Source organism: Equus caballus, chromosome 5, assembly GCF_041296265.1.
Source record: "Equus caballus isolate H_3958 breed thoroughbred chromosome 5, TB-T2T, whole genome shotgun sequence".
In the NCBI taxonomy this organism is placed as follows: domain Eukaryota; kingdom Metazoa; phylum Chordata; class Mammalia; order Perissodactyla; family Equidae; genus Equus; species Equus caballus.
This window is the reverse complement of record NC_091688.1, coordinates 26,810,667-26,954,845: the sequence shown is the minus strand read 5'-3', so window position 1 is coordinate 26,954,845 and position 144,179 is coordinate 26,810,667. Positions and strand designations below refer to the sequence as shown.

General features: G+C 41.5%; 1 long non-coding RNA gene across 3 annotated transcripts; it reads left to right on the top strand.

Annotated features, from left to right (window-relative positions):
* Window positions 1-46,296: 46,296 nt before the first annotated feature.
* On the top strand, window positions 46,297-97,673 carry LOC111773388 (uncharacterized). 3 transcript variants are annotated; one of them, XR_002807759.2, is made up of 4 exons: window positions 46,297-46,468; window positions 48,542-48,753; window positions 49,156-49,199; window positions 49,897-50,150. It is a non-coding gene; the product is annotated as an uncharacterized lncRNA (long non-coding RNA). The 3 variants fall into 3 exon arrangements; XR_011439410.1 differs by lacking the exons at window positions 49,156-49,199; window positions 49,897-50,150 and adding an exon at window positions 89,768-89,904; XR_011439411.1 differs by lacking the exons at window positions 49,156-49,199; window positions 49,897-50,150 and adding an exon at window positions 97,556-97,673 and having other exon boundaries at window positions 46,316-46,468.
* Window positions 97,674-144,179: the final 46,506 nt, after the last annotated feature.

Genomic DNA, 144,179 nt, shown 5'->3' with positions numbered 1-144,179 from the left:
AAGTGTGTGTGTGTGTGTGTGTGTGTTTTGAGGATGGACATACTTGTCTATGGAGCATGGACAGAAAGCTGGAATTTCATTCTAACGTACTCACTGATTCTCTGCCCAGCAACCCAAAAGCTATGGAATAGACAGAAGTAGGTCAGGACAGGAATTGTCCTATCTCAGCATATTACAAGGTGGGTGTGACAAGTGAGTGAGTTGTCAGTTCAGAGACAGAAGCAGGCAAAACCAGAGATGGGTAGGGTGACCGTATAATTTATCACCCACACTGTGACACTTATGAGAATGAAAGGGGGTGCTATTAATAATTACACTGGGACAATGTGTGAAAATTGGGACTGTCCCAGGCAATCTGAGATGAATAGTGTGCCTGGGGATGGGCTAAGTGTCAAAATTCCAGGAGAGGAACAGCCACATAATTGAACCTGGCCTTTCCATTGGAATGGAGTGAGGAGCATGGCCAGTGCTACATACTGGAATAACATAATGAGAAATGCAAAAACTGAATGGGGCAGATGAGAGAACCAGTCTTCCATGGTTAAAAGCAGACTTGAAAATAAACAGGAGCTAACAAGCATTGTGCTTGGAGGGTGTGAGCCATGTGGACTTGGAGTAATCTAGGGAAGGATGTTTGCTCCTTTTGAAGGCCAGCACATGCTTCCCTTTCCCTATGGAAATCCTTTGATCTATCTAACAGGCAAAGTTCCTCACTTGACATCTGTCAGGAATGGATGATCTGTGTTAGATAGAAGCATTCTAACACTGCCGTGTGTAAGGTTGAAGGGCTAGGAGTACAGAGGATTTCTGGTACAGGGCTGTCAGTAATGGATGGGGGCATTCCATCTGGGGGACACCCCCCTATATTCTCTTCTGATTTGTATGCTACACACAAGACTGATATTGGGGGCAATAAAGTGCAAAATACAAGCCCAAGAATGTCTGTAAGTGAGGTCTTTTTCTTCAAGATGATGCATTAGGCGAGAGAAGGGTATTGTTGGGAATCCTAGGAACATCGAGCTTTTAGAGGAAAGCACCTGACACCCAGCAGACCTCAGATTCATTCATTCATTCAATCACTCACTTACTTTTTCATTAATTGAGTGCCTACTGGTAACCAGGCACCACACTTAGAACAAAGCATACAGAACTAAATGAAACATGGTCCCTACTTTGGAGGAACACTCATTCTAGTAGGAAAATTCTAAGAAATTACCTTATAAAAGTAAAGAGCTGAACCAGAAAGGGATAATGCATTAAGGAGAGTCAGGGAAGTGACCATTTGGGCTCACACTTAGAAGGTGTGTTGGGGTTTGACAAGTATATAAGGTAAAGAAAGAATTTTCAGGCAGAGGAAGTGGGATGAAGAAAGGAACTGAGACACAACAAGGACATGGAGTGTTTGGGAAAGGGACAAACTCTTTGCTGGTCTGAAGGGCCTAGTGCAGGGAGGGACAGAGTGAGTGGCAGAAAAATAAACCTGGCCTGTATTGGGTTGCTGGTCCAGATGTTGAAGTACTGTGATGGCAAAAGAGGGGAAACTCTAACGATCTCAGAGGAGAAAAGAAAGGTATGGGGAATTAACAATCCAACTGAAAAAGGGGAAATAAATAGGAGAAACAGAGACAATGGGGAAAGAGGAGCAAAACTCTCAAAAGAACCCTTACAAGGTCTAATAGACACACACAGTCTGACTTCCCTTAACTACCTTTCTGGGCCTGGGAGCTATGGCTGAGACTCATGGTTACAGGGCCACCGGGACTCAGCACAGATGTTAGGATAATGACACCACAAAGCCTTCCCATAAAGGGACAAACCCAGCCCTCAGCTTGCTTCCAAGAAGCATCTGTGGGTAGACAAACCAGAATGGTATTTGGTTTTTTAAAACCTTACTCTTCACAGCAAAGAAGGGGACCCAGTGCATGGGGAGGGCAAACTGGGCTCTGTGGTTAGCGGCCCTGTTGGGAGCCCAGGGCCCACCCCTTGGCAAGCTCTGTGGCCATGCCTTGAGAGGGCAGTCAAGGAAAATGCTGATGTTTTACTGCAATGCCAAGCTACCTGCTGACATAGATTAGCCTGCATTAAAGCTGCTTTTATGTCAGAAAAACGTAAGCCACCAGATCCTGGACCAGCATTTAATAAGGGGCGCTCATACCCACTGTGGTTCTGCTCACTAATTGTCCCACCAGTCTGGCTCCCATGAGATCCAGATAAAGATGGGAACTTAGCTCCAAAGCCTAGCTCAGCCCTGTCATTATGGCCATGAAATACACAAACCCAGATCATCAAACAAACATGCAGACACAAGGGTGTATTTCTTATTTATTCATTGTGCAATTCTGCTTCTTTGGGGAAAGTGAGGATTGTTGTCCTCAGCCCAGTAGCATGTGACTGTGCTGAAGGCCACAGGGCACACCAGCCAGCTCTTTCAAGCCCTGTCCATGCCAGCGGGGGCTGAGCAAAGAGGGTGGGAGGTCAGATCCCACAATGCTGCAGCCCTTATTTTTGTCCTTACTTCTCCATGGAGACATATCAGTTAAGAAGGGAGTTCCTTTTGGTCACAGATGTGTGACTCCCACCCAGAATCCTTGTGTCGCTCCTTCATTACAGAGGTGGGGACAAATAGGTCATTCGTTTGTTCAATAACTATTTATTGAACAATGATCATATACCAGGGACCGTGCCAAATTCTCTGGATACAATGGCAAAGAAGATGGCCAAGTTGCATCTAGGGGTTTACATTCTAATGGGGAATATAAGCAATACATGAATGCATAAACAAAATCATTACAGATTGAATTATAATACCCAACACTTCTGTATAGAACTTACTAGCCTTCTTCTAACGCTAGTCTTATCATGTATTTTAGGCTGATCCCTATGAAATTGTCTATATTTGGCCATTTTCGATCCCTGCAAAATGGAAAATTCCTAGGTTCAACCTAGTATGATGTCAGTTAATCTTCACAGCAACTCTAGATGATAGGTACTATGGTGACCAATTAATAATAGAAAGTAGAGGCAAGTAAGATTAAATAAGTTGCCCAAATTCACACAGCAAGTTTGTGACAGAATCTGGATTTAAATCCAGGCAACTTGGCTTGAGGGCCATGCTTCTAACTGTTTTGTACTCAGGGTGAAGAGTCAGAGGGTGACTAGAGGAGGTCTTCAGAAGAGATAGTAAGCAAAGGGCTCTCAGAGGAAGGCATTTGAGCTGAGCCCTGAAGGATCAGAATGATTCAGCCATGAAATGACATTCAGAAATGCCACTATCATTTGCCAAACACTCTCAAACCTACAAGGATACCTCCTAATTCTGTAATGCCAGGAGTATAACCACATCTCCCAAGGTGTGTCCTTCCTAGTGACTACCTCTGGGGTCATGGCTCCTCTTGCCTCCCTCCTTGCTGCTTCCTGGAAGAAATATGGCCTGGGAACTAGCCTGACTTATGAATCTTCACTGGTTTCTCTGAGTTCTCTGTGAAGAGAACTTCAGGTCTGTGTGAGCTGAAGCAGCTCTAAGAGTTCCTTCTCCTCCAAAGCCTTCATGTCTCCAGCCCATGTGAGAAAACTCTGTTAGGAGCATAGACCTTGCAGTCTTCCTTCAGTTGTACATATCTTCTGTATGAAAATTGCCTCCTCAAGTGCTCACAACCCCTGTAGATGTGAACTTGCAACCACAGCCTCAGGGACTGAGCTACTTTCAGTGCCTGGGCTCTCTTCCTGAGTATCCTTGACTCTATTTTTTTCCCCAAGCTCTGTCATTGATGCAAGTGTCTCCATTGAGGTACCCACAGTGACTATGACAGGGTATCTGGGGCAAAGAAGTCTTCATATCCTTCATTTCCACTTCTCCACAGCTGGTCTCCTATCTCTCTTCCTCGCCTCATCAGATCTGCCCAGCTCTGAGATCCTGATCTAGAGAAAGAAGGACTTAAATGATCTCATACCGTCTTATGATAGGTTTAGTATTAAGCTATTTTCCCTGCTATTCTGGCTGAGGATATGGTGTTCAGTACTGACTCTGGCACTTCTTTTGCCTCTTCCATCCACCCCCATAACCCATGGCACACTTGTCTTGAGAACAAGCTCTTGCCTTTATCTAGTGCCCAATTATAATTCTGTGAACCATACTGTAAAACAATAATTCTGTTTTGATCTTCATCCAAGTTTCTCTCCATCCTTGCTTTTAACTTTACTGAGTTTTTATCATGGATGGGAAGCCTTCCCTGGAATGACTGTCCTGTGGCTTTTGATTACAGGTGACCAGATGGGACCACTAGGTATTACTTATCTAGAGCTCCTTTCCCAACTTTCACTTACTTACTGGCATCTGAGGCTTCTTATTCATATCCCCTACTCCCTTACTAATTGCATGAATGGACCAGAATTAAAGAAGCAACACACTGTCTGAGTGTGGCTAGAAATGGACCTCAAATGAAGATGATCTGGGGTTGGTCATGAGATAGACAAGTCCACAAATATGATGTCACAAGCCTAGAAAGACAAGTAGTATGATGACTCTACGCACAGAGCCTGGAATCACACAGATCTAGGTGTGGATCCTGATTCCCTCACTTAGGAGCTCTGCACACTCAAGCGAGTTTAACCTCTCGGTCCTTCAAATTATCTTAAAACAAGCAGAATTTCAATACAAATTTAGTGCTTATCAAGTGGTCATGAGATCTAAAAAATAATGTAGTTAAAGACTTCTGCTTCTGAACAAGGTGGAGTAACATGGACTGGTTTTACCATCCTGTCTGAAGCAACCAAAGAAAAAACAGACAAGATATATGAAACAGTGGTTTCAAGAAATTGGACATCAGGTAGAAGAAGACTGTGATTCCTGAGAGATGGGAAACAAATGAGGTGAGCTCTCCAATTACACCAGCTTACTGTCTTGAGGAGTTTCTAGTCTGTGATGCAGGCAGGGAAATCCAGACAGCTTAACAAACTTTCTAAGTTGAGAAAATAGATGGAGAGTCCAAGGAGTCCAAGGTTAAACTTTGCAAGGCAGAGAACTGAAGAGGAGAGAGCTACAAAGATAAAGAATCCCAGAGATCTGCAGAGGGGCTCTCTTAAGTATTTACAGAGTAATAACCAACATATGTCTGTTTGGAAAATTCCTGAGGCCAGGAAATAACTACCCAAAAGTATTAGAGAGAATGGAGTTGCGAGGTCGCACTGTGCTGTAAATAGTGCCTATTCCCACCACCCAGACTGGAAAAACTTATAATTAATGAGGCATAGGGTGCAGACTCAGGAAGGTCTTGCCTCAGTAGTGGAGGATATTTAGCCCAAGAGTGAGCACAGATCTGGTCTCATCTAACAAATCTTAAAAACAAGACATAAAAAGACCAAACTGTTTTCAAGTAACTCAACTATGATTGACAGCAAAAGTCAGGGATATTTCTAGAAATACAAAAATATCTAGCCCCCAACAAAGTAACTTCACAATGCTTGGAATCCAATAAAAGATGACAAGGGATGCAAAGAAACAGGGAAATCTGACGTATAGTGAGGAAAATAATCAATTGAAAATGATCAAGAACGACATAGATGATAGACTTAGACAAGGGCAATAAGACAGTTGTCATAACTATATTTACATGTTCAAAGAGTTAAGTATAAACACGGAAGATATACAAAACACCCAGAATGAACTTCTACATATAAAAACCACAGTGTCTGATATGAAAAATACACTGGGTGGGATTAATGGCAGATTAGAGATTAGACATTATAGAAGAAAATATTTTTAAATATGAAGATGTAGCAATAGAAACTACATCAAATAAAACAGGCAGAATAAAAAAGGAATTTAAAAAATAGGAGGAGCTGTGGGATCACTGCAAGTACCCTGATATACATGTGATTGGAGTCCCTAAAGAAAGGGGAAAGGGAGTCAAAAAACATATTTGGAGACAAAATGAACTAATTTTTTCCTAAACTTGAAAACTACAAAGTCACAGATCTCACATAGAAAATCAGCAAGAACAAGGTACACTTGAACAATACTATCAACTAACTTGCCTGATTTGCATTTATAGAACAACTCCACCCAATAACAGCTGAATATATATTCTTTTCATGTGTACATGGAACATTATCAAGTTTTTCTCAAGGATGGAAGCCTGCCCTTGAATGCCTGTCTGTGGCTGGGGACCTGCTTTCTGTCGCAGATTGTTGAGACAGACCATGTTCTGAGTCATAAAACAAGTCTCAAAAAAATTAAAAGGATTCAAGTCCTATAATATATGTTCTCTGACCACAAAGGAATTAAACTAGAAATCAATAACAGAAAGATATCTGGAAAATCTTCAAAGATTTAGAAACTAAATAATGCACTTCTAGATAACCCATTGGTCAAAGAAGAAATCAGATGTATTTTGAATTGAATGAAAATGAAAACACAGTATAAGAATTTTTGTGGTGCTCTATGGCAGTATTTAGGGGGAAAATTATAGTGCTAAACATATATATTAGGAAAGAACAGTCTAAAAAACTAGGAAAAGAAGGGCAACTAAATTTAAAGCAAAAAGAAAGAAAATAGTAAAAATCAAAGAGGAAATCACAAAATAGAAAACAGCCTGACTAGAGGTTTTTCAACTTTATTGGTCTCCAAGAACAGCCACATGATCCGAAAACAGAGAGGACACAAATGACCACTACCAGAAATGAAAGGTGATATCACTACAGATCTACAGATCTTAAAAAAGATAATTAGGGAATATTGTGAACAACTTTATTCCTGTAATTTAAGATCTTAGATAAAATTGATAAACTCCTTGAAAAGAACAAACTACTGATGCTCATTCAAGAAGAAATAATAGGGGCCGGCTCCGTGGCTGAGTGGTTAAGTGCACGCGCTCTGCTGTGGCGGCCCAGGGTTCAGCACCGCTCATCAGGCCACGTTGAGGTGGCGTCCCACATCCCGCAACTAGAAGGACCTGCAACTAAGATATACAACTATGTACAGGGGGGATTTGGGGAGATAAAGCAGAAAAAAAAAAAAGAAGAAATAATAAACTGAATAGCTGTCTATCAAATAAAGACATTGAATTTGTAGGAAAACATCTTCCTACAAAGAAAACTCTGATGGCTTCATTGGTAAATTCTCCCAAACATTTAAGGAAGAAATAATACCAATTCCATATAAACCACTCCAGAAAATTGAAGAGGAGGAAATACTTCTCGACTCATTGTTTGAGGCTAACAGTACCTTGATACCAAAATTAGACAAAAACGTGACAGGTAAAAAAAGCTACAGACCAATATCTTTCATGAACATAGATGCAAAACTTCTAAACCAAATTTTACCAGATCTGATTCAGCAATATAAACAAAGGAGAATATACCTTAAATAAGCAGGATTTATCCTAAGGAACCAAAGATGGTTTAACATTTGAAATTCGATCAATGTAACTCTCCATAGCATCAAACAAAGAAAAACTATATGATCATCTCAATAAATGCAAAAAAAAATCATATGACAAAATGGAGCATCCGTTCCTGAAAAAACTCTCAGCAAACTGAACTGAAAGGAACTTTTTCAATCTGACAAAGCCCATCTACAAAACACTTACAGCTAACATCGTACTTAAGAGTGAAAAACTGAATATTTTCCCCCTAAAAAGAAGAACAAGACAAATATGTCTGCTTTCTCCTCTTCTATTCAACATTGCAGATTTGACTTAGTACAACCAGGCCAAAAAAGAAGTAAAAATCATGCAGATTGGAAAAGAGGAAGTAAAACTGTCTACTTGCTGATGACATACTTATTTACACAGGATAGATTTTTTTCAACCTCTACTGGATATTTTTGGTCCAATAATTCTTTGTCATGGGGGATTGTCCTATGTGTTGTAGGATGTTTAGCAGCAACTCTGGCCTCTATCCACTAGATGCCAGTATCACTGCCTAACACCTACCCCAAGGTGAGACAACCAACAATGTCTCTGGACATTACCACTTGACCCCTCAGGGGTAAAATCCACTCTGAGTTGAGAAGCACTGATAGGAAAATCCTGATGGAATCTACAAAAATGCTACCAAAACTAGTAAGTGAGTTTAGCAAGATTGTGAGATATAAGGTCAATATATAAAAATCAATTATTTTATATTCTAGCAATGAATAAAGAGAAACTGAAATTGCTACAGTACCATTTACACTTGCATCAAAAATAAGAAATATGAATCTGACAAAAGATAGGAAACATCTGTACAATAAAGCTATAAAATATTGTTGAGAGAAGTTAAAGACCTAAATAGAGAGATATACTTTATCCTGGGTTGAAAGACTCATGTCAGCGTTCCTAAGTTGGTTTATAGATTTATTGCAATCCCAATCAAAATCCCAGCAGACTTTTTTGTAGCAGTTGATAAGTTAATTCTAAAGTTCACTGGAAATGCAAAGAATCGAGAATAGCCAAAACAACTTTTAAAAAGAACAAAGTTGGAAGGCTAACACTATTTGATTCTAGAGTTAATAAAGCTAAAGTGATCAAGACAGGGTGATATGGATATATAGACAGGCAAACATATCAATGGAAAATAAGCAAGAGTCTATAGGAACACCCATGGATATCTGGACAACTGATTTGACAAAAGTACAGAGGCAACTCAGTGGACACAGGATAGTCTTTTCAACAGATGATGCTGAACAATTGAATATTTATATTGAAAAAGAAAAGAAAGAATCTTTAATCCATACCTGGCATGATATAGAAAAGTTGGCTTAAATGGATTATCAATCTAAATGTAAAACTTAAACTATAAATCTTCTAAAAGAAAACATAGCATGAAATATGTGTGATCTTGGATTAGGCAAAAGTTTCAGAGATCATGTACCAAAAACATAGTCTATAAAAGAACATATTTATCAATTGGACTTCATGGAAATTAAAACTTCTGCTTTTCAAAAGATACTGTTAAGAGAATGAAAAGACAAATCAGATTGAGAGAAAATATTTACAAAGCACATATCTGATAAAGTATATATATATATAGAGAGAACATGTATATGTGTAAAATACGCATAGAACTCAAATCTCAATAATAAGATATCAACAAAATTAAAACTTTATTCTTCAAAGTACACTATCATGAGAGTGAAAAGACAAGCCACAAAATGGGAGAAAAAATTTTGCAAATTATATATTTGATAAAGGGCTTGCATCTAGAATATATAAAGAACACTTAGAACTCAACAATAAAAAAACCCAAAGAACTAAATTAAAAAATAGGAAAAGGATTTGATAGATATTTCTCCAGAGAAGATATGCAAATGGCCAATAAGCACATGAAAAGATGCTTAACATCATTAGCCATCAGAAAAATGCAAATCAAAGCCACAATGATTTGTCACTTAACACCCACTAAGATGGCTATAATAAAAAAAACAGATAATAACGTGTCTTTAAGGATGTGGAGACATCAGAACCCTCACACACACCTGGTTGGAATGTAAAATGATACAGATCTTTGGAAAAGTCTGTCAATTTCTAAAAACAGTTTAAATGTAGAATTACCATATGGCCTAGAAATTCCACCCCCACGTATAGACATAAAGAAGAATAAAGCATAATTGTACAGTCTTTCCTCCTGTGTCTCCTTTACTTTTAAACAGAATACTTCACTTCTGGCACTCCTGCTTACCAAATGTGTGTGGGGTTTTCCCCACACCAAGCAATTTTCCATGATACCAGTTGGCGTCCTACAATTTAACTCAATTCTGACACTACCTGCCTGGAGATAGCCTCGATCTCACAGGTTAAGCACTCGGTCCCATGAAACTGCCCCCCCATTGCAGATGCCAGTTGCAGGTAGTCAGTCCCCAGGTTACCCACAACTTCTTCCTGACTTGGATACATACCGGAGGTTCTCATCCCCTTTGGATTTGATTAGTTTGCTAGGCCAGCTCACAGAACCAGGGAAGGACTACTTACTTAACATTTACTGGTTTATTAAGGGAAATGATGAAGGATACAGATGAGCAACCAGAAGAGGACATACACAGGGCGAGATCTGGGAGGATACTGAGTGCAGGAGCTTCTGTCCCCATGGAGTTGGGGTGTGTCATCCTCCCAGTGTAAATGTGTTCACCAACCTGGAAGCTCTCTGAACCCATATTGGGATCTTATGGAGGATTCCTCACATACGCGTGACCAATTATTAACTCCATTTCCAGCCCTTCTTCCCTCTCTGGAGAAGTGGGGGTGGGCCTGAAAATTCCAAGCTTCTAATCATTCTGGTCATTCTGGTGACCCCCTCCGTCCAGGAGCCCACCCAGAGTTGACTCAATAGGACAAAAGATGCTCCTAGTGCTTGTATCACCTAGGAATTTACAAAGGTTTTAGGAGCTCTGTGTCAGGGATGGGGTCAAGGACCAAATATTAGAACAAGAGATGCTCCTAGGGTTCTTATCACTTAGGAAATTACAAGGGTTTTTGGATCCCTGTGGCAAGAGCCATGGGCAGAGACCAATATATATATTTTCTATTGTCTTACAATAACCCATGCAAAAACTTGTATGCAACTATTCATAGCAGCACTACACATAATAGCCAAAAGAAGAAAACCCAAATGTCCAATAACTGATAAGTGGGTAAATAAAATGTGGTATATCCATACAGTAGAATATTATTTGGCAATAAAAAGAAATAAAGTGCTGATATAGGCTTCAACATGAAGGAACCCTGAAAACATTGTGTTACATGAAATAAAACAGTCACAAAAGACTTCTTATTGTATGATTTAATTTATATGAAGTGTCCAGAATAGGCAAATTGATAGAGACAGAAAGTAGATTAATGGTTGGGGATGGGGAATGAGGAGTGACTGGTAATGGATATGAAGTTTCCCTTAGAGGTGATGAAAATGCTGTAAAATTGATTATGGTGATAATTTCAAAATCTGTGAATATACTAAAAACCACTGACTTGTACAATTTAAATGGGTGAATTATTTGGTATATGAATTATATCTCAACAAAGCTGTCATTTAAAAAAGAGTAAGAGAAGAGAGAGAGGGACGTCCTCCCTCAAAAAGGAAGCAGGACTTTTAGGGTGTTGGAAATGTTCTACATCTTGGTCGTGGTGATAGATGCTGGGATGCATAAGTTTTTCAAATCTCATTGAAATGTATGTAGATTAATTCTCAATAAAGTTGATTTTTAAAAAATCTCAATAAGAAGAAAAAAAGCAACCTAATTAAAAAACGGGCAAAAAATTTGAACAGACACTTACCAAAGAAGATATACAGATGGCAAATAAGCATATGAAAATATATTCAACATCTTTAGTCCTTAGGAAAATGCAAATTAAAGCCACAAAGACATACCACTACCTGTTAGAATAGCTAAAATTAAAATGATTGACTAAGCGCTGGCAAGGATGTATTGGAACTGGAAATCGCCTACGCTGCTGGTGCTAATGCAACATAGTACAAACACTTTGCAAAATACTTGGCAGTTTCTTAAATGTTCAACATACATCTACCGCATGATCAACTATTCCACTCCTAGGTATTTGCCCAACAGAAATGAAAGCACATGTCCATGCAAAGACTGGTACCTAAATATTCATAGCAGTTTTACTTGTAATAGTGCAAAACTGGAGACACTCCAAATGCCCATCAACAGGTGAATGGATAAACCAATTGTGGTCTATAGCACTCAGCAATATAATGGAATGAACTGTTGAGTACATACTGTATGATTCCATTTATTTAAAAACATTAGAAAATGCAAACAAATCTGTAGCAATAGAAAGCAGATCAGCGGTTGCCTAGGGAAGGAGTTAGGAAGGGGCAGGAGGGTAGGCACATGAAAGTTTTGGGGGGTGAGGGGTATGTTCCCAATTTTGATTACAGTGATAATTTTGTTGGTACATACACATGTCAAACCTTATCAAATTGTGTACTTTAAACATTGTGGTTTATTGTATGTCAATTATACCTCCATAAAGCTGTAAAAACAAAGGTAATCCATTTAAAGTTCTTGGCTTGCAGTAAGAGTCTGTTTTCTCTAATTGCCCTTTGGCTCCATGCACCAAAATTACAGGCAGGAGAAACCTCCCACCCTGGCCTGGATAGGCCCCTGGAAGGCAGCTCCTGCTCTCAGGGTTGCTTAGGCCTCTCCCAAAAGATGTTTGTTAGAGGAAAGAGGTCAGCAATGACCTCTCTCCATCCTCGCTCAGAAAGGCTCGCTTCTTTGGTCCATAACGTTTCTTTGCTCACACTAGGCCCTCTTGCTAGTTTTGACTTTAGTAATTACTCCTTTATTATTTATTTTGTTGTGAATTTTCTTATGGTCACCAACACAAGTCAAATCAGCTAACTCAAGTTAATTCTACCAAATATTTTTTCAATACTGGGTATACATAAGACACGTGGCAAAGATGTTTGAGAAAGAGCCTATGTGCAAAAGGACCTCATAGCCTAGAAGGGTTTGAGGGCTAACATGAAAACACTAGTGACTTATTGAGAGGCAGAATGGGATTGGCCTATGGGAGATCTGTGGATAAACTGACATGGGGCTTTACTGAGATGAAAGCATCCTCTGATCCTCCCTCTTTGAGTTTTGTGGGCTCATCCTGACACCCCTGATTCCCCTTTTTCTTCTACTTCCAGGAAGGCTGCAGATGCATCCGATGGAAGAAGGGGAAGTGTTTTCTTGCTGACCGCCTTGCTCGCTTCCTGTGCCTAGAGCGATGGAATGCTTCTGAGCTATCAGATGACTTGTGGAGGTCTGGTATTTTCTATCTTTGCCTCTACTGCTATCCGCCACTTCCAGAGATGTACTAGCTGAGCTTGTAGATCTGATTTATGGAGGGTTTCTAAAGACAACTTTCAGCTGTGTATTTGTATGCAGCTCTCTGTATGGGCTACTCAACAGGCATTCAGATTTAGGGGGAGAAGCATATGCATCTCAGAAGGAAGCAGATGCTGCATAATCAACAGTAATTTAGAAGGAAAAGAGAAGGTGAGAAAAGGACAGACCCCATATCCGACATCAGGAGGTTTTGTGCCACTGCTGTCTCCTTTCTGAGGCTCCTGGGTGATTTTGTGTCTCAAGCCGCTGCACCAGAAGTCACCGGCACCATTCTGAGAGCTCGATGTGCAAGTACGAAAGAAGCAAACGTAAGAAGAGCGAGTTACGGGAGTATAGACGCCGCCAAACTCAGCTGCTGCCATGGAAAGGATCACATCGTTAGCGGGAGAGTGGAATAGGCCTTCAAAGAAGTTACCAAACCTCTCGTTAAGAAGTGAATGCAGTGTGGCAAAGTGTGAACGTCAAGGTCTTCGGGGTCTGAGAACTCTAAAGATCGCTCTGAGTGAGGTTCTGCTCTTCTGCTTCTTGATCCTGGAAATGTTATTTGCTCACTCCCAGTCTCATTTTATCACTTGTAAAATAGGGGTACTACTAATAAAGGCTGTTTTGAGGATTAAATGGAATGATATGTAAAACGATGAACTGGGGAGTACACACATACACAAAAAGATAATTTTTAGGTGGTTTTAAAATGGGAGGCATGAAATGTCATGAAAAAGGAGTCTTTAGTTGCCAAAGATGTTTTCTTGGACCGAAGTCTGACGGTCAAGTCAGGGTGGTAAATGACCAAAGCAATGGGCACACCCACAATGAATGGGGCCATCCTTCCAAATTTAAACCACAGCCCACTGACGGCACATGAGTGAAGGCTGCTCCTCCTTCCTATTTCATCTTAATGAAAATGAAACGTCTGCTGGCTCAGAAAAAAGGGCTTGAACTTAGGCAAAATAAAAAATCACAACTTCCAGGTATACAAAATGACTTGTGTTCACCAGTTCTCTACAAACACTGAGCTCTCTGGGTACCATTGTCTCTTAAGTCCGGAGGGGGTGGGGCCATAAAACAAATGTCGCTGGAACACCATGCTGCTCTTGTTGGGAGACAGAACATTTTCCTTCAGTGTCAAAGAAAATGTCTCTTTACAGGACGCTGATGGTCCTGTTAGTAGGTCATGTACCTTTGCACACCAGCAAACAACAGTTAGTAAATTACTCTCTTCTCACTCAAAGAATCATGACAAGATTCAGTCCCATAAGATCTCAACCTAAGTGGAAAAGGGGAAATCTCTGTGGTGTCTTGTAAACTGATTGACATCTTCTCCAACTTCCTGCAGAGTTTCTAACTCCGGATTTGCTGATGAGTTACACTCATCCCTCTTACCAAGCTGGTTGCTCACTGGCTCCATGCCTGTATAGCACCCCTCCCAGCCTCACCCACCATCACTTATCCTCTTGCTGGTCTATTGAATGTGATGTGGTCATTTTCATTGCTTCTTGTAGTGCTCTTACTGTGTACTGCCTGGACAGTTGGCCACTTTGGACGTATTTTCTTTCCCTTTCATTGAAAATCCAGAGGCATAGAACCATGGAAACGGTTATATGGTAGGGAGGGAGGGTTGCAGGTCTCTCCATGCAATGGTGCTCATATTTATCTTCAGTTTTAGTTTGTGTTAATTAATGGATGAACTTTAAAGTGTCTAGGTTAGTACCTGGCGTATACTAAGCATTACACACATGCTTGCTATCATCATCATTATCATCATAACATAAAAAAATAGAACCATGACATACGTTTCATAACTTACATCAGTGGTTTCATGGACTATCCCATTTCATGTTCTAGTGTTTCCAAACTCACCAATTTTCTCTTTATGGAGTATAGAAATGTTCCATTGGACTACTGGGGTGGTATAGACAGGACCTCTAGCATAGACAGGACCACTTGGGCTATGAGAGGAACATGGACTCTACCATCCTTTCCAGATGCTGTGCTTGTGAAAGCATCCTCAGCAACACTCCTTGCATAGTGCCTGGCACATAGGAAGCACCTGATCTATGTTAACAGACTAACTTCCTGATAATTCCTCTCCATGGAAGTGCTGCCGTTGGAAGCCTGAGCCCCAGGCTCCCTGAAACAGCTCTGCTCTAGGGGCCCATTAGAGCCCTTTCTCACAGCTACAGGGGCCTCTTATCTTTACGCTCACACTCCTGGAGGAAGTGAGTTTAGTTGCCCCCAAATCAGCAAAAGGACTGTGCCTTTCTCCTCTAATTCTTTATTCTGCCTCCAATCTAGGTGGTTATTGTTTCGCTGCCTCAGCTGGCTTTCTCTCTGCCTGATAAGCAGTTTGTGCTAATACTCTTCCCCTTCCAAATCTTTTGTGTTACAGATAATGGTCATGACAATAACAATCTTTTTCTCTTGTACGGCGCTTCGTATTTTTCAGATCACTTCTTCTGCCATGTTCTTTTCCCTCAAAACAATGGGGTGGGTAGGCAGGAATGTGACATCATTCCCATTTTGCAGACCAGGCTAATGACACTCAGAGATGCTCACACTTTTCTAAGGTCACACAGCTAGGAAGTGGCAGAACCAGAACTAGAATTCGAGGTCTTATCTTCAGGCCCTTGGTGTTTTCACAGTTGCATATGATTTCCTGTGGATGAGTGAACAGGTGTGGAAGCACAGAGCAGGGGAAATGAGCAAGCCTCAGGATGATGGATAACAACAGTGTCTATTGTGGCCGCGTTCTGTTCTAAGAAACAACTGAGGAAATGTAGGTGAAAGTCAGCATTGTCAGGCTTAAAATGAATAGAGTTAAGCATCCAGAAGTGAAAATTTAAGTAACCAAGAAGTGTTGCAAACAACCAGGAAGAACTCCGTTAGTTGAATGAACAAAGAAATGAATAGTATCAAAAAGAAGAACATTCTTTAGCTTCTGCCTGAGGACATGCACATATGCTTACAATCAATTCAATCACTTTAGTAGAGGGAATGTAACTTTATAGGGCAGTGATTCTCAAAGAGAGCAATCTTGACCCCAGGGGGACATTGGGCAATGTCTGGAGACATTTTTGGTTGTCACAAATGGGGAGGGAGTGCTGCTGACATCCACTGGGTCAAGACAGGTGATGCTGCTAAACATCCTACGATGCATAGGACAGCTCTCACAACAGAGAATTATCTAGCTCCAAATGTCAGTAGTGCAAAGGTTGAGAACTCTGCCCTAGAGGAATAAACATTTCCATACTTGCTCTATTTTCAAGATAGAGACAATCTTGGCATTAACCTTTTTTATGGCTCTATAAGTCTGACTGTTGAGTAATTGAGTTATTTTTGTAAAAAACATTTTTATCATTTATTTATTTATTTACTTATTTAAGGAAGATTAGCCCTGAGCTAGCTACTGCAAATCCTCCTCTTTTTGCTGAGGAAGGCTGGCCCTGAGCTAACATCTATGTCCATCTTCCTCTACTTTATACGTGGGATGCCTACCACAGCATGGTGTGCCAAGCGGTGTCATGTCCGCACCCGGGATCCAAACTGGCGAACCCTGGGCCGCTAATGGAATGTGCGCACTTAACCACTGGGCCACCGGGCCAGCCCTCGGTGGAGTAATGGAGTTCTTAAAGGAAAGAGAAGGGCTTCAAGAACTGTATTTGATTTCAAAACCAAACCCTCGCTCAGCCCAATATTTTGCTTCCTCTGTGCAAAATGGACCATACCCTCCCGTGTGGATAATAAAGAAGTGATGAAATAAGTGCCAAGTGATGCTTTACAGGGATATGCTCCCAAGAGTTGGCAGAGTAAGATCTGAAATATTGATAATTAATCTATATAGATCTTGAAAGTGGAGAGCTCTGTTGAGAGTTGGAAAGGTCAAGAAAGAACTCATTGAAAAAAAAAACAGTGTGAAAGGATGAGAGCTCCATGGAATGTCAGGCTGGAGGAAGTCTTAGAGATTATGTCATATTGTTCCTTTCCACTTGGGAAACCAGAGTTTTACAGTTTGTCCTGATAATGGCATGGTGGGACCCAAATCCAAGATTCAGAGTCATTGAGGTGAAACAATGTCCAAAAAGATGCTTTGGTGTCATCCCAGTTTGCACAGGGCCAGCTCTGATGGGGGTGTTTCCTTGGCTAAGTGGGGCAATGTTAACTCTGACAAGAGGCAATCTGAGAAATGCTACCTTGTGAGATATGGATCCTTTAGTACAATGTTGAAAAAATGATGCTAACACTCCTACTGAACATCTGCACATCATTTTACCCTTTCTGAAGTTTCTTTACATATGCCCTTTCTCACATTCAGTTCTCTATACATGCAGTCCTTTTTGACTGGGGTGTTTCTTTCCCTTTTCCAACCATCCTTTGGTTAGCAGCCCAGCCCCCTTTCTGTAAATCTTTCCTGACTCACCCTTTTTCCATGTGCGTGCACGTGTGCACACACCCACCCACCCACCCCACATATAGAATCAATCCCTCCAAGCTGTATATTCTCTATGCTTTGTACATACTTCTGCAGTAAAATAGCCTGTATCATGTTGGATTCTGTGAAAACCAATAAAAACACCCCCCCCCCCTTATTCCCCTATTGAATTCAGAATCAATTGAGAAATAAGACACAGTTCTCAAACAGATGGAAATAAAAATATAAACTTTATTGGTAAAATTTACTGGAGAATATGGCTTAGATCTGCAGCCAAGTTTTGGCTCCCTAATACTTTCCTCCAGAGTTAAACTCACCCATCCAGTCTTAGGCAGAATCAGAAATGTGCTGAGGGGTGAGTGAGACGATAGAAAGAAAGAGGTGCCACATTTTTTCTTCCTGTAGATTGGTAATTTTTTTCTTTCTTGGTGACTAAATATTTCAGAGTTGACATCCAAATATACAGTCTGTCTCCTTCTAGATTGTGGGCAACTTGGGGGCAGGAACACCCTGTGGTCTGTCTTTGTTTTCTCAACTCCAAGTTTAGTGCCTGGTACATAGCATGTCTGTGAAATGAATGATGTTAGAAGTATTTCATGTCTCTTTCTTCTGCCTCATTTCATTCCTTTCAAACAAAAAGTTTGATGTTGCTCATTCTTCCATCCCACAGCCAGTCTCCTCCCCACCCCACACTTCATACCAACCAATTTCATGATGCCCCTGTGGGACAGGATTACTCTCTCTTTTGCAGAGGAGGGAAATGAAATCCAGGGCTCTTTAGTAGTCTGTTTATTAGTCAAGTCAGCCAGCAAGCAAGTGGCAAAACCAGGTTTAGTGTGTGGGCCTCCTTAGCCCTCACGGGCCCTGGGGCAGAACCTCGCTAGCTCAGGGCTCACTTCTCTCTGCATCCTCTCCAAAATTCTTAGCCAGTCTTGACTAAGGCATGACATTGAATAGACTTAATTTTTAATCTAGTGAGTTTATAGGTTTAAGACTTAACTGGGTTCAGTGGTCCAGTTACCCTTAGAATCCCACCTGCCAAAATATAATCAGGTCTCTCAGAAAGACCCTGAGCTCTGTGCGGTCCCCCAGCTGGAGCCCATCTTCCCATCAGCCAGGGCCTCTCCTCCAAAGTTTCACCCATCCAAGGCCCACCTTCAGGTCAGGAGGTCTGTCCTGTTTTCAGCCCTGCTCTACAACTGTGTCTCAGGGACATATTCCCAAGTAATAGCAGCCTGCCTGACTTCACCTGTAATCTCAACTAGTGTGTTCTGCCTACCTGGTCAGGACCTCACTGCCCTCTCTTGGCAGACTCATGAGAGCGCCAAGACCTTAGACTGTATTTCTAGCTTTCTCAGGTGTCACCTCAGAGTCAGCCTTGTTACATGGTGTCCCCAAACCAGTATCTGCCTGTCCTTGTGGGAAGAGCTCAGGTGGGATCTCAGTCTACTCTTTTCTCTTTCTTCTATCATCTCCTTACACCAGGGGTAAGGCATCATGTCTTGAAACTAGGACCTATCATTTGTGAGGCAAGTAGATTTCATTAATTATCCCCATTTTTTTAGATAAAGGTGCTGAGATCTAAGGAGACTGCCCAAGGTCACACAAGCCTGATGGTCTGGGAAGGATATGAGGGCTTGGCAAATGTTGATCACTGTATCTCTGCATGCCCAATTCTGTCTCTTCACTCTACAGCCAGACTCTCCCTCCCAGGTCTTCGAGCCCTCTCTTGCCTCTTTAATCAGGAGAACATAAAATGAAAGGAAAGAGAGAAAAAAGAAAAGACAAAAATCTTTCACAATTCAGCATAGCTCTAATCCGACATGACAAGGCCAAGTCCATCTTTTCACGGTGCCAATTACTTAAAGGGCATCGATGCCATGGAACCATTAAAGTAATAGCAAAGACGAATTGTAGGACATTGTGGATCAATGTGCTAAGTGTTGTTCAACTTGTTCAATGAAATAAAGCATTGGATCATTAACCTTACCAATGTCAATGTGTTGTCACTATCAAATTCAGCTAAATGAATGTCCATGGCCCTCATTAGAGAGTGCACTTTGAGGCAACTAATGTATTAATACCTTATTGGCAGATAATAAAAGGAGAGGCTCTCGAGGGCAGGGCAAAGAATCTGGACAGAAGCTAAGAATGTTTGATGGGAAAGGAAATAGTGACAGATACAAATGCAGAGATGTGGACTGGATCAGTAATTGAGAGCGAGGTGGGAGGATGAATAAAGGAATGCACAGAGCTATGTGAACACTTGCCTCTTGGCTAGGCGGGTCTGGAGTACACAGAAATTGATGGTGGACTGGAGATGAAAACTGCGACTTTCCATTTTGGTTTCTTTTGGGGTATCTGTCTAGTTTAGAAGGGGTTAACTCATCATTTTTTTATCTTAATCGAGCTCAGAACTTCAAAGAAGTGAGAGAGGGCCTACGAAGAAAGCAGTGAGTAGATGCAGCGTGCACTAGATGGCCAGCCTAAGGAACATCTGCTTCCTCCTCTTGCCACCCTGCCTCACCTTCCTGGGGTGGTGAGAACCTATGGAGGAACCTTGGCCCTAAGGCTGGCTTCTTGGTGTGGAGGCAAGGACAATGGGCTGGAATTCAAGAGACCTGAGTTCTGCTGCCAGATCTGCCATCATTGGCAAGAATTCCGCTAGGCAGTTCCAATCTCTGGGTCTCAGTTTTCTTATTTGTTAAAGGCTTGGAGGACTATAGACAGATTTTTTTCAGAGTCTTAGGCACGGGTGGGGTGATTTGGGGAACAGTGAGGAAGAATAAGGGCAGGAAGTAGCAGGAATCTGATCCCTTCCCCTCGTCCATCCAGAGCAGTGCGGCTTACGTACATTGTATATTAGGCTTCTGCATAATATTTCATTGGAAAAATAGACCTCATTACCAAACAAGACAAAACAAACAAGCAAACAAATAAATTTGAAACAAAACCCCTGGGCCATGTAATCCCGAACATTTAATAATTTTTGACACCAAAATGTACTAGTGGAAAAGTGATAAATGCAGTCCATCATTTAGTCTTTGTATCCACCAACTGTCATTCAGACTGATTTTTTTTCCCCTAACAAGTGCTCTGATTATCCTGGCACCATGTAGAAATAACTTCATTGTGTCTCTACCATCAGTACATATATTACTGCCTCGTGGACTGATGATAAGCTCATGGAGCTGAGTAAGAGCATTTGAAAGGGAGCCAAGCCCAGCAGTGGAAGGGGAGGAGTTTGCTAGGGGAAGGGGATCATGGTGGATAAGGAGGCAGAGATGCTGATGCAAAGAGAGAGGAGAGGGAGGACATTGGGCAACCAGCGTGGTGGCAATGCACATTTTATAGCCAAACAGGATTTTGATTGTCCAGCAATTTCTGAGAACTATTTGCCCAGATGCTCCAAGTTCTGCATTACTGGCTGAAGCTGGATGATATTTTTGTCTCCATAATGTGTACTAAGTGTCTCATCTATCATAAGCTTCTGCTTGGGTGACCGATGTTTACTCTTACTCATTCTCCAAACTGCCTGTGAATGTTTCCCAGAACCCGGAGAAGCTCTTTTCTAAGGTTTACATTTTGTTTCCTGAGCCCTGGCCCACAAAGGGTCCTCCACGTGGGCCAACATTCTCAAAAGCTGCTCTGGAATCCTTGCCTTGCTTATCTATCCCCATTTGGGGATTTCCAAGACAGTCCCTATAAGAAATCACACAAATGAATAGCATGGAGTTAAAAAATAGAACTCTAGTTATTTTCATGTGTTTTCTTAGAAAGCGAGGTGAGTGTCCCGTGAGTTAGGAATGATTATTTTAAAGAACATCCTTTCACCTCACTGTGTACTCATTGGAGGCAGGAGCCAATACCTTTATTTTATTATTAATATTATTGCTATTTTTGCTATTGTTTATCTCTACCAGTGTTTCCCAAACTTGTCTGATGGGATGAATCCCTTGGGGTATTTGAAAAAAATTTTTTCAGGCCACTTCCCTAGAGTTTAGATCAGTAGATATAAATGGTTGTCCAGGAATCTGTAATTAAAAAAAAAAACTTCAATGATTGTTAGGATCACAGAAGTTGGGGAAACACTGATTTGCAGAATCAAGTGCCCAGCCCAGTGTCTGGCACCAGTGGTCCTCAGCAGATATTTGCAAAGAATAAAGGACCTCCAGGATTCAGAATTAATGACCCCTGCCTAGGAAGAGAGGAACACATGGGAAAAGCCCATGCAGTTGTCTGTGTTTTCTGAGAACCCAGCACCGGGTTAGGGACTGAGTATATTTCATAGACTCTCACCACCTCCCCCTCCCCCCCCATCTACATCTCCTAACTAGCCACGTGGAACCTAGATCTGCTGTAAGCAGATGGTCAATTGACTCAACAGGCAGAAATTTAGACCACTCTCCTTCTCTAAAATAGTTCTCTTCAGAGAAACAAGCTATAGATCCCAAGTAGGCATCCTGACCTCTCCGCTCTAGGTTGTTATTGGCGTCTATGTTCCCCTGCTGCCTCCTGCTCCCTTTCTGCTTTTCTATACAGAGGAGTCACTTTCTTGTCCTACCATGGCCCATAGTGGACTTCACTCTGGTGATCATTTTTGCTTCACGTGGGAGTGAAGACTGTCTGAGGTTGTGCTGTGCTTGCCTTTGAGGAACACCTTTGGTGGTGACCTCCCTTCACTCTCCTGTTTGTCTGCCTCTCCCAGACTATTGATGAATTATCTGGCTTGAACTCTTCTGCAAATACACCCGCTTGCCCTTGTCATGGCTTCCTGAATCTGTGAGATTTCACATAATTTGATAATATCTGATTGAGCGCTGTGCCCTGGGCTAGAAGCTGGAGATATCACAAGGAACGATATGCATCCTCCTTGGCTTAGAATCTAGGGAGAAATAAAAGACCGGAAAACCAACACTGTCTAAACAATGTGAAAAGTGCTAGTTTAAGGTGAGGCACAGAATGCTATGGGAGCTCACGGATGGGGCCTTAACTTAATCCTGGTTTTATCAAGGAAGGTCTCCTGGAGGAGGTGATCCTTGATCTGCATCCTAAGGAGTCAGCCAGCCAAAGAAGGAAGCTGGATGGGCATTCTAGGAGGAGGAAGCAGCATGCATAGAAGCAAATATTTTGGTAATTAGAGTTCTTGTATTATTTGCATATCCTGGTCTGGGACCCTATTGTATTTAGGGAGAAGTGTTCCGGGATCAGGAGAAAGGAAACGGTATTTTAATTATTTTTCTCCTTTTAGTTAGTTGTATGACCTGGAAAAGTCACTTCTTTTGTTAGTGTCTCAGGGTTATCTTCTGTAGGGGGTTTGGAGAAAATGACCTTTAAAGTCTCTTCCAGTTATTGTACTTGGCGTGTTTCTGTAGCACATACTTTGTCACTTAGCATAACGAATTGTTCTGCTCTCCATGTAATATGTGTGTGCATGTATTTGTGGCGGGGCACATAGGCACACATGTGTGTATGGGTTGGTAAGGCCCATCTACGTATAGTTTCCTTTGTTGTGGAATTAAACTATATTGCAGGGAGAAGGCACATTTTTTTTTTTTTATCAGGACATAATATAGTATATAACATACATACACACACGCACGTCCTCTTTTGAGTATACTGCCCAAGAGGGAGTGGAGGGTGGGTGAAGGAGAGCAGAACGCGGAACTGTCACAGCCTGTGGCTTAAAAATGGCTTGAGTTGCAATTAAAAAAGGCAGAGGCCAGAGGTCACTCCCTGGCATTTCACTCGGGGTGGATAATTTTAGAGGGTGATGTGTCTCCACTTGTTGAGATATTCTGAGGGACTTGTAACAGCTTAAGTCTGGCCAGCCTGAAATAAAAATCAAAGAGGCAGACACAGTCAAAGACACGAGAGAGAAGGAGCACACTGGCAGACATTAAATGGAAGAAAAAGTCAGCTTGATTGACGCTGCTCTTGGATCCTTATTTCTTGATTAATAGTAGAAATTGGATAATTTTTAAATTATTAATTATTCCCAGAAAGCATCCATGATATCAGGTAGTCTTAGGCAGTCCTGTCACTGGGAAGGTTAAATACTCTCTGTACTTGATAATTACCTAATCACCATTACTCTTTTACATTAATTCTGCCCCAGAATTCATTATGACTGGTTGGGTTATTAAAGCTTGCGCGGAAAGAAAGAAAGCACCCCGTTGTTTGCATTGATTTAGCAGGGAATAAAATACCTTACTCTACCAAGCTTATCCAGAGCAGCCTGGAATAGATTCCCCTGCCAGTTTGTTAAATTTGCTTCCAGTTTCACCTTTGTGTGTCCACTAGCAAGAAGTGCAAAAGGAAATGTAAATGAGCCCTTACCTAGGGAAATCTGAGGCCAGGAGGGAAATAACCTGCAGAAGAGGGAGGTGAAAGCAATTAAAGACGGGATCACCTATCTCCAGATTGTCAGAGGCGCATCTGGAGAAGCTGCAGTTTCCCCCTCAAACCTTCTTCATGGTCCACTGCTAGCCGGTCCCTCAAGTGAACACACCCATTAGCTTTGCCCTTTTGGCAAAATTGGTAGCTGAAATCAATGTCAGTGCAGCCAAGGGAGGACAGAAACCCCTCACATGGCTTTGACCAAGACAGGAATTCATGAGAGCTGCAAAGGGGGACAAATAAAATGAAGTCACAAAGGTAAGCTTGGCTTTTACAAAAGCTGCCCTTGGCTGAGGTTACAATGAATGCTAGCTCCCAGTGTGGGTGAGGGAGTGGGGAGATAGGGGTCCTTACACATAGCTAGGGGTTATGGAAATTGGTCTAAGCTTTCTGAGGGGCAGTTTGGCAAAATGTATTAATGACCTTACCAAGGTGTATGTCTTTGGAAATGCATGAAGATTTATATCTCAAAATATTAAAATATTAGTAATAAACCTACATGTTAAACCACAGAGAATTGATTAGGTTAAGTGTGGTTTATTTATATGATATGATACTTTGTGTTAAGAAAAATCAACTGTATATTATTTATTGAGGGTGGAAAACGATCCTGATCTATCTTTAAGTTATTTTTAAAAAGGAGGCTGCAAGAAGATAAAATATAACTTTTTATTTAAAGTGTGCATGTAAATAAACACTACAAAAGTGTGGAAAGACATACGCCATGATGGTAACAGTGATCGTGGAAGGTGGATACCGGATGATTCTTATTTCTTTGAGTTTGATTTTTTTTTAAGGTTTCCAAGTTTTCTGCACTCAGTGCACATTACCCTTTTAATTAAAAAATATACAACAAACCGTACACTTGTCTTTTCAGGTTTTAAACTTACAATGTCCAACAAATGCCTAAATAATCTCATAGAATGTCTGTAAGAGTTAAACACAGTTTAAATTACTTAGAAAAAGTCCAGGTACCCTGAACAGCAGCAATAATGGGGCTCTGAAGACTGTGTTAGCATGTGCTCAGTTTAGAAGGGGGTCAAAAGTGGTCCAAGGGGTTGTAGTCAGAGAAAAGATGTCATGGTAAATTGTTAGAGCTCACTTTCCTTCCCCTTGGGGAAACTATCCAGGGGGAGAGGGTACGGCAGAGTCCTTAGGGAACTGGGTTCCAGTCCTCGCCCTGACTCTGAGTGGCCTTGAGTTTCCTCATTTGTAACTGGAAACATCAGGACCACGTGATTTTCCAGATTTCCTCAGATCTAAAACTTTAGGATGCTATGGTTTACATCTGAACTGAGAGCTGCTGCTCTGTGGGTTGAAAGTCAACTTCTCTTTGCATTAATAAGATGTTGTGGCAAAACAGAATTTTTCTAAGAAAGACATAGTTACAGTGCATTTTTTGAACTCAGACGTGCTTCCCTTTTACCCATAGAAGAATCGAGATCTTGAATTGAATTACTTTGATTTCCTGAACCAGCTCCTATACTCTCCTCCCATTTTGGTTTCAACGTAGAGATGATATTTAAATAGAAAACAAACTTGGAATCATTTCAATTCTCTTGAATATTAAATCTAGGTAGTCTCTGAATCAAATCATGATCTCCTTTGTCATTATAGCAGACAGTATAAGTTGCCTCCCCAGTTCTACATCTTGTCTTGGCTCTCTGAGGAGGTGATGTTGGAAGTGCTGTATTCATCTTGGACCACGGATAGGCAAACTTCAGGGCAAATGCCAATAATCTGGAAAAGTGGAAAAAGAAATGAATTTGGAATCTTAAGTCACTGTGCAGCTGTATTAACAAATTCTGGAAATGCCTGCCTACGGAATTCTTAACATATGGAATACAAACACCTATTTTTAGATGAACTTTCTATTACTTGAAGCCCAAAACATCTTAATTGGCCTCTGCCTTTCTGATTACTTCTGCTCTACATAGGGATGATAGTTAGTTATGGACAAAATATTTGAAAATGTTGCGTGACAGAGTGCTAAAAAAATCCAGAAGGAGTCAGAGCATATTCCAGTGCTTCAGTCTTTCAACAGTGTGGTACTAGTGACAACAGGCAAATAAAAAGTCCAGATATGGATCCATGTCTACATACGAGTTTGGTGCAAAGGAGACTTGATAGTATAATGATTAGAAGTACATTTTCTGGAATTATGCTGCCTGGTTTTGAATCCTGGCCCCAGCCAACGATAAGCTGTGCAAACACGCAAAGTTACTTAAATCTTCTAAGCTTTAGTCACCTCATTTATAAAACACGAATAATAATACCTGCAACATGATGTTGTTGTGAGGGTTAAATAAGATAATACAGGTAGGGATCTTAGTACATCATAGAAAATGCTAAATTTTTATGGTGCCTAGTACATCATAAAGGGTGTACTGACACCGCTTACACACTATTTCAAAATTTTCTTCTCTACCTCTTATTCTAGATCCACATCTGCCCTGTAGGTAGGCATTAGCCACGTGTGGCTATGTACATTTAAATTTAAATTGATTAAAATTAACCAAAATTTGAAAATTCAGTTAATCACTCTCACCAGCCAAATTTTAAGAGTCAACAGCCATATGTGGCTAGTGGCTACCACATTGGACAGTGGAAATATAGACCATTGCTATCAGTGTGGAAAGTGCTATTAGACGGCACTGTTCAAGAGCTTTGTGCAAAAAACACTTGCAAGCCTTGCAAGCTTTGACCAGCTTCATGCAGGTGCAATCAGACAGCTCTTGGCTCTGATCCCCATCACTTAACTCTCATTTTCTGCCATGAGACATCATGTGGAATGTAGGTGAGAATGCGTTCTGCATTCATACGTGCCCAACCTGGAGTTGTAAGGGAGTTAATGTTCATGGGGCCACCTTTGGCCAATGAGGAATGGGAGTCAAGGGATGAATGCTACTCCCCTACGTTCCTAGTGTATTTAGTAGTATTCCCAGAATATTTAGTAAAGTTTCTCAGAAGTTTCAGGAGAATTAGGAATTAGTTGCCGGTAGGGATGGCTGACTTGAAAGCACATTCATGTATTGACTTTCCCTCCTGCCAGGTCTCAGTCCCCACTTATGAATTCCTGTTTCCTGGGATCACATTTCCAAATATGCACAAACTTTCATCTCAGGTTCTGTGTTCAGGGAACCAAGGCTGAAACAGAAAATATATAATAAAATGTTAGCTAATATCTTAATTGCTAACTAGTGGAAGAAAGGACAGAATAATTAATAAATACTATTTAAATATCAGCAGCCATTTCAGAAAAAAGATAAATTTACATCAAACACATATAAATTCTATGTGGATTAAAAATTTAAATTCAAAGAAAACCCATCAAAATTACAAAGTAGTAGAAGTACATATCAGGAAACTTTTTATAATCTTGACCTACAGAAAACCTTCTAAACAGAGATTCAGAATAAATAAGAAAAATATATATAAGAGTAATTTAATTAAATTTTTGTAATTTGTAAAGGTCTAAAGACACCGCAAACGAAATAAAAAACATAAACCGGGGCCGGCTCCGTGGCCGAGTGATTAAGTTCACGCGCTCCGCTGCGGCGGCCCAGGGTTCGGATCCTGGGCGTGGACACGGCACCGCTCGTCAGGCCACGTTGAGGTGGCGTCCCACATCCCACAACTAGAAGGACCTGCAACTAAGATATACAACTATGTACCGGGGGCGGGGGGGGGGGTGGGTGGGTGGGGGGTGGGAAATAAATCAGAAAAAAACAAATAAACCTAAGAAAAGAATTTAGCAATATAATAGAAATTGGGCTAATTTCCCCATTATGAAGATACTTTCTAAAAATTTATAAACCAATAAAAAAAAGCCTACATGGGAGCAATCAAACACTCTAACTGGCACTTACGGGTGTTCTATAAATATTTGTTGGCTGAATAAACAACTTTATGGAATATTGGGCAAAATATTAAAAAAACAATTCACTTAAAAGAAATCAAGTGGATTATAAACATATTATGTGAAGTTTCACTAGAGATAAGAGAAATACCTATTAAACAAGATACAATTTTCTTTTTATCCATCAGATTGTCAGAAATATAAAGGATTGATGCTATCCAGTGTTAATGAAAACGCAGAGGGAAGGGCACTGTTAGACTCTGTTGGTGGATGTCAAAATAGAGATAGTTTTATGCAGGCCAATGTCCAGGAAAATTTAAAATGTCATATCCTTTGACCCAGAAATTCTACTTCTAGGAAACCATTCTAAAAAAAATGTAAAAGTGAGTACACAAGAGCATGTGGGCTATGATATAAGCATTTTTATTACAGTCCTGTTTAGCAAGTGGGAAGATTAAAGATGACCTTAAGTCCATCATTTGGGGAATGCTAAATTGTAGCACAGCAAATCTCTGGAATATTAGGTAGCCATTAAGAAAATGAAATAGATCCAAAAGGATGCCCATTGTATTGGTTTGAATTGTGTACCCTAAAAAGATATATGGAAATTCTAATCCCTGGCACCTCAGAAGGTGGTCTTATTTGGAAATAGAGTCTTAACAAAGGCAATCAAGTTAAAGTGAGGTATCAGGATGCGCCCTAATCCCACAAGATAGATGTCCTTATAAAAAGGAGAAGTTTAGACACAGAGGCAGGCACAGAGGGAAGAGGATGTGAAGACACACAGGGAGAAGACAGCCATGTAACTGCAATGATGTGTCTACACAAGCCAAGGAACACCACGGATTGCTGGCAAACACCAGAAGCTAAAAGGAGCAAGGAAGGATTCTCCCCTGGAGCCATCAGAGGGAGGATGACCCTGCGGACGTCTTGATTCTGGACTCCTAGCCTCCAGAACTGTGAGAGAATACCCTTCTGTGTTTAAGCCACCCGGTCTTTAGTACTTTGTTACAGCAACCCTTGGAAACACTTACACCGTGATCTATTATGCAGCAAAATGTGGAGTTGCAGACCAATAAGTATAATGTAAATTTATTTTATTTAAAAAAAGTTTGCTGTATTTATTCTCATGAGCTTATGTGTTCATAAAAAGCTTCTGGAAGCCTGGAAAAATATCCGCAAGGCTGTTTAACAAGACTGCCCCTGAGGTGGGGATTTGTTGGGTTGGGCCATTGGGGGAGTGAGTTGCTTTTTCCTTCACAAATTCTCCATTTCATTTTTTCCCCCAATGAACATGTATTACTTTTGTAAATATATGCCCCCTCCAAAAATTCAAGTCCCCTGCACAAGCAGGGACTTCCTTCTGGAGGTGGAGAAAAACAAAAGCTAGAAGAGGATAAGGAACTTGACACAGGGGTGAAATAGGGGCACTCCGATGCCTGCCCACATGGGTATCTGAACATTTTTAGAGAAAGTGCTAGTTGTTAGTCAATAAAGTGTGCCATTGGCAGAACTCTAAATGCTTGAAGCTGCAAGAGGAAGAAATCAAATCACATGAAGGGAGGGGACACTCTCTTCTTTTCCCCTGGAGGTGGGAGCCCCCTTCCTTAGAAGCTTCTAGCTGGCAGGTTTCATCCTCCTTGCCACTCTGCTGTCACTGCACTGTGAGAATGCAGCTCAAGTGTGAGTCTGAGCACAATTTTAGTGTGTTCCAAGGCTTATTTCTGAATGTCTAGTAATCACCAGCAGGGCTTGGTGCTATGGATGGTGGCCACGAAGTCACACAAAATCCCACTTCATCCCACCTGCTTCTTCCACTCAGCTCTGAGGGGCCTCTGAGGGAATGAGGTGGGGTGGAGCTGGCAGGGGAAGGAGAGGAGCATAAGGCAAGGATAGACACAGGAGTTTCTGCTAACAGATGGAAAGGGAGCACAGTCAGTGGGACCAGAGAAACAAGTCTGGAAAATCAGTGAAGTTTTTTGCGGACCTCTAGGCAACTCTGTTCTGGCCCCCGTCTCCTCTTCCTGCCGTCAGTCTCCTCACCCCTTACTTCACAGCACTTAGTACCTTCTTGTTTTCTTTACTTCTCCTTTCAAACCAGGACAGGGTTTGATCTCACCAAGATAGGCAGATAATCGCCGATAATCGCTCAGTAAGTAACCTCTCCCTTCTGCAGCAGCAAAGACTGGAATTAAACTTTAGATGCTGAAAGGATAAACCCCTCAGGTGTTGAAGGAGGATTTTAAGAGTCATTATAAGTCCTTTATAAGAGTCCCCGAGGAGTCTCTAACACAATATACCTACCCACGCTTGATGATAATAAAGAAAAATACCCAGATGATATATATATATATATACACACACACACTCATAAAATCCTTTCCACAACCTGCTAAGGTAGATTATATTTGATTCCCTGGGGATTTTACACATGTGGAGACTGAGTCAAAAAAGTTAAGTAACTTGTTGAGGTGTGACAGAATTTGGGGTTTGAACCTAACGGTCTGGGTGTGGGGCTCAGTGCCTAGCAACCTCGCTGCCTCTCGGTGCTGTGGGCATGCGCATCTGGAGCGCCGACCTCCTGAAATCGTGAGTGAACCTTGCTGGTGTGTTTTCAGAGCCAAGTTATAAGATGTGACTCAGACAGACATTTGGAATAGAGAGAATCAAGCAATTCCCTAACCAGCTGACAGGAGGACTCGTGGCAATGATCTCTCCTGAGACTGTTAAATATGCTATTGTAATACGGCAGAGACGTGACTTGCTTGAGGGTAAGTGGAATCCCAACAGCAGGTGGAATTGAATTAGGTCTTTGGGGACTAGGAGAAACCTCTCTCTCCCTTGGCCCAGTTCCATGTTGAATGTGACATCCAGGAAACCATCACTTTGCCCTATAGAGAATCCACATACCCACACACCCCATGCCGCCCCTATTCATTCTCAAATTTGCACTTTATGGCCTGGACAGGACAAAGCCTGTGACCTTCATCCCTGTTTCAAGGACCTAGTGCCCTTGATGATTTCAGCCCGTAGTCTCTGGTTATCATAGTGTTCCAGTACATTTAATGCCTCCTAAAAGGTGGTGGATGGAAAACCACATCCACTGTGTAGTTTTGCAGGTTAAATATTTTTACAATATTCAACCCAATGGTGAGGGGATCAAAAAGCACAGTTGAAAAGGAAAGCTGAACAAGGAGATTTGACTCCAAGAGCTGTATGCCATATTAAAACATTCCATTGTCCTCTGTCCTCTCCACACCTTGCTCTCTTCTTGAATAAGAAACTTTGACTCTCCAGGCAGCCTGAATGAGGGTTATGGATGAGATTGATATTTAAGACTCTGGCAAAGCATGACCTTCGGCTTCCCAATAAGCAGCAAGGACAAACTGCAGTGCTCAGGACTTGAGACTTTAATTCCCACCAATTACTTCTCTCTAGTCCATTATGCATGAGAAATGCAACTGGCTCGGCCCTGGTAAGCCGGCGGTGTTTCCGAATTACAGACCCATAGAATCTTGGAGCTGGAAGGGTCCTTAGAGATCATCTAGGAGTCCAAGCTCCTCATTTCACAGATGAGGAACCTTTCTTCAGGTGTGTGTGTCTCACAGGCTTGGCTATTCTGCTCTCGCTGGCTCTTTTTAGGTAGACACAGAGCAGCAAGGCTGTGGGGTTCTCGTGCCTGCTAATGTCACTAATATGTGGGCAACATGGAAGTAGGAGAATGGCAGCAAGCAAGAGCAGAAATTGCAGACTTGGGTTTCAATGATGCTGAACGTGGACAAATGGCTTACTACTGTGTAAGTGAAGGGGAGAATGCTGCCTGTGAGCTATATTCTTGAGAAGGTTCTTTATGAGGGCAGGAAAGGAGAATCTTTTTGTTTGCCCTGCCCACCTCTTTCTTGTTTGGCAGAGGAATCCTGAGGTTCCCCACATTCTTCCCAAACCAAAGATGAGCTTACTTTCTCTCCAGTTCTCTAATTCCCCCCAACTAGCTGGGAGTACGACATTGACAGCTAACAGCTATGGAGCACTTAACATGTACCAGACATTGTTCTAAGGGTTTTGCATATGTTAGCTTATTGAATGCTCACGAAACTCCCATGAGGTATATGTGAATATAAGCTCCATTTTATAGATGAGGAAGCTGAAGCAAGGAGAGATTAAGAAACTCACCCTAGGTCACACTGCAATGTCACCGAAGTCCTGAGGGGGAAGAAACACCTCAACCTAAGAGCTTCCGGGTTGAGGCTAAACTTCTCTAGAAAGTGTGTGCTGGTGGTGAGATGAGGTAAATTTGACTAGGGGTCTCACTGAAGCAGAATATCCCTGTCGTATACATACTTACTCTAGCCGAGCGACATTGCCTTCTAGAAGCATCGTGGACTTTAGAGTCAGAGATGGGTTGCTTGGGATTCTAATTCTTGCTAGCTGTATGGCCTTGGGCAATACACAAAATGATGGTGATGATGATTATGAGAGTGATAAAAATATGTACCTTGTGGATTTGTTGTCAAGGTTAAAGTTATCAGGTAGGGTCTGACACCGGTGGGTATTTAATCTATGGTAACCCTTGCTAGAAGGCTACCTCCTTTCTTCTTGCCTCCTATTTCCAGGTAGATGGGTTTCCATTGGCACAACCCTCCTGGCTTTTCTCTTCTTCACCCACTCAGTGATTGAAGCACAAAAAAAGTTCAGTAACTTGCTCAAGTTCACCCAGCAAGTAAGTGGGGAGCTAGGATTTAAACGCAGACAGTCTGGCTTCAGAGACCACACGCTTTGAGGCTTCACCAGGCTAATTCTTGAGAAGATGAAGTACACATGATATCGAATGACTTCCCTCTCTCTGGCAGCCAGAAGGCTGAAACTACCAGCTCTTTGGAAAGTGCAGCGTGGACAAATGGAGTCAGAGCTGATGACTCAAACCACTTTCTTTGATCTTATTTTATATCCCTATTTCTTGTTAACTCTAGAAGTGGGACGTGTGGGAGACAGTGTCCACTCACCCGCGGTTTGCCCAGGGCTCTTTATTTGTACCCGTTTTTCCCGTGTAACCATCAGTAGTTCCGCCTTTCACTCTAAAAACTACTCAAGTTTGGAGATATATTAGATGGTTGTTCTATGCATAAGGAATGGGAAATGGTTAGGCAAGGGAGAGGCACAGGTCGTAGACAAGGTTACTGGCGCATTCTTTAGGGCAGAGAAAAAAATTTTGGCCAACATTCTTTTTTTGAGGGCTGAGTTAGTTGGCGCCGCAAGAAACTAAGACCATATGACTTCTTGGAATGTGGGCTCCTTGAGTTTTGTCTTGGCTGTATTATCTTTGTTCTGGCTCTTGAATGAGTCTCCCTAATGCATTCCAAGGGCCATCAGAGCCCTAAATGACAGTTTAACAGCAGGCAATCACCCCATGCCTCCTTCAACATGGTCGGGAGCAACTCACAGGCAACCTGTTGCGGGTGACGGGGATAGGAAACCTGAGGCAAACAATGACCTATATTGCCGGGGTCCTGGAGTTAAATTTACTGGCATAATTGCCAGATGTAATTTCCCTGCACCTCTTTCTGCTAAGTGCTCTTTAAGAGCAAAGCACTTAGTAAATTATAAGGAGGTACCAGCACAAAAGTGCTTACAAATAAGAATTATGGAAAATCAGAAGCCAAATGCTCACAACAGCAATTTTTTTCCTTTAATCAGAAACAGAGTCAGAACCATACAGGAGGGGTGAAGCCTTTCAGGCAAGCGATAACATAAGCTGTTCATGTATTTTAAGATCTAATCTATCATTTTAAAAATTATTTTATTACAGGGCAGTTTCATAAAAAACAAAACTAAAGTCTGTGTTCCAGTATTCCACTGGGTGCCCCAAGGGAAGCCAGATAAGGGGTAATAATAGAACTAATTGGAATTAACTTTATGGCATTAACCCACCAGGCTGAGGGAGCAAGAGGCATACTTTGGTGGATGGGGGAATTAAACGACGAATTGGCCCATGCGAATTGTATTGGGTAGCTGTTTCTACTGGTTTTCATTTCAGGAAAGGGAGTTAGTCACACAGAAGATGGCATCTGACCTCAGCCACAAGGATGGCAGAAAGAAACAAAGCCAAGGCTTTCTGGAATCTTGGGCAATCCCACAGGAAGACTTTGAGTTTCTTAGAAACAAGCCTCGCGGAGCCAGTCATCTATCAAAGTGATTGTGCTTTTGCCAGCTCCACATCAGTCACCTCCTGGGGGCAGAACATCAAGCACAATTGGGCACACATTTTTTTCATGTCTCACCATCACAGCTGGAATTTGTAGCATTGGGTTCATGGAGGCTGTGTTTGGGAAAACAGCAGATCACATATATAAACATGCCTACTACAGTGTGTAGACTACAATGGGAACAAAAAAATGTTAGCCTCCATTTTCCTCTCCTCTTCCCTCTGTGTCTCTAGAATAGCAAGATAATGGAAGATGCCTAGAGGCAAGACTTTGTTGGGCTCTCTGGAACTCAACCCATCTCTCTGACTCTATACAAGTTTACAATTAACTCACACAGCTTGGGGAGCTCAGCTCTTCTCACAATGAAATTTCCTCAAACTCCTTTCTCTGTTTCCAGCATCATCCACATGTGTCTCTCAGCTTCCTGCTACTAAGGCCACCAGCAAGCTGTAGGCTGATGTAAGATGGAACTGACCTGAGAGCCTTCTATTTGACCCTTAGATGACAAGAACTCCCTTCCTAAAAAAACATTTTCAGTCCCGGCTAAGTCTTTTGCTGGTAAATCCAACAGGCAGCCCTGAGGAAGAAATGAGTCACAGAGAATAAACTATGCTTTCACTACCTAACAGGATTCTTTGAACGCAAATGGGAACTCCCTAAATGCAAGACTTTAAAGCCAAGAAATCTCTTTTTCTTGCCAGTCAGAGATTCCTTTCCCACATTCCTCCCCAAAGTTTTAGCTGGCACTAAATATTTCCAGCAGCCTAGGTCAGCAGAAGACACTCACAATACGCAGTCTACAGGTTGTGTGGTTGTAGACTATGTACCTGGTAGCCCAGATATGAGCAGGGCCGCTATTTCTAGAGGAAAGTGTGCTGCTGACCCCAGCTACCAGCGAGCTGCCCCTTTCCCTGGTCCCCATTCTCAGGGAGAAATGCGTGAGCTGGCCAGTCCAGCCACATCCATTTGAAACAGAATGCTATTTGCCTACCATCTCTTCACCCTGCAGCATCAAAATTGGTCAGTTTGATAATGCTTTATATCCTTCACCCATTGTCAGGTAAGATACATTGCAAACGTATTTGGCTTAACAAATATATGGTAAATAAGCATTTTCTCTGTCATTTCTATCAATAAAAGATTCTGTGGAAAGTTGAAAGAGGAAAGAAAGCAGCTTTGTAAAAATGATAGATACAGTATAAAACTCCATAGCTTCAACATCTAACTTGCTGAGTTTTAATGGGGTTGTCATCACCGGACTGTTAGCTTAACTTATGAAAATCAAGAAAATGCCTTTTTGTTGCTCCATAAATCCTGATGAACAATAATCCGACAACAGAAAGCAAGCTCTGATTTTGGAATGATTGCTCTCCACGTATCGCCAGTAATGAAGTATGAAGGAAATCGAAGACTTATTGCTTACAGATATTAGCACAGACCCAGATGGCTCAATTTTTTTTTTACCATAATAGATAATTCTTGAATTATGTGCCTAACAAAGACAAATTCTAGAACTAACGGAAGGCATTTATTATATTAACAAGTGTGTTTTCGATTCCTTCAAAACAGAATGTAATTTAATCTTGGCTTCAGAGACAGATTGGAAATGTTAAATGTCTGCTTTTCAGAAGTGATTTCTGTAGGGAGAAAAGTATTCACCATCAGCTCACGCTATGTAACTGGGGGAAAGGATGTTTATCTTAACAGCGCAGAAAGGGAGAAGTTGTGGAATTTTTTTCCATTTTCTTTTTCATTTTTTAAATTTAGAGCAGATTGTATATATCCTAGTCCTTCCCCAGGGCAACTTCTGCCTTGCTGAACACAACACATTCCACTGTGAGAAAGAATAATTATCTGATAACGTTGGGGACCCTTCATGGTGTCCTGTGCATACAAATGAAAACCTGAGACGTGCCCAGTAGTGTTCACAGTCCTATTTGTTACTGCAAGGACTCAGGTGGATGTGGCTAGGGTCAGGACTGGAAGTTTGTGATTTTGGGTCAAGATTTCAATTAACAATCATTCTGCAAAGGATGGTCGAAGCTGTGGAAGGTTTAGAAAGCATGCTCGAAGAGAAATAACATAAGGACCTGAGGCTGTTTGACTTGGAGAAGAGAGACAGTCTCAGATGGGGACATGTGGGGAGAAGAAGGTCACTGTAGGAGTTTGCCCCATATGGAGAGGACACGTGGCTCCAGAAGGCACACTAGGACCAATGTCTACGTTTCACAAGAGAAAATACTCTCACTGTAAGTAATGGCCCAAGTCACCTTTCAGAGAAGAGAGCATCCAAGGTGCTACATTTTATCAGAGGTCCAGGGCTTGTGTCTGGGCATGGAGTGGAGAGGATGGAGTCAATGAAGATGTGAAAGACAGCGTTGAGGGGCGAATCTGGAAGTAAAAGTCAGACAGTCCTAAGGAAGCCTCCATCTGAAAGAACTAGGCAGAAAGATGGATAAATGACACCAGGCAGTGGGATGGAGACAGAAGGCAGCAGGACTAAGCAAATGACTTCAGAAAGAAATCAAGAGATCCCAAGTGATATGATTCCCATCAGTGCTGGACACAATTGCAGGGCCTATTACAGAACATCTGTAACCTCTCCCGAAGGTCGGAAGGGAACAGTTAGTGTGGTGAGCTGGTTTGGATGAAGAAGAACTTTCTAACAGTCAGAACTGCCAAAGGAGAGAATTAATGGTCTTATAAACAAATGATGTCTCCATATCTACTTCTGTTGATGTGGAAGCCAGTTGCCTCTCTCTGTCAGGGGTGCAGCGCAGGGATACCAGGCTCAGGTGGAGACACCTGTCTGGACGATCTCTGAGGTCCTGCCAATTCCGAGTTAGTACAAAATTATCCTCCTTGAGGCTATAATTTATTCATTCAGCATTTCCTTATTAAGCCCCTACTATGTGCTAGCAAAAGTGCTAAGCCTTGGAAACATGAGAATCAACACACAGGCATAAACCCACCGCCCATGGACCTTCTTACCTAGTGGGGCAGACAGAGTGAGAAATAATTACAGGTGGCCTTGTCGTCATGAATTAGTGCAGGTGCTATGAAAGTATCATAGGTACATTGTCCAATAGAGTGAGGGCGGACTGTGTAGAGGAGATGATTTTAAGATTGACCTAAAATATGAACAGGAGTTAGTGAGGGATAGGGAGGAGGAGAGGTTGGGAGAAAAGGAAAGGGAGTAGACTGTCCCATGCCAGGAGAACAGCAAGAATGAAAACACTGAGGAAAGGAAGGGCAAATCCCAGCTGTGGAATTTCTCTTTAACTTTGATGTCTGGACAAAGTAAATTTTGGTACTCAGGAAGAACCCTATGAACTTTTTTGAACAACTTAATCAGCTATATTAAATTAGAGATTGAGGTAAGGGAGAGGACAGAGAAGGAATATATGCCTTTTGGTGTGGATTAGAGTGAGCAGGAAGGGATTAAAGAAATGGCCATTATCTCTTGAAGGCAGAGTTAGATTGAATAAAGCAGTGGAGTTTTGGGGGGTGGCTAGAGGAGAATAGTGTGAGCCACCGGGTCAAGGTAGGGGATGTTCAGAGGAGGCAAGGTACTAAAAGGCAAGAGAGAGGTGAGGAGGCCTCCTCTCTGCCCTCAGTCATTGAGAAGATGCCAAGACAAGCTTTCTTCCCTCCAAGTCCTGTCCAGCGCATTCTTTTCCTCTGGTGTCTTTCAGGCACGGAAATCCTTGTTTGGCCAGCCTGCCCTCCTTATACAGGGAGACCCTATAGCAGAAATATATTGGGGATTTGAGGAGAGAAACCTCTGTGTAGTTTGCTTTCTTCCAATACTATACAGCTTGAAAAGTGTCATACACATTTGAAGAGGGTTTGGTTATCTCTGTTCTATAGAGAGGACCTGAGATCAAAGATGGGAAATGAATTATCCAGGGTCCTGGCTCCATTCTGTGGCCGAGCCACTACATTCCTGATCTGCTCTTACTCCAGCATGAGGTTCCCAGTGCTGGGGTGTTAGAAACAATGAGTTCCTTCCAAGAAAGAACGCCTGAAATGGAAATAAGTAGGGTAAGTAAAGGGACAGACCTGAGGAGGCTCCACTCCAGTGCAACCGTATGCCCTTGGAGAGGGTGACAAGGACTTTGCTGAGGGAAGGAGAAGAAAGGGCCCACCGATAACAGTAGCTCAGAATGGTTGATAAGCATTTGCTTTTCTATTCTGGGTCTTTTTCTTCCCTTTTTTCTTTTCCTTCATTGCATTGCTGTGGAGTTGAAACTGGCTGAATCAGCACTGAATCATTTAGCAGGAAATGATGAAAACTGTCATTTTCCTCTCTCTGCACGGTAACACACAGCAGAGAGAGCCGAAGATGACGGAGGGGCCGTCTGACAATGCCTCCGGCCTCAGATTGGATTGTGGGTGGGAAGAGCCCACAGTCTAATCAGCAGTCATTCCCTGGGGTGGGTCGGGGAGTATGAATGTGAGGTTGTCCCTGCAGCAAGGACACCCAGTCGACAGACCCACAGAAACAGCCCCAGCGAGATGAGGAGGCAAAAAGACAATTTGCAGATCCACTGGGAAATCTTGCACCAGAAAACAGACACTCTGATGATGGAGTGACCGGGGACCCTTTTGGTCCTCACAGTAGCTATGTGAAAGAGTGCCAACTAAGGGACTTCCTTGATAGGGAGGGACTTTCCTTGGTTTCCAATAAGTAACGGGTAACCTTGCTAAAATACCTTTCCATAACCTCATTTGCGGGACAGACGTTTTCACCGTCCACTTATTTTAAAATGCACTCAGGATTTGTCGTAAAACAGCATAGCTCTGTAACATTTAGCATACTACTTTACCCTCGGAGCCTCAGTTTCCTCTTTTGTAAAATAGAGATGTTAGTATCTACAGCCATAGCATTATTGGGCTGAATAATGACATAATGAATGTGATGGCACTTTGGGATGTGCACATCATTATATTATTCAGAATTCAGAGTCTCCAGGGCATTTGGAGCCCTTGTCTAGCACTCATCATAAGCAAGCAAACACACAGCTCTCCCTCCTGCCCCTCCTCATTCCTAGCTTAATGGGTTTAATGCAACTATGCACATAACCGCTGACCTATGCGCTCCAATTTGGGAGGAGGATTAATGGGAATGAGACAGTCCCTAAAATCCTGAATTGCTTCTGCTTTCTTTTAAGCTAAGAGACTCTGTAGCTATGACTGTGTTTCATTCAGTATCCAAAAGAAAAGTGAGCAACATTGTTAACCATCCAGAGGTTTCTAAAGGTTCAGATTTTTGGCAATATTCATAAGAAAATTTAGAAATGATGTTCCAGAAGTAAGGGAGGAGAGCAGTGGAAAGAATGTTTGCTATTTTTTTTTTTTTAATTGGTCAGGCAGATGTACAGTCAAAGTAGGCCCTAAGATGGATGGTGTGATGACATGTGTTAGAGAACATGGCGGGGCTGGTGGAAATACTGAGTATTCAGTAGGCAACTATGCAACTGAAAGATTTTGCTGGAGTGAAGTTACGTTCACTCATGATTATCATTCCACTGAAGTTCTGCCCATCCAATTTTTCTGTCTCATTTATTGTTTAACAAATATTTATCCAATTTCTACTATTTAAAAAATGTTTTTAAAAGATCACATTGGCCACTGTGTAAGGAATAATCTTTGAGGAGCAGGAATAGAAGAAAGGGCCAGCTGAGAGGCTATCTTAGATGAACTCTGATGATGACTTGAGCTAGGACAGGGGCAGTGGAAATAGAATGGAGACATTTATTGGTCACTAACAAATCGACTAGCAACACTTGCCAACAGACGGGATATGGTTTGTGGAAGAAAGAAAGAAGAAAAAAAATGGAACTAGAGATGGTGCCTAGGTTTTTGGCTTGAGCAAATGGCTAGATGGAGGTATCATTTGTTCAGACTGGGGAGACCATGGAGGAACAATTTGGGTGGAAAAAGCAGAATCAAGAACTCTTTCTAGACATGTTATATTGGAGATTCCTGTAGGCCGTTCAAGTGGAGATCCCAGCTATACAAATGTGGAGCTCAGTTGGGAGAGATGTCAAGACTGGAAATACAGATGTGGAAGTCATCGGCATTTAGATATCTAAATCTACGGAACTGGATGGGATCACTTAGGGAATGAGTGTTGATCGAGAAAGGGACCCAGGGCTGTCATTCTAACATTTGGAAGAGGGACAGGGAAAGGGAAACTAGAAATGGCATTGAGAAGAAATGGCCAGTGAGGTGGGAAGAAAACCAAACGAATGTGGTGTCATGGAAAGGGAAGTTGCTCTAAATAATTCCTAAGGTCTCTTTCAGTGCATACACTCCGTGATTCTTGTAGAGTTCTTTTGCATTACATCTTCTGTTCTTGATTGTACAGGCTGATAAGTCCAGGAACTTGGACTTCTGCCTGCCTCTAGAAAGGGGCCCTAGGCTGTACAGAGTAACAAATTATCTGCTTATCACAGCTGACACTGCTACCATTCTACTTTATTATTTCTTTCTATTATTTTCTCGGACTTCTGGGAAGCTGACAGTAGCCTTTTGTATAGATGCTCATGCTCCATCACCACTCCACTACTTCCTCTATTTCCTCCCACTTTTCTGCTCCCCACCCCCACCCTGCCTGCTTGTCTCCACCCAATGAGTCTCTATCCACTTCATCTGGTTTGTCTGCTGATAGCCCTCAAGGTTCAGTTGTTTCTCCACTGTTATTTGCAATTTATCTGATTTTACACCTGACATTATATTTTGCTGTGATATACAGTTGTCTGGCTATTGTTTTTCCAGTGAAAGTATATTATTTTTCATCAATTTTTCCTCATTCTCTTTCAAGTTGGGGATCGTGTCTGGAACATCACAAAGTCTGATGTCTGCAAATTATCCCCATAACCACAGAGATAAGACAGAATTCATTACTATCCACCTTACCCTCACTTGGGGAGAATTCAGGTCGAATTGCTTTGCCCTTGGATGACACTTGCCTTTAATTTTAAACGTGTCCTCTCTCTCTCTCTCTCTTTTTTTTTTTTGCATCTTCTTTGGATTCAGGCATTTCATTCCCACCTCACTGCCTGCTTCTCTGATTGGAAGGCCATTTCTAAGGATGGTGGGCATAGTGCAAATATCTTATTTTTGTGATTCATTCAGCAAGGTCTGTGCAGAATGAAGACAGAATGCCAGCTAAAGTCCCTGTGTGTGAAGAACATCGTGTTCAGCCTTTTACTCCCAAGGCAAATTATTTGCTTAAGTAAGAGTTTCTTCCTTGATTACAGCTCTTATTATTGAGATCGTGTCTGAATTTCCCAGGTGCGTTTTGAATTTCACAGTCTTGCACTGTGCTCTACAGAACTAGTTTCAGAAAATGTATTTGCATGTGCTCCCAGAGACAGAGTCCTCACCTAGACAAGTAGCCCTGGGAATAAAGGGCTAACCAGAAACATGGTACCTGGGCATGCTAATTATTTTTCCTGACTGAGGCCATTGGCTGGTTGTTAACTGTGATAGATACATCAGTATACATCTATGTATACATCTATACATCTATTGTTTTAGGAGATTGCCTCTCTTGATTTGCAAGATCCTAGAGGAGAATGGAGCTGATAGGTGAAAATGGAATAAATTACATTTGATTGATTCATCTTAGAAACATACATTGAGTACCTATGTGTGCCAAGCAAAGTGCTAGGCACGGAGATCCAAAGACGGACAAGAAAAGCACAGTCGGTCTTTAAGGACCTCTGTGTATAGTTGGGGAGAGAGACACGTAGACAGGCAATTATAACACGCTGATAAGCTCTCTGACAGAAGTCTCTACAAAATGCTGTGGGAGCCCCGAAGACGGAGTTACAAATTGCCGAGGGGTACTGGGGACAGTGTGACAAAGGATGAGCCTCGTGAATGACTGGGAGTGTGTCAGATGGGGAAGGTGGGGCACTGTACTCTGGGCAGGGGCAGCTCTCAAGTGTGGAGGAATGACAAGCAGTGTTGTATAAGCAGGCAGAAGCTGTGAGTGGGGGCAGAGGGAGTAAAGAGGCACCCTGGAAAGGCGGATTGGGGGCTGGCAGTATCAGAGCTCCTCCTGTGTGAAGGTCAGATATCAGGTTCAGGGTGCCTCCTGGTAAGACAAGGGCAGGGGGAAACTGTGCACCTTCCACAGGGGCTGCAGCAAAATTTAGCATCCCCGAATAACTCAGCCACTCCTTACATAAGCTCCTGATCTTCTCTTCTTTGAAAATTTTACAGCTGGCTCTGAGCTTGGATTTCTCTCCTGACTACCTTTCCCAGTTGGCTGCCACAGATGTGGGGACTTACCAATGGGTTTTATTATTGACTTTGCTTTATAGCATCCCTGTTTCTGCTTAGGTGAGCCCAGCCTTGCTTGCTTGCTTGCTTGCTTGCTTCCTTTCTTTCTTTCATTCTCTCTTCCCTCCTTCTTTCCTTCCCTCCTCCCTCACTTTCTTTCTTCTGATCTACTCATGTCCTCTCTTGTATCCTTTACAGTCAAGGCCATGTTTTCACTTGCCCAGCTAAGCAGGGACCAGCTATGACAGGTGCTGGCTGCTATTCTGGAAACAGAAAATCAGATAGGACTGGCAAAGACCTCTCTTGATAGGACCTATTGATATCTACTCATCAAAGGAAACAGGATGTGGTTTATTTAACTTCATCAGGGGCCGTGTTATTCTAGGATGAAGATAGGTGAGAGGAGGTGAGGGGATAATAGCAAGTACATCTGAAGGGCAAGGTCTGTGACGTTACCACTGACAAACAGCGGAGGAGAGGTGGAGATTCTAGAGCAAGAGAGCTTTTGAAACATACTAGATAGGAATGATATTGGGAGATTAAGTGGAACCACTGCAAGTAGCATGAAAAAGCATACAATAGGAAAATAATAGGTTTGATGATGCTTAATTTTTTCTTAGTCACCACTTCCCCTCCTTCCATCCCCTCGGTCATATCAAAAGTATCAAGAGCAGGTATACAGAATGTACGAAGAGAGTGGGCAGAAGGATGATCTTACTTTCTCTATTTCCGGACCCCGAAGTGTGGTAAGATTTTTAAACCAGCAGTTTGCTCTCCGAGACGGAAAGCAACTGTGGGGTGAAATTGCATCAGTAGGGGGATGGGGGCTAGACTTGAGGAAATGGGTTACAAGGTACTAAAATAACAGAGGGAGGGCATTAGATTTCCCTCTGTGGAGATCTGTTAGAAGAGGAGAGAAGCCATCTGGCTGGAACAGTGTAAATATAGTCATGCTTATGCCCAGGGGATGGACTTATTTTTTTTCCTTTTAAACAATTTTAACTAAATTTTATGTGAAAACACTATCAATACTTATTTTCATATAGTTGCAACCAGAGAGTAATTCGTATTCTGCTTTATCTTATTATTATTCTTACTTAACATTCTAGCATCAGCATTTTTCACAATTCTACCTGGTCTTCACAGTTATTTTAATAGCTGCATAATATCCTAATATATTGTTGAATTGTTAATTTAATGATATATCTGGGATTAGCTCTGTATATCCCTGTCTGGCTTAATATTTTAGTATTTTATAGTCTGCTTTAATCCTCTGTTCTATCTAAATTAGTCTACTTTTCCTTTCTCAAATAGTCTTACACTTCCCCCCACAGCCATCAGTGGAATGCCCACTACACTTCATTTCTGCTGACCTTCTGGGAGGAAATGTGGTGTGGTGGTAAAGGCTTTGGTGTCAGGACAGAAATAAAATTTCCTGTTTTTGTCACTTACTAGTTTTGGGATCCTGTGACTTGGCAAATTATCTAATTTTGTGAGCCTTGATTTCTTCATCTGGAAAATGTTATAGGTATAACGTATATAGTTACACGTTCTGTGTATTTATATATATCTTGAAAGGTTGTGTAAGGATCAAACACAGTGTTTGTACAATGTTTGCTACAGAGTACATACCTGGAGACTCTGAGGACTCAGGACCCTGTGGCAAAATCTTTCTTTGAACTTATTGCCTACTCCATACAGCACTTACTACATCCTGCCTTGTATTCTAAGTTACCTTTTTATGTGAATGAGTTGAATCTTCTTACGTTCGATTGAAAGCACACTGAGGGCGGGAATCTTATTTTATTCACCCCTGAATCCCCCAGTGGTGCAGAGGGCTTTATACAATTCAAGCTTGTTGGTTGATTGGGTGGATCTTTGCTAAATATCTGATGTCAAGGCCCATGGTGTAGCCTTACTATATGATGAATGTGGGGCAGAGGGTGTCAGGGGCAGACGTAGTAGAGGAGACAGAGCTGTCAGGCAGTGCCTGTCTGAGTTCCTGAACTCTTGGCCCTCCTGCCAGTAGCTAACAGATTCCAAAATGGCGGCCGCATGGGTCTGCAGCTCCACCTGTAGGAAAGGCAGTTCATGGAGGAAGCAACTGGCAGCTCTATGATGCAACTACCTGTTATCAGAAGCAGCGTGGGCACCCAGCATGAATAGCCAGTGTGTATTTCACACTGTGACAATTTTAGAGACCAGGTGCACCAAAGATGCACAGACAGATGAGAAAAGGAGAAGAGAGGGAAGGAGGGAACCCATCCCAAGCAGACTCGATTTCTCCACTCCTCACAAAGCATTTGCCTTTTACAAGCACACAGATAAATCCCAGCAGAACGGGGAGTGCCAAGAGAGGGAAGCTGGCATTTGAAAAGCTTGCAGTATCAGCTAATTGGTCTCAAACCTAAATCATAAAAAGACCTGTAATTATGCTGTTCAGAATTAACACAGAAGGCTATTGGGTGTGTGGTGGTGGAGAGAAGGAGGGGAGACGATAGGGGGAAGAGTCCGTTTTTTAAGTGAATTTATACTATTATAGGACCTGTCGCGGGTGAGTAATAAAAATGGCGATGCTAAGTTAAGCCTTGTGTTATCCTGTTTGCTCAGATGCTGCTTATGCCGCTGTAGCCAGCAGAAAGCACTTTTCAATTTATTTTTATGACTCTTCTCTAAAAGCATTCCATTAAAGGAATATTACCCTGTATGAAGTTTTGAGGCACCAATGGCAGTTTATTTGCTTGTTGTGCTGGCAAGGAATAAACAGTTATCTGTGGTACCCATTATTTTAGTTTTGTCTTTCTCACACTCCAGTTAAGGGTCAACTGTGGATTCTGCTGTCTACTCTTACATTGTGTACCCCTCCGCCATTGTGTTTGGCTGAATCTTGGCCACATTTCAGTCCAGTCTGATTATCAGAACCACTGAGTGTCAAGTTCGAAGCTTACTTGCTTAATTTCCGCCATCCCATTGGGGAGAAGAAGCTTCTGCAGCCATATTTCGTATTTGGAGCTATGAGCTGAGTAAGGCAAGGAGATATCCCCCAAGGTAGAGTTTTTCCAGCTCTCATAGCTCCAAACTTGATTATTGCACTCCCTTGGCAACATATTCCACAGTAGCTGTGATGTACAAATATGGGGACTGTCCTTTTCTCTTTCACAAATAAAATGGATCTAGAGGAAAACACAGCCCTGTGGTTAAGGGTACAGGTTTTTGAGTTAGATGGCTAAGGCTTGAAATCTAGTCCTGCCACATAGTATCTGTTATCTTAGGCAAGTTACCTAATCTCTCTGCTAACTCTTAGTTTCCTAATCTATCAAATGGAGACATAACAGTTCTCATCTGATACAGTGTTTGTGAGGGTTACAAGAGATAATAGGTACAAAGTGCTTAAAGCAGTGACTTTCCCACAGTAAATGCTATCTATATAAATATTAGTCATCTTATTTCTGATATCCTAGCTGAGATCTCAATGAATCTAAGGAGAGACTGGCTTTCTGGCTCTGATTTCACTACTAACTTGCCATATCACCTTAAACTCATCACTTACCTTCTCTGGGATAATAATTCAAGCTCTTTTCTCATTCACGGAGGGATATGAAGACTAGCAAAAAGCAAAAGTCATGATATGTGAGTGGCCTTATGACTATTTATGATGTTTTTATAGCCCAGATGAATATGGTGCTAACTCATGGTGTCACCATGGTCCTTAATGTCTACACATTTTTGAAGATCTATTGTTAGGACATGAATTTCCTGGTATTGTGGATTTTTATTAAGTATCGGAATCTTAGAGTTGGAAGAGATCTGAGACACCATGGACTTTTTATTTTTAGGGAGGAATTCCTTCTACAATAACTGCGATTTGTGGCTGGTCACACCCTTTGCTATCATCGGTCTAGTGGTGGTGGGTTCACTCTCTTGCAAGCTCATCTTTCCTCCTTCTAAATGACAGAAAGCTCTTCTTTATAGTAATCTGAAATTTTCCTTGCTGTAACTTCCATACAACGGTGTTGGTTCTGCCCCATGAAACTTCCTAGACCAAATCTAATTTCTTCCCGCATGACGGCTCCTCAGATATTTTCAGACAGTGGTTCTTCATCTGTGTTTTCTGTTCCTGGTCAAGTTCCCCCAAACGTTTTTTACATGCCACGATGTCCAGACCCTGTGTCATTCTGACTGCTTCCACTGTATGGAGTGTACCCTTACCGGCAGCACCCTTCATAATCTAAAAAGGACCACAGGATTCTGATTACTGCTGAGACTCCTTGATTGTGATGTCATTCTTCAATCAAGGTGACCAAAGATGGTTCTCACCTTTTTGATTGCTACGCAACCTGGGTCAAGTGGCTTATGTTTGGAGACCACGTCCCCCCTTCAATTCAGTTGGAAGAATAAAACTTGTCCAGTGAGGCCCTCATAAGGTCTGTGCGAGCCTCCAAGGTGAACAGGTACACGAAGGGGCTTGAAATAGCACCAAGAGGAATGTTAGGGGCTTAATTTTACTGCTGTTGAGCTTATGTAGTCTGCTACGATTCTTGTTCTTTTTCCCCATAAGTATTGCCATTAACCCACTTATTACTCCATATTTATAACTGCAGAGTTTCATTTTGTTCACTTTTCCTGTCATTCTGGTTTGCAGAAATATTTCAGAATCTTGGTTTTGCTAACCAGTCTACTGGCCAACACACACCCTCCTTAGTGTTACTTGCAAATTCAAGAAGCTTGACTTTACCTAAAAGATGGATACAGATATTGACAATTTCCCTTCATAAGAACTCCTCAGTTAGCCCCTCCCTACCCACAACAGACACAGCTAAAACAACTGTAGCAACTGCCTCTTTCTTTTCTCTCTCCTAGTACTAAATATATTCCTCTCATGGAAACAATTTCTCTTTTGTTTTAAAGATATTTGGGTAAATACCTTATCTTCTCCTGTAAACAATACACTCCTTGAAGACTGAGAATGTGTTGCATTTAAAGTTGTAGCCCCAGAAGCAATGATCCCGCCTTGCACCCGGTAGGCAATCACTTATTAGGCAAGAATACAGGACCCAGGGCAGAGGTTTTGATAGCCCCCAAGGAAGGCTCCCAACTAACTACACCATCATTAAGCTCTTTATGTAGTTTATTTGGTTGATACCCAAGGATGTTATAATGATTATTGTCTTCTATTAAGTCCAAAATCATGATGGGTCCGAGATGTTACTCTACTTGCAAGCTTACAAGTTAACCTGTCATGTAGGGGTGTGTGTGAGTATATATATCATTTGTGTATGGATGTATAAACACACATACACACTAACAGTGTCTATATCCGCACACTAACAGAAACACCAGACCTCTGTATTAGAGAATATATCATTTATTACTCATAGAGCATCTTAGCACTGGTTCCCTGTGTCTCAAGCAACCACAAGATGATGTGATAAGGGCCTAATGTTACCTGTACATGCAGGAGGGTTTGTACCTGTGATATTGTGAATTATAATAAGAAATAGATAGTTGGTCTTTGTCCTCATTTCTGGCACAGAGCTCCTAAAACCCTTGGAATTTCCTAAGTGGTGAGAGCTTTAAAGGTGTCACTTGTTATGTTAATGAGGTGACTTTTAGAACTCACCTAACAATGGGGGCTTGTTGCCAGGAGAACCAATTGTGTGATTGGAGGGTTGGAAATTTCAGTCCCAGGGAGGGAAGGGGGTTGGAGATGGAATCAATCCCCAATGGCCAGTGGTTTTCAATCATGCCTATGTAATGAAGCCTCCATAAAAACTCAAAAAGGTGGGGTTCAGAAAATTTTCAGGTTGGTGAACACATGGAAATTTGGGGAAAGTGGTGTACCCAGAGAGCTTCCACGCCCATTCTCCATACTTTGCTCTGTGCATCTCTTCCATTTGGATGTTGCTGAGTTATATTCTTTCATAATAAACCAGTAATCTAGTAAGTCAAATGTTTCTCTCAGTTCTGTGAGATGCTCTGGGAAATTAATCCAACTTGAGGATGGGGTTGTTAGAAGCTCCAATCTATAGCCAGTTGGTTAGAAACCCAGGTGACAATCTGGACTTGTGATTGGTGTCTAAAGTGGGAAGAGGGCAGGCTTAGAGGACTAAGCCCTTAACCTGTTGGATCTGATGCTATCTCCAGGTAGATAGTGTCAGAATTGAGTTGAATTGTAGGACATCCAGCTGCTCTCACAGATAATTGGTTGGTGGGGGGAAACCACTCTTTCTTGGTGGAATTGGCTGCAGAACCGTTAGCACCACGGAAGATGGGCCCCAAAATGATGAGACTTGGAGCTTATACAGGATATCTGGCACATCGTCACCCATGCTAACCTTCAGAGAGAGAGAGGGAGAGAAGGTGAGCGAGAGAGATCATCTCTGAGGAGAGAGGAAACTCTCTACTTCACTACACTTATAATGTAAGAAAATAGCAAAACAGCTCTGGGACACATGAGTCTCTAAATCTCTCTGGAGTAATATACTATCCTAGCTGATTGTTTACTATTCCATCATCTTTTGAAGGCAAGGTTGTAGTACTTTCGCTCAGCAAGCCTGGACCATGCAGAAAAGTGAAAATAGTCATGGAGAGTTGTCTCCCATTATCTTCTTCCAAGAAGCTACCTTCAGCAGCCATATACTTACTCTAAAAATGTTATCGATGCTCGGAATCTTTTGTGTTCCTGGTTGGGGCTGACCTTCGGACCGGCAGTTACATCGTTCTTGCTTTGGTAAAGGTAAGTTCTTTTGCTTGGAGGGAATCACCAGTAGTAATTTTTGAAGTCATCAAAATAATAATTATGAGTCAGCTGGATAAATAAAACAGTAGATCAGGTTGAGTAATCTAAAAATATAAGTCAAAAATAAACTAACAACGTGTCAAAAATTATGATTGACCATAAACTATGACAACTTTTCTTCTGGGGTTTATAAATTGGCTGTGAATGTTACAAAAAAAAAAAAAAGGGAATTGCAGGAGTAATGACAAATCGACAACTCTGTGGTGATTTCTTTGAAGTCTAGTACTGGGATTGTACAAATTCTGGTGTGCATTTCCGAGAAAAGAACGTAAGTGATATTACCGCTTTATAGTACTACCTTACAACATTCCCAACGTCTGCCCATATTGTGTTTGCTAGGTGCTGTGGAAGAAGCAAAGGAAACAGCATCACTGGGTCTGCAGGTATATTACAGTCTAACTGGGAATATTACAGTCTAATAGAGAAGATGAAAATAAATCCAGGCACAAAATAGAATTATGTAATATAGAATGCACAGGTTTGGAGAGGTTCAGTGTGAACAAATTATCAGGGCTGTTTGTATATTTAATAGGGAAAAATGCATAATCGGGGGTTGGAAAGTGGCAGGGTGCCAAAGAAAGCTGAGTGAGGCACCTTTCCCATTTGCCAAGAGAATGGAGGAGGCCTTCCCTTTTACTGTGGGCATTAATTTTCCCGAAGTCTCAAGCTGGGTTAGCATTCCTAATTTGCTCCGGATCTTCCTTTCCACACTGCAGAGCCAGCTATGGCCAAGAGAGGTGAGACAGGGAAATTTGGTGTGAGATTAAATGAAGGTGAAAATAAGCAGGGCTGGGGCTGGTGAGAGGTCATAGCAGTACAGAGCGAACCATGAGAAAAAGCAAACAGGAAGAAAGATGTAATCAGAGAACTGAGAGCCGCTGCACGGCGCTTCTTTGTTCAGATCCAAATGAAAGACTGCTTACAGTAATTGCTGTCCAATAAAAGTTAGGAAAGCATGGCGCAGACTGCTTCTCCTCAGACCTTTCAATTCCTTCAAGCCCTGCTGACTTCTTTTGCCTGTGTCTCAGTCACTGTATTTTCAGCCTTATATTTTTATGTGATTTTTCTTTTTTCCCTAAGCCCTGGCTCCCTTCTTCGATTACCAACTTCAGAAACAAGCTCACACAATTGGAAGAGGAGTCTGGAGATTCATCTCCTCTGGACTGTAAAGATGACAAATCTCTCTCAACTCTTTGGTTAGAAAATACAATTAAGTGGACTGGAGTGGGCTCTCACCAAAGAAAATTGGCTGGATTGAGATGTGAGCATCCTAGAAGCTGAACCAATAAAACTCAATCATTCCCATCCCCTGGGGAATTGGTGCTAGGGGAAAAGTTTGCTTTGATATCTCTGTGCAGTGGACAAAAATGTGTGCAAGTCTCACCCAATCAATAGAAATCTCTAAAATGAAAGATTGAAGCCGTCAGGAAAGGCAAGATCTCTGAGATGAGAAATGTTTATATTTTTTGCGAGATTTGTCTCCACTAAATGCCAACCCCTCCCCGTCAGACCCCATCTAAGTGTTTGCATAGCTTTGGAGCACTGTGTGGTCTTTTCGCTCAAACTAAGAGGGCTTGAGGAACCTTCAGTCTGTATGAGACACTTAAGAGAAAACAACATGTAGCCACATGACTTACAGGATCATATGACAGGGAGGAGCCTGCAGAGCGATGGCATCCATTCCTTGCTTTTTGTCTTAACCTGGAAGATTTGATCCTATCCTGTGTCTAAATGCTTCCAGAAAACAAGACTGCATACTATCCGAAGCACTCAGTGCCAGGATGAAGAACTTTCGCCATGAAGAAAGTTGTCCTTATTTTTAGTCTTGCTGTTTAATTCCTTAATGCCAATTATAGCTGCCTTTTCCTCTGATGTCATGCTGAGACCAAAGCTGGCTATGTACTGTACCGAAGGTGACATTTTTTGAGGGAATGAATTAATGAATTGGCTACCAAACTCTTGAAATCATTTTGTTAATCCCAGTCTCTTTGTTTTAATAAGTTTAGTCATAGCATAGAAATCCACAAATGCACTCTTGTAACTTGTTTTCCTAAGGCTGGCCTCTTTAAGACGATTGGTTGGATAGTCCTTGGGGTGAATACGGCTGGATCTTTCCCACCTCTTCACCACACACACAACACAGAGTGGGAGAAACTGCATCCAGCTCCCAACTTTATGCTTGGCCAGCTACATTCTTTTTAACTGTGGTAAAATACTCATAACATAAAATTTACCATTTTAACCAATTTTAAGGGGACGGTTCAGCAGTGCTAAGTATATTCACGTTGTTGTGCAACTCTCAGCACTGTCTCCAGAACTTTTTCATTTTCCCAAGTTGTGTCTCTATACCCATTAAACACTAGCTTCTCGTTCTCTGCTCCCCCGGTCTCTGGCAACCACCATTTTATTTTCTGTCTCTATGAATTTGACTACTCCCGGTGCCTCATATAAGTGGATTCATACAATATATTTATCATCTTGTATCTGGCTTATTTTGTTTAGCATGACGTCTTCAAGGTTCATCCATGTTGTAGCATGTGACAGAATTTCATTCTTTTTAAGGCTGAATAATATTGCATCATATATTACCACATTTTGGTTATTTTTTTCATCTGTTGATGAACATTTGGGTTGTTTCCCCCTTTGGCTATTGTGACTAATGCTGCTATGAAGATTGGTGTACAAATATCTATTTGAGTCCCTGCTTTCAGTTCTTTTGGGTATGTACCCAGAAGTGGAATTCCTGGATCATTGGGTAGTTCTTTTAATTATTTGAGGAGCTGCTCTACATTTTCCACAGTGGCTGTACCATTTTTCATTCCCACTAGCAACACACCAATGTTCCAATTTCTCCACATAATCACCAATACTTGCTATTTTGTGTTGTTTTGATAATGGCCTTACTAATGGCCAACTAAATACTCTGATTTATGAGAAGTCACAAAATCCTATCACAGGGCCTTCTCCTCTACCTTTTTTTGGTATTTCTTAGAGAAATCATCTTTGCTTGGTTCAGGTTCATAAGAATGCTCCCTTATTTGCCTTTCCAGCCTCACATCCTTACCTAGGCGCCCTGTTAAGGTCAACTCTTAGTGGTGTCTTTGTTGACCTGTGAACTTCTGGCAACAAGATGACCGCAGTGATAACTCCAGTTGATTTTCTTTCTACCTCATTTTCAAACTGTCTTTCGCTATGTCTTTTATGATGTTCCATCACCGTCCCAAAATGCCTAAAACTGACCTCACTATTCTGGCATCGTCACTTAGCACCTCTGTGACTTCAGGTAAATAATTTAACCTAAGCTTCAGTTTCGTTGATTGTAAAAGAGATTAATGATGTCTAAAGTGCAGGATTTTTGTGAAGACTAAGTTAAAAAGGGTCCGTAGAGTGCTATCTCAGAGTGATATCATGACTGACACACAGTGATATTTCAATAAATGGATCCATTATTGTTGTGAACTTTTCTCCTAACTGGATATCTGTCTTTATTTTTCCATTTTTTTTAAATTGGGGATACCAGTTTTCTCTAAGTAATCAAGGTTATACACCTCATGGCACACCTTTTTATTTTACTCTATATCCACTCCAAAGGTTTTCATCAATCATCATTTTTAACATTTCTTGCATTATAACAACCTTTTAATAGATTGTTACTGAGCGAAAATTTGCTGAATTCCCAAGGCATTCCCTCCAGCCTCTTCCTTCCTTAGTTTATCCTGTACTTCACTAATAGATTCATTTTCCTAAAATAGTCTTTTCAACTGATCATTCATATTTTCAAAAACGTTTACTGACCTCTTCTAACCTTTATTGCCTTGAAGTTACACACACATTCTGTCTCTCCAGTCACAGCTGAAGCTTTTATGTGAATTCCCCAATTCTATGAAAGGAGTTATAATTCTCCAGTTGTCTCTTCCACACCTCGCCACACACACCAGGATTTAGTGAACTCTGAATTCTTTTTCTTTCATTTGAGGTAGCCCACCATTCTCTTGGCTTTGTGAAATCCTCCTCTTAAGTGACTATCCTTTCTGCCTTTGCATCATCATATCAAGGACTCCAGGGCTCCAAGCTGAATTTGCTCCTCATGTAAACGCTTACGTTTTGAATACAAGTTATCTTTTGAAACCTAGTTCACCTATGGTTACCTTGTGGACCGCAGGCTCCCAGGTCACTGAAAAGAGTCCCTTGGCCCTGAAGAAGAAGAGGAAGTGGCTTCCATCCCCTATCTGGGCTGCACTCTGTTTCCAAGTGGGTCTTAAAACAATAATGCCTTATTCTCTTCTTATGAAAACTCTGGTTTAATAGCACAGTAGGAGAGAGAAGCGGTGCAGCATCCTGTTAAGAACATTGTCTCTGCAGTCAGATAGATCTGAGTTCTAATCCTGGTTCTACCACTTACCAATTATATGACTCTGGGCAAGTTAATTAAGCTTGTGTTCCTAAGATCCTCTATCAGTAAATTAGGGGCAGGATGCCTACCTCTTAGAATCATTGTCAGAATACAAGAAACAAAAATAAATCCTTGATTGTTTGGAGTAGAAGGTGCTCAAATAAATGGTAGTGTTGTTGTTGTTGACATTATTGTTTCATAGATATTTCTTCCTAGGTCTTTGGTCTTGGTGTGGTTGGGGAGGACAAGAACATCAAAACGATGTGAATGACATGAACCTTGTGATGGCTGAAGTTGCCCTTTCCTTCCAACTTCTCCTCTTTATCCCTGTGCCCAGTTTATGCCTGAGCTCATTCTAGAGAGGGAGCCTCCAACTCAGGCAGGCAGTGTTGTTCTCATGGGGATATTTAGTCTGTCTTACTCTACTATATTTCCAGCCATGCTTAGTTATTCTAAGTCCAAAGCTGGAATACGAGATATGCCATTGCATGGGGAACCTCACTATAGGTATTTTAACATGACTAATAATTTATACTCTAGGTGGGTTGATTGAAGTTTGATTACTTTCACCTTTGGAAAAAAATGAAGAGACTATTGACTGGAAATAAAGCCACTTGACTGAATATATAAAGACTTCATAATTGCTCAAGGCAGCATGCTAGGCCCTGGAGGTTTAGGTATACATCGTACTTCATGTGGAATGTCATCCTATGTAATTCTAGCCAATATTCATTATTTCCTTTGCTCGATTACTGTTAGTACCTCACTGTTTGTTGTGGCTCTTTGGTACTTAATTGTGTGATTTGCTCTATTTGTTTCTTGTTAAATTATTTTTGCATAGAGGCCTCCAAATAATTATAAGCTCAGTGGAGATAGTAAGAGACTCATGTTCCTTTATCCCTGAAGGACCCAGTGCAGTGCTAGACACTTTAGTTTCGTTTATTTAAAATATATTGAGGGTCTGCTATGTGCCATGCTTTATGCTAGAGGCTGGGGATGTGATGGCAAATGATATGGGGAAACTTATGTTTAATAGACACAGACTAAATAATTCTTAAATTTATAATTGAGAGGGGGCGATCAACATATCCTCAGAGTGGGTTTGGGGAGCCAGGGAGCATTCAGGTCCAATCCACATGGGGTCATCTTTAAGCCTGACTTTTGCAAACTCAGCCTGAGCCTACAACTTGACTTCTTTTTATAAATGGGCTTGGTGATTCTCTGGTCTTATTGTATTTGAAAAGCTTTTCTCTCCCAGCTTCGTCATATTTCATCACTCATAAAATATATGTGAAAATCAATGACATTAGATCACTGTGTCTTAAGTCTTAAGAGTTTTCCCTGTCTCCCTAATGATGTAGTGAATCAGAAAATAATTAAAAATCATTTAGGTTGCAACCTCCCTTTCTCTCCCTCCACCCCTCTCCCCCTCTGCTTGCAAGGAACAGTGCGATTTATGTCTCTTCCTCCTCGCTGATTGCTTTAGATAGCTCAGGGACATCTTCTTAGATGGAACTCTGCCAGAATCAGCAGCACACCCAGCCTTGCCTGCATTCTCCATGAGACAGTGCACGGATACACAATGGCCAGCACTTTGAATAAACTTCCACCTGTGGGATCACTGCTTATTTTTCCTAATAGCAAGCAACAACCACGAAAAAACACGGATGACATTTTTATAGCAATTTACCATTTGCAGGATGCTTGCACATCCATTATCTCATTTGATGCTCACAAAAGTCTTATGACACAGATATTACTCTTATCCTGCTAAATATCAGCAAACCATGGCTTAGATAAAGCTGGAGACTTTTCCAAAGTCATTCTTCTTATGAGAGGGAAGAAACAGGACTATAGTCCTGGGGTCATGCGCTTCACCATCTACTCTGCCTTCTCCATGGAGAGGGGAGGGTGGCAGGAGAAATGGAGGTAAGGGAAAGGTAAGGGAGGTGGGATAGGTATTAGTCAAATTTGATAAACCTGTTCCCATTTTTGCACAGTTAGGAGGGTTTTCCTGCATTATCCAGTCTCTTGTTTTACATAAGCCAAGTGACAACATGAGTTAAGATATCTTCATCCAAGTCAAATTGACTTAAGCAATAAGAAATTCACTGGCTCACCTATCTATAGGTAAGCCTAATTTCAGGAATGTCTCCTGGCATCCCAGTGACTCATATTAGGTGACATGCATATTCCTCAACAACAGCTGGCAAGGGCGTGGGAGTCAAACCAACTTTGGACAGCTCAGCCCCATACCTGGAGCTGGAAGTGAGGTCAGCTTCCCTGGAAGCACTTGGCCTGTGTGTTTGGGGTGAAGGTGGATTTCTGTACCAAATGTCCACCAAAGTATCCAACACAGAAGACTCAGTATTGACTGAATCCAGCCACAGGAGCAGAGTTGTTCATCAGTGTAGATCAGTGATTCTCAACCTTGACTGTGCAAAGAAATCACCTGGGGAGATTTAAAAAATATGGATACCTGGGTCCTAGCCCTAGAGATTCTAATTTGATTGGTCTGGGGTGAGCCTGGCATTGGGACTTTTAAGAGCTTTCCAGGTGATTCTAACGTGAGGTTAAGGTTGAGAACCATTCTTGCTACTCAAAGTGTGGCTCATGGACCAGCAGCACTGGCGTCACTTGGGAGTTTGTAAGAAATGCAGAATCTCGGATGCACTCTGGGTCTACTGAGATGGAGTCTGCAGATTAACAAGCTTCCCAGGTGATCCACACGTGCATTAAAGTTTGAGAAGCCCTGATAGAGATGATAATGCCAAGGCCTTGTTCCTGACCCATGTCTTTCTCTGGTTCTCAAGTCCAGTGTGCAATTCTTTGTTTAGGGATCTTCTTGGTGGGTAGTCTCCAAACATCTGCTCTCCTCCCTAGTTTTCCCCAAAGGGCATCTTGTATATAAGTAATTATTAATGGTGGTGTAATTCTGAATCACTTGAAGATTTTATTCTAAATTTACTTACCTGGTCCCCACTATAGAAGAGGTTAAATAGAATCTCTGAGGATGGATTTGAATCACATATGTCCTAGGCAAAAACCATCTTTGGATTCAGATGGCTGTTGTAGTTTGGAGTGTGAGAAAACATTGCGTTTCCCTAAGGTGAAAACCAGAGGGAAATAAGCTGCTTGGGGATTTAATAATGATATAATAAAGAGTGTTCTAAATGAACTAATTTCTAGATGCTTGCTCTTTAGTCTGTTTGTAGACTTGACCACTGAAGGGCCCCAGCAAAGAGGAGAGGTCAGAGGCCCCAGGCCCCCAAAGCTGACCAGAATTGGGGTTGTGGGGATGATGGATGTGTTGCTGGTGCCATAGATAGTTGCTGCCTCAGCCCGTCCTGCAGCTTCTCAGAGTAATAAATCCTGGAGGGGACACCAATATATTCCTGATAGCAGAGAGAAGTCACTCTTTAATGTGGGCCTGATAATGTCACTGAGCTCAGTCTTCCTAAATTTAAATGATTAGTAATGACCAGGATCGCTCCTGTTTGATGCATCGCTTAACCTGGTAATCAGGAAATCTATTCCACTTGCCTACTGAGATGGATGATGTCACGTTACACTGAGGCTTGCTTTCTCCCCATAATAGGGGAAGAGCATGTTAGGATGCATTGGCCTTAAGCATTCTGGCCTCAGCCTCTCCTCACGAATTTGATTAATATCATAGGCTCTATGGGTACATCTCAGAATTGCTGAATCTGGCATCTCCGGGAGGACTACGTTTAGAGAGCATTGAGATGTTACTAATGGAGTCTGCCATTGGACGATTCTATTCATTTCCTGACTTCCAGACTTAGTGAGAGTATCCTTTTCTAAGAAAAGTGTATGCGTTTTGGCTGGGTCCTAGTGAGCAAGGAAAAAAACAGGATCTACTTCCCCAAAGTAGAGCTGGCACTTGTATCTACCTCTGTGCTAAGGGAGGGAATCCCTAACTAGGGGGCACAGATCTCTTTATGGATGCCGGGGTATTTTCTGATGGTTGTTACCATAGGGTCCCCCACTCCCTATCCAGCTCCCCACCTCATTGGGAGTTAAAATGGTACCTTTCTCTTCCCTTCTACCCCACTGAGAGATTTCACTGCTCCATATCCTCTCCTCTCTCTGGTGATTCCAAAGGATGAGAAAGAATGGAAAAATAGCCTTTCTTAAAGAAAATTCTGGGGACTCTTTGTTAGGAAACACCCAGGGAGTCACTGGGAGACCCAAGGCCAAGGCTGGAGAAGGAGGCAAGGCGAAATGGAGATAAAGTGACAAACAGTAAGAATGGAGGAAGGAATAGAGAAAAGTGCTTAAAAGGGAGAATGGAGAGGACCAAATACAGTAGTCTTATGGGAAGGAAAATGAAAATCAGGATGAAATTCTACTTAAACAGAATTAGCAGATATTTATTGATTACCTGCTATGTGTCAGGCACTGTACTAGGTGCTGAGGTTGCAGAGTTGAATAAGCCTTAATCTTGCCTTCAAGGACTCACATTTTAGTAGGAGAAATAGCCACTCATTCAGGAGTTGCCATGCAGGGTGAAAAATGCAATCATACAAGTAGATGATCTCTGACTTGAATTCTGGCATAGGACTAGTTTTCTAAGCAGAACTGTGGGCAGGAAATGAGAGACCATTGAGCATCTACCTAAAGAAATGGTTCTGCAGATGGACACTCTCCGCCTAAGTTTGTTTCTCCCTCAGAATTGCCAGAGAAAGTGGATGACTACATCCTTCAATCCCAAACTGTTTCCCCACAGACCCTGGACTCTGAGCTAGGACGTTTCCCATTGTGTTGTTTACGCAGTGCTGAAAACTCATTCACACTTTGCTGGCTGGTTTTCTATTAAGGCATTGACACTTGGTTCACACTGAGTTCTCTGACACACAGGTAAACCCAGACCCAGAGATCGTAGCTTGGAGTCTCTCACATAGCCCCATTTCCCAGATCTGCACATGCCTTTGGGTAACAGTTCTAAAGTCAGAGGTAACTTGGAGCCCTCCAAGGACTGGGCTAAGATTTTTCTCTGCCTAGAAACAGGCTGCGTCTTGAGCCACTTGGTCATCAACCCTTCTCTCTGCTTGCTTTAAAAAAGTCATTTATGTACAAACTGTGCATATTGCCAACTGCAGATGCCATTAGTTCCCATTGCTCTGCTCACAGCCTTTTCCAGGGGTGGGGAAGTCCTCAGTCTAGAGGAGAAACTGCTCAGCTCTTCAGGCGAGACAAAGCATCAATACTGAGTTTTGGAGTGGCAAAATTCTCTGAGCAAGGGCAAGCCCGCTGAGATCTTGGCACAGTAGATTGAGGTGAACGGTGTGTCATGTAATAATGGAAAACACTGAAAAATACATGGAGGAAAGAAACATATACTCCCAGGCTGGAGGAAGATTGAAGGGTTAGAACCCAGGAAAAATATCATTTGAGAGGGGAGAGTTTTCTTAGCTCCATGAATAAATCATTGACCAGACAGGGCCCCCTCTCTTTTCCTTTCTTTATTTTGAAGCCAGCAAATTGCCCCTGATTTGGAAAGAAAGTAAGAAGCACCCTCGCTGCGGTGTCTGACTCGTGCTGCAGACAAATGAGGCAGCCCCTTTAACTTTTCATGAAGATGTTTATTAAGCTCCTGCGCTGTTCTGGTCTAATGTTTCTTTGTGGCAGTTCATTTTTTTCCCCGTGTAAAGCATTGAACAAGTCAGATATAGTCATTCTTACTTTGAACACTCGATTTTATTTGCAGACTGACCCAGTCTTAACGAAGGAGATGGGTGTCTTATTGATTGTTTTTTTCTTGTATTCTGGAAACTAACTACATATTAGGACAGCCCCTATGCAGATGAGTGAGTATAGGTCATTATTAGTGACCCAGCAGACCAGAGGTCTGTTGTGCCCCTCTACTGCCAACAAGACCAGTAGCAGCAGGGGCAGCCAAGAGATCCAACCTTCTTTTTCATCCCCATCCTTAAGTAATGTCATTATTTGTTATCAGGAATGAAACTGTGTCTTTAGGGGATTATGTAAATTGAAATATCGTTTTAGTCAACAAATGTTTATGATACATTTTTAATACTGTATAACAAATGTATTTTTATCCCCCTTTGTGTTTATATATCTGGTTTATTATTAAATATTTATGGGAATTACTGGCTACATATTTTCTGAGCCACTGAAATACAGCTCATCACATTCACTAACACATTCCTATATTTCTCTTCCTCGAGAAATACTTAACCGCCGCCACATATTTCTGCTGCCGTTGAGCTTCCAAGGAAAATAACCATTTCTTGGTTCAGCATGCTAAGAAAGACTCCTTCTGCCAGTTTTGGTGCTCCTATCCTTTACCACGAGGCCAGTTGTGCAAGTGACTGACTGCTCCAGAGGCCAGCCAGTGTTGTCACTGTCTTTGAAACCTCTGGGTCATTTGAGATATAACTCTTCACTCTGTGAGGACATAAATCGTATTTCATTATTACATTAATCTAATACAGAATATACAGTCCAACAACCAACCTTACATAGGAAGTTTTATAAACCTAACACAAACAAAGCCACTGGAACTTATATAACATATTTTTCCATTTCTTTTTTTCTTAATTCCATACTTAAGTGTACTTAGGCTGAGTCACCACCAAAGGACAGTCTGCTGTGTCTCTGCTGATGAAAGCTTTGGGATCATCCTCTTTTGTGGTCAACAAGATGAGAGAAAAATATTCAGTTCTTTCTGGGTTTTGTTTATAATGCCGAGGAGCTATTTGTAATTGATTTTGATGAAAGTCCATTTGAAGGTCAAGAATGGGTGTGCTGGCCCATCTGAATCAGTGTGTTGGTACTTGAATGGGTTGCTCTCTGTCCCTCATGACCCCATTGAAATGAAGGACTAAGCATGTGTCACAACCAGGGCTGCTGGATTGGTTGTGAGGGTTGTGTGCTCTGCAACTTCAGGAGGTGCCATTTATATAGTCTTTGTTATAAATGGTGCTGCCCAGGGTTGTGTAATACACAACATGCATGGCCGTTCATGACAATCCTAGTTGGATGATATCTTCTTCCACAAATATATGCAAATGCTATATCTCAGCCTTTCAACAGGTAGTTTTCCCTCTGACTCTCAGTACTAACCCTATCTAGGATCAGAGCGCTGTTCAATATCATCCGATGTTCTCGTCAGATACCCAAATGGACAGGCTTTTGGCTATATCCATTTCATAGACATGTTTTGCTTGGTCCCCAAAATATTTAAAAAACAATAAACTAGTTACCAAAGCTTTAAAATTAGGAGATTTTATATAAAAATTCCAGTTTCCAACTTCACTAGAACAATTAGATCTGGCAACACGTTTCCCTTCCAGTGGGGCAACCATCCAGGAGAGCGGAGGTTCTGCTGTTCCGTTAAGAAGAGGTCTCGCTGTCACCCCAACATGTCCTCTTATCTTCCTACTGTCCCAGTTCACTACCTCCTGCTATTCGCCTGTCTCCTGTAGGCATGTCAATCTGTGACTCCTGTACGATTTACCCCAAAAGGTATCCTCACCATTCTAGCCTTGGAACAATTCATTCTCACGACTGGAGAGCATTGACAACATTTCTTTGAGCAGCTTTCTCTATCCTCGAGATTTCCAAAGTTCTTACTTGCATTTGCACAACCCATGATGGAAATAACTAGCCTAGATCCACAGCTAAGTAAATTTCACAAAGCACAGCCTCCACCCCTGAGAAGCCTGTTGGGCTCCAATGCACATTAACTGTCACATCTCAGCACTGCTGTTGGTCTGTAGAGCAGCCTTCCCTGTAGCTCTTCTCTGGCCTCAAAGCCTCTATTATCATCGGCTTCTCTTCTGGGTGGGGTGGGGTTTTAGTCTCCAAAATGAGAATGAGTGGCACCCCCATACTGGGAGAGTGGTGCTCTGAGGATAAAAACTAACAATGTAGTACCTTCTACTTTAATGAGTTTATCTTTGTTTCTCCTCTTCAGAAAATGAAATGCCCTTGCCCCAAATTCCTCTCAGGGTTGGCTTGGCAGGGCTCCTCTCCCTGTGTTCTGGGCTCATTAAATTAAGTTTCCATTGATAACCTTTGGCCGGAGCCATCTTTAGGAAGACTCTAATGCATGTTAATAAGCCAGACTTTAAAGGCAGCAAAGATCTCCAGGCCCGTGGTCCCTTTCATGCCTCAGCTGCTTCTACGGCAAAAGGATGACACGACTTTTATCAAGGCTTTGGCTACATTCATATCTCATGACATAGATTTTTTTTAAAAGCAGGATTTCAAAGAGTCTTCTTTATCACAATATCTTTAGTCTTCCTTACCAGTTCATATGGATATTTCTCAGAAGTGGTATAATCAAAGTCATAAAATCATTTGTACATTTATATAATTTTTTATCTTCAGGGGCTCACAGAGTTGGGTGAACTGTGTCTTTAAAAGCAACTGCTGATAGAAAGACCAACTTCAAATCAGCCCTGACCTTTTGTTCAACAGCTCCTCCTGTTATAAAACACATTCAAATAGCTATTTAGATATCGGTGGGGGGAAAAAAATCCATTGATTTTCCTAGTTAGGGGGGTTGGTTGTTTTTACAGAAAAGATTGGTGCCGAGTAGGGGTTTGGGCCCGGCTTTTTTCAGACCTCAGTCTAATTGAGGTGCCAAACCATCATGCCTGTGGGATGGCACAGGCTACTGCCAAGCCTTTTTGGTTTTCTCAGCTCCAGCTGAGGGGCTTGCTTGGAACAAAGTGCTCACAGGTGTATGAATGTATCTGGGAACAAGAAGATAACAGTTTCAAGAGCTCATTAGGCCTGGCGTTGGCTGGGAAATGGGGTAGCACATTGCACGGAAGTTGCTGTGTCCTTAGAATCCAGGAGTCCTGCTCCCAGGCTCCCTCTGTAAACATCCCACACCACATTTTCTCCCTTTGCCATTTAGAATGTGTAATTCAGCAAACCGTGTATTGAATTCTTGCTGTGAATCTGGCACCATGGTCTGTACTTCTACATAGATTCTCTCATTTTATGCTTTACATTTGTTGAGGCAGCTGTCATTATGTATGCCTTTATCTATGCCTTATAATAATGAGCGAACTCAGATTTAAAACGGTGAAGAAACGTGCCCGTAGTTGGTCAGCTTGGATGTGGCAGACCCCGGATTTGTAACCAGGTCTTTGCTAAGTCCAGTTTTCTTTCCCACCAGATCATGTCTTGTCTACTTGGGAAATTAACAGGTATTCTCTCAACATCCACAGCCTATAGCCATGGACAGCACGTGCTTGTTTATTAGAGGAATTTCTTATGAACAGCTATTCACTGGTCTGCTCCTTGCCAGAAAATCCTTACTGACATATCTACCAGTCAACAACCTAAGAAGTGTTTATAAAGTGCTTACAACAGTGCCTGGTTCCTAGTCGACACACAATAAAGTACAGTTATTGCCACAGCATCCTGGGTGTATTGCAGGCACTTGCACAAAACACTTACAGTTCCTTTAGCAACTTCAAACAAGTACTAGATACGGATTGGCTCGTGATACTATTTCTTTTTTGCTAGCTAATTCTCATTGGTTAGATAAACCATTCTCATACTTATTACATTTCAGGCTAAGATCTTTATGCATATTATTTCATTTAATGCTCATACAATTTCTGAGGAAAGTATGTTCCCTTCATTTTACAGAGCAGAAAACTCAGAGAGGGTAATTACCCAAAGTAGCGGTGGTTCTGGGATTCAAAGCCAGGTCTATTAACTTTGAAGACCTTACTTCTTCTAAAGACCCCACCCCTCAGTGGTCAGCAGCCATGCCAGGAACACCGCCTGCCCAGATTCCAGCATTTGCCAAGAGTCCAGAGCCTTCCTTCTCCCTAAGACCTTGGGCTTGGCTCCTACACCAATGATTCCCAAATTTTGCTGCATGTTAGAATCACCTATTCAGGGAGAGCTTAAAAAAATCTCAATGCTCAGCTCATACCCTATCTTAGTCCGTTTGGGCAGTTCTAACAAAAATATCATAGACTGGGTGGTTTAAACAGCATGAATTTATTTCTCTTAGGTCAGGAGGCTGGGAAGTCCAAGATCAAGGCACTGGCAGATTCGGTGTCTTGTGAGGTTGTCATCCTGCAGATGTCTTCTCCATTGAATCCTCAGATGATGGAAAGCAGAGAGCAAGTCTCATGTCTCTTCTTATAAGGGCTCCACCCTCAGGACTTAATTATCTCCCAAAGGCCCCATCTCCAAATACCATCACTTTTGGGATTAGGATTGCAACCTATGAATTTTGGGAGGCTATAAACATTTAGTCCATAGCATACCCCAGATAGATTAAATGCCTGGGGGTGGGAGCCAGAGATTAGTCTTTCTCAAAGATCCCCAGTTGAATTCAACGTGCAGCAAACTTTGGGAACTGCTGTCTCAGACTGTCAGGGGCCCCTAGAACCTCAAGATAGCTTGGATGGTTGTGACGCGTGCTCACATCTTCAAAGGAGCTGGCCACCAAGGACAGAAAGCACCGTGCTGAGTCTCAGAGGTGTTCCTTCAATTGGAGTGTAGATTAATGAATTCATCCTAAGTTCCCAGGCACTTACTGTCTGTCAAAGCTTTAGCACTCTGCTGGAGGTGACTCTAACTCTGTCAGGCTGAGCCCAGAGGTGTAAGCAACAGCTGTCTACCAAACAAAACCGCCCTGCCATTTGCATGGCAGAGCGGGTCCCTGCTGCCACGGGGGGCACATATATGAAGAGGCGTGTGCCTTCACACGTTCTTCACAGCCATCTGCCCTGCTCCCATCCATAATCTCCAAATTCTCCTTTCTTTTACTGACTGTCACCATATGGCCCCTGCTAATGATTTATACATCAGACCCTTCATTAACTGATGGGAAAGATACTCATGGTAATTTCCTTCCATCAACTCTCATTCCTCATAGGTTCCCCAATAATTTCGCAAAGTGTGGCCTTTTGGTTAAGTTGTTAATGAAGCAAGCTCTAATTAACATTAGATGTCCTTCACACACACTCTTAGAGAATGGCAAGATCTTAAAAAGCTCCATCATCATTAAATTAGTAAATTATTATTGCAGCAGACTATGTGTGCTCTAACTTTTGATTTAAAAATTATCAGAGTGGGTTGATATGTTGTGTTTATCTTCTGCTAATTGAACGCTACCTTGCATTTAATCACAGTAAATTGGCCTTCCCTCTAAATAGATCTAAGGGCTTTTAACACTTGTTAACTCTCGGTAGCTTTGAGAGTGATGGGGAAGAGTAGGGAGGAGAGAGGGAGACTCTGAAGGAGGGGTGGGACCCAGCCTGGTGCCATCAGCCCCCAGTGCTCTGGGCTCACGTCGTCAGAGATGCAGCTAGTCAGTCAAACTTTTGATTCTGGCTTGGATGCACCCAGGAAATTCAGAAAAAGGTAGTAGTGGCCTCAAAAACACAGAGATCAATCTTGTTTTTGAAATAGAGAAGTAAACAAGAGGGTCCAGGGAGCTGCCAGGCATCAGAGCTGCTCTGTCAGTGTCTCCTCTGGGGATGCCAGCTTGGAGGGCCTGCTGTCACTTAGGCAGTGACAGGGAACTGACAGGTGAGAGCTGGGCTTGTGGCCACCACATTGTGTCCAGGGGGAGATGGTTGATTATCTCTGGAATGGGAAATGGGATCAGAACAGAGTTTTCCGATGGGAGAGGAGTTCAGAATGAAATGTTAGTCTCTACCATGCCAAAACAGATTTGATTTTTTATCTCTAATGCAGTCCCTGGGTGCCTTGGCTGACTTCCATCTTTCCCTATCGGCTCCCTTTTGCTGTCATTCTAGCCATTTCTACAGAGCCTACCCAGTCCCTAGCATTTGCTTTTGGGTGTCTCTTCTGCGGCAAGCTTTGCTCAAATCAGCCGCTATTGGCTCTGACCTTGTACAGCTCTCACACACTTTCAACTTCCTAAAGAAATGGTCACCTTTCCTTTGGGCTTCAGACATCAGCGAATAATAATAATAATGATAATAACAGCCATATTTATTCAGTGCTTATATGCATTCAGGGATGTGCAATAAGGCTTACACATATTTTCTCATTTAGTTCTTGCTACTGACCTATGAGTTACGTACTATTATCACTGTAATTTGGCCAAAGTCACACCGAGAATGAGTGGGGCAACTGAACTCAGGCTGGCTGATATAAAATAACTTGCACTGAAGTACTGTTTTATACTGACACGTTCTACTGAAAGATGCAATTCCTCTCTGCTAGGAACCCACCCTCATTCTCATCATTCTCCTTGCTTGCCATCGTTATCAACATCATTACACACTTGCTGAAGACTTACTAAATAAAGGGCACAGGGTATCCAACAGGGAGATGGAAAAACTACATAGCAGAATCATGGCGCTCAGGAGGAGGCCTGTAGTGAATAGAGAGAGAGAGAGGGAGAGAACACGACTATTACATTTAAAAAAATAATTAAAAAGCCACACACTTTGTGGGGCTGGCCCCGTGGCCGAGTGGTTAAGTTCGCGCACTCCGCAGCAGGCGGCCCAGTGTTTCGTTAGTTCGAATCCTGGGCGCGGACATGGCACTGCTCATTGAGCCACGCTGAGGCAGCGTCCCACATGCCACAACTAGAAGAACCCACAACGAAGAATACACAACTATGTACCGGGAGGCTTTGGGGAGAAAAAGGAAAAAATAAAATCTTTAAAAAAAAAAAAAAAAAGCCACACACTTTGACCCTACAATTTCACTTCCAGGAATCTATCCTAAAGAAACATTGAGAACTGCAGCCTGAATTTTATGTACAAAGATCATTATCTAAGCATTATTTATAATAGCGAAAAACTGGGAGCAATCTAAATGTTCTGCAACAGGATAAAGGTTAAACCAGTATTTCCCAAACTTCTGTAGAAAATGAGTCCCATGGGATGCTTGTTTTAAAAAAGAATCTGTTGCTAATACATTTGGAAATTACTACTTGCTATACCCTTCTCGAAGAGTCAAATTCACATTGTGACTCTTCAAAGACTTACAGAATCCAGAAGAAAAGAACTTATTCTAACTTGATTTAACCTGTTAACAAGTCTTTTATTAATGTCCCATAGAAGTACACTCGGCAACTACTAGGTGAAATTGAGACTTGAAAGTTTGTGTCTTGGAATATTATGCAGGCATTGACAGCAATGTTTTCAAGGAATAGTCAGTGATGTGGGCTTGTGCTCATTATGTCCTGCTAAGTGACAAAAATAGGACACGAAATTATATGCAATCTTATTTCAGTTGCATAAGGGAAAAATATATATGTAGGTGGGGATAGGGGAAAAAGGATTTAAAGATCAACCAAAATGCTATGATGTCCGCATGTAGACTTACGGGTAATTTTTCAATTTTCCTGCTTTTCTGTACTTTCCAAATTTCCTCCAATGAAAATGTTTTATAATGAGAAAAATCTTTGCCTTTAGAAACATATTCATAACATTTCAAAGAAACGCACAGGCATATATGCTGAGTGGTCTAACTGAGTTGGTTCATATCATAAAAATTAATGGCGTTCAGAGAAAAAAGAGAACTAAGGACACACTTATCTATATTTCAGCCAAATCTCACACATTTCTTCATGAACTCTACCATAAACAAAGCCAAGCTGTGCTACTTCTCGTTGTCTGTGTATTCTCTTCAGCTCCCCATGTCTGTACCTTCGCTCAAACTCCTCCTTTCTCCCAGCCTTCGCTTCCCCACCTCTCTAGTCCCATCCTCGCTGAGAGCCTCTGCAGAAAATGCCAGTTCCTATAATGCCTTCTCCGACTGCCTCATCCCCCATCTCTTCTCAAACGCTTTTGCTGCTTTTATGTTTCACCTCTTCTTGTGGTTGCTGAAGTACACGGGCTTCTCTCCTTCCTCAGCCTTAAAGCCTCTGGAGGGCAGGAAGCACATGTTGAACTTCATAGTAAACCCGAGGGCACAGAGCCTTGCATCAGTGGGTACTCAATACCTGTCTCGAGAATTAATAGGCATGACAGTTTTAACAGAAGCGAGCTTTGAATGAAGAGCAGGACATAGGTGGGGGCAGAGTGTTCCAGGGCGGGGGAAAGCATGAACAGGACTTGAGGTAGGACCCTGCACGTTCTCTCTGGGGAATCGTAAGCACCCATGTTGGGGTGGCTGGAGGTGTTACTCATGGAGGAGGGGGGGATAAAGCTGGACACAAGGAGTAGAGGACAGCTTTTTCATGAAAGGTCTTGAATAGGCCATGGATGCTCACCTTTCTGTAACAAATGTTCTCACACTTTGAATCACCTGCAGTGCTTTCTAGAAATGAAGAGCTCCAGGCTCCAGGCCCATCTCCTGGAAATCTTGAGTCAGTGGGCAGGGAGAAGGGCTGAGCAGCAGCATTGTTGATAATGATCACCGCAGAATCTTCCTTAAGAGTCTGAGGGCCACATGTGGAGAAGCCTGGCTCTATTATTGGCAATAAGAGGGGCAAAGGGATGCTACGTGAGGATGGCATCCTCAGAGGAACGGCAGAGTGGATTCCAGAGGGGAGAGATGGGCAGGGCAGTCAGCAAAGGACAATTGCTGTAACACAGGCCAGCAGGAGTGAGCATGACCGTTCGAAGACTGCCTGGATTTCTTTGGTTCTGCTTCTCCCTAACCCCCTCTGGTGCTGGAGGATTAGGTCTCTAAATCAGGTAGTGTGTAGGCACCAGGTGAGGACACTCCCAGATGTTCTCATCCACTTCCTTCAACAGCCACCCTCCAAGGTCATATTGAGTTTGGTTTTCTCTCTGTCTTTGCTTTGGGAGATTCAGCATATCCAGGGATGCTTGGGGGAGAATTTGTGTCAGTTTCAATTGAAAGAAAAAAATCAGTTGACCATCTAGGGTAAACGTCCCCATTTCACTCACTGCAGAATTCTTACCATCTGTTTTCCCAAGAGAGTTGCATATGACATCCTGGACTCCTCTGTGCACTTGGGACATGTACAGTCAGGACAGAGACCCTGAAGGGAGGGGTTTCTCTGTGCTTCTTCTGGGAGGTAGTCGGGTACAAAGAGGAAAGGGAAGCTGGTGGAAAACAGGTCAGACGGCAGCATAGTTGTTCCAAGTGGAGGCACTTAGGAAGGTGGTTAGAAGAAAGTAGTTGCTCCTGAGGACAGCAACTCATGAAATCTGGTTACATGGGTTGGAAAGAGACACAGTTCAAATGATTAACTTTCAAGAAGTGTCGAAGGCATCCCTGAGACATGGAAGAAGTTCCTAATTACTCTTATTATTTCATATTTATCTGTGTTAAGGGTTTGATTAACCTTCGCCGTCCTTACCATAAATCTCTGAGATACGGAATATTGTTATTCTCACTGTGCGGGCAATGAGGCTCAGAGTGGCAGTTAGACCTGTTCACAGTGCACACAGCTAGGATTTCCTGAGAGGAAACCTGGGGTAGGATGGTGGGTAGAAAAGGAGGAGAGGTTAAAGAACACTTTAACCAGGATTTGATGCTCTGTGGAGAGAATTTCGACTTGAAACTATAACGCGAGCCCTCACCAGACAGGACCAGTCGGAGTTGCTCATCCTCTGCACACTGGAATGGGGGGAGCTGCAAAGGAAAGGCAAGGAAATATGATTGGAGATGCGTGAAAGATCCTGATAAATGAATTGAAGTGCATCAAGCTTTTATCGAATAGTGGCTGTTTGCCTCAGGGTTACCTACTTGTGTAAAAGAAGTGTCTGGGTTTTCATCACGTTGTAATAAAATAGTTTTGCATCCTGCCTGATTAAGCCTACTTTATACTCAGCCATTATCCAGGAGCTAAGAGAAGAGGACAAGTTCAAAGTTGCAAAGGTGTGGCTCAAAACAGAAAACTCCTCAGTCCTTTAGGAATGAGGTTTATTTTCAGCACAGTCCCCCGCTTTCAGAGGCCCTTGCCTTCTGCTCCACACTCAGATCCACCTTATGATTAGGGGGTAATGGGGGAGGACAAGGAGAGCTCTCTTCTTGTGGGTTAACCTGAGATCCCGGCAGAGCACCCTACCCTGGCCTCTCAGGTTGATGTTTTGCTGTTTGACCTCCTGCCTTCCAATTACATAGCACTCTCGTTTCCCTCAATTATTGAAAACCGAAGTAAATAAGCCCCAAGCGTGGTGGAAAACACAGCATAAGGATGAATGAAAAACAAAATAACCCCTGCTTCCAAGAGAGCACCAACTGAATGAGGAAAACAGGTGTGGACATAGATGTGGTGCAATTAGCACTATGATGCTACAAGATTCCACACGGACTCAGGGAAGGGAGCGATTAGCCATGTGTCGTGGAGCTATGATTCAGAAGAGGATGCCACTGGGTTGGATCTTGAATGACAGAGGATAAGATTGACAAGAAGAACATTTTCTGCTGAAGGAATGGCCTATACAGAGTGATGAGATTTAAGGGAGCAGGACATGTTGGAGAATAGCAAGAAGTTAGATGCATCTGACTTTTAAAAATATTTTGCATATGCAAAATGCCCAGTTTCTTGTCTGGGGCATGCTAGTTACTTAATCTCCAGCAGCTGCTCCTATTGTTGTTGCTCTGGGACAGATTTAGAGTCAGCATGCCAAAAGCCCTATAGGCCACGTGGAGATTGGCCCTTCTCTTGTGTGTATAGAGACAAGTGAGGGTCATTGAGTGTTTTTCCATGGGCTTCATGACTGCATTTGGGAATTTCACGATCGCATTTACTTATTTGGATACTTGGGCAGAAAAGCCAAGAATGGCCTTTTAAGAGCAAGTTTGGTATAGGAAAGCCAGTTAAGAGGTGGTGCCAACCCTTCAGAAAGGGGTGATAAGGGCTGAGAGGCAGAGGGGATGGAGAAAAGTAGGCAGATTTGAGAAAACTTTAGGAAATTGAACTAGCAGGACTCAGTGGCTGATTGGATAGGGAGTGAAGGAGAGGAAAAGTCGAGGACAACTCTCAGATACTTCATAAGTGGGGGCTCCCTAACCTGAGATAGGGAGGACAAACGGTCCCTTTCATGGAGAGAGATTTGCCGGAGTTGGCCGGGGAAAGCAACGAGAGCCAGGAACTCCTGGCCCCTCTCTTGTGTGCACTGCCTCTGCTGGCTGGAATGCCGTGTTTATACATAAGAGCTCTTTGACACTCTCCAAACCGCGGGTTTCAGCAAGACCACCCACGGGAGAACCAAGCAAGCAACAGAGGAAGCCTGGATTAGCAGGACGCAGAATCCCCAGGCAGCAGCTTGTTTATAGTCTAGCTGTGCCCTGGGCTTGATCTAAGGTGCCGCCTCATGCGACCTGTGCCCCAGCTCCACTCTGACATCATCTCCCAGTCACCACTGCCCTTTCCCCTCAGACCGTGGTGGAGGAGGAGGTGGGAGGAGAGTGGGGGTACCCCATCTACAAGGAACAACAGAGAGTAAGAGTGATTTTGTATATCAAATGACCACCTGACCAGGGCCACCTAAATTGCATTCCCAAGTGGACACTGAGAGTCCACCTGAGGATGCAGATTAATTAACTGTGATGTTCAAATTGGTCTCCATTTGAGTGAGCATGACTGACTGCCTGGACAGCGTAGCTCCACAGGGCCCTGGTGGAGGAGCTGAGGTTTCCTCTTTCACAAGGGAGCCCATGGTCACGGGCTCAACCTGGCACGCAGGCTCACATGAACTGGCCTGTGTCCACAGGAGGCAGGGAGGAGATGGTCCACAGAAAGCGGGGCAGATGTTTTATTTTGGAGCCCATTTGGGAGAGGGGAATTAGAAGTAGAGGAGGGGGTGGGAAGCCCTTGGAAGTTTGTATGCCTGTGTGTGAATTATAACAGAGCTTGGAGTTCGAAGGGAACTTAGAGAAAATCCGGTCAGATTCCTTCACAGCACAGAGGTCACAGTTATTAACTGACGGAGCTAGAACACAAACCCAGGCTTTCCGGCTCCAGGGCCCTTAGACTACAAGAACTCTGCCTCCTACCCATAATCAGGAAGTGGAGAGTTGAGCAGCAATCTGGTTGATTTCTTCAGAATCATTGTCCAACCCAAATAACAGCTTTCCAATCTCTCAAAGAAAATCATTTTCCTGTAATAGCTGACTTGCCTGCCCTGTGAACCTAGTTTCTCTGCTGGGAATTATTTAGATTATATTCATTAGCAGAGGACCAAGCAAAACATGGAAAAGGAGTCTTTTCTCTTAGTCATTCATTCTTACTTTCTCCCAAGTGGGAGGTATTTCTCCGTCAAATGTCAGGACCCCAAACAGGTCAAGAACTCTCCACAGCTTCCCAACTCTTTGCCAGGCAACACCTCCTAGGTGGGCCCTTTCCCCCTCACTCCACATTCGTAGCAAAATTTTCCTTTCCTCTGAGATAATTGAGATAATTGTCGCTGTGGAAAAAAAGTGGTGACTAATATTTGCCAGGATATTAATAAGACCAAGAATACCTTAAGGCAGTAACTTCAAAAAATTTTAAAACAAATTTTTATTCAAAGCTCAAATATGCTTATGGTGAACAAAAAGGGGGGGGGGGACGGAAAGAGTACAGAAGAGAATACAGTGAAATGTTAAATATAGCCCCCAAACTCCAAATCCAAATTTCCAGGTTAAAACGCCTTTCCCAAAGAATTTATACAAACACAAACATATAAATGTACATTTTAAACACATTTAGAACTAGCCCATAGGTACTCCCCTGACTTTTGAATTTAACGATGTATCTGGATGTTTCCACATCCGAACATGTGAGTCTCTCTCAGCTTTTTAACAGCTTCCTTGTCATTCCACTGTGTGGAAGCAGTATAATTTAGGATGATGGACGTTTAGGCTGTTTTCAGTTTTTTCCACTCTTACAAATGATTTTTATCATTCTGAAGTAAATCACCTCTTCGGCAAATGCTCTTGCATGGAAGCTCCTAAACTCAGAGAGAAAAAAAATCTTCTCTGATTAAAGCTGGTGGGATGGGTGGACTAGAGGGGTTGGTGAGTCTGGCCCCCTCTGGTGGGCCCGAGAAGATGTTCAGGGGAACTGCCAGGGGTCCTGGGAACTCCGTGTGAAAACCTTTGCTGTCATTATTTACTTTGGCAATGCTATTTATTTACATTTAAAACGAAGGTTTGTGAAGAGTGAATTGCTAAGGGTGGAATTTGAGGCGCTGCATCAAGCTGTTGTTGGAGATGACTTTGAGAGACGGAGCCTTTCCTTATGTCTCTTGAATCAAACGATCCACTAGATAGATTGGCCCTTGTAGCTAACTTTGCAATTTCCATTTCCAAACCACATCATGGATACTCAGTTCACCAGTAGGGGATCAAACAGAAAGAACCTTAAGCTGGGACAGGACTGCAGGGCTCAGACCTCCACGTATCTATGCTGACCACATGTCCTCTTTGAGCCTCTGTTTCAAGGTGTGTGAAATAGCCAGAAAACCCTTGATCCTCTACCACTGATGGTAGCAAATATAGATAAACTTCTTGGTATTCTAGCCCATGGCATACAGATACAAAAAGAGATTCTCATTTTCTTTCTTGATCCTTTGAAGACTAGGAATTTAGGAGGGAAAGTTAATTTGGAGATGATAAGGAAGATGATAAATTAGACTTTGTATTTATCAAGTTCTTAAAAGGATTTTTAGATGTAGTTCTTAGATTCAGGAGTGGGGTCATAGATGGAGCAATAGAGGCAGGAATCATGATGCACTCAATACATAAATGAATAAATGAATGTCCACCTGAATAAATGCACGAGAGCAAGAGGCAAATGACATCAGGTTCTTGGGCAAAATAATCATTATTTTTCTTGAGCTTAGAAATTTTTTTTTCATGTACATTTGACTCATATTTTTTCTCAGCTCTACCTTACTCCCTCCAGAGTGGCTTGACTCCCCTGATAGTCAGAGGATGGGTGGATTTGCCTTGTTTCTTGAGGCTCAGTCTCCTAACATGGCAGTTGTGCTAACTGAATCCTTGGACCCGAGCCTTCCTCTGGTGACCTTTCTGAGTGACTTGGTTCCTCTTGTTCTAGGGACTGCTTTGCTCTTGTCTGTCTCTCTACCTTCAAGTTTCCTCAAGAGTGGTCCTCAAGCCATCCACATCAGAATCATCTAGAGGACTTGTTAGAAATGTTCTGTCACAGACGTAATGATTCAAGACTCTGTAGATCATGACAGAGAATCTCCATTTTTAATTAGCACTCCATGTAATTCTTACACACATTAGAATTTAAGAATGACTATTCCACACAATTAGGGACTGAAATCCTTATCCCTTTCTCAGACTCAAGACCTGTCAATCATCCCCTTGCTGACTTCCTGTCTACCTGTCTGCTTGTTTAGATCTCCATATGCAGCCTGATGATGGCTGGCTGTTGCCATAGTTTCCAGGTAAAGAGTGCGGTCTACTGGACTGGACTTCTGACTGAGACTGTAGCTGGATGTGTCCTTCCCCTGGGGCTGGTACTACCTCAGTTTGCTGGTTCTCCTAGGTTCTGACCATGTTCAGTTGGCCCGTTTCTTCTGCTGATTCAGGACTTCTAAAAACTCATAATACAGTCAACCTGTGTTAAGTGACAATTATGTGACATTATCTCATTTAATCATCCTATCACTAAGTATTATCATTTTGCCTCATTTGTACACATCGTGGACAGAAGACAGAATATGACTTCTAATTTGTTGCAAGCATGTGACATGGTGAACTTTCTTGCCATGTGCCCCTAATTGGTCACGTCTGAATCCCATCCATTCCTTCATATCCAGAAATCCAGCTTAAAATTGATTTGTGGCTAGCTCGTTAAAAGTGCTTTTGGAGAGTTCTTTGTAGACAGATTACCAGTGCTGGTCTGGGTAAGAGGCTGGTGTCTGTAAAGTCTGGCATGAGTTATGGACAAGGAAGAGTCCCACATCAGGATGTGGAGGAAAAGCAAGCGAGCAGATCAGCAGGCAGGCAGCTGGCAATAGGGAAGGATCCTGAGTCGTAGGTTTCTGAGCCCTGCCCCAGAATTCAGGAAGTCAGCCCCTGTTGATGAAAATGGAAGCTCCAAACAGGGCAGATTCTCACTTCTAGAGGAACAGAGTCACAAATTACTTGTGATGAAGGCTCACACTCAGGGATAGCGCAACCAACCAAGACAGCAGGACCTGGTTATGGAACTTCAGAAATAAGTCAGAGTGATCACACTTTGGCTTCAAGAATAGAACTGAACTGGCACCAAGGATTACTGAGTGGGGAGCTGCAGCATGAGGGGCTGGAGCTCCTTAAATTCTACTAATGTTGGCGTTTGTGGAGGGTGGGCACAGGGGGAGGGGGGGCGGGATGTGAGGGAATGAGGATAGTAGCCCCAGCTACAGGGACCACAAGTAGGACTTCAAGGACTCGGACCCAGGAAGCCTAAGTCAGAGGCTTTGCAGTTGTAGCAAAGCAGGGTCCTTTGTGTTTTGGAAAAATCCACAGCAATTTCTTGACTTCGGATTTTAAACCAAAATCAATTTGTATTAGATTAGCTGTATGTCAATGCAGGCCAGGCTTTCAGGCTCCACCAGTTTTAGGTAAATTGAATTGGCAATTCGGTATCCTTTTCAGGTCTGAGGGTCGCACGGCTGACTCCAGGAAAAACAAAAAACACAAACAAAAAAACACCCAGATCAGACAAGCGGGTAACGGAGCCAGAGGACCATGCCTTCAGAGGGACAGACCAATGGCTCCTCAGATGGAGTCCCCAGAGTCCAGCTTGTCCAGCCACCTGCTTCCAGAAAGGACAGACTCACAGAGGTCCCGACAGCTGTGAATTTAAAGTGTGTTTACGGTTGTCACAGGAAGAGGGCTGCCCCTTGGTGCTGATTCAGAAACTTCTTGATACAATAACTACTGTTAACCATCACCAAGCACTTTCAGTGTGCGGAGTCGTGTGTTACGCTCTATTACAGATATGACTTCATGTAAACATCTCCACGCACGTGGTAGGTACATTGTTATCACTATCATAGATGAAGAAAGCAAGGTTTAGAGAGGGTAAGTACACCATTCAAGGTTACCAACCTGGTGAGTGGTGAAGCGGAATTTGAGAACAGTTCTTTTGACACCATCCATTTATCCACATTACACTGAAATTTGGAGATGAAAACCTGATCCCATTTTGTACTCCTTGTGAAGACTTTTTTTTCCTAAATCTATCTTTTCTTTTCTATTCCTCTCATCCGATCATTCCAGAAATCTAGGTGGTTTTTTGTTTGCTTTTTTGTCCAAAAATAATATATTTTACCTGGTTTAAGATTATTTTAACTGTGACAAGTAATTATTTCCTAAACAGAATCTCTCTCTTAAAAGTTGCTACACACCATCCCCAAACCCAGGGAAAACCAACTGAACTAACTGGAGGCTTTGAACCGAAATTTCGCTACGGTAAACAAGAGCATGAGTCCATAATCCAGGGTCTCTTTCCTCTCTTTTATACCATCCCCAATGCAAGGGGAGGTAGGAATTCAGCACCCAGTGAGTCAGGAGCCTTCTCCTCCCCCCGCCTAACTGCCCGTGAGCCCATCACCCATCCACAGGGACATCCCTGCCGCTATCATCAATTACTATTTCTCAGGCACCCACTGGGTGCTCAGCACATCAGAGAAGAAACGAATTGACTCTGCTATCAACAATCACCCTGCAAAAAGCCAAATAATTTTGATGTTCTTCAAACATATTATAATTAAAAAATTACATGCTGGGAGAAAAATTATAAGCATTTAATCAGAAGAGAGGGTCAAGCTGATGCAATTAGGGAGGGAGATGTGCTGGCTTTTATCAACAGAGCCAGTTTCATCACTATCCTGGTGAAAGCAATTGGATTTGAGGCTCAGATGTTTCCATCAAGTTACTTTGGAATCAAGAAAATATAATTTCATTCTGTTTGTTCAGGAGTGTCTTTAACCTCACTGCTACTCTCTGAGGTCGCTCTCCTCTTGCAATCCATTTACGCGGGCACAGCTTGCTTCTCACTGTGGATCTCAGGCCAATTGTGGCCTAATACGTAAATGCATTTAAAAAACCGTTAGCCCCGGTGAAAAAATTACAAATGCAGGATAAGAGAAAGCTCCCAGATAGTAATCCCTGAAGTATTTGCCAGAAAGGAAATCTGTTGGTAAGCTGAAGTGCTTTTAAGAGAGTTGAATCATTCGATGAATCAGAAAATTGCCCAGGTCTTGGAGCCATGACTGAGAGTCCATGGAAAGGCAAAAAGAAAACAAAAGAAGCAAATGTGAATTTTCTTACTGCCCCATTTAACAGATCTCAGTGCTTGCTGTATAGCAACTAGTTTGACAGGTCACAGGTGTTCAGAGAGGTGTCCTACTTCTTTCTCTCTAGCTCAAGCCAAACACCTCTTCCATGAGTCCCTGGGATGGAGAAAAACTTAGCTTGATGCTCTCCTTGGTGAAGGAAGCCCAGCTCCTCCACCCAGAAACAGGAAAGCTGGAAGGGGCTGGGAGGATTACATTTTTATCACCCATGCCCTGACATGAAGGGGTGCCATAGGGCCCTTTATCAGTGCTAGTTTAGGCAGCATGGTGGGGAGCAAAAAGCCCTGGAATGGGAATTAGGAGACTTCAGTTCTGATCATCAAGAATTGTCTCCATCCCAGGGCTGGTCCCATGGCCTAGTGGTTAAGTTTGGCGTGCTCCACTTTGGCAGCCAGGGTTTGTGGGTTCAGATCCTGGGTGTGGACCTACACCACTCCTCAGCTGTACTGTGGTGGTGACCCACATACAAAATAGAGGAGACTTGAACAGATGTTAGCTCAGGGACAATCTTCCTCAAGCAAAAAAAGAAGAAGATTGACAACAGATATTGTTGGCTCAGGGCTGAACTTCATCAGCAAAAAAAAAAAAAAAAAGAAAAAAAAAGTCCACATTCCCTAGAATTTGGCAATATATTACATAAAATAGTAATGCTTTAGCAGTGACAATCCTGATTGCTTCTGATTTTATAATGCTTCATGACTTCAAAAACTCATCTATACTGTCTTATTTAAGCCTTATCAAAACTGTGTGAGGTAGTTAGGCATGTACCATTATATATACTTGTTCTAACCTAGAAGATAGGAAAGTGGTAGGTGTTATTTATCTCTATGTAAGAGTGGTGGCAGGGGAGAGGCTTGGGGTAAGAAGTGATGTGGTCACAGTCATAGGAATACATACGAAGAGCTCAAACACAAAATAAGACCCAACAGCTCTTTTCAAAATCTTGATGTATTTTCAGAGGATGATGGCTACCCTAAATTACCCTTGTGAGACTCAAATGAAGCAATGCTTTTGAAAATGCATTGAGGAATGTAAACTCACTGTCTAGTTTTAAATTTCCACAGTCCCTGATGGGTATGCGAATGTTCTATTTCCTATATAACTGTGTTCATGAGGAACCAGTGGCATAAATTCCTAGCTCCACGAGGCATCCTGTTCTCTTTTCTGAAACCAAATACTAAGGACAAGGCCTCATCCAAAGATGAATGCAGAGAGAAGAAATACAATAAAAATGACAAATTGATATTGGGCAAAGCCATGAAGTAAACATGGCAAGAAAGCAAGTTGCTGTTGCCCTCCTCTTAATGGGGAGGAGACGCTGAACAACAACCAAAGAGGAGAGGCTGGAAGGTTGGAGACAGATGCCAGAGATGGGGATGGAATCTTAGACGATGCTCCAAATTTGCACAGTTGATATTAAATACGACAGTTAAAGAGAGGATCAGCTGGAACTGTTGACAGCTGAAGGCAACCTCTCATAGGATTATGTTCGACTGAGCAGAGAGGTCTGACCCAGGGATAAGCATCAGAGGAGCACAGAGGGAGTCTGTGAGTCTGTAAGCCTGGCTGTGTGTGTGTGTGTGTGTGTGTGTGTGTGTGTCTGTGTGTGTCTGTGTGAGTTTTTCCTCTATCCATTCATTTATCCATCCAGCTTCTCATATCTCTTCACTCACTCATCGTTTTCTGTATGATGAACACTGGTCTAGGTATCAGGGACACAAAGATGAGACAAGGGTTCCCTTTCCTGCAGAAGCTCAGAGTGTAGTAAAGGAGAAAAAGAAATAAAGTGATCACTACACGTAGGTGTGTTCTAAGACAGACAAGGGCAGGGTGCTATGGATGCTCAGAGGAAGGCCACCAAAGCCAGGCTGGGGTGAGAGTAGGGCAGGGGAGAGAGCAAGGGGATGGATACAGGAAAAGCTCCCATAAGGAGCACAGATTACTCACTGGTTACACAGCATCTAGAGGCTTGCTTCCTGAATCACTGCAGCTAGCACCAAGAGTACAAATGGGGAGGTTTCTCCAACTCAGACTATGCCGATGGCCACCTGCCCCTTGAGTAGAAACTTCTCCCTCCTCCTTGTCCTTACCACACAGAACTCTACTTCATCAACAAATCAAAGTAATCAAAATTATTTTTATTATGTATAATTTCAATAATTGAAGGATTATTACAGTTTACTCCAGGTGCTCTCCTTTACCACCGTCCATTAGCTCAAAAGTCTTCCTTTAAGGCATTTAGGGCATCTGATCTGCCCTCTCTGAGCCAGCCTACCCATCGCATAATCATCATCATCATCAGATCATTCCACTTAAGATATCTCTTCTGGTCAGAGGGACCACCATTTTTAACTTCTAGTCAAAGGCATACTAAATTTGCAGGCACATTGCCTACCAGAATAGCTAAAGGCAGCTGGTTTTAGCTCTAGGACCTCTGGACTTGCTCTGCCTCCTCTCTAGTGTCTGTTCTTTGCATCTCATCAATGATGACTCCATTCCCACCTCTGTCTCCTGTCTCTGATCCAGGGTATCCTGATGGGCTCTGCCTTTACCCTTGGGGTTTCCTATCTTAGATCCTTTTAGCTTTCCTGTTATCCCATTAGACATTCATCCTGAGTTCTCTGATACTTTGTCCCAAACTTTACTTTTTCCTTCTATATCTTCACTTAGATCAATGAAAACTTTTGAATCTTCCTAATTCTGCCCTTATCTAGTGCAGTTGAGGGACCCCTCTTCTCTTTGGGCTGATAGTTTAATCATCTACCTCTCCACATACTACTCATGTATATCATATGTTGACCTCCATTACGCATTAAAAAAACTAAAGACCAATATTTGTAGTTTAAAACGATATTACTTTCTTTTTGTTGAAATTGACTGATGATCACTTTGCCTAAAAGCAATATGGCTAAAACCAGTTCTCTTGATACTCAAATTATCTAGTTTGCCTAATATTCAACTCTTTTAAAAAGCCTCTTTGTATCTTCTTAAACATCTCATTTTATAAAAGTATTTCTTTCACATATGGTAATTTTTGAGGTAATTTAAATCAATTTTCCAAAAAGGTATTTCAAATTTAATTTCATATTTTGATAAGTATGCATCATATTTGCATAATTTTGTGAATGGTAAAATTATTTTGAATCCTTGAGTAGCGTTTTACACTGATTTTATTTTGAGATATCAGAAGAATTTTAGCAGATTTCCTAAGGATTTTATTTTTCAGAGTTTTTTTTCACAATAAATATTTACCAAATTTGCACAAAAGTGATTTTACATAACTTTTTGTTACTGATAAGCAGCCGGTCAGGAACCCCCACTTCCCTGTTTTGCTACCATTTTGGGGGAAGAGTATAATTTTCTCCAGGTGCTCATTCTAATCCCAGTTCATGGTACCAGGTGTCTACTTTGCCACGTGTTTTGTGGGGACCTGCAATGATTTTACAAAGAGAAATAGACTACAATTTAAGTGTGCTGGCCCATTTGTGGCTTTCAGTCAGAAGGACCTAGACTAAAAGTATAAATCATTTAGGGCTTTGCAAAACCATGAGAACTGTTGAGTCTGACTTGAGATAAAAAGGTAAAAAAGCAAATTCTTTTCTAAAAGGAATATTTTTGGATGAATTTTTAAAGCAGGTGTACAAATTCTCAGGGCTAAATTGTCCTCCAAGTACATTTTAATGGGGTCATTTGTGTCCTACTTGTCAGGAATCAGAGGAAACTTGACATTTGTTTTACTTAAAGCTCTCTTTCATTGTGTTGCTCCTTCAATTGATTCTCAATTTCCCCTAAAGCGTTTTCCAGATTTAGCAAGTCCCCCGTGGCTGTGCACAGATGAGCCAAGTTTCCACAGTCTCCTGTTTCTGTGTACGGGAAATCAAATATGGGGACTTAAAGGAACTTTCAGTAGTTAGTACATAAGCTGGTCATAGCAATTAATCTAGCATTAGAACAATGTTGCATTAATAAGCTTGAACACACAGCTAAAGAAATTGGCACAGTGATTCACAGAGAGAGAAAGAGATGAAAAATATGAACAAGAGATATAAGGACGAGTAATTGAGATGGTATAAAATCTGGGTAACAGAAATTCCAGAAGAAAAGAATGGTGGAGATGTAATAATCAGGGAGAAATTTCCAGACCTGAATAAATATGGGAGTCTGCAGATTGAAGAAAAATTCAGAAAACAAAGTGAATAAATTAAACATCTTGTATCTAGGTACATTGGAGGGGAATTTCAGAAGATAAAGCCAAAACTCTTAAAACCAAGTAGAAAGAATTTCAGATTACCTACAAAGAAATGATAATGATATTGATGGTATCAAAGAAATGCTAATGATATTGATGCTGGAAGACAAGGAAATAGTGTCTTCAAAATGCTTATTATCTTATCTGATACAGAAAGTCACCCACATGTATAATAAAAACTCTAGCAAACTAAGAATAAAAGAAAACTTCCTAACTTGACAAAGTGTAACAAGCAAACATTATATTTAATGGAGAATTTTTAGACAAAACATTTCCTTTGAGATCTGGGATTCTTGGATGACTGCTATTACTAATGGTCCTGGCTGATGCTATATGGAAAGAAAAGAAATAGGAGTTAAAGAATTAGAAAGGAAGTAGTAAAACTGTCATTATTCACAGACAAGATGATTGTCTATATAGAAAATGCACAAAATTAATGGACAAAATTTTGTAATTAAAATGAATATAAAACAAGATTGCTCATAAAAGATCAGCTCATAAAAGTATGTCTAGAAAAATGTTAAAAATAAAATACCACTCACAAGAGTGACAAAAACAATAAAATATCAGGGAATTAACAATGAATACACAAGATTTTGATGAAGAAAACAGAACTATATTAAAGGACATAGAAAGAGCTGAAAAAACGCGGAAAGCTTTTATACTCTTAAATGAGATGTGGTGAAAACCTTATAAGTATATTGATTCTAACAATTTATAAATTCGATTCAATTTCCATAAAAATTCCAGCTGCGTTTTTTAAGGAATTAGATAAATTTATTTGGAAATTTATGTGAATAAGTTTCACGAATAGCTAAGTCAACTTTGAAAAGTAAGAAGAGATTTTCCTTACAAGCTATCGTGTAAGCATCCTACAAAGCTACATCAATAACGTCAGTATGGCACCACTGCAAGAAAAGCCAAATAGAATCGAATAGACCCAAGTACACATGGAAACTTGATAGACAGTAGTAGAAGCCATGAGGGTAATGTTGTTGGCAATCCTGGCTCATGCATGAAGAAGAATAAAACTGATCCCTAACTAAAAACATAACAATGAGGACTTCCAGGTTAATTAAAAATTTACAGGTGAAAGGTAAAACAATTAATTTAATTATAATTATCTTCATGACCTAGGGATTGTTAAAAGCTATTAAAATTTTAAAGGTGATAGTACTCAGGCATAAGAAACGATGAAATCTGGCCATTTGTGACAACATGGATGGACCTCGAGGGTATTATGCTAAGTGAACTAAGTCAGAGGGAGAAAGCCAAATACCGTATGATCTCACTCATAAGTAGAAGATAAAAACAACAGCAACCAATCACATAGAGACAGAGATTGGATTGGTGGTTACCAGAGGGAAGGGGGAAAGGAGGCGGGCAAAGGGGGTGATTAGGGACATGCGTGTGGTGATGGATTGTAATTAGTCTTTGGCTGGTGAATATCATGTAATCTACACAGGAATCAGGAATTGAAATATAATGATGTACGCCTGAAATTTATGTAATGTTATAAACCAATGTTATCGCAATAAAAAAATTAAAGATATTAATTCTCTCTAAAAAAAATTTTTTTTAGGGTAAGATTTATGAAGTCAAAATTTGATGGGTTTGGTTACACAGATCTTAAGAATTCCTATTTGAGGAAGGAGACCACATGTGAAATAGATAGATGATTGATCATGAAAAAAATGTCAAGGAGTTAATATCTAAAATATATAGGAAATGCCTATAAATCCACTAGAAACATATTGAAACTCAAGAGAAATTGGATCAAAGATGTAAACAGATAATTGACAGAAGATATAGTGATTACTAATTAGATAAATGAAAATTAATACAGTAATATATCACTTTACGTACATCAGATAGGCAAATATTAAAACGCTGGGTAATTCTAAGTGTTAGCAGGGGTGTGAGAAGAAACAAACCAAAGGCACAGATAGTCACATGGATAGACTTTAAAACATAGTCCTGGGGAAAAATGTAGAATACAGAATAAAGTCTAGCACAGTATCACTCATGTAAGTTGTAAACACATGCACAATAATTATTCACCTTTTACAAGAACACATAAAATAATACACATCACGTAGGACAGTGGGAGTGGATAATGAAATGAGAATGGGGATCATGAATACAAACATATATGCATCATACATCTATACATAAAAGAGTGAAAGAGCCTTGAATGAACTAATGGTGATGTGATGCCATAAAACAAGATTTACTATTAACTCAATTCTCTGCATTGGGCGTTTTTTTTTCCTTCTTCTAATAAGGGTAATAACTATACAAAGAGGAACAGAATTGATAATGACTAAGAAAAGGGATAGAATACAAAAGACTAAAGAACCCTAGAAAAAAGACAGGAAAGGACGGTAAAAGAACAGATGAAAAAGCATGGTAATTTGAAAGCCCAAGATAAGATAATAGAAATACATCAAATCAGTAACAATAACACACATACATCAATCAAATGCTCCTGGTTAAAGACAGATTTTTTGGGAATAAAAAGAAATCCAGGTATGCGCTCTTTACAGGCGACATATCTAAGACTCATGAGACAGAAACTGAAAGTAAAGGAGGAAAAATATTTAGGCAAAATGCTTATCAAAGGAAAGCTGTAACAATGTTTTAAACAGCTTTATTGCGATGTAATTAATATACAATAAACTGCACCTATGTAATGTATATAATTTGATACATTTTGACATATGTCAAAATTTAAACCATCACCTCAATCAAGATAGCGAACCCCATAAGTTTCCTTTTGCCCCATCGTAACGCCTCTCCTCAGCCGCTCCACCCCCTGGCAACCATTGATCTACTTTTTGTCACTATAGGTTAGTCTGTATTTTTCTTGAATTTTTCTATAAATTCTAAGTATATAATACATGCTTTTTTTTTTTTCTGGCGTCTTTCACTCCACATAATTACTTTCGAGATTCAAACACTATCCTTGAAAAAGTCATTCATTTTTATTGCTGAATAGTATTCCAGTGTAAGATATAGCACAATTTGTCTAGTCATTCACCAGTGAATGGGTATTTGAGTTGTTTCCAGTTTTTAGCTGTTACAAATAAAGCTGCTAAGAATATTTATTACAAGTTTTTGTATGGACCTATACTTTCATTCATTATTTTGGGTAAATTGCCTAGCAATGGAATGGCTGGGACATAGGTAGCTGAATGTTTAACATTTTAAGAAATGGAAAAACTATTTTCTAAAATACCCGCACCATTTACATTCCCAATAGCAGTGTGTGAAAGTTCCAGTTCCTCCATATCCTTGCCAACACTTGGTATGGCCATTTATTTAATTTTACTCATTCTAATAAGTGGGTAGTGGTATCCTATTGTGGTTTAATTTGCATTTTCCTACAGACTAATAATGTTGAGTATCTTTTCATGTGCTTATTTACCACCTATTTTTCTTTGGTAAAATGTTCAAATCCTTTGTTGAATTTTCAGTTGAATCGTTTTTTATTATTTTTGAGTTTTGAGAGTTCTTACATATTTTGGATACAAGTCCTTCATGTTTTGCAAATATTTTCTCCGAGCCTGTGGCTTGTCTTTTCATTCTCTTAACTGTGTCTTTTTTCAGAGCAGATTTTTATACATTTGATGAAGACCAGTTTATCAATTTTCTTTTCTTTATGGACCATGTTTTTGGGGCATATTTGACACATCTTTGCTTAACAGTTTTTTCCCCTATACTTTCTTCTAGAAGTTTTATATTTTACATTTAGGTGTAATTTTTATACCTAGTGCAAGATACGAATCAAAGTTTGTTGTTGTTGTTGTTGTTTTGCATATGGTTATCCAATTGTCCCAACATCGTTCCTTGAGAAGCCTATACTCTGACCACTGAATTGCTTTTGCATCTTTGTCAAAAATTGGTTGTTTACTTATGTGTGGATCTATGTCTGGACTCTATTCTGGTCCATTGAGCTATCTATCTTGACAAGCAATACTACATTGTGGTGTTAAAATAAATAAGTTTAGAAATCAGTTAGTATGGAAGACTGAATAACGGCCCCGTAAAGAAGTCTGCATCCCGATCCTCAGAACCTGGGAATATATTACCTTATATGGTAAAAACAACTTTTTAGATGTGATTAAGTTAAGGAGTTGGGGTGAGGAGATTTATCCTGGATCTTCTGGTTGGGCCCAATGTAATCACTTATAAGATACTTATAAGATACTTATAAGAAGGATACTTATAAGAAGGAGGCAAAAGGATCAAAAATCAGAAGAAGGACAATGGGAGCAGAGATTGAAGTGATGGACAAAAGAGCCATTAGCCAAGGAATGCAGGCATCCTCCAGAAACCAGAAAAGACAAGGGAATGGATTTTCCCCTGGAGCCTCCAGGAGGAAAACAGCACTGCCTACACTTTAATTTTAGCCCTATATCACTTAATTTATACTTCTGACTTCCAGAAGTGTAAGATAATCAGATTTTATTATTTTATGTCACAAAGTTTGTTTATTATTTTATGTCACAAAGTAATTTGTTTACAGCTCCAAGAGGAAACTAGTACAGATAGTAATAGTCCTCCAACTTTGTTTCTTCTCAAAGTGCTTTGACTATTTTAGGTCCTTTACATTTTAGAAGCAGCAGGTCAATTTCTGCAAAAGCCTTGCTGGAATTTTGATTGGGATTGCATTGAATCTATAGATTGATTTGGACAGAACTGACATCTTAACAAGATTGAGTGCTCCAACCCATGAACAAGTGTGTCTCTCCATTTATTTAGGTCTTCTTCAATTTATCTCAGCTATGTTTTATAGTTTTCAGTGTTCAAGTTTTTTGCATCTTTTGTCAGATTTATCACTAAGTGTTTCATATTCTGTGATGCTATTATACATGGTATTGTTTTTTAAATTTCAATTTCTGATCATTTGTTCCTATACAAATACAATTTATTTGCATGTATAAACATAATTTACTTTCTTATGTTGATTGCATATCTTGCAACTTTGATAAATTATTAGTTCTAGTAGCTTTTGTGTAGAGTCAATCTGATTTTTCTACATAGTTGTTCACATCTGTAAATAATCCCTCCCTTCTTTCTAATTTGGATGTGTGTGTATATGTGTATTTCTTTTCTTGCCTGATTGCACTGGCTAGAACCTAAAGTATGATGTTGAATAGAGGTGCTGAAAGCTGACATCCTTGCTTTGTTCCAGACCATAGGGGAAAGGCACTCAGTCTTATGCCATTATATATGTTGTTAACTATTGGATTTTTATAGATGCTGTTTCTCAGGTTGAGGAAGTCCCTTCCATTTCTGGTTGGATGAGAGGTTTTCATTTCTTGTTTTGGAATGGCAGTTGGGTTTTATCAAATGCTTTTTCTGTGTCATTGTGACGATCATATGAGTTGTCTTTTTTAGTTTCTTAATATGGTGAAGTACACTGATTGATTTTAAAATGTTAAACTGACCTTACATTCGTAGAATAAAGTATAATTTGTTGTGATCTAGTATCTGTCTTTTTAATACATTGCTGGATTTGATTTGCTAGAATATTGTTTAGAATTTCTGCATTTATATTCATGAGGGATATTGGTCGGTACAGGCACGTGTTGTTTAATGAGAAGGATATGTTCTCAGAAATGCGTCATTAGGTGATTTTGTCGTATGAACATCATAAAGCGTACTTACTCAAACCTAGATGGTGTAGCCTCCTATACCTAGGCTATACGGTACTAATCTTATGGGACCACCATCACATATGCAGTTCATTGTTGACCGCAATGTTGTTCTGTGGCGCATGACTGTATTTTCATTTCCTCGTGATATGTTTGTCTCATTTCGGTATCAGATTAAGGCTGCCCTCATAGAAGGTGTTGGAATCTTCAATTTTCTGCAAAGTTTTTTCTAGAATTCATGCTACTTCTTTCTTAAATATTTAATAGAATTTACAGTGAAGTCATCTGAGCCTAAAGTCTTTCTCTCTCATTTCCTCTCTTCCTTCCTTCCTTCCTCTCTCTCTTTTTCTTTCTCTATTCTCCCTTTCCTCTTTCCTTTCTTTCCTTCCTTTCCCATCCTAGGAAGGTTTTCATAACAAGTTCAATTTCTTTCATAGATACAGGGTTATTCAGATTATCTGTTTTTTCTTGGTGAGATTCAGTAATTTGTATCTTTCAAGGGATTTGTACATTTAGTCTAGGTCATTGAATTTATTGGCACTGAGGTGTTCATAATATTCCCTAATAGTCATTTTAATATCTTAAGGATCTGCAGTCGTGTTACCTCTGTCATTTTAAACATTGGTAGTTTCTTTCTTTTTTCTTTATCTGTCTAGCTAGAATTTTGTCATTTTTTACTGATCTCAAAGAACCAGCCTTTGGTTTCATTGATATTTCTTCTACTGTTTTTCCAATTTTTATTTTGTCCATTTCAGCTCTGATCTTTATTATTTACTTTCTTCAGCTTACTTTGGATTTAATTTGCTCTTTTTCTAGTTTTCAAGTTGGAGGCTGAAGCCATTCATTTGAGACCTTTCTTATTTTCTCATGTAGGCAATTAGTGTTATAAATTTTCCCCTAAGTATTATTTTACTGGAATGCTATAAATTTTGATATATTGTGCATTCATTTTCACTCAATTCAAAGTATTTTTCCCTTTTGATTTCTTCTTGACCCATAGGTAATTCAGATGTGTTAAATTCCAAATATTTGAGAATTATATAGAAAGCTTTCTGTTATTGATTTCTAATGTAATTCCATTTTAGTTAGAGAACATACTTTGTATGATTTGTATCCTTTTAATGCTACTGACATGTATTTTATGGCCCAGATTGTAATTTATCTTGGTAAATGCTCTTCTACATACAACAACAGTACAAAAGTCAGGAAGGGAGAAACAGAAGTAAATTATTGTAAGGTTCTTACATTATATGTGAAGTGGTAAAATATTACTCGAAAGTATATTGTGATAAATTAAAGATGTATATTGTAAACTCTATAGCAGGATAACAAAACAGAGTTTTATTTAAAAAACCAACAAAGGAGATGAAATAGAATAATAAAAAAATGCTAAATTAATCCAAAAGAAGGCAGAAAAAAAGAGACTAAAAAACAAAGAACAAATAGAAAAAATGTATTCTTCTGTTTTGGGTAGAATATTCCACAAATGTCAATTAGGTCATGTTCGTTGGTAATGCTGTTCCAATCTCCTTTATCCCTACTGATTTTTGGACTGCTTTTTCTATCAATCATTGAAGGAGAGTTGTTGACATCTCTTAGTAAATTTGTGAATTTGTCTATTTCTCTTTGTAGTTCTACTGTTTTTTTTTTTGCTTCATGTAGTTTGAAACTCTGTTGAGAGAACCATTAGGGTCTCTTGATGAATTGTGAATCATTATGAAATGAACTTCTTTATCCTGGTTAACATCCTTTGCTCTGAAATCTACTTTTCCTTATGTTAATAAAGCAGACTCTTTTGACTAGTATTGGCATGGTACATCTTTTTGCATTCTTTTACTCTGTACATATTATATCTTCATTTTAAAAGTGGATTTCTGTAGGCACCTTATAGTTCTATTTTTTAATCTGATCTGACAATTTCTGCCTTTAAATTAGGGTGTTTACACCACTCACATTTAATGTAACTATTGATATAATTAGATCTAAACCTATTATTGTATTATTCAAAAAAATTTGTCCCATTTTTATTTTTATTCTCACCCTGACTTGTGGTTTAGAGAGTCTGCCAAACTCTACCTGAGTTCTTTCTCCCTACATCACATCCTGGAAACTCTGAAGTCAGTAAACTGGACCAATTTCTCACTTCATTTGTTTCCCATCTATCAGGGATCACTATTCTTCATTATCTGCTGTCTAGCATTTTGAAAATTATTGCTTCATTTTTTTTTTCTTCAGGAAGGAAGGTAAATCCAATCATTGTTATTCCATCTTGGTTAGAAGTAGAAGTCCTGGTATATTGATATTAATAACATAAAAAATGGTCTCAAAAAAAGTATTATTTAAAATAAGTAAGCTCGTTACATAAAAATTAAAGAAGCAATTTACCAAGAAATATGAAATTCAGACTACTGAGGAATTGCTGTCCTAGGGTGCAAATTCCACAGCATGATAAATTTGAAAATTATCAACTAAAAGATAGCCTTACAGAATCTCCCAAGATATTGGTGCATGATCTGGGAATTTGGAGATAGAGACAGGTATCTGAGAATGAAAGGATTAACATTAACAATATACAAAGAATTTGTATAAATACATATTAAAATCAAATAGGAAAATAGGCACAGGATTCAGTAGGCATTTTATAAAAGAAGAAACTTGAATGACCAATAGATGTGAAAATATACTCAGTTTCACGCTAATTAGGGAAATGCAAGTTAGAGCAACAGTGAATCTGTGGTGTACTGGCATTTCTGACATCTGGAACGTATAATTTTTTAGCACCCTCTCCACCATATGATAAAATAATTTTCAGTGACAATCATGAAAAGAAGCTATATATGATGTAGAAGGCACCACATATTTCCAAACAGATATAGATGTTGATTCCTTATCCCTTCTCTGGATTTTTTCTTGGATTGTTCTTTGTTGAGTTTCACTAGGTCAATGTCATTTTATGTTGATTCTCCACTTCAAATTTCTTTACAAAATTCAGAATACTTATGAATGAATACTGTCATTACTTCTAGTTCCTCCATGTTCCTACCGGACAAGAAAAGCACAATTATTTATTCTACACTTTTATATCTACCTAATAGTTTGAACTTTGATCATAGTCTGATATAATAATATTTAATGTATACAGCTGTCTAATATTTAATTTTAATAAAGCTATCTTAATTCATATTTTAGTTTTAAAAGTTACTATTAAAATGAATAAATTTCAGTTTTGAAGTTGTTCAAATTCAGTAAGATATTTCATGTACAAAGTAAAATTTGCACTTACCAGCAAAAATATTATCCCTCACAGTTTACACTGTTTCATGCTTTTAAATATTAAACACAAACAAATACTCCAAGTGGTCACATAGAATAACAAAACTGAAATGACTCAAATTCTCTTTCTTTGCTTGTCCAGTCACTGTGCTATCCTTGTTTACTTCAAATCTCCTGTTTAAACATGAGAATACGTGCTGCCACAAGCATTGGAGATATGCTTTGTGCAGAAGCCAGGGCAAACATTTGAGCCATTGTCAACTTTCTTTTGAAACGAAGGTTGGTAGCTGAATCCATATGTATTCAGGACTGACTATTCATCTGGGAATTCTTCAATTTAACTTTCATGTAAAATATAATGTTTATTAAAAGACAAGGAAGAAATATGTACTAATTTGAAGTTTACATAATATATTATTAAATTTCAACAATAACTGTCACAGGGTAGGTTTCCTTACCTGGAGAAGTAGGGTAGATATTGGTACCTCATTGGAAGCGATCCAAAGCTGATACCTCAAAAATCTATGTGTACCAGGAGTCGGGTAGATGGCTTGTCTGGGAAGGGCAGCTCCATAGCCAAAGGGACAGGCATAGCTGGGTCATCAGGGCAGTGGTGTCAGTGAGCAACAGCCATGGCTCTGATGAGAGAATGAAGGAGGCTGCTCTGGCAGAGATAGCTGTGAAGTAATTAGTTCATCTGAAAAGCCATTTAGGCATCTAGTTATATGACGTCTCCAGATGGGGGAGACCAGCGTTCTGATTCTAAAGGACACATATTTTAAGTGGATTAAGAAAGGAAATTATTTTAAGTGTGGGAAGGTATAATTAACCCAGGGACCCCTGCTACAGCAAGATATTGTTGAGGGGAAGGACTTAAAGAAACACAGAGCATATTAGGCATACAGCTGAAAAAACAGGGCAGCTGGGAATATCGTTCTATGAATGAATTTCAATTTGTGGGGCAACAAAGCATTGTGGTGGCTTTGTCCAAGGCAGGCTCGTAGTTTTTCAGATGAGGACTTAATTAAAGCACCACCTGTATGTGTATGCATAGGAAGTGATTATTTCTTTGCTTTAAGATAATTGGAAATAATCTTTTCCATTAGATACTGGAGACAGATGCCAGAGCAAGCTTTTGTGAGCACCAGTCACTTTTGCTGGAGTTTTCCTATTGGAGAGTGGAAAAAACAGAGTAAAGGGAAATCCTTCCCTAAGGGGTTTGGGGACCATCAAGTTCAAGAGATAAGGGCTTGGGGCAGGAAATAGCAGACAAAGTCAAGACAACTGGAAACCAGAAAAACTCATGTGAAGGACCATGTAGGAGAGCTCAAGGGTTGGAGCAGAGTGAGAGATGTTGGAAACAAGAGCAAGGAAATGGACACCAGCAAGAAGGAAGTAAGCTGAGGAGCAGTTGGACACCTGGGTCCAGGAGTGTAGACACAGCTGAGCTCAGTGAAGTCCCCTTAGAGAAGGAGATCTCTGGGCTGAGTGAGATGCAGCTGGCCAAGGCAAAGAGAACTCTGGAAAAGATGGCAATCAATGAAGAGGAGCACAAACAGGTAGACAGACCTTAGCCTGGTGCCAGTCCATGGTATCTTCTTCCTCCATTGACCACATTGGACCTTCCTTCACCATTTTATTTCCTCATGATGTTCATCATCACTTGACCTATTATTTTTATCTCCTTATTTATCTAATAAAGTGGGCAGGGATTTCTTGTCAATTTTGCCTACTGTTATATCCCAACACCTAATGGGACAGTGTTTGGATTTGTTAAATGAATAATGAATATGTATCGCCCTGGAGATATCCCATAGCTGAACTGGGGTGAAGGCTGACCTACTAGTGGATCAAGGGTTGGAGCTGACAATTACAAAGTCCTTGCCAATCTAATTCAATATATTTGTGGCATGGATTTAGTCCATTTCCCTACAAAGTCAGGTGAGAATTGCATAGAGGCAGGTCCGGGGGACTAGGGCGACACCTACATGCTTCTCATTGTCCTTCCTGGAGATGTTTCTCCAGAATGAAAACTCACTTTAATTCTAAGAAATGCTTCTTTTTCTTTTATGTATTTTGATGTGTAGGTACCTTTGGAAGACAGACTGTGGGAAGGGACAATCATTAGATGGTTATGGGAACACCAACGAGAAAGTTCCAAATCCAAATCTTATCTCATTTACTGGTCTGTAGTTCACTGCGTTAATAGGGAATTTGTTCTCAAAAACACATTGTTGAAGAGATGGAAATATCTCCCTCCAATACAGTTCACTCTACTGTCTCTCCTTCTAATCCTCAAATAACAGTAGAAATGGCTTGGGCCTGGAATGCTGTGTTTCTGAGTTACTTCAATCTTGTTTTGAGACAACTAGACCAAGTCACTCCAGATAAAACGGAAAAGGCTCTTCCAAAAATTGCAAGAGGCATATTTAATAGAAATCTAAGAAAATGCTAAAGAAAAGCTCCGAGTTGTTTGTATTTTGCATGGCAGTTGTGGATATTTTCTTGTTTTGTTTCTTCTCCATATTCCTGACAAAAGAATCTCAAATTAGGCAGTAAAGAGACAAAATAAACCATAAAGAGTTTAAGAAGTGGTGGAGAGACCATATGACTGGCAAGAGATCTATTAGGACCTGACAATCTCTGTATCTGTACAGAGCAGCAGCTCCCTCCAGGAGAGAGTACCATGCATTTGGCTTTATTCCTTTGATTTTGAACCTGTGTCTCTTCATCCCCTTGACTGGGCAGGGTATCCAGTACGGTGTATGCAATATAGTGCAATACTTAGAATCAGCAAGACACAAACACGAGTCCCAGCTCTGCCCACTCAATAAATGTGTGACCTCAGGTAAGTCACATAGACCCTTGGGGCTTCAGTTTTTCCATTTGTTAATTTAAGGTTTTGTACCAATTGGCCTGTAAGGTCATCTCTGTCCCCAGTGAAGGGAACCTTGCCCTGTGTATAAAGCCATATTTTCCTGGAAGAAAATTGGATGGTAATTTAAAGGCGGTGAGATGCAGAGGAGAAAAGGTAGGCTTTGGAGTCACAAAGCCTGGATTCAAATTCTGACTCTATTTCTTCTTAGTTGGATCATCTTTATGCATAGAATGGGGATAGTCTTATTAACTAAGTCACATGATGGTTATAAGAATCACAAGTGAAAGTACCCAGCACAGGACTTGACATAATGAAGGGGCTTAATGAACGGACAAGAGCCAGGTCATCAAGGAGATGGGGAACTGTGTCTGCCCAGGCTCCCAGGGTAGAGTGACTCGATTGTGACTGTTTCTCCCAAGCCAGGGGCTGACTGATGCTAGCCTGACTCAAAGCACCCATGTGGATGCCTTGGGAGAGAGAAGGTGCACTCCAGAGAGACTCCTTTGAGACCTCTGGCCAGGGACTGTCCGGAGTTAATAAGAGGGAACTCTCTGGAGTGTTGAACTTGGGATCCAATCTTTAAATAATTCTTCAGCACATAAGTGTTCCAGGGGGAAAGAATTTGGAGGAGAAGATAGGTAAAGGTGGAGAAGGGGAAAACAGGAAAAGCATCTTTGAGATCATGTTGAATAAACAAGAATGGAATTGAGAGAAGTAAATTTCTATCAAAAATTATTCAAGAAACATGATGTGAATTGGCCGTGCCTTGTTTTGCTTCTTGTTCAATCGAAAAGTTGATCAGATCACTGCTTCTGTCTAATCGAAAACAAGATGTACACCTGAGAAAAATGAACAGCCTGCTGGTGAGTGAAATGTTTTCAAATCGGGGTTTGATTTCGATTTGTTTGCCTTGCAGTGCTTCAGGGCAAGCTATGCCTGCTCTCTACTATGGCCATGCCTCCCCATGGCTACCCAGGCATGATTAATATTTGAGGTCAGAGTCTGGACTGTAGAATCTAACCCAATTTTCCATTAGCATTTTTAAGACTTCCAGGCAAATGAATACTCATGTGCACGCAGGGGTTAGATATACACACGAGTGCTCCAGAAATGAAGGTAAAGCAACACAGAGGAAGGATTGATGTTTATAACCTCAAAGTCAAGGGAATTCAAAGCTAAGCCCCAAAGAGATGTGGTGTGTCACCAGGGCTGCAGAGGATTAAGATACACAAGATAGCCCCTCACCCAGGAATACAAAATAGCACTTTCAGCCTAGGCAACATGGGGAAAATTTATGCTGGAACAAGATGATCCCAGCTGATTTTCTCCAAACAGCCCAACAAAGAGGAGATGTATTCACCCAAGTAGAGACCTGATTTGGAAGTAACAGGTAACGGGATGCAGGGAGTTGCCAGTAAAGACCTTTTTGCAGCCTCATAATTCAGGATATTGGCAGGAATAGACAGCTATGTTTTCCTTCTCTTTTTAAACAAAGCCTCTATTAGTCAGAACTTCAGATCACACATGGTAATCAATTGAAACTGTTTAGGGCATTTACAGTAATTGATCTGCTACAAGTTCTTCACAAGTGGATTGCACTATACATACACATGTACTTTTCAGAGAATTCAAAAGCCATTAGGATGTTCTCAACTCCTATCTGATAGTCTGAGGGCCATTGACTGGATGGGATCATCAGAAATGAGCTGGGCCAGCAGCATGGGGCATTTTGATTAGAAAGGAGAAAGAAGTTCCTCGAATGAGGGTTGTGAATCCTGGAAACAGTGCTTGAAGAAGGCTGAGTGAACTTCATCATTATAATCATGAAAGTTGCCACAATGCGTTAAGTATTTCACGTGCAGTTACTATATCATTTAAGGTTCACAAAACCAACCAAAAAATCTAATATTCTTCACATTGAGACTGAGAAACTTAGGCTAAGTGATTAAGTGCTTTGCCAAGGGTAGCACATTAAGCACCAGAATTATGATCTTAACCCAAATTCAAGTCCAAAACCCCATATGCTCCCACCCCCACCAACCACGCCACATTGCCTGTCATCTAAATAGTTGGGTATCTCTTTCCCAGAGGATTTTAGGATAGGCCTGCCTAGAGGCTGGGAAGATGCAAGATGCACATTTTCAATCATATCTACCTGTGAATTTGTAAATCTCCCCTTGTGGATTATGGTGTGTGTATCTTTGTTGGAAGAGAGTGTCCAGACAAAAGCTGATAGGCGTTCCTTGAAAACAAAGGTGGAGAGATGGAGAGCTGGGAAGGTGGAGAGCAGATGAAGCGGTGGCACATCTAAGTGAGTGAGTGTATTCAAGCGCCAAGAAGAACCGAAAAGAGCCAATGGTCTGGATTAACTCAGATCCAGGGGAAGCAGTCAGAGCCCAGGCAGAAAGTCAGCCACAGGCAGTATGGGCTATCCAAGTTGCTTGGTCTTATAACCTCGTTGCTTTTTCTAGTATTTAGTGGTAAGCCACTCTGGCCACCTTTCTCGACTGTTGAGAATGGGTTCTGAAACTAAGAGTTCTTGTCTTCCTCACTCAGAACCAGTCTTTGTGATAGAGCTCAGTGCTATAGTCCTGGTTCTAATTTTAGCTTTGCTGATTAATAACTCATGTAATTGAGGATCAGAAGGTATAAGTAATCACCCTATGTTACCACTTAGCTGTGGAAAACTGATTAGAACTCAAGGCATTTGATGTTAGAGCCTAAGGTTTAACCACTACATCATGGCGGTGGCTTCCTATGGTCCTAAGACCAACTCCTTATAGTGGTTAAGTCAGATCTGTCTTCCTTCCTGCCTTTGGCCTTTCTGTCCTTAAAAGATCGCCAATTAAAAAAAAGAAGTATGATTTCACTCAGGGGCCGGCCCAGTCGCACAGTGGTTAAGTTCTCACATTCTGCTTTGGTGGCCCGACGTTTGCCAGTTCAGATCCCAGATGTGGACATATGCACTGCATGTCAAACCATGCTGTGGCAGGTGTCCCACAATAAAGTAAAGGAAAATGGGCACGGATCTTAGCTCAGGGTCAGTCTTCCTCAGCAAAAAAGAGGAGGATTGGTGGCAGATGTTAGCTCAGGGCTAATCTTCTGCAGAAAAACAAAGAAGTATGATTTCAATCATATGTGGAAGATAAAAAAACAAACAAACTTACAGATACAGAGAACAGGTTGTTGGTTACCAGAGGGGTAGAGGGGCGGGAAGAGGATGAAAGGGGCAAAGGGGCATATGTGTATTGTGACAGATAACAACTAGACTTTTGGTGGTGAACATGATGCAGTCTATACAGAAGTTGAAATATAATGATGTACACCTGAAATTTATATGTTATAAACCAACGCTACCTCAATCAAAAAAAAGAAGCATTAAACTCAGAAGGAACCATATACTTAGACATATAATTTAAAACTATAAAACTTCTAGAAGAAACATAGGAGAAAATCTTTGTGACCTTGGGCTAGGCAAAGATTCTTTAGATATAGCATCAAAAGCATGATCTATGAAAGAAAACATTGATAAATTGGACCTCATAAAAATTGAACACCTCTGTTCTTCAAGGGATACTGTTAAAAGAATGAAACGATAAGCCTCAGAATAGGAGAAAATATTTGCAAAACACAAAGGCTCTGAATCCAGAATATATGAAAGCTTTCCAAACTCAATAATAAGAAAAAAAACTACCCAATAAAAAAATGGGTAAAAGATTTTGAAAAGACACTTCACCAGCAAGCTATGCAGATGGCAAATAAGATGCTTAACATCATTAGTCATTAGGGAAAATGCAAGTGAAAACCACAATTGAGATATCACCATACAACTACAGAATAATTGAAATATACAAAGGGGAAAACCCTGACAATTTCAAGTGCCAGTGAGGATGCAGAGCAACTGGGGCTCACAGGGATTGCGGGTGGGAATGCAAACTGATGCAGCTAGTGTGGAAAACAGTCTTGCAGCTTCTTATAAAAGTAAACATACTCTTACTATATGAGCCAGCGATCCCACTCTTAGGTATTTACCTAAGAAAAACGAAAACTTACATTAACACAAAAACCTGTCTGTGAATGTCTATAGCAGCTTTATTAATAATCCCCTTAAACTTGAAACAAGCCGAGCATCCTCCATCTGGTGAATGAAAAAACTATGGTACATCCATACAACGGTCTACTATTCAGCAAAAAAAAGGAATAAACTACTGACTCATGCAACAATATGGATGAATCTCAAATGCATTATGCTAAGAGAAAGAAGTAAAAATTTAAAAGCTACATACCGTGTAATTCTAATTATCTGACATTCTGGAAAAGGCAAACCTATAGGGACAGAAAAGAGATCAGTGGCTGGTGGGCCTGAGGTGGGAGGATGGGTTGATTACAAAGGGACATGGGGGAATTTTTTGTTGTCATGGAAATGTTCATTATCTTGATTGTGGCGGTGGTTATGCAACTGTCAAACTGTTGAACAGTACACCAAAAATTGAATTATACCTCAATAAGAGAAGTAAAAGGAGGAGGAACAGTGGCAACAGCAGAGGCAGGAGCATGAAACCAAGCAGGGCTCTGAGCAGAACCAGATGCTTTTTGCAGGTAGATTTGGAGACAATCTGGGTGGTGGCTGAGCCAGCATTCCCACCAAGTACAAGGCAGGCTCCTCGTTCTCACCAGGATTTTGTTTTGTCTCACCTCCAAAGTCTTAATACATTTAGGTTGTCAATAAAGGGAATTTCGGAGAAGATGCAGACAGAAGCCAAGAGCTAATTCAAAGCCTTAGTGCTTCACTACCTGCTTTGATGGCTGGTTGTGGAGGGGAGAGCAACAGCCTCCCTGACATTTGCTTTAGAGATACAACAGAGGATTCTAGGACCTGCATGGGCAAGAGGGAGAAAAAAATGTCCACGAGCCTGGCCTAATAGACTCCCTATACTTTAAAGCAATGGCCTCTAAATGATCCATCCTCTATGCTAGGCAAATGCCATTTCTTTTTCTTTTATAGCTTTTGCTTTTTCTGTTTAAAGGAACACTGTATTCTTTCCTTCCCAGATCCCATGTGAGGAGGAGACCAAGAAAGAAGACAATTCTCAGCATCGCTGTTGGGTGAGGTGTCCCAAGAAGCCTTTCTAAATGCAAAAGTCCCTGACACCTCCAAGCCTTCTGAAGGGTCAGGAAACATCTTTGCAGACTTGGGGAAGGGGGCAGGCTCACAGGAAGCAGAGGGGTGCAGAGTGCGGTAAATGAACAACGTCTGTTGGCCTGGGGGCTCGAGAAGAAAGTGGTCTGATGTCTGCAGTGACATGGCCTGAGGATCATGGATTTGGTAGGGCACTCCGAGGTAAACTGCCTGGATACTCCTGCCCCATAGGTCACTTGCATCCTGAGGGGGTGGGCTGGGTTCACACTTTCAAAGAGGCAGCGGAAGTAGCTAAAAGTTTGGTCTATAGCCAGAAAGATAGGAGTACCAGTTTTGGCCTCATTACTTCATTGCTGTGTAACTACTCTGAGCCCTGGTTTCGTCACTGTTCAATGGGGATACAATAGATATACATTCTAGAGCTGTTGTAGGGGTAGAATTTATGACCATAAAAATCTTAGCACAGTACTAGGCGTGTGGTCAGGCTCAACAGCCATTTAAAGTATCTTTAACATCCAATTTTATCTCAACTGTGTCTATTCCTGCACATGAAATGTAAGGCTGAAAAATTACCCTTGTAATCCAGATCATGTCTCCAGCCAACCCGATTAACTCACACCACAGCCTCCTTTTCATTTTCCCTGTCCTGAGCATGTTTAGGATTTAACCTCTCTGTGTAAACATTGGGAAACACAATTAGTGTTGGAACTGCCAAAGTATAGCTGCCTTCTGATTTGATGTTTCTGAACTTGGGCAATGAAAGAAGATGTGGAAAGTTCTAGTTTCTCAAACCAGACTGTCCCAAGAAACGTTTCTAAATGCAAAAGAGACTAGCTCCTCTAAGTCTTTGGAGATGTCAGGGTGGCACGTAATACAATGAGGTGCCCACTGAGATTCTCTTGGAGGCTTCAGGGAGCATGAGATTTAGATACAAGTGTAGGAAATAAGACCAAAGAGCCCCAGTTCCCAAACTCTGTGCCATGGTACCCTTGGGTGCAGCAGTAAACTCCCAGAGATGCCACAGGCTATTTCTGAATTTCTAGGCAAACACAATGATACTTAACATGTATCAGATACCACAAAATGATAGCTGGAGATAGTCTGCAGTTCCAACATTTTTAATTCATTTAGTAACTAAAAGCTTAATAGATAGATCTGTCAGGTGATTCTTTTGTTCTATGGGTACTGTGAAAAAACTTACTAAGACTTTAAGGGTGCCACGAATGGAAAAAGTTTGGGAACCTCTGCTGTAGAGGATTATACAACATTCCTTTCAAAGATATCACAGTTTTACAAAGCTAGATTATTGGCAGTTGCTGTGATAAAAAGCAATTAGCATGCAAAGATCAAGGTGAAACAGGAGATGAGGGATGCAGTGTCCAATCTGATTCTACAGATTGAGAAGTCGTGCAGTGACCAACAGGCACATACATCCCTTTAATAAGTAACTGTTATTACTTAAGAATGAACTAAAAATATTATTTTTCTTTCAACTTATGTGTATTATTTTTAAAAATGGCTACTAAATTGTTGGGACTTAAATACTCATTAAGGTTTTTGGACCTAACCACATAAGAAATAGATCTGTTAGGTTCTTCTTTTGGCCTATGGCTACTATGAAAAAACTTACCAAGACTTTAAGGGTTCCATGAATGGAAAAAGTTTGGGAACCTCTGCTATAACAAATCCTACAGATGCTGCAGTACATATTAGCTGATAGCTGGACCTGGCCCAATGCCTGGGAATGGCTAAGCATGAATAAGCTGGAGAAACACAGTATATTAGAGGTGGAAGAGATCTTTAAAATCATCAAGATTAGCACCCTTGTTTTATACGTAGGCAACATGAGACCTTGAGATGACTTGCCCAATCATATTCTTCTTGGGTCTGGGTTGCAGGGTGGGGAGTAGGGAAAAGCAGATGTGTGTGAAGGGGGCAGTAGTGGAGAGGTACAATCTTTAAGGAAATAAAGAGCTGACAACAAGAAAAGGTTACATTGACCCATGCAAACCAAACAGCAACTCCCTCCACTCCACCAGTTGAGTGGATGGGCAGTGGATGAAGAGTAGCTTGAGGGAGCTTTAGGGGTGTCTCAGCACAGACACTCCTCAATTCTTCACAAGAGATAGAGAAATGCAGCAGCAGCATGACCGGACTCATGGAGACTAGGTTGCTGTGTTCCAGCGTCTGGTTCCAAGAGGCTCTTGCCTTGTTTGTTCCTCAAGGGTAGGCTGGGACATCCATATCACAAGAAATCATCTGTATCTAAATTAAATCTCCCCCAGTCTCAAAAAGGCAGGGCTGGGATCTGTGAGGGGAGTGGTTCGGGCTTTGCATTCTTGCGTGCTTAGCATTAAGGCAGCATCAACATCAGCAGCACATCCCGGAACAGAAGTGTGGGGGCTGAAAAAGGAGAGGTGAGAGGGGTGCATGGCAAGAAAGGCAGAGTATTCAGAGCCCTGGGGCATGCTGTCCAGGTCAGGAGTGGAGGCTCTGCAATTTACCTAAATGTTATAAGATGGGTTACCTGTCAGATAATGCAAACTCAATTATATCTAAAGGGATTCTAGAGGTTAACTGAGCGCGGGCTGGTTATCTGTTTGCAAGATACAAAGCAACATCCAGACAAATCGCTAACGAAAGGGAGCTGTGTCGAGCTCTCCTTGGCCACCTAGAGACGGGTACATGGAAGAGAAGCATTTAGGGAAGTTCAGGGCTTACCTGAGGCAGCCTGGTGTGGTGGACAATGCTGGATTAGGAGGTAGGCATCCTGGTTGTTAGGCCTACCTGGCTGCTAATTAGCTGTGTGACCTCTGGTAACTCATTTTGCTTTTCTAGACATCAGCTCCCAGTCTGCCCATGCACAGGGCTGCGGAGAGCCAGGGTAACATAATAAATGCGACCATTTATCAAGTGCTTTCTAAGTGCCAAGAGCTGTTTTAAGCACCACATATACTTTATCTCATTTAACCCTCACAGCCCTTAACTGAGGTAGAGATTAAGATAATCTGTAATCAAAAGTATGGATGAGAAGACTGAGGTCAAGTTGGTGGAGCTCGTGTGCTCGTCTCTCGGTGGGTGAGTTCAAAGCATGGGCTTCTATTCACCATGGCAGATTGGGAGCCTTATCTCTTCAGAAGATTCTGATTTAGTGGAGCTGACGAAGGGTTCACACATTGGCAGGTTTAATAAGTGCCTGGGTAGTTTTGGTATGAGTGATCCGTGAACTTTAGTTTGAAAAATACTTCCCTAAGCCACCGTGCTACCCTTCCACTCCAAAAAACCGCAAAGTGACACGCACCTATGAGGGACAGTGTTGACAAGGGGGCACCTCAGAAATCAGAGACAGCCAAATGCAAGTTGCAGGAGGAACATTAAGGAATGTGTGGTCTCCTGGGCTCCCAGATCTGGCCACAGCCCCAAACTGTCACCCCTGGTAGCTTAAAAAACATGAGGTAAGTCTAAAACGGCAGCTTGGTAGTTGGGTAATTCTGAGCAGCAAGGTACGGAGGAGGGTTGTGTGGGGTGAAGACTGGGTTCATTATCCCTACCCACTCTATCCATCATCAACTATGCCATCTTGCACATGCACAGATTCTAGAATTTTTGCCTGTGATGTCTTATTCAATCCTTTCACAAAAAATTTATAAAACGCCTATGATTTTCCTTCTTTATGTACAAGAAAACTGAAGCTCAGAGAGGTTACATGCCTAACCTCAGAGGTCTCACTGCTGGTAAGGGGCAGGTTATGGACCAGAAGCCTGGTCTCCTTTCATGAGGTCGAGTGCTCATTTCAGCACCCCAGGGCTATTTACCAGTGACCCAGCAGGTACCCAGCAACACCATAGGCACAAAGGGACAACAGAAGGAATAAAGACACCACCCTTGACCTTAAAGAGTTTACAATTTCATTGGATGCCAAGAGTAACAATTAGAGGATAATACAGAGCAATATGGCTGACCCAAAGAGAATCAACAAGCTCAGCTATAATTTTGCATAAGGGGGCATTTGTCTGTGTTTGTGATTCAGAAACAACACACAAATGTGTGGGCTGCACGACATCCAAAGGCAACATTTCCTTAGGCCAGATATGATTTGGTGCTCCTTTGCTTGTGGTCCTTCCATGGTTCCTGCCTGCTCTTAGGATAAAGTCCAGAACCCACCTCTCTCTCCAGCCACACTTCTCTTCTCTCTTCTCCTGATTCCCTGGAATATTTATTCCTTGCCACACACCCACCACCCCCATCCCCTCTCATTGGGAAACTCTTGCCCATCCTTTAGATCTGAATTTAACCTCCCTTCCTCAGAGAATCCTTTCTTGCCTCTTCAACTTATTGGATGCCCACATAGCATCTTGGGCTTTTTCTTTGAAGCACTCATTGCAAATCTAATTGATATTTAATATTTGTCTTCCCTACTATATTACAATCTCCATGGCTCCAATATTGTGCTTATTTCATTCACCACTATATCCCCAGTACCCAGTGACTGGCACATAGTAAGGATTTGAATATCCATTGCAAAAATGAATGAACTAATAAAGAGATGAATAGGTGGGTAGTTTAAAGATCGAATGAGTCATAGAAACTACGAGATCTGTATTTCATGGTTGCAAATGCATCTACTATGCTCATTTCAGTTCAGTGTGGATTTTTACTGGCACTGCGTTAGGCAAGGAATGGAAAGATGAATGAGACTTGGCTCTCAACAGTGATACTAACAAAAGGAAGAGGTGCAAATGAAGACAGCAGCATATTTTTTAATTGCAGTAACATTGGATTATAACGTTATATAGCTTTAGGATGTACATCATAATATACTTCGAATTCTGTGTGGATTACATCATGTTCACCACCCCAAAACTAATTATAGTGCATCCCCTCACATGTGAGCCTAATCACCCCTTTTGCCCTCCCCCCTTCCCCTATGGTAACCACCAATCCAAGCTCCATTGCTATGTGTTTGTTTGTTGTCATTTTTATCTTCTACTTATGAGTGAGATCATATGGTATTAACTTATTTTCTCTATTGAGGTAACATGGGTTTGTAACATTATATAAATTTCAGGTATACATCATTATATTTTGACTTCTGCATAGACTACATCGTGTTCACTGCCAAAAGTCTAGTTGCCATCAGTCATTGTATGTATGTGCCCCTTTACCCCTTTGGCTCTCCCCCCTCCCTCCTTCCCATCTGGTAACCACCAATCTATTCTCTGTATCTATGTGTTTGTTTGTTGTTGTTGTCTTTTTAATCTTCCATATATAAATGAAGTCACATGGTAATTGTCTTTCTCCATCTGACTTATTTCGCTTAGCATAATACCTTCAAGGTCCATCCACGTTATTGCGAATGGCAAGATTTCATCTTTTTTTATGGCTAAGTAGTATTCCGTTGTGTGTGTGTGTGTGTGTGTGTGTACCACATCTTCTTTATCCACTCATGTGTTGATGGGCATTTATGTTGTTTCCAACTCTTAGCTATTGTGAATATTGCTCCCATGAACATAGGGGTGCATATATCTTTTTGAATTAGTGCTTTTGTGTTCTTGGGATAAATACCCAGAACTGGAATAGCTGGATTGTACGGTATTTCTAATTTTAACTTTTTGAGGACTCTCCATGCTGTTTTCCATAGTGGCTGTACCAGTTTACATTCCCACAAGCAGTATGTAAGGATTCTCTTTTCTCCACATCCTCTCCAACACTTGTTATTTCTTGTCTTTTTAACAATAGCCTTTCTGATGGGCATGAGGTGATATCTCATTGTGATTTTGATTTGCATTTCCCTAGTAATTAGTGATGTTGAACATCTTTCCATGTGCCTGTTGCCCATCTGTCTATCTTCTTTGGAAATATGTCCATTCAGATTGTCTGCTCGTTTTTTATTTGGTTTGTTGTTGTTGTTGAGTTATATGAGTTCTTTATATATTTTGGATATTAACCCCTTATTGGATATATGATTTGCAAATATCTTCTCCCAATTAGTAGGCTGTCTTTTCACTTTTTTGATGGTCTCCTTTGCCATTCAGAAGCTTTTCAGTTTGATGTAATCCCATTTTTTTTTTTTTATGTTTCCCTTGCCTGAGGAGATGATATTCAAAAAGACACTGCTAAGACTGATGTCAAAGAGCATACTGCCTATGTTTTCTTCTAGGAATCTTATGGTTTCAGACCTTACATTGTCTTTAATCCAGTTTGAGTTAATTTTTGAGTATGGTGAAAGATAATGGTCTACTTTCATTCTTTTTGCATGTGGCTGTCTAGTTTTCACAACACTATTTATTGAAGAGACTTTCCTTTCTCTGTGGTATGTTCCTGGCTCCTTTGTCAAAAGTTAGCTGTCCATGGATGTGTGGATTTATTTCTGTGCTCTCAGTTCTGTTCCATTGATCTGTATGTCTGTTTTTCTTCCAGTACCATATTGTTTTGATTACTATAGCTTTGTGGTATATTTTGAAATCAAGGAGTGTGATACCTCCAGCTTTGTTCTTTTTTCTCTGGATTGCTTTGGCTAGTGTAAACTCCTGAGAGCAGATTGTGCATCTCGTCTCAATTTCACAGTAGCTTAAAATTGACTATGGTGGGAGTATTCACACCACAGAAACTGGCAAAGGCAAATCATATCTTTTCTTCCAAAGGGAGCTGATTGTAAAACGTTTACCAGGATACCATTTGACCCAGGAATCTATGTTTTAACAAGCCCTCCAGGAGATTCTGGTCCCCTCTAGTTTTCCATCTCTGATGTTAAAGGCATCCAAAATTTAGGTTTGTGCACATTTCATGAGCCTGGGCATCCTTGGGTGCCTTTAGAGATTGTTTGCCTCTGGTAGTGACAAGAGGATCAGCAAGGGGAACAAGGGTTCCTCCTGAGGAATACACCCCTCCCCACCACCTTCCATGTAGAGGGAGGAGACTGAGGGTGACAAGTGACTGTAGAATTGCTATTTTGGTCCTCATACTCAGCATTGTTGAAAAGAGGCCTGACTTGCAAACAAAGATTTCATAGCTGTGAATCTCAGCAGTCTAAAAACAGCCTCGTTCCATCTCCAGAGCAAGTGGAGCCCCCCCCCCACCCTTTTTTTTTTTTTGACAGGATTCAGAACCACTCTGGATGACAGTGATTGACTGAAGTAGCCAAACCCAGATTTCTGCCTGTGTCAGCACGGGAGGCATCACACCTGCACATGGTCCTTCAGGACACACTGCAGGGCATTAAGGGGAGAAAGAGGAGAATAGGTGTAAGGAAAGTTGCTCTGAGCAGTTACATCTCCCACTACTGTAGCGCGTGAGGGTAGAGGTGAAAAGGGGTCCTTTTTTTTTGGTGAGAAAGATAGCCCTGAGCTAACATCTGTTGCCAATCTTCCTCTTTTTGCTTGAGGAAGATTGTTGCTGAGCTAACACCTGTACCAACCTTCCTCTATTTTGTATGTGGGATGCCACCACAGCATGGCTTGATGAGTGGCAGGCAGGTCCACACCTGGGATCTGAGTGTGTGAACTCCAGGCCACTGAAGCAGAGCATATGAACTTAACCACTGCACCACTGGGCTGACCCCAAAAGGGGTCCATTTTTTAAAAGAAATAATGCTTCACCTGGTTTTTTTTTTTTGAGGAAGATTATCCCTGAACTAACATCTGCTGCCAATCCTCCTCTTTGTTCTGAGGAAGACTGGCCCTGAGCTAACATCCGTGCCCATCTTCTTCTACTTTCAATGTGGGACACCTGCCACAGCATGGCTCGACGAGCAGTGCATAGGTCTGCACCTGGGATCCCAACTGGTGAACCACAGGCAGCTGAAGTGGAACGAATGAACTTAACTTCTGTGCCACTGGGCCGGTCCTGCTTCACCTGTTTAATCAGATGTACTGTCCACTGAACCAGGTGTATTGGATAAAGAACCAGGTATTTCTCATAATGAGTCAAGCAGATCACTTGCTGAAAATGTTTCCAAGACTGATTCATTCCACAGCTGTGTTCCATCTTCTATAGGCAGGGGGTTTAACTTCAGCCTTGGTTCTAGCCCTAACCAAGGCTTAAAGGTTTCCTGGCCAGTCTAGATCAGAAATGAAGAAGTTACATTTTGGAGGACAGAGGACCAGGAATTTGGTTGACCACCTATAAAAAAACTGCATATTCACTTGCTGCCATAAATAATAATTTGTTACCAGGAAGTAGAAAAGAATGTCAGTTTCATTGATTTTCTGATCTAATACCCGGTACTTAGTTGATCCCTGATAAAGGTTTGTTAAATAAATGGACATGAAAAATGAATAAATGAATGAATGAATGAACGAATGAACAAAGGTTTTAAAAATATGGTCTTGTAGATTTTACTTTTATTTGCAAATCTGATGATTTTCTCTCAAGGCCAGCTCTACCTTGCCTCTCAAAGAATTGCAGACATTTGCTGCTGACTTCCTGACTTCTGTGGAACCACTATGGTTATTGCTGTTTCCAACATCTTCAGTAACTACTGTCGATTTTTCAAGCTGAGAATTTGAAATGGCATGGGCTTTCCATTTTCGTCCCAGAAGAGAAAAAGATGAAAGTTCACCAGAGTTTTGACTTTTCTACTGCCGAGCCTGAGTTGGGGAAGGCAGTCTTACTCATTCAGTTGCATAAGCCATCCAGGCCACATCCCTTCCAATTGTGAAAAGAGGTCCACAGAGCACCTCCCCACCCCGAGGAACAGATTGGGCTTTCACCATGTTCCCTGATATGCCTAGAATATTCTCATTTCTCATAGGGAGTTGGGAGAACAGGGCCCATACTGAGCATGTACTTTATGCCAGATGTTATACTATGTGCTTCACATAAATTCTCTCATTTAATCATCTCAACAACCTTGTGAAATGAGAGTTATTAACCCATTTGCAGAGGAGGAAGTGGGTCTGGGAGGGAGTTAACTAATTTGTGGAGGATCACATAGTTCAAGAACAGTAGAGCTGGGGTTTGAACGTAGGCTGGCTTCAAATGCTTTCTACTTTTAAAAATTTCTCTTTGGCCCTTGAATATTCCAACTGTAGCCAAAACAACAACAAACATGCATAGGTATGTATGTAAGGATTTGAGAAAGCAGACCTACAATAATTTGTTAAGCGTCAGGCAGTCAGGTTGGCAGTGGGTAAGAAACGTTACTGCTGCCTAAGCGCCAAGAGGGGAGGGGTCTCTAGGGCTTTGCTAACACATGATGCTCATTTCCAAATTCATGGACACCTGCGGACAGGGCCAGGGTCCACCCGGCAGTTGGGCTTTCCTTCTCGCCTTCTACCAACAGTGAGCAATTTTCCTAGTTACCTGAGATGGCTACAAATCCCATTATAATTACTACTATGCGCTACTACCACTGATTGAATACGCACCCATGTCAAGAACTGTGCTTCAACTTTCTTTTGATTAGTGTTTTCATTGTGTATCTGTAACCATTCTTTTACTTTTAACCTATTTACATCTTTATATTTGATGTGGGTTTCTTGTAAGTAGCATATATTTGGATCTTTTCTTTTTATCCACCCTGATAATTTCTGTCTTTCAGTGGAAGTTTGAGACATTTCACATTCAATGTAGGCATTGAAACGGTTATATTTAAATGTGTAATTTTGCTAGTTGTTTTCATTGTCCATCTGTTTGTTACTTTTCCCTCTCTTTTTCTAATTTTGGATTGAGTATTTATTATAACTCCATTTTATTTCCACTCTTATCTTTTTAGTCTAAAAAAAATTAGTAGTTGCTTAAGAGTTTGCAGTGTATCTTTAGCTTATCACAGTCTATCTTAAAGTAATATTGTACCACTTCATGTATAGTTAAGAACTTTTCAATAGTTTTCCATTTTTTCTCTTCAATCCTTTGTCCTATTGTTTGCATACAGTTTACTTTCATCTATGTTATTACTCCCCAAAACTACACTATTTTTACTTTAGACCATCAATTTTCTTTTAAAGTGATTGAAATAGGAAAAATGCAGTCTTTTACCTTTATTTCTATTTTTACCACTTCCGACACTCTATTTATTTGTGCAGATCCAGATTTTCCATTTGATATCCTGATCTTTCTGTGGAAGAACTTCCTTTAACATTTCTTGTAGTGCAGTTCTGCTTTCAATACATTCTTTCTTTTCATTTGCCTTGAAAAGTCTATTTTGTATTTGTTCTTTAAAGATTTTTTGCTGGGTATAGAATTCTTCAGTGATTATTTTGGTTACTTGGTCAATTAATGACTGAGAAAATGTTAAAATTTATAATTATGATTGTGGATTTGTCTATTTCTGTTTAATTCCATCAAATTTTTGCTTCACGTATTTGCAAAATTTGCTATTAGGTGCAAAGATGTTTGAGATTGCTGTATCTTATAGTAAATTGATGCTGTATATATTTGCAAGTTTTTAAGAGTGTAGATGCTAGAAGTTCTCATCACATGGAAAAAAAATTTCTGTAATTGTATGAGGTGATGGATGTTGAGTAAACTTATGTGGTAATTACTTCACAATATATGTATGTCAAGTCATTATGCTGTACACCTTAAACTTACACAGTGCTATATGTCAATTACATCTCAATAAAACTAGAAAAAAGTTGAAAAAACTAGACCCTGTAAATTGACCCTTTTATCTTTAGGAAATATTTTTCTCTGTCTCTAGTCATTCTCTCCAGCTTGCAACCTACTTCGTCTGACGTTACTATAGTCACACCGGCTTTCATATGCTTAGTTTTGCATGGTGTATGAACCTTCTATTGCTGCATAACAATATTATCACACACACAGTGACTTAAAGCACATTGATTATTCACAGTTTCTGTGGATGAAGAGTCTGGGCATGGCTTAGATGAGTTCTCTGCAAGGTTACAATGACTGCTATTGGCCAGGGCTGGGTTCTCATCTCAAAGCTTGACTGAGGCTTCATCTGAGCAGACAAAGGAGAGAGTCTCTTAGCAAGATAAGTGTTACAATACTAGGCGATGTAGTCATGGAATTGACATCTCATCCCTATTGCCACATTCTGTTGATTAGAAGCTGTTCACTAGTCCTTCCCACAATCAAGGAGAGGGGATTATACAAGAGTGTAAGTATCAGGATCAGGGATCACGGGCCCACCTCAGAATCTGTTCATCACAAATGGTATATGTTTTTCCATCTTTTACTTTTAGCCCTGTGTCTTTAAGTTTAAAGTCATACAAATAGCATATGGTTTACTTTTGCTTTAGTATCCAGTCTGGCAATCTCTACCTTTTAACTGGAGTGTTTAGTCCATTTAAATTTAATATAATTATTGACATGTTTGTATTTGTCTATTATCTTGTGTGCTTTAAAAATTTTCTACCTTCTTTTCCTACCTTCTTTTTAGTAAATAAAGTGATTTCATTTAGTATTTCATTTTATATCCTCTAGTAACTTTTTCATTATGCCTCTTTGTATTATTTACATGTATGTATGATTGCATAAGATATTACAATATGTCTTTTTAATGTATTAGACTCTATCTTTAAAAAAATTCTGCTGTTTCTTAACAATGTAAAAACCTTAAAACAATATGCTTCCAATTACCATCTCTCTGCCTCTTGTGCTCCTTTGTCATATATTTTCCTTTTACATAGATTAAAGTCCCACAATGTAGTATTATAATTTTTACTTTAAACAGCCAAACATCTGATTTATTGTTATATTTACCATTTCTAGTTTTCTTCATTTCTTCCTGCAGAACTAGATTTTAACATGGTGTCATTTCCCTCCAGCTTGAAGAGTTTTTTATAATCATTTCTCAGCATGCACATCTGCTGAAGCCAAATTATCTAAGTGTTCAATGGAACTTGTCTTTATTTTACCTATACTTTTTGAAGGATTTTTTCTGTGGATATAGAATTTTAGGGAGATAGTTTTGTTTTGTTTTTTCTTTCATTGCTCTAAAGTGTTATTCTAGCATCTTCTCGCCTGCATTATTTCAGATGAGAGGGCATCTGTCATTCTTATTTTTTTCCCTGTATATAATATATTTTTTAATTTTCTATCTGCTTTCAAAACATGTTTAAGTGTGGTTTTCCTTGTATTTATTCTGGTTAGGTTCACTAAGCTGCTTCTAACTATGGGTTTTTGTTTTTCATCCATTTTGGAAGTTTTTCAGTCTCTTCAAACATTTCTTCTGCCTCATTTTTTTCTTTTCCTTCTGGGGCTCCAATTACACAAATGTTAGTTCACTTAGTAACGTGCCACAGAGCTCTGATCCTCTGTTCTTTTTTCTTTTAAATACTCTTTTTTCTCTTTATGTTTCTCTTTGAATAATTTCTATTGACCTGTCATCAAGTTCATCAGTTCTTTTTTCCGGTCTTATCTGTTAATAACTCATTGAAAGAATTCTTTATTTCTTCCATTATATTTTTCGTTTGTAGCATTTCCATTTGGACTTTTTTTCATAGAAAGTAGAAATGCCCTCCTGAATTTCTCCCTCTGTACTCTCATGTTGTCAAACTTTTCCATAAAATTGTGTAACAAATTGGTCATAGTTATTTTAAAGTCCCTCTCTGATAATTTTGTCATGTGGACTATTTTTGTGACTGTTTCTATTGTTTTACTCTCTTAATTATAGGTCATGTCTTCCTGCTTTCTGTACATCTCATAGGGTTTTAAAAATTTTTACTTTTGAAATAATTTAAAATTTATGGAAGAGTTGTAATGATCATATAGAGTTTCAGTGTACCCTCACCCAGAGTCCCCTAATGTTAACATCTTAAGTAAACATATAGTACAATGATCAAAACTAAGACATTAACATTGGTACAAGATCTTTCATTAAACTATAGTCTTTACCCAGATTTCCCTAGTTTTTCTACTAACATCATTTTTTTGTTACAGGATCCAATACAGGATACCATGTTGCATTTAGTTGTCATGTCTCTTAGTCTCCTACAATCTGTGAAAGTTCCTATGTCTTTCCTTGTCTTTCGCAGCTTTGACATTTTGTCTCATGTTTTTTTGTTGAATGTCAGACATTGTGGATAAAAATACAGTAGAAGCTGAAGTAGGGAATAGGACACTTTCTCTTTCTGTCAGGCTTATGGTTTGTGGAGTTGAGTTGATGTAGTTTGCAGTTGAACTGAATGAGAGCTTGGTTGTTGCTTTCGTTAGTTCAGTTTATCACAGGCTTCAAAGATTTGATGGCAGGATTAGAACTCCCAGTTTTGTAGGACTTCGGATCTGAATTCCTGGAGGGTTTGTCTCCATTCTCCTGCTCTTTAGGTTTCAGCTGATTCCACATTGTCTGCCTTTCAAGAAGACTTTCACAGCTCTCTTCCCTTACTCCCAATAGTCTGCGTAAGTACTCAATAAAAGCCAATGAAAAAGAGCGAGTAGGTTCAGACTCTTTATTGCTAGGGCCCCTACAGATTCTAAACCAGTGTTCCTGTCCAATTTTGACCCTTACAAATTCATTGAAATTTTATCTGTTTTATTCTCAAACATGTCTATGGTGTCTTCCTCCTTCTTCCACTGTGCTATAATGTTGAAAACTATCATGGGTCTCTTCTCTCCAAGGAGGGCTATGTGATTTTCTGAATATTAGTTTATTGTTAGTTTTTTTATGTGTGTGTGTCTCTTTCACTCTTTGATTGGCTTAAAACTTATGATTTTGTAGACTATCCAGCTTGTTTTTATTGTTAGGGTGATAGCAATATTTTCTTGTGATTTTGTACATCTCATATAGAAGTTGAAGTTGATCTTTGTTGTTTTAAGACTTTGAATTTTTTTAACCACAGAATTACCTAAACTATCTTGACTGATCCATTGGAAGTTTACACTTTTTGGTCATCTATACCTCTAAGTCTTTTATCCACAAATTTATCTTCTCCTTTACTTTGCATCAACAAAAAGCAATTCTTTTACTGGCTTCCATAAGAAATCAACTAACATCAAGCTTTCAGTAGGACTTCACTAATATTTTAAGTGGTCTTTGGGAAGAGGGTCATTTTATAGAACTTGGTGCTTCTACCATCTTTCCTTCTCCATTCTACTTTTCACCTCTCTCTGTTCTGCACCCACTGTCTCCTGACCTCATTGGTTTTTTTTGTTTTAAAAAATTGGCACCTGGGCTAACAACTGTTGCCAATCTTCCTTTTTTTTTCTTTTCTGCTTTATCTCCCCAAACCCCCACCCCCGTACACAGTTGTATATCTTAGCTGCAGGTCCTTCTAGTTGTGGGATGTGGGACGCCACCTCAACGTGGCCTGACAAGCGGTGCCATGTCCGCGCTCAGGATCTGAACCCTGGGCTGCTGCAGCGGAGTGTGCGAACTTAACCACTCAGCCACGGAGCCGGCCCCTCCTGACCTCATTGTTGACGTGCCCTTATTTTCTTTCTCTGTTATGCTGAACAATCAATCTTAGCTCACATTCCCATAATTTCATCCTAAGGTATCCAGTAAAACAAAATATATTCCATATAACAGGATCTATCCTCTTAAGGAAGCAGTTGGCTTTATAATTGCAACATCTTCTCATTTTATTATAAAAGAAATGGATGTCTGTATGGCACAAGGGATTGGATTATATGACTCCTAAGACTCCTTCAACTCTGTGGGCCATAGAGAAGCAGAGGTGGGGCAAGGAAAGAAGAGAGTTGAGAAAGAAACTAATATTTTCTGCATGCTTACTATGTACTCCATGATAATAATAATAGTAACATTCTTGAATATTTATTTACTGTTTGTCTAATGTTTTCCAGGCACTCTGTTTAGCATTTACATAAAGTATGTAATTTAATCCTACCTATGAGATGATCCTGTTATCATCCCATTTTGTAGATGAGGAAACTGAGGCTTGGAAAGTTTAGGTTACTTGTTCAAAGTCACCCAGCTAGTAATTAGTAGAGTGTAGAGCAGGAATTGAACTCTGGCTAATCAGACTCAAGAACCAAAGTGTTTCATGACTACACAAAATGCCAAGTACTTTTTGCATACTCTTTCACAATTTTCACAACCCTGTAAGGTAGCTATTTTTACCTCCTCATTTTACAACAGAGAAAACTCAGAGACAGTAAAAACTGATTTGCCCTTGGTCACATATCCGGTAAGTGGCAGGGAGCCAGGATAAGACTGATTATGTGTAACTCCTTGCTCTTTCCACGGTACCCTGGGCACTCTGCTGGATGGTGTTTACCCAACAGGTGGTGACACTGCCTAGCCAGGAGGGAAAGCAGTTTACCAAGAAATGGTGCCATGAGGGAAAAGATCGGAGGTTCTGGGCTAGGACCCACCTCTGTGGTGTCCTTATTTCTATAATTTTAATTCCCCTCAAAGCAGCAGCCTCTTTCCTTTATCTCAAGCTGGCTGGCAGATCTCACTCCCTTGTGACTCTCTCGGATCATCAGCCAACAGTGGCCTTGAACAGCAGTTGCAAGGAGGGGGGGATCCAAGAGCATTTGACTAAGTCAATACCAGGCGTGTTTAAGCTAATGCAACCCTGAACCAGACCAGCAAGTGTGGAATCAGCGGCCGAGTCTGCAGCAATGATAGGTGGAGAAACAGATGTACCTTGACTGCAGTCAGCGCAACATCTGGCGAACCTGGCCCATTGCTTCGTAATTAATCTTGCTGTTGAATCTAATGACGCGATGGGATTGAGAAATTGAGCGATTTGATTGGACACATTTTGATAGTTTAATTTTCAATAACACATGGTCAGAGCTTGTTTGCATAATTACTAAATAGATTAATATGCCAATATCTCTGACCAGCTGGAAGGGAAAGACTTAGGCCTTCAAAGATCTTTGACAAGGCTTTAAATTAAAGTTGATGTTCTGGAGAGAATGGGGGTGAAGGCCTCCAGAGAATATAAAGTCAAATCAGGGCTAGTGATGAAGGCCTTGAAAACAGCAACTTTATCATTATGGTTCAAAATAAACCCTTTGTGAGTTGGCTGGAATCTCAACTTGTCTGCAGAGATGCTGTATCACGTGTTACAGGACTGTTGGGAAACCTGTCATTCCTTCCTAAGGTGTCTGAAGTCACTACTCCTATGCTCATGATAGAAGTCAAGAAAGACCGTACAAATGAGTTAATAAGTGCCTCAGAACATGGTATGGTTCAATTGTCCCCTGAGCCTTGTGGTCTCGTCTTTCAGGCTGAGTGTTTCGGCCACAATCAGTTGTAGTTATCCACAAGAACAGAGACGAGAAAACTAGGTGTCACTGAGAGGGATGAAGACCAGAACCAAGGCAGGTCCAGTGAGACAATAAAGCAAGGAAGTGGGCTCTGCCGCTAGATGGCCTGGGCTCCTGATTAACAGGAATAAGTTACTTAACAATGAGGAGCCTCAGTTTTCCCATCTATAAAATGGGATATTGTAGTGCCTATGCCATAGGCAGGGTCCATAAAGCACTTAGAACAGCAACTGACACACAGTAAAGCTTGATGAATGTTAAGCAGGTTAGAGAGACAAGACCCAGGAGGAGAGCTGTGCATTATTTCAGTTTAGGGACTAGGGGAAGGTGGCAACAGGGTGGGGGTGATGTATTTTTGTGGGCAGGTGGAGTGGGGTGGTAGATTTCTGTGAGCAGGGATTCATTTCCGAGAAACTTGGGAGACTTTTGCTTATTTTCCCTTGTTCTGGGTCATGTAATTAACACTCAAGTCTCTCAGACTTGAGTTGGAGCATCTGGTCAGCGGAGCTGACAAGGGCAAGTAGGGACTGTGGACTCCTCGAGGAGAGGGGCTAGGTCTTATTCATCTAACCAGTGACTGGGGCATAGTATGATATCAGAGACTTTCATTGTATGAATGAAACTGCCTAATTGTTCACCACTCCCTGACTTTATTCCCCTTCCCTTTTCATTAGAAGGAGGAGCCAGCCTCAACCATTGCCTGATGAATGACCATCAGTTGTTGAGACAAGCAGCCTGTTTGAGCATCACTATGGGACATGATGATCTGCAGGCCTAGTCCCTTCTCTGCTCCCCATAGCCTGAGCATGAACACCCCAGCCCCAGCAGAGAAGGTTCGTGCTTTGACTGCGTGGCACCTGCTCGCATCAGAGGGGAGAGTGAGGATGTCCCAGAGCATTGTGGCCTCCCGGGGGTCCATGAGAAGGCCGAAGGCAGTCCTCCCTCATCCCAGTCCAGCTCTCAGTTGAAGGTAGGGCTGTTTCTCTCTCTCTGCCCTTTTCTTCCTGACCCTGAGGTCTAGAACAGCTCAGCGCTCAGAATGTTGTGGACACTTGAAAAAGCTTTCAGGGGAAAATAGCAAAAACGTGGAAACAAAATTAGAGAATGAGGCTACCAAAAAGAAAGATATGCAACACCACCCATTCTGCCCGCAGCCTCCGCCTGCCTTCCTGCCCCCAAGCTGGCCTCCCCGCTTCTCTCGCTTTCTCACATATGCTTCAGAAATCAGGGACTGTCATCACGGCCATTAGCGACGTCTATTCTGGGGATGTACTGTACAAAGCTTAGACCTGGTATTTACTGCTGACTGACAAGTGAAACGTTTTAGCTGTCGCTGGGTGGGGACGCGACAGAGAGGCTGCGGAAAGTCTGCTCCTGTTCTTCCATTTGCTAATTTTAAAAAAATGTCTTAAGTGAATTTGGTGCTTGCAGAAAGGGGTGTGATTGACAGCCCCTGGGGGGGTCCCCCCTTGGAAGAGATGGTGCTGAAGCGGGGGCTGTCTCTTAAGAACCACTTATTGTCTGCCAGGTCTTTCATTTCTGCATCACCTGTTCAAGTCCTTGGCAGCCATATAATAATAATAACAATAATGATCGGGAGGATGATATCCCTTATGTCTGCCTCTGACGAGGTCAGGCTGCATGGGTTATCTACCCCTGGGGGAAGGATTTATTTTGTGAATTCCCACCTATCTATGAGAAGAGGGCAGAGTCATTCTCTTCTTGTGGTAGGAAATTCAATCCAATTCAACAAACAGTTATTGATTTATTGAGTATCTACTATGTGAGAGGCTGTCCCCCATGCTGAGTCAAGGGAGGGCTCACCCTCAAAGCCTAGAAAATATGTAGGAAGGAAGGAAGCGGGAGAGATGTTTTGAGCAGCAGTGTATGATAGCGTAGGACTTCAGAGTCAAGAGAGTCCTGGGTTTGAGGCCCAGCCTTGCCGCTTACGTGATCCATAATGTAGGGTACATTATTTCCTCTAAGCCTCAGCCCCCTCAGCTAGGAAGTGAGTACAGTAATAGCTACTTGGTAAAGATAATATATAAAAAGTGTCCGCAGAGAGTCATTGCTCAGTAAATGCAGTGCTGTTATTGTGTATGCCATATGCCAGTGCCAACTCACCCCTGAAAGCTGGCTAGGACATCCAGCCTTCTGCTCAAAGAACTGTCCCTCTCATGCACCTTTGTAGGTCTCTAAGTGCTGCCCACTGCACACATGGGTGAGTGACCCCATGGCTGAGGTCCACCTCCACTGTGCCATGAAATATTGAGAGTCGATGTTATCTGCTGACGGAGTCATTAGCTCTGCCTCACGTTCCTCTTGCCACAGAGAGGAGGAGATTCATCAATATTTATTCATCTTGATTTGCTTTGTTTTTCTTTTTTTAAAAACCGGTTTAAGGATTTATGGGATAATTCCGTCGAACGCATAACTCATGCTCTGTGTGTCTGGGCAGCCCCCATTGCCGGGAGCTAAATCCTTCCAGGGGTGGAGTGGGCTGGGGTTATTTTATGTCCAGCCAGTCTCTGTTTAATCAAATCCTTGTGCAAAGCCATTTGGGGAAGTCGTTGGCCCCTTTGCATTATAAACCTCTGTGTTCTCACACTGTGTCTGGGAACAACCAAACTAAACTAACTCGTCCTATCCCCTTATTCTCCCAAAGCTTTTTCCTGGATGCCAGAATCTCTGACAGAGTCACAGCAGGCTCTTTGCTCACATAAGATGCGCAGCCTCCTTTGGCCCTGCTTGCTTCTAGGACCTGAAGTCATTTGTGCCAGAAATGGAGATGCTGGACCTCCAGGGACCAGTTCCTGCTTTCCTCCGCCTGCAAACAGCATCCATGCGGCCAGATGGGCCACTGCATGAGGAGACTGGGTTCCAGCCTCAACGATAGAGCTGTCCTTTCTCCTTTGGGTTCAGCAGAGCTCCAGGACCTCTGAATCAGTGTTGGACCTTTCTGCGAGGCCAACCTCCAGATGCGCAGGCATGCTGCACCTCTCAAAGCCCACCAGAGAGCACCCCGCCCCTCGTTTCCTGGCTGAGCTGCTCTCTTCCCAAAGCACTACCTCTGTTGTTGATGCTGCCACGCAGGCGGCATCGTGTCTGGCTCTGACGTTCTGTGCTGCATCTTAAGTTAGATGAGAAAGAGTCAGACGTGGGGAATGTAGAGCACATTCAGCATTAACTGGACAGGTGTTTTTCAACTGATGATGGTGCATCCCTGGGCGCTGATGGGTGCTGCAGCCAGCACCGAGCCTGGGTGAGGTTCATCTGAGGGTACATTAAAGTGAAGTCTGTCAGCACGTACAAAGGGATGGAAGGGGATTTGGTGTTTCTATAGCAATTATGGGGGGAGAATACTGCTGACGAAAATAAAACCTGAAAATGTGCCCGGCATGTGACTGCTTTATTCTCTGCTCTCAGATAGGAAAAGGAGACAGTTTGCTCTGCATTTGATTCAGGTTTTTTGAAAAGGGAGGCAAACTGACAGACAGGCAGAGACAGACACACGAAACACAGACGGAGACTTGAAATTCAGAAAGGGAAAAAAGCTTGCAAATGGGAAATGGTCCCAGAGGCTGCAGAAACTCTTTTTTTTTTTTTTTAAACTTGTTAAAAGGAGTTTGCAGTCTAGCACCCCATTGCCTCTCCCACCTCACTAGAGGATGGGGGTGGGATGAGTGGCTGGTTGTAGCTGGACCAGGGTCCCCTAGCACGGCTCACCTTCTTTTTTAACCAGTAGAATCACTGGAACTGTCAAAAAGGATCCTGAAGGCTGGTGCACCTGAGGGCAGCATCCCAGAACTGCTCCCCCAGGATGAACGCAGCAAGGAGAGCCGGCTGAGGATGGATTAGGACTGCTGCACCCCAGCTCGTATGTTTAGAGCTGGCTGGCACACAGGTGGGGGACCCCGATTTCTTTTTAAATAATTCATATTGCACCTTCAAGTCCTGAGTAAGTAGTTTCCATTCTGTGTTAAGGACCCTGGGCGCAATAGGGAAGTGCAAGGTATACTTCTTATCTTAAGGGAATTTTCTGGCTAGTAGCAATATCAGCATACCAAGGAGTCTCTCTGGAAGATTACAAATGTATTAGCATTTGAGAAGAGCAGACGATGAAGAAGGCTGGGGTGTGCATGAAAAGCTCCACAGAGAGAGTGGGGCTTGATTTGGGCCTTAAAAGGTGGATAGAATGCAGAAAGGCAGAAAAACACCCCCCAGGAAAGGAGTAACATGGAGGCAGGAATGGCAGGAAGAATTCATGAGATAGGAAGATCAGGCCAGCTGAAGGGGGTGGGGGTGGTGGGGATTATATATTGTAGCGAAAAACTTGAGGGCTAATATGTCATGGAGAAGTGCCCCCTACGTACACTCTGAGATCCCCCGCTGGGCAAGTTGCTCTGTGAGGGGGAAAAAGGGATGGCATATTTAAATGTTTTAACCTTCTTTCTGAGATTCACAATTCATATCTGCATTTCTAGGGCTTGGAGAAATCCTGCAATAAGAAAATCTTTTTGCTTAATTGAATCTCGAATTTTTCAAACACATGTCTCTGCAGACTTTTTTTTCCTAAATATTTATTACCAAACCTTGGAACTCCTGTTCTATGACTCACACACTGGGAAACACAAGCACAGAAGCCAGCACCTTGGGCTTTGAGGTGGATCAGCTCTGTTCCCAAGGTGGCACTTATTAGCTGGTGGCAATAGTCAAATCACTTCATCCCATTGAGCTATCCCATGGATTGTCGTGAAGATAGTGCAGAGCAGACAGGTGTACAAAGTCCTCCTCCAGGTTAAGCACTGGCTAGAAGCTGGCTGCGAGGGTTCAAGGGCAGGTAGAGCGGCGGCAACTTGAAACAGTAGGAAGTTGGGGCGACTGAGAAGCCTTAACCGAGGGAGCCACATAATGAAGCAGCTGTTGATGGACATGTCCGGGAGGAGTGGCAGGATGGACTGGGGGAGAGAAGGAAAGCTCATTAAGGCTGGAACCCAGGCACGTGATTATAAAAGCTCTCCTTCCCTCACATGCTCTCTGCTCTCGCTCAGCGTCCCCAGCTGAACAAAATTGGGGGCTCGACGCTATAGGTAGAGGCCGTAGCATCCAGCCCAACCTGTGCACTGGCCTTTCCAACGTGGGGATAGGAGGGGCCGAGGGCCTGGAAAGACACTTCCCCGTCCCCAGACGGCGGGGCAATTATGCTGCAGCTGCGCCCCGACTACGTGGCCTTGGGGAAGCGTGCCTCCTCGTCCGTGACTCTGATATGGTGAGAGCCCAGCTCCCCGGGGGCTGGTGCATTAAGATCCAGCACAGATTGGCGCTGTCTCGGCTCTCACACACATCAGCGCATCATCAACTTGGGAGTGATTGACAGGGACCAAAGGGCAAGCATGCCTGCCTATCTCCTGTGCCCTGCCCTACCTCCTCCTCCCCATCTCCTTTCTGTCTTCCTTCCCCCACCCCATTCTTGAGGCTGCAGCCCAGCCCACCCCAACCCTGTATCACACTTGGGCCACCAAGGTAGAGGTTTGTGTGTGTCCCTTTTCCTGGAACTCATGCATATTCTCTCTCTCTCTCTGCTTTTATCCTAGTGACTTTCAAATTAAAAAACAACACACATTTACTTGCTTTAGATTAGTCCTTCTGTTAGGTGTACTATTTTGTTTATTTAGCACACTCTTATGTAGCATTTGCAATATTCCAAAAACTATTCTAAATACCTTTCAGATATTAATTCAATCCTCTTTACAATGCTTGAAGCATTATTACTATTATTTCCATTGTACAAAGAAACAGAGGTGCAGAGAGGTTAAGTAACCTGCCCAGTGTCGCTCAGCAATTAAGCAGGGACTCTGTCTCAGAGATCTGGCTTTACAGCCTATGCTTTTAACCACTCTGTTTTATTATATCATTATGTCATTCACATTTTAGCACAGGTCTTTTTTTCAATTAGCACAACTGTGGCTTGGAGAAATGGTGACTTGTGCAAGGTCACACAGCAGCAAATAAATGGCAGAGTCCTAAATTTGAACCTAGGTCTTTTCACCTCAAGTCCAGGGCTAATTTCCTCCATGAGGCTGGCTGTCTTCTCCACAGCCATCTTCTCCGGCTGTCCTGCATCTGAGAGGCAGGTTGTGTGGTGAGAGGCTAGTCCTGGGGGAGCAGATGTGCAGCTCCAGGAGGCACCACTTCCAGAATGGAACCACACTTCCTAAGCTGGCGAGGATGGGTGAGAAGGGGGCAGTCATGACAGAGGCCAGCTGGGGAGAGGCAGCACCAGGAGCCCTGGTGTGCTGAGATTCCCCGATTGGCGATTGGCGCTGGGAACTCCTCTGAAGGTTCTGGTCAGGACAGCTCTGTCCACCCTGCAGGGGAGAGCGGGGGTGGAGATAGGCTTCGAACCAGGAGCAGGGCATCTGGGAGCCTATTCTGTGCACATGAATTTCCTGGCTCTGTTAAATGCAGATTCTGATTTAGTGGGTCTGGAGCGAAGCCTGAAGTTCTGCATTTCTAACAAGCTCACAGATGCTGTTGGCACCACAGATCTGGATCACATGGACCAGGTCTCCCTGGAATGTGTTGTCTGTAGGTTTCAGGCCTGTATTTGTGGTAGGTAAGTGGTTGTGGTTTACAGAGGTCTTGATTGGTGCTACGTCCTGTTAATTCTGCGAGGGTGGGGAGGCAGGGAAGGGATCGGGTCTGAGAAGAAGCAAAGGCTTTGCTCTGCCAATTTTCTAGGACACCTTTGCCCTTCTGCTCCAATCAAAGCCTTGAGACCCTGTGAGGCTTGCCTGAGACTCCCCTCTTGCAAGCCCTTTCTGACCAGGTCAAGCCTCCAAGCATTTCGCTCCATAGCAACACACTGCTTTTTACCTCTCACCATCTATCCTTGCTTAAAACTGCCTTAGATTTGTTCTATAATGGTCTCATATCCATAAGTTCTTCCTCTCCAGCTAGACAGCACGAGCTCCTTGTTCTTTTATCCTCAGGCCTAATACATCACCTGGTATCTAGGATGCATTCCAAAATATCAAATAAATGAATGAATGAATGGAGTGAAACCTCTTTCAAAACTTATTTCTACTGAGACTCCCTCAGAGAGATGTTTAGCAATCGCTTCAAGTGTTAGGTAAACATTTTTAATCTGCTTCCTATTTCAGAGGTCTTTCCCAGTGGCTTAAATTTTGGAGAAGAAAGCGGAAAGGGCTGGCTGGAGGAGCTTCAAGGGGCGCAGAGAGCAGCTAGGGAGGCTGGTGAATTTAGCTAGCTAATCGGGAGGATGAAAAGTCTGAAACCTGCAGCCAGGGAGGGTTCCTCCGCCCAGACCAGAGCCGCAGCCAGCTCTCCCCCCGGCTTCTCGCAGGTCATATTTCAGCTTCAACAAATTCCATAATCTCCTACTCACATTCCCCTTTTATTCCAAGCCTGTGATCTCAGATTCCCAATAGCATTTATCAAATCCATGAAAATGTCCCCCTCCTGTCCCCTGAGGGGGAGGCTTCATAGGGGGAAATTGGGGAGCTAATAAGCTTTCTTGCTGGCTAATCAGTCGCCTGAGGCAAACTCTCGCAGCCCTGGGCTCCCAGATAGTGAGTGAGAGATGCTGGCCACAGAGCTGCTCACAGCAGAGCCGGGCTCAGAATGCAACGGGCAAATTGCATTCTGCGTGCTTGCTTCCTTCCCCCGGGCAGTGTTTCTCCAGGACTCCTGGGGGCTGAGGCAGCTCTAGCTCTGTACCCAGGAAAGAGACCCAGACCTTATTCTGTTTCATTTTATTTTCAAAGACCATCAGTTTGGGGGGCTAAGCTGTCTTAGACCCTCCTCCTTTCCCCACTGCCCATTTCTTCTTTCCTCAAGAACAGAGGCAGGGGCGTCTGCAGGAATATTGCACATTCTGAACATTTGTCATCATGAAAGTACCAATTTTGGCTAAGGGGTCTGTGTAGCAATGGACACTGGGAAAATCTGGAGTCTCATTATAGTGTGGGGGTTTGGGGAATGGTTGCTCCTTCCTGGCCTGACACTTCCTTGCGAGAAATATTCAAGACCCTATTTTAATGCACAGAACTTGGGGTTGGAGAATGCACTTCCCCTCCCCCACCTTCCTTTTGACCTTGCAGACCCCTGCCCCTCTTCCCTGAGCTCTGCAGTTGGTCAGCCTCCCCACTGCCAACTCGAGGTGGATCCCTTTTTACAGGTCCTTCTGAACTCATTGTGTGGCTTTTGAACAGCCTCTTTGAGTTCATCTCCTTCCAGATTTCCAGCCTGATGAAGGCTCAGATGAAGAGTTCCAGAGAACAGATGGGAGGCTGTCATGACGTGTTACTGATACACAGAGCTGCCTCAGCCTCACGCATGCCAGTGTGCTCAACCACACTCGTAATTCTTCCTCTGTTTTCCAGCCCAAGCCAGGAGCTCAGCCAGTTTTGGCAAGGAGTGAGAGTATGAGATTTCTAGGGGCATTTATATAAAACATGCTAGCGTTGATGATGTGCTAGGGAATAAAACCTTTCTTCTTTTATTGAAGGAGAAAACACTGTTTTTCTCCAATTCCCTTGCGAGAACTAAAATCAGAAGTCCAAAATTTGCTAGCCTGACTTGGTGCCATTGCAGTTGGTTAATGCAGAAACCTTCTGGAGATGGGCGTCTTTGTCTGGTCCCAGAGCTCCCAAAGGCCACAGAATGTACTTGGTAAAGAGTGTTCTAGTAGCTCCCACAAGGTCATGACCCTGTAATAATGAAAGAGAGCCCCAGGGACCTTACATTTTGACTTCCTTTATTTGGCAGAGGAAGGCAAACATTGCCCAGAGACGAGAAATGACTAGTTAGTGGAAAAAGTGGGAATTGAACTCAGGTCTAGTTCAATGCTTTTTCAGGAAAAGACAAAGACTGCAGGTTGTACAATGAGTACTTTTTTTCTAGAGGTGAGGGAGTGAGGGTGGCTCCTTTGCAAAATTTTATATGAAGGCCTAGAATTTTCTTTTATGCCCAGCATGTTTTAATAATCTCACTTTAAGAAAGGGTATTGGTTATCTCCTGGACAATCTAATACTTTCACAAAAATTTCACTTTGCTTCTCTTCAAATGGTCTGAAGAGAGAGACACAAAAGCCATTTTCCTTGAGCTTCATTTCTATTTGAAACTTGGTCCTAAAGCCTTTGAAATCTTGGTAAAAAGAAGAAAGCTTGAAAAGCTCACTTGAAGGCTGGCCCAAGATCTGGACTTCTCCTTTTCCTGTCCTGTGAGAAGTAGAAACTTGCATACACCTTTGATTCAGTGTTCCAGAAATCCATCACATGGTGTGGAAATTTGAAACACAAGCGCTAATCGGCCATGCAGATGATGGAGAAGTGTTGCCTGCAGGAGCTAAACTATTGTCTGTGACTTAGTGGAAGTTCGTCTGTGTGGTACGCAGAACTGCAACTCCTCAGACTTGCCTTTGAAGGAATGTTTCTTTTCTAAGTATGGATTTAGACTGAACTATGCCCACAAACCCTTGCTTGTTCTTCTGTAGATGTCTATGTTCTTGTTTGAAGTGATGCTCATAGGAGACGGAGAGCTCAGGGCTAGGAGACATCAGGAAGGAGCTGCGGGCATCGTCTTCACCCCATGCTGGAAGAACAACCATCCAAAGGAAATGATTATGAATCAGAACACTCAGCCGGCACTGTTTTGTGGTTTGCCCACCGTAGTGCTACAGGAAGTTGAACAAACTGAATTGTAAGAAAGATTGAGAAGGAAAGGTAGCAAGTAAATGAGATAAAAGGCTGTTGCAGATTTGCAGGCCTTAGGTGAGGAAGGCCTGGGATGGGCAGGGCTGAGTGTGACTGATGGGTACCAGGGAAGAATAGTTGATTTGGTGGCAGACAACATTTAGGGGATTAAGGAAAGGGAGTAATTGATACTATCTCCAAGAGTTTGAACCTGCTTGGTATAGGTCTGTAGTGCCTTTAACCGAATACAGGAATTTTGAGAAGGGGCTCATTTGAGATCTGCCTCCTCTCTCAGCGGTGATAAAAACCCTCCTCCCAACAACACAATAGCCACCCCAGTAGATTGGCAGGCCCTCCCACAAACACACAGAGGCACGTATTAACCGATTTGCTGCCTCAGGGTCTTTATATATTTTTCCGTGGGTTCACCTTTGATTTCTTAAGAAATTTTACATTTTTTTTTTTTTAAAGTAGCCATGCAGAGACAAGGTATGTAGACTGGCGTGTAGCGAAAAAAATGCAATGAGAAGATGAGAGCTGACAGCCACTACACCAAAAACAAGAGACCTACTTCTCTTTATGGAGCAGATATCTTCTTGATAAATTTACATACATTGATTTTTTAAAGTTTGAAACTTTTCTCCCCATTATTCTTATTTTCCTCGCAAATCAATGAATGCATCTCAGTTTGATTTTCTATAATCAGTGGCTTGCCATGGCATTTCTATCCTACAATTTAAAGACCTGTAAATAAACACTTTAGCGCACCCAGGGGAACGCTGATTGAAACTATTCTGTGATAATACACATGATCAACACTTACTGCATCTTTTTGCAGGTTCCCATTTTCAGGTAAACAAGTCTTCCTAAAGTCGAGGACTGGATCCTTCAGGGAGCCGCCATACAGCCCAGGCTCAGGTGGACCAGGCTAGGCTTTGTCTCCATGGCTCCTTGACAACAATAGGCTCTCTCCTCACTGGGCACTGACCAGTCTCTGGGAACAAGGAACTCACACATCATCAGCCAGTGTCACGAGTCACTTAGTTCTCCTTTTGACCTTGCCTTTCAAAAGCTGATTCTTATTAACCATCAGGATGGGGCGGGGAGTAGCTGAGATAACCCTCAGCAGCCGCATGACCCCTGAGTTGCGTCTGTTCAGAGGCAACATAACTTCAGAGCTTTAGGGCTCTGAGGGTAGTGATTTAACAAATCGTATGTTTAAACAACGTGACGGCACACTGCTGTTTGAGGGGTCTTTGAAGCACATTTCTAAATGATGGGGGAAATAATGAACGCTTCTCACAAGTGTATTTAAATGACACACGCATTAGGAGGTGGTGGTGGGGGCTCTTGTATTCCTGCATAATGAACATTTTTGCCTGGTTTTTCATTCTTCTTTCACTTCATGCTTCAAAAATGGTCACTGAGTGAGCAGACCTCTGGGCCTTTTGTAAACAGAAGGAAAAAGGCAGCCGATGGCCCATCAATACTCTTTAGAGACACTCAAGCTGATGCCCTTGTGCAAGGAGAGGTGTATGGTGGACAGCCCAGGGCCTTCCTGCTCCCAAATCTCATCCCTCCCCTGCCATTGGAAAGATATTCCCTTACCTAGAGTTGCTATCTTGCAGACGAGGTGACGTAGGATGCTACTCATGGGCAGGACCATTTTGTCCCATGTTTGTTAGTCAGATCATGTTCTAAGGAAAATATTGGCTGGGAGAGAATGGGGCCCGGGATTGGCAAGTTTGGATTTAGTGTGGTGGGTTAAGTGAGAGCTTGGAAGGAAACGGGCCACAGGACTAATTCCGGGTTGTTAAGAGAATGGATAAGGCTCTCTCTACCACATCTTTGCCTTCGTCTTTACCTAATCTCTCACTACTCCCTGTCTCCCAGTTGTTCCCAGCATGACTGGGTTGCTGATATTCTTGACATATGCTTATGCTGGTCTCTTTACTAGAAAGTCCACACCACTCTTCCCACACTTCCTAGATAGCTTCTGCTTCATCCTGAAGTTACCTCATCGAGGTAGGGATACCTTATGACTTTTGTTGTCCCAAGTAATATTGTCTCTGCGGGCCCTTCTTCAAAAGAAAAAAATATATATATATATTTATAGCTGCATTGGTATAAAGGCCGAATTTGTTGTTATATATTCATTATAATTATATTCATCTTTTCTTCTGATTTTTTTTTAAAGAACTTAAAATTAGAAAATTTTCATGAGCTCCTAAAAATAATGTTGGCCCTGGGCATGAGCCTCTGGGGCCAAATAGATAAGTCAGTCCTGCGTCTAAGAGGCCTTTCCTGCCTCCTTAGCTGGTTAGGCAGCCTTTCTCTGTTCCCATACACTTCCCTCTAATACTGCATTTGGCACGCTCTACTGGAGTTACCTGTTTATATACCTGCCTCTCCCACTAAACAGCATGCTTCTTGAGAAGAAAGAATTGTGCTTTGCTCATTGTAAAATCCCGCACAAAACCCAGGGCCTACCCCACAAGAAGCCACTCCATCCATCCAGGCTGAGCTGGATGTTGAGGAAGACAGAGCGGGTGGGGTGCTGTCCTGAGGGTTTGGCCAAAGCAGGGCAGGCACTGGTCAGCAGAGATGGTGCTGATGGGGTGAGTGGGCAGGAGGTTTGGTAGATTGGCCTTGCTTGTTCCATCTAGTGGCTGAGGGCCTGCCCTGCCCATGGGCAGTGATAGACCAGCGGCTGTGGTCAAAGTGGCCTGCTGATCCAGTGAGAGAAAAGGCTCAGCCTATGTGGTGTCAGTGCCCTAAAGGAGACCCCCTTTCTGAGCAGAGCAAAATAGCCCTGTCTGTGAGGAGGGCTCTGTGTGTCCCCAGAAAACACAGAGGAAGAAACAACACAATAAATAAACTTGAGCGATTTCCTAAGTTCGGTTTGGGGTCAGTTTGGCCAGAGGGGAGAATTTAATTGCAAAGCTCCGATGTCTCAACTGCCTGAGGCTAGAAACGGAGAGGGAAGACTGGGAGACCTAAATGTCGACTCTAAGCAGGAGCTGAGGGTTGAGGGTGTAGGAAGGCCTGCCAAGGACTGAAGTTAAAATGATGTGGATGGAGGCACTTTAGGTGAAGGCTTTGGATTTATATTTTTCTGCTTTGAATGGCCCAGCACCAAAGGAGAGTGATGATCTACGTTGCATTTCGGAGTTTGTGCTTATAAAAATTAAAAGCCCAATAGGGTATTGTGCTAACAACCTTCTAGAACACCATTTGGTATAAGAGAAAAATAAGTTTAAGACATCGTCCTTTCCATCAAAGAGCTTGAAATCAAAACTGGGCAAGACAGGCCGTGCGTGAATCTCTTGTTGGAAATGACAGAGCAGAGTCAATAATTCAGGTAGATCTAGTGAGGGACAGGAAGCAGGTGGGTGAGAGAAGTGACAGACTCCAGGCCCTCCTGCCCGAGAGGGCTGGGGTCTCAGCCTCTTTCTCCAGCTGACCTCGCCTAAGCGCGTAAGACTGGGACAGTCTCAGGGATGAATCCCAAATCTGTATCTCCAGACCTTGTCTCGTTTCCGAGCCCCAAATCCATCTCATTCAACGTTTGGGATATGTTTTTCATGAAAGGCCTCAAATTCAGTCGCTTAAACAGACTTCACCATTTCCCGCCCACATCTACTGATAGCTCTCTAGCTGTTAATGGCACCATCATTATTCAATCAGAATCAAAGTTCCAGAATCTTCCCAGACTCCATTCTTTTTCCTTGTGCTTTGGTTTAATTGGTACCATGGCCTCGCATATTCTTTCTTCACGGTCTCACTTGAGTCAGATGCTGTCTTGTCTTTCCCTCTCACAGGTCACCCCCTTAGTTTCATCCCATATCACCTTCTGGACGACTGAGATAGTCTCCTAATCGTTTCCTTTCAGAATGATTTCAACAATGTACTGGCATTGCAATAATTTTCCCTACCATGCCCTGCTCCAATGTCTCCAATAGCTTTTCCTTGTCTCCTAAAAAGAGTCCTCACTCAGGCATTCCAGAGAAATGGTAAAGAAGCAAGGGCTTTGGTGTCATATGGACCAAGTTTGAGCCCTGGTTCTGTCATTTATAACTGTGTGACATTTGCTGAGTTAACCACTCTAATTCTGATTGTTAAAATATGGATAATAATTGTATGTACATCACAGTGTTGCTGAAAAGATAATAGATGCAAAGTGCTCAGCACAGTGCCTGGCACAAATAAGTGCTGAATAAGGGAACGTTTCTTGCTAGCAAGGATGAGATTTTGTTTTTTATCAATCTGACTAATTCCCCTACACTTACCTATGTGCCTAACAAGTGGGCTCTTCATTTGCCTCTTGCAGAGTGGGCTCTGAAGTTTATTCTGCTCCCGTGGGTCTGGAATCCAGGATAGCAGGGTAAGGACTCACTATCGATTGCCCACTGAGCACAACCTGCCTGTGCCTGCCCATGTTTCCCCAGCCACAGATTCAGGCTTCTTCTTCTGTCCCTAATTATTTCTGATCCTTCCTTTAGCACCTAGATTGTCCTCTGAATCCCAACCACATGGCCTTCCTTTGAAACCCTTCTCATCTCTGCTAATGGCTGCTTCATCAACGGCCTGGGATTTTCTCTGCTCCCAACAGGAAGGGCCATCCAGACTTCATACACTGCCACCTGCCAAATTCTGAGTACGAAACAGGATAATAGAGTGGGTAAGGTCATGGTCATTGGAATCAGATAAACCTCAGTTCCATTTCTGACTCCAGTGTGACCTTGGACACTTTAATCAACCCCTTACTCCCTCATCTGTAAGATGGGTATGGTCATATTGTCTTATCTCGTATTCTTGTTAATGCAGTGTCTGCTAAACATACAGGAAGTTTATTTAGGAATGTGATCCAGGCCAGAAGGAACACAGACACAGGGAGTGAAGCAGGGGAGAGGGGACAGGTAAGGCAATATGAGGAGGAGTTATGGAGTTGGATGCTGAGCAAGAGACTGGCACTCAATCCCGCTGGAATTGTAAAGGATTATTATGAAATCTAAATCAGAACTGGCTGTCCTGGGGGACAAAAGGAGACGTGTTTATCAATCTTTTTCTGTTACCCTTTGGTCAAGGGTGACCCCCACTGGGTGTTAACTGCTGGCACTTCCAGATCAGACTGGTAAATGTCAAGCTTGGAATTACAGAATCTCTGGGGCAAGAAGTGAGTGGTGAATGGAGAGGCTAAGATGCGGGGCTGTCAGGCTGTGCCTGAGCGAAGCGGGGGAGGCCATTGTGGCACTGGCCCTACAGAAGTGCTGGAGTAAGAGGTTCCATCTAGAAATGTCCCCTGTACTCATAGCTCTGTCCCAGAGGTGTAATTTTGCATGAGGAAACATATATGTAAAGGGTTAAAATCCCTCAGCCATATAATAAACACTTTCTCCCTCAAAACTTTTCCATTGCTTTACATCAGATTAGAATAAAATTCAAAGTTCCTGACTATGGCCATCAAGCCGCTACATGACCTGGACCTTGGCTACCTCATGGACTTCACTTCCTACCCTCTCCCCATGGCTCATTCCTCTCTGGCTATAGCTTGCAAGCTGGACCATGTACTACTGGGCACATTCTAAATCTAAAACCACTCTGAGCTCGTTTTGGCCTCAGGGCCTTTGCACTTTCTATTGCCTCTGCCTAGAACGTTCTTTCCTCAGATATTTGCATGCTTTCCTCTCCCCTTCATTCAAGGCTCTGTTCAAGTATCACCCACTTAGGGAGACCTTCCCTGACCACCCCATCTAAAATAGCGCCCCTAAGGCTGTGGTTACACTGTATCTCTTTATCATGCTCCCCGTACCATGAACTATTCCTGACATTATATTATTTCTAACTTATTTATTTGTTACCTGTATCCCTTTTTAGAATATAAGATCTAAAAAGAAAAGAACTTTGTCTGTTTTATTCACTGTTCTATGTCCCATGCCTAGAATGAAGTCTGGTGCATAGTAAGTGCCCAAGGAATGTTTGTGATATGAATGAATAAATGAATGAATGAATGAATGATAGTACTATCACCTCGTCGTCTTCCTTTGGATATGGACATGTGGACAAATGACCATGGTCTCTTACCCCTGCCTGGGCCAGCTCCACAGGCACTCATCCTCCAACCTCCACTCCAGACCCTGCCCTAACCAGAATTCCCCCCGCCCTTCCCTGCCTCCTTAGGCTCCTAAAGACCCACAGTACCTTTCAGCAGACTTGGTTGAATTATAACAGGTCCCGCAGATAGGAGCCCCTCTCCGTCTTGCTGTATCACACACAGAAGTTTTCCTTTAGAGACAAGGTTAATTTGAAACAGTACATCCTTTCGTGCTGCTGGGCAAAAGTGACTATTATTCAATTTGTATGTGAAAATATGTAATAACCTAAGCAGAACCAAATGGTGCTACAAGCATCCTGGTGCTCAGTGATTCTCACACACGTGCTCTAGAGAATGTATAATATCGGTACATGTGCACACGCTTGCACGTGCACACACAAAAAGACACTCACATGTTTGCTCAGCTCTCCTTAACCTCAACTGCCTTCATCCCTACCTACCATTTTTCCTTTGTCCTCTGTTGCTGTCAGTATACGATAGTTTTTTTTAGCAAACTCTTTCATAAAATGTTGGGTGATATGATACTGGATTCCTGGGCTGGGCTGGTTCTTAGAAAGTTGATGTGAATTCCTTACTACCTGGAGCAGCATTCATTCCAAGGTCAGTCTTCCCCTTTCAGCTCAGGGGCTGAGTGAGTGCTATGGTCTGAATGTTTGTGTCCCTCCAAAAATCATATGTTGAAACCTTAACCCCAAAGATGATGGTATCAGGAGGTGGCAACTTCGGGAAGTGATTAGGTCATGTGGGTGGAACCTCATGACATTTTACAAATGCATTATTACCCTTATAAAAGAGGCTCCAGAGAGATCCCTAGCCCCTCCTACCATGTGAGGACACAGCAAAATGGTGCTGGCTGTGAAGCAGGAAGAGGGCCTCACCCAAGCATGCTGCTGCCTTGATCTTGGACTTCTTGGCCTCCAGACTGTGAGAAACAAATTTCTGTTGGCTATGAGCTACCTAGTTTGTGGTATCTTGTTATATAAGCCTGAAAGGACCAAGACAAGGGGTCTCCTCCCTGTCCTACTGGCCAGCTATGCCCTAGTACGATCTAATCTGAGCCAGGGATGGCTCAACAAGAAAGTTCTGTTTATTTTTAGTATTTAAAGTATAGTTCTCTGGGTAATGTGCTCTATTTTCCTATATTTCTATACGCTGCCCCCCATCTAATTTGCCGTAGAAGACTTGTTTACTCTTTTAGGTTGATAGTGGTAGAGGTGGTAGGAGATGGAGATGGTGATGGACGTGGGGGTGGAAGTGAAGATGGAAGTGGAGGTGGTGGTGCTAGTGCTGGTGGTGGTGGAGGTGGAGGTGTTGGTGGTGAGAGTAAAGGTGTTGGAGATGGTGGTAGAGGTGATGGTGGTAGAAGTAGTGGAGTTGATTGTGGTGGAAGTGGAGGTGGAGGTGGTGGAGGTGGAAGTGGGAGTGGTAGAGGTGGAGGTGTTTGAGATGGTGGTAGAGATGATGTTGGTTGTTGTAGAGGTGGAGGTGATGATGGTGAAGGTGGAGGTGTTGGAGACGGTAGGGGAGGTGATGGTGGTGGAAGTAAGTGGTGGAGTTGATAGTGGTGGTAGAGGTGGTGGTCGAAGTAGAGGTGGCAAAGGTGGTGACAGAGGTGGAGGTGTTGTTGGTGGTAGAGATGATCTTGGTTGTTGTGGAGGTGGAGGTGATGGTGGTGAAGGTGGAGGTGTTGGAGATGGTGGTTGAGGTGATGATAGTGGAAGTGATGGAGTTAATAGAGGTGGCGGAGGTAGAGGTGGTGGTGAAAATAGACATGGTAATTTTGTCATTCAAGGAATAGGATTGGCAACACATTCAAAATGGAAACATCAAAAATTTTCTTCTACCTGGTCTGAGGAATAGGGTATTACCCAGTAAAAAATAGCTGCCCCTTCTATATCAGCTGGGAATTTCCTGAATATTGAAATTTTCTTCTCCCAGTTATCAGTTTCTACACCCTATCACTTGCCTACTTTTTTACTCTGTGATGTTAGATTTAAAAAAAACGCTGTTTGGAAATATGATATTTTGATAAGCAATTGTAATTTAAATAAGGTTTATGTTTTCTGTTTATATTATAACAATGTAGGATTATTTTAGAAAATTTGAAGAAACAGAAGATTCTAAAGAAGAAAATGAATAAATTTAAAAAGTACTCAGAACTATTTAAAGATCACCACCATTTACATGTTGCTGCAGTTTTTCCCATTAATTCTTCTGTCCTTTCCTTCCTTCATTCCTTTTTTCTCATCATCTTTCTATCTTCATATTGTTGCATTGAAAATACATATTATATTTATATAAAAATCACATTTATAAAAAAAGCAATTTTACATAGTGAGATTTTCTTCTGTCATTAAAACTTCCTTCAAAAATATTTTTAAGATATGAATAATATAACATCACAAGGATATCCCATAATGTATTTATAAGGTTGAGTATTGAGGTTATTTCCAATTTATTTTTCTTATGTAAAGGTCATTTTTCCCAGGGCTGTCTGAGAGCTCTGCTTCAGGCAGCCACTAGCGTCTCTCCAGCTGGTTCCATGCACAGAGTCATGCATATGCGATCAGAGGGGGTGCAAATGGAAGGCAGAATCATTGCCTTTGGGGAATTTTCTTCCAGTTCAGGAGAGAGATTGAAATGAAGTCACAACATTTACAAACTAACATATCATCGAGTGAGAATTACTGTGCAGTGGAGCCATATCATAAAGCTGGTACCTGGGGAAGGATCCAGATCAAACTTCGTGGCTAACTCTTGGGCATCGCAGAAGGATTTCAGGGATCATGGTTTATCCCACAAATCTCCAAGTTCAGCACAAGCTCAGGTGTCATTTACTGCTACACTACATCTGCATAGGAAGGTGTAGTTTTAAGCTAAACTTTGAAGGGCAATCAGGGGCATGAATGGGCAGAGAGGAAGGGGAAGAAGATTTCGGATCAGGGAAATGATATGTAAAGGTCTGTGGAAAATGAAATTATATTCAGGGCTTGAGAAACCAACAAGTTTGGCTACAGTGAAGGAAGGAGGAATAAGAAGGAGAGGGATTGGTGAGGTGGGAGGCAGGAGGCAACCAGAGACACCGTAGGCCCTTGAGACGGCGGATGATGTGACGAAAACCTTGCCTAAGGAAGATTATCCTGGCAGCTGGGCTGGATGTATTGGAGTCGGCAGACCCTGGAGACAGGGACATCTGCGTGGAAGGTGCTGAATTAAATCAGGCATGAGCTGACAAGGCCTGGATGTAGAATGGTGACAGTGGAACTAAAATAGAAAGGGAAGGCAAGAGAAACATTTTAGCAGAAGAGAAGGCTCAATGTGTAAAGGACCCATCAGGTAATGGGAAGTGAAAGGAAGAAACTTAAAACAGGTTCCATTGGGTTGAGCCTGTTGCAGGAGATGAAAGGACTCATTCCTTTGCCTGTTTTTTCTGTTGTTTCGGTTCCCCTACATCTCACAGGCTCCCTGACCTTGGGAGGGAGAAGATGGAATGGCTGTGCAAGCAAGCCGCTGTTAGGTGCTGGTGAAAGAGACCCTCACAGGGACAGCCAGATATTTAAAATCCTTAGGCACACACGTTCTGATTCTGACCTGCCTGTCTGCTCTTCCTAGGACACAAAGTCGAAACTCAAGGTTTTTGGTTGTCTCTGACTGCTCATGTTTCTGACCTTAACTTATTTGGGTCTATTGGGCCTTGGAATCACTTCTAATTTCTCCCACCGCCAGACAATATGTCTGATGCTCCTGAACCAGGACTGTGCTGAGAGGGAATTTATGTGACTGCATCACTTCCGCAGGAAGACCTCAAACCTGCTCCTCTCAAAGTCGGTTGATGATGATGACGATGACGATAACTTTAGTATTATTATTCCCTAATTTTATGGAGAATAGTTTACATCCCAGGCTCTTCTATGCCTTAATTTATTTCTTCCGTGTTAGCGTCACTCTCTTCATTTTACTGAAAGGAAACGGTGACTGAGGGAAGTGATGTATATTCATCCAAGGTCACACAACTGGGAGGAGTTGGAGCTGGGATTCAATAGCAGATCTATATGATAACAGAGTCTCTGCTCTTTTTTTAAAAAGAATTACATCGTAGGTTTAAAGTTGACCAAGTCCATACAGGACAGAGCACAGGGATTACAAGGATGTTGCTAACTCAGCATCTGTGATCAGTGCATCTCATCCGTACTATTCTCTGCTGTCCCATTTGTAAGTCCTGGAATTGAGAGGCGCTATGAAAACATGCTGAAAACTTTAGAATGTGTCTCTCCCCTTTTCTCTGTGTGATCAGGAATCAAACACTGACCTCCAAACCTAAGTGGCTTAGCATTTTTATAATGGCTTTTATTCTGTTCCATTGGTTGTAGCAGCTAATTGCTTTAGGAAATCTTGGCAAAATCTTGCATTTTCACCATCTATAGTATTTAACCAGACTCCTCTCTAATATGCAAAATTGAGATAACTTGGAATCTTCAAAGCACGATGTCTAGAATCAGAATGGTTTCATGGAGTGCCAAAGCAGAAGGTGAGGCCTGGGAGGGGACTAACACCAGAGGTTTTCCCTCAGGTCTCCATTATTAATGAAACGTGTGTTGTCATGGTGATGGGAGCGCAAGTGGAATTGGGAGAAGACTTGAGAAAATATTGTAACACTGGGAGCTATAAAATCTATGTGACAGTGTGTATCTTGTGATAAGCTTGGGACATCATATCACTCTCTTCCATGACATGTCTCAGACATTATGAAGTCAATATAATATCCAAGGATTATTTGAACCAGCTGGGTCTCTGCCTCCCATTAGTTAGCTTGGATGCTAAGAGGCCATAGTCAGGGGAAGGGATTCTGATTCCTGTTATTGGTAATGGCAAAAGATCTATGTAAATTAACTACAAAACCCAAATAGAAGGCACATTGAAGAATCCTAGGTGGGGATATCTGTGCCAATACACCATTGGTTTCTGTACTCTTATACAATGTACTCTTATATTCCTTCGCTCCCTTCCCTACAGAGAAATAAGAAAAGCATAGACAGATTAAGTATGTATAGAGAGAGATTGCAAGATCTAGTTGGGTGATGACCATATGTCCCACTTTGCCCAAAATAAGCCTGCTTTATATCTGTTGTCCTGGTATAATTGTTAAGAGTGACTCCTTTCAGTAAAATAAATTGGTGGCATATGATTACCCTTGATTGAGCTGGTGTTGTGGTTATGGGATATGCCTGGGAAGGCTTGATGCATCAGCAAGAAAGAGTTCTATGGAGTGCACAAGGCCCCATCAAGACTGAGTGCAGCACTTGTTGCAAGGTGAAGCCAAGTGACCAATAGCAGATAACCTGATGACTCCAACTCTGCATGACCAGCGACCCAGAAAGCCACAGCTACTTGAAGGGTTGAATACAATTTCAAAAGATGGTAATGCTTCCAGGGGGCAAGGGGTGGGGAAAAGGGTATGCCCAGTTGAAGGAAAAGCATAGGCAAATGCATGGTGGTGAGAACCTTTGGAAAAATTAGTGTCCACTTGGTTTGTCTCTGGAATAGGATGCAGATGTAGGAAGTACTAGGTGTCGACTTTAGAAACGCCTATTATGGCCAGAGTGTGGAGGACTTTGAATGGAAGAGAAGAACTTGAAACTTATTTCAGCACTGGGTGGCGAACCGTTTAACGTATTTTAAGGAGAGGAAGGATGAAAGTTGCATCTTTGGGGGATTAATTACAAGAGGAAGATGCAGACAGTAACTGTTGACTATTTAAAAGAGATAATAAGATTGAGAAATATCCTTAAATGTTTTCATTATTAAATAGAAAGTCAACAAAAAAGAATAAATGAATTAAGCAGTCAACTCAACAGATTAGAAAAAACTTAATTAAAAGGAAAAAGGAAAGATAAAAGGAGAAATCAATAAAAATAAGATAAACAGTAAATTTGTAAATATATTCAAGAGATAGTTCTTTGAGAAAAATAAATTTAAATATTTGACACTTCAAAATAAGAAATAAAAAGTACAATTACACAAGATTTGCAGTAAGAAGAGGGATTTCAGATCAATGTAAAGGACATTTTAAAATCCATAAGCCAAACTATACTCATCAATGGTAACAAATTTGAAGTTCTTAATGAAATTGATCATATGCAAAAGAAAGTATATACACTAAATTTGGTTTAAAAAAGAGAAAAGAAAGAAAATCTAGTAACTTGCCTTAGGAATTACTCCTCCTCCCCAAAAAGTCAGTTGTAGATTATTTTTTAGTTGTCTTCTGTCAATTTTTCAAGCAACAGTTTCCATAACATAATTGATTAGTCTGCCTAGGAGAAAATAGAAATCTTCTGAATTCATTTTAAGAAGCAAGCATTACTATGATACTCAAACCTGACAGAGTGCCACACCCACAAAACAAAACAGTACAGAACACTGGCAGGACAATCTGAGTTATAAATATTGATGTAGAAATCAAAAACAAAAGATCAGCAAGTCACATTCGTAAGTATATCAAAAGAGCTCTGGTATCGTATAAAAAAGTACAGTTTATCCCAAGATTGGAACACAATAAATATGACAAGGAAAGGGCTTAAGCCTTAATAGAACTCATTAGAATTCATAAGAAAGCTCCTAAAATCCCAATAGAAAAATGGGCAGGATATGAATGGACAACTCACATAAAAAATAAAAATGGCTAATAAGCATATGAAAAAGTATTAACCCTGTTAGTTATCAAAGAAATGCAAATAAGGCATCACTTTTTGTAAATCAAATTAGCAAAGCTTAAAAATAAATAATAGTAACACAAATGCCAATAAACACATGAAAATATGCTCAACCTCATTAAATCGGGAAAATGCAAATTAAAACCACAATGAAATGCCATTTTACACCCACTAGCTTGGCAAAAATGGAAAACTCAAGCAATCCCAGTGTTTGGGAGGATGTTCAGCAATTAGGAACTCTGTAATTCTGGTAGAGTTGGACAACTTGAAAAACAAGGTGATATTATCTAGAAATATTGAAGAGGTGTGCACCATTTGATACAACAATTTCATACATGGGTATACACCGTCGACTAGAAGCTGTCAAATGTTTTCATATCCTTAAACAAATTCTGAAAACCTATGCCCTTCTTGTACAATTTTAAACTGTCATCTAAACTTTTCACTGGCAACAAGTACAATTTCCTGTGCACTGACTTTAAATTAAGAGAAACATACATGATCACGTTCTTCTTAATGTTTTGAGATTTTAATCACTTCTTTTTCTCCTTAGACCTATATTTTTATTTCATGTCTCCCTAAATAATTTTATCCAAATTTAATATAGTTTTATGCTTGGAAGACTAATTGATTACCACACCGTACATCTTTAGAGCAAAAATATGTCCATAAATTGAATTTTTCAAAGATTTTCTGTATGACTATAGGTTCTAAGTATCAAAAATTTCTTCTAGATTGAGTTATTATAGTTATGAGTAATACACAATTGATTAAAATAATAGGAATAAATTACTAATTTTGTTAGATAATTACCAATTATGAAACTAAAATTGTATTGGAAATGTATATTTTATTGAAATGGAGAGAAGTTTTTCCAATCGGATTCATATATCTAAGGATAAACATTATTTACAGCTTGAATAAGAGAGAATACAGCACCAATTTATTCCCATTTATTGTTATTTTTGACATAAGTGCCAGAAATTCTTGTTCTTGTAAATAAAGAGAGGAATAGAAGGAGTTTTGTTTAGCAGGGCCACTCAATTCTTTGAAATGATTCCCAGGTATATGCCAAATATCACCCAGTGACTTGTGATTGATGATTTTATCATTGGAAATTATTTTTAATAATCTAGCAGCTGAAAGCCTGGTTTTGAGGACTACAAAGAATTGAAATGCATCTGACTTGCAAAATGATTTCCTATCCACTCATTAAAGTCACTCGCTTTCTCAACATCATCATAAAATTTTAAAATGTCCCTTTGTTTGTCATCTCGGAGTTTTTTATACCCTAGTTTAACACAGCATAATAAGAATCTGGATGAGCGAGAGGTATGCTTTTTTTTTGTAAAGTAGGAAAAGAGCTATTAAATACGGGTGGTTAGAAAGGACTGGATGAAGGAAAATGAACAGAAATTGATGTCTTGTGGCCTAGTGGTTAAGTTTGGCACACTCTGCTTTGGTGACCCGGGGTTCAGTTCTCGGGCATGGACCTACACCACTTGGCAGTGGCCATGCTGTGGCGGTGACCCACATACAAAATAGAGGAAGATTGGCACAGATGTTAGCTTAGGGTGAATCTTCCTCAGCAAAAAAATATTTTTTTAAATTGATGATTTGTGAATGGATTCCCTGAAAGCTGTGTATGTCCAGGTGCCTTTGGAAAGCCTCACATGTCCCAGGGCCGCAAATACTCCAGTTTGTAAATCATTGCTCAGGAGAAACTCTCACCCAAGGATGATAGCAGGAGACACAGAGAAGAAACTTCATAGTGGCATTGTCCATAAATAGACCCAAACTAGAAACAATCCACATATCCATCAACAGGAGGGAGGATAAACCTTGATACATTCATACAATGAAATACTATACAGCATTGCAATAAACAAGTAAAAAAAGAAAGTTGCTGAAAAACGCATCCAGTATCATGTTTATAGAGTTCAAAATCAAGCTAAATTAAGCTCCAGATTGCTTAGGTTATACACATATGTGGCAAAACTATAAAGGAAATGGCTGACAAAACCAAGTCAATGTTGTGTTAACTTCTTGGAGATAGGGAGGTTATACGGTATGTTAGGAGGAAGCACACAGGGAGCTTCAAAACTCTCGATTATATTCTCTTTCTTAACCTGCGTGGCAGGTTTTAACATTTCTTCATTCTTTAAAACTTTCATAAATTATTTTAAAGTTGTATGCATATTTGATACCTGCAAAGAATAATATATTCCTTTGTGTGAATAAAGTAGTTTAAAATTTTAAATGGAAAAAAAGTGCATGCAGCATTCCGTGTCTGAGATGGTTTTAGTGAAACCAATACTCCTTTTCTGCAAAACTTCTGGGAATAAGAATGGGTACAGTGCTTCTGGAAAGCAATTAGAACTATTTATAAAGAATCTTAAACTGTTCATACTTGGTGATTCAATAATACTACTTCTAGGAATATGTCTTAAAAAATCATTAAAAATGGTACCAAAGATTAATACTAAAGGGTATTTATTACAGTGCTATTTGTAATGGAGACAAATGGAAAATAATATAAACAGGCAATAAGAGGAGAGTGTTTAAATATATTGTGGCAAAGCAATACGATAAATTATTCATTCATTAAATATCTTAAAATAATATTTAATTATCAGCATAGCCCAAAAGCTCATGATTTATTAAGGGAATAAAACTAGAAAACTGCATGTACATCATGATTCCAATTATTATTGTGCATGTGCGTGTTTGTGTAGTTGGTATGCTTTTATAGTACATGACAACTGAGCCCGAGAGATATCATTTTTCTTTATCTTGTGAAGTCTGCTGCATCATCTTCTACCGAGCTGAGAGGGAATCCACTCTCAGCCAGACTCCCTCCCTGATCCTCTCTAGCAGGTTACCTCCCTGGCCACCAAGCCTGACTTACTGGGATGACTTACTGGGATAACTCACCAGGAGAAGGTGAAACCTCTACATATGGAAGAGACCCACAATGCAGGTGGTCCATGCAAGAGGGAGCCAGGCCATTTGAAACCAAGTCCTCACTGTCTAATTATCACAATCATCATTAATAAACAATAGGTCTTCTGGCTTGGAATGATTTCCCTTGCCTGCCGCCATCCAAATTCTACCCATCTCCAGGGGCGTATCTCCTCTCTCCTTCTCTGTGAACCTGCTCTTACTTTGTCTAGCCTTCGCGGCTCCTCTCCTCGCTCTTATCTATAGCCCTACTGCCCCACACCACACAATTTTATAGTTATACTAGTGTTCATAAATCACTTTCAGTTATTCCGTGCTAACAGACTGTTGGTTTTTTTAAAAAAAATTCTATTCAGTCTTATAGTTACCAATGTACTTAGCATAGGACTGGAAATCCAGGTGATGCCCACTATTTAGTAGTTAATTGATTAATTGATTGAATAATAAGAAGTTAAACCTAGCTTTGATGTGACTTTTGGTATTACATCTAAAACCCAGATCCTTAAACATCAGCTTTCCTTTCTCCCCTCTAAAATAGTACCATCTTTTCCATCAGAGTTTGGGCTAAAGACAGTTCAGGTACTGAGAGGGAAAAATAAAAAGGCAGGGGAGTTAGGTCCTTTGATGTGCTTGCTACACAGAGAACTAAAGAAAAATGCAAATGTTCCCTTCAACTAAGAGAAGCTTATCAATATTTAGAAGTACATGGAAAAGAAGAAAGAGAGAAGAAAAAATATATAACACTTAACAAGAGGATAATTTAGCTTGTTGGCAAGCACTTAGGAGTCTGGTTCATGAAAAATTACTCACACAATCGCATGGCAGGTTTTTCTGGGCTTTTGTGTGTGAATCATGGTATTGATTTCATGCAAATAATCCCATTTTGTTGGGTGTTAGGCTGGAGAAGGATGGGGTGGAGAGGGAGGGGGAGCTGAGAGGAAATCAAAGAGGGTGGAGAAAGAGAAGCCTGTTGCTCTTCCAGCCTTTGCTGCAATGACCAGCAGCTGGACTGCATGCACATTGCTAATTGAAAGATGGAAGCCACTTCCCTCTGCCTCCTTTTCTCAAGGGTTGCTCCAGAGAGATACTTGTGAAATAGAGCCTTTTATTCTGTTTCAGTTGGGATTGAATTATTGGAAGGGAGAAGAAAGAAAGATGCTGGATGCACCTTAGGGATGCAAGTAAACTTACTTTCATTGAAGAAAACAACCTATGTCCCTAGCCACAGAAGAATGGGATAGGGACTTTTTTTGGCTGAGAAAAATCCACAGGTTTGTTTGCCAGTTGGCCTGTTGTGGTGTCTTTCCAGTAGTGATGAAGTTTGTCTTTTAATTATTATTTTTTTAAAGAATCAGTCTGTCCCTAACATCCAGGAGAGCTCAGGTTGGGATAATGAAGTGACGATAACAAAAATATTTAAGATTTATTGGGTGTTCACTATTTGCCGTGCAGTGTTCTAAGCGCTTTATATATTTTTATTCCCTTAATCCTCACACCAATCCTACGAGGTGGAGAGTTCACCAATGAGGAAGTGTTGATGTTCTGGCATTAGGAAGCGTGAAGGCCCCAGAACTTGCTTCTGCTCGTATCTGTCTCTTGAGTCCAGAAGGGGCCCATGGCTCTAATTACAGGTGAGATGGCAGGAAATAGGCATAGGGTAAGGATTGCTGAGGGTTGGAATTGAGGAGGAACTGAAGATGGTACCCAAGAGTGAAAGCCACAAAAGGAACCAAAAGTAGAGTAAGAGAAGGAGCATCAAATCCTGAAGTCGTGGGCCAAGACTTTCAGATCCCATCTATGCAGTGGAGACGTGCAGGGTGGACAGCCCAACACAGCAGTGGAGGAAGTCCAGCAGTGAGCAGGTGGAGCCCTGGGAGAACACTGGGCCCCAACACTGAGAACCAGGCCCAGCGGTGGATGCTGCATGGTCACTCACGAGTGTAACCACTACCCTGAATCAAGTATGCGTCAACAAAAGTCAGTCTACGGAATCAAACGTTTCAGCTCCTACTTGAGACGATTCCAGGGCTATTCAAGTCTCCAGTTAGCTCAGGGAGAAAAACAAAACAGAACAGAAGAGTACATTTTTCTCACGTCTGGTGGTTATCAGAGCAGGGAGGGTGGGAAACCCTGATTGTTTGAGCTGGAATTATTGCTCAGAATAGAGAACTAATTCTGTTTCTTTTTACTCGAGAACCACTGCTACATAGCTACAGGCTCTTCTATTTCATTTTGAGATAAGTTGTCAAAATCAGGGATAAACTCTTCTTTCATTTTACATGTGTTTGCCCATGCTTTCTCTCCTACTGGGCCCCTTGGAAAGTTATTTCCTTATGATTTTTTAATCATCAGTGTTTGGAACATGGACTAACTACGCAGCTAACTTGGGTGGCGAGTCCAAGTCTCATCGCCTGCACTGTTTGGCTGGCGAAGAGGGACGTGGCCTGATGGAGTCACTGCAGTGGTCCTCCAGGCTTTGAACAAATTGCTCTAATATGAGAAGTCACCACGCTGCTTCCCAGTGTCATTAAGGGGCCCCATGTGAAGGAACAATATTAGTTTTCACTTCCAGGGCGAAGGCCACCAACAACTGGAGAAAAGAAAACTGAAATGCGGTTAATGGGCCAATTTGGTGACCCAATTGGGAATCCAGACATTTTGCCTCCTGCCAAGCTCTCTTGAATTTGTGTGATACAGAAACAGACCAAGAAGAGACTTACAGGCCTTGGCAAGAATAGATAATGCATTTGTTCATTCTATTAAGGAGAAAAAGACAAAATGTAGTTTTTATTTTTTCTTTCAAAACCAATTCCTCCATCTCACAGACAAGAGAATTACGTACACCACCTTTTGCTCAGAAAACTGGAAAGTGTCCCAGCAGGCATAGGTCAAGTTTTATGTAAGGAAATTTGAACCAATAATCAGCCTTTCACCTCAACGATGTCTGTTATATTAAAAACTTAATAAATATGAATTACCTGTTAAGGCCAGTCCCATTTCATCTTACAGATCCAACTCACCTGAGTCATTTTGAAGTCAGCAAAGAAAGGACCATTTTTCTTTTATAAGAAATCCTGTCGTGCGACTTGGCTTTCAATTTATTTTGTGTTTTCTTTCTAATTCTGAGGTTACAACAACATTTGACTGCATTTTAATATCTAACTGAATTGGTTGCTTTTTACCATGGACGATGGGTGAAGGCAGATCTCACGGGGAAGCAGAGTGCACGCAGAGAATGGAATTCTGCCCAGAGCCGGTATTTTCTTTTAGTATATGAGAGTAGGAAAAACCGCTTACTAACCAACATTTCATCTTCAATTGTCCGCCCTTGGACCCACTTCCCTTTTTCCAAGGTACTCAACCTTATCAGATAGTGATAAATGCCGAATTGCTTCCCATAATGGGCGTTTGTTGCTTTTACCTGTTCAGCATGCATTCGCCTTCCTTCTGACAACAAAACCATAACTTACTTGAGGTAAACCTCTTCCTCATTCTTAGTTGCCGTCATTTGAGTCATGGCATCAGGAATAGGCAAATGACCCAGGCTTGCTTGCGCAGAGCATCGAATGCCCTCATGTTAATGATGGACTCAAGGATGGATGTATTATCCAGCCCCAGCCAGTCAGCACAATCTCTATTTTGCAGGTCATGATGAATAGTTTAAGGATGGGCACACAACTAGGTTAGTTCAATAGAAATCAATTCCAGGCTAATCATTTGAAAGAGAATTTCTCTGATAGGTTTGGAGCTGGAAAGTCATAATGCTGGAGCTAATGGGGGCCTTTCACAGAGGAGTCCTGCCTGAGAGTAAAGCCAACACGAAGGACAGCAGAGTCAAGGGTGAAGGTGGGAACCCTAGTTCTGAAGAGCCCCTAGTCCAACCATGTCATGGACTGATTTTACCTTTGGACCTTCCTGAAGTGTTAGCCAGTAAAGTCCGTCTTTACCTAGATCAGTTTGAGTTGAGTATTGTCATCTGCAGATATGAACACAGCACCCTCTTCCAAAATACGATTAATCCATTCAACAAGTATTTATTTTTGTATCTTTTATTTTTGAGGTATTATACTGACCATTTGGGGATTTTAACAAGGTCTGGTTTATTAAATTAATATGCATCTTATTTAGGGAAATAAGATGTGAGACAACTGGGAGATATATGGAAAAAATGTGCATAAATATATGAGTCCATGTCCCAATAAATGTGCTGAGAGAATTCCAACTCCAAGAACACTGAAGGGTAGAAGGGATCTGGGAAAGCTTTGTTCGCATCATGAGGTTTGAATTAGACCCATAAGGAAATACAGAATTTGAACTGGTCGGGAGAAAGAGATGGTAAGTGAGAGAAACAGCGTTGGTGGATACCTGAGAAGTGGAAAGATGTAGTGAGTGGCTAAAGCATTATATGGAGATGAATATGACTGCAGAGATAAAGGATAAATTTGGGTCCAGAAAAGAGAGAGTTTTGAATTTGGACATGACTCACTTGGTGATGAGGATGCTGTAGGCTCTTAAGCAAGATTTCAGATGCCGAAATGATATTTTACAGAGCCTTTTGTCAGTAATGTAGAAATTGGAGTGGAAGATGGGAGACAGCTGGGCAGAGGAAAAAACAAGAATGTGTTGCACAAATCTAGAGAGGTATTGATAAGGACTTGTTGACTGGGGGATTGGTGAGCAAGGCAAAATGTGAGACTTTGGAACAAGACTGGCAGTCCTTGGGGACTGATGAGAAATGCTGGAAGAGAGGAATAAAATAGTGATGCCATGGTTTTAATGAACTTGGGATGTGAGAAATAAAGAATGAAGAATCAGTTTGAAAGGAAAATATATTAGGCTTGGTTTTAGTAATTTGGAGGCCAATTTCAGTTAAGAAATTGTGTAT